The 140285-nt window shown below is 45.7% G+C and overlaps 12 protein-coding genes, 2 long non-coding RNA genes and 2 pseudogenes across 32 annotated transcripts; 7 read left to right on the top strand and 9 right to left on the bottom strand.

Annotated features, from left to right (window-relative positions):
* Positions 1-419: 419 nt before the first annotated feature.
* Positions 420-1341, bottom strand: LOC100830532 (cysteine-rich and transmembrane domain-containing protein WIH2). Its single transcript, XM_003573483.4, has 3 exons — positions 1044-1341; positions 763-952; positions 420-669 (listed from the first exon to the last, which is right to left on the bottom strand). Exons 1-3 carry the CDS (start codon positions 1057-1059, stop codon positions 624-626), a joined length of 252 nt encoding a protein of 83 aa, XP_003573531.1. The 5' UTR covers positions 1060-1341; the 3' UTR covers positions 420-623.
* A 6465-nt stretch (positions 1342-7806) lies between these two features.
* Positions 7807-8872, bottom strand: LOC100830226 (cysteine-rich and transmembrane domain-containing protein WIH2). The gene is made up of 3 exons (XM_003573482.4): positions 8714-8872; positions 8417-8594; positions 7807-8301 (listed from the first exon to the last, which is right to left on the bottom strand). The coding sequence occupies exons 1-3, from the start codon at positions 8727-8729 to the stop codon at positions 8256-8258; spliced, it is 240 nt and encodes a 79-aa protein (XP_003573530.1). The 5' UTR covers positions 8730-8872; the 3' UTR covers positions 7807-8255.
* Positions 8873-9656: 784 nt separating this feature from the next.
* LOC100829723 (histone-lysine N-methyltransferase ASHR2) lies at positions 9657-12145 on the bottom strand. Its single transcript, XM_003573480.4, has 2 exons — positions 10860-12145; positions 9657-9996 (listed from the first exon to the last, which is right to left on the bottom strand). The coding sequence occupies exon 1, from the start codon at positions 12071-12073 to the stop codon at positions 10904-10906; it is 1170 nt and encodes a 389-aa protein (XP_003573528.1). The 5' UTR covers positions 12074-12145; the 3' UTR covers positions 9657-9996; positions 10860-10903.
* A 1144-nt stretch (positions 12146-13289) lies between these two features.
* On the top strand, positions 13290-15428 carry LOC100829415 (equilibrative nucleotide transporter 1). The gene is made up of 2 exons (XM_003573479.4): positions 13290-13845; positions 14485-15428. Exons 1-2 carry the CDS (start codon positions 13305-13307, stop codon positions 15207-15209), a joined length of 1266 nt encoding a protein of 421 aa, XP_003573527.1. The 5' UTR covers positions 13290-13304; the 3' UTR covers positions 15210-15428.
* Positions 15429-15861: 433 nt separating this feature from the next.
* LOC100829114 (AUGMIN subunit 2) lies at positions 15862-19012 on the top strand. Its single transcript, XM_003573478.4, has 6 exons — positions 15862-16110; positions 16688-16798; positions 17453-17557; positions 17794-17862; positions 18087-18200; positions 18420-19012. The coding sequence occupies exons 1-6, from the start codon at positions 16015-16017 to the stop codon at positions 18717-18719; spliced, it is 795 nt and encodes a 264-aa protein (XP_003573526.1). The 5' UTR covers positions 15862-16014; the 3' UTR covers positions 18720-19012.
* Positions 19013-20471: 1459 nt separating this feature from the next.
* Positions 20472-26006, top strand: LOC100828812 (obg-like ATPase 1). Its single transcript, XM_003573477.4, has 12 exons — positions 20472-20679; positions 21538-21705; positions 21793-21916; positions 22188-22279; positions 22370-22468; positions 22610-22723; positions 23486-23550; positions 24144-24260; positions 24374-24449; positions 25002-25094; positions 25423-25473; positions 25562-26006. Exons 1-12 carry the CDS (start codon positions 20593-20595, stop codon positions 25658-25660), a joined length of 1185 nt encoding a protein of 394 aa, XP_003573525.1. The 5' UTR covers positions 20472-20592; the 3' UTR covers positions 25661-26006.
* A 682-nt stretch (positions 26007-26688) lies between these two features.
* Positions 26689-28518, bottom strand: LOC100828511 (acyl-[acyl-carrier-protein] desaturase 7, chloroplastic). 2 transcript variants are annotated; one of them, XM_014900251.2, is made up of 2 exons: positions 28302-28518; positions 26689-28099 (listed from the first exon to the last, which is right to left on the bottom strand). In XM_014900251.2, the coding sequence occupies exons 1-2, from the start codon at positions 28412-28414 to the stop codon at positions 26995-26997; spliced, it is 1218 nt and encodes a 405-aa protein (XP_014755737.1). In that variant the 5' UTR covers positions 28415-28518; the 3' UTR covers positions 26689-26994. The 2 variants fall into 2 exon arrangements, with proteins under 2 accessions (XP_014755737.1, XP_003573524.1); XM_003573476.4 differs by having other exon boundaries at positions 26689-28102; positions 28302-28495.
* Positions 28519-34610: 6092 nt separating this feature from the next.
* Positions 34611-40144, top strand: LOC104583569. The gene is made up of 2 exons (XR_002965391.1): positions 34611-35997; positions 39526-40144. It is a non-coding gene; the product is annotated as an uncharacterized LOC104583569 (long non-coding RNA).
* On the top strand, positions 36124-39162 carry LOC112271872 (annotated as a pseudogene).
* Positions 40145-60851: 20707 nt separating the features above from the next.
* Positions 60852-69573, bottom strand: LOC112271645 (annotated as a pseudogene).
* A 14097-nt stretch (positions 69574-83670) lies between these two features.
* Positions 83671-86322, bottom strand: LOC100827496 (photosystem II 10 kDa polypeptide, chloroplastic). The gene is made up of 5 exons (XM_010236144.3): positions 86111-86322; positions 85716-85768; positions 85434-85489; positions 85240-85292; positions 83671-84014 (listed from the first exon to the last, which is right to left on the bottom strand). The coding sequence occupies exons 1-5, from the start codon at positions 86235-86237 to the stop codon at positions 83920-83922; spliced, it is 384 nt and encodes a 127-aa protein (XP_010234446.1). The 5' UTR covers positions 86238-86322; the 3' UTR covers positions 83671-83919.
* Positions 86323-88012: 1690 nt separating this feature from the next.
* Positions 88013-93890, bottom strand: LOC100827182 (KH domain-containing protein At4g18375). Of its 4 annotated transcripts, none has more exons than XM_003573471.4 (8): positions 92526-93890; positions 91382-91980; positions 90451-90960; positions 90133-90372; positions 89767-90048; positions 89396-89451; positions 89158-89248; positions 88013-88451 (listed from the first exon to the last, which is right to left on the bottom strand). In XM_003573471.4, exons 2-8 carry the CDS (start codon positions 91967-91969, stop codon positions 88320-88322), a joined length of 1899 nt encoding a protein of 632 aa, XP_003573519.1. In that variant the 5' UTR covers positions 91970-91980; positions 92526-93890; the 3' UTR covers positions 88013-88319. The 4 variants fall into 4 exon arrangements, with proteins under 4 accessions (XP_003573519.1, XP_014756699.1, XP_010234444.1 ...); XM_014901213.2 differs by having other exon boundaries at positions 91382-91976; XM_010236142.3 differs by having other exon boundaries at positions 93669-93890.
* Positions 93891-95219: 1329 nt separating this feature from the next.
* LOC100822755 (cold-responsive protein kinase 1) lies at positions 95220-99358 on the top strand. 5 transcript variants are annotated; one of them, XM_010236140.2, is made up of 7 exons: positions 95220-95540; positions 97183-97298; positions 97388-97500; positions 97582-97792; positions 97880-98117; positions 98204-98354; positions 98785-99358. In XM_010236140.2, the coding sequence occupies exons 2-7, from the start codon at positions 97241-97243 to the stop codon at positions 99133-99135; spliced, it is 1122 nt and encodes a 373-aa protein (XP_010234442.1). In that variant the 5' UTR covers positions 95220-95540; positions 97183-97240; the 3' UTR covers positions 99136-99358. The 5 variants fall into 5 exon arrangements, with proteins under 5 accessions (XP_010234442.1, XP_024318022.1, XP_024318023.1 ...); XM_010236141.3 differs by having other exon boundaries at positions 95240-95540; positions 97183-97289; XM_024462254.1 differs by having other exon boundaries at positions 97582-98117.
* A 1453-nt stretch (positions 99359-100811) lies between these two features.
* Positions 100812-101437, bottom strand: LOC112271816. The gene is made up of 2 exons (XR_002965274.1): positions 101282-101437; positions 100812-101181 (listed from the first exon to the last, which is right to left on the bottom strand). It is a non-coding gene; the product is annotated as an uncharacterized LOC112271816 (long non-coding RNA).
* A 1258-nt stretch (positions 101438-102695) lies between these two features.
* LOC104583568 lies at positions 102696-109267 on the top strand. Of its 11 annotated transcripts, XM_024461116.1 has the most exons (7): positions 102701-103163; positions 103278-103405; positions 104603-104660; positions 106462-106595; positions 106658-106720; positions 107711-107791; positions 108650-109267. In XM_024461116.1, exons 3-7 carry the CDS (start codon positions 104603-104605, stop codon positions 108995-108997), a joined length of 684 nt encoding a protein of 227 aa, XP_024316884.1. In that variant the 5' UTR covers positions 102701-103163; positions 103278-103405; the 3' UTR covers positions 108998-109267. The 11 variants fall into 11 exon arrangements, 8 of the variants coding, with proteins under 8 accessions (XP_024316883.1, XP_024316882.1, XP_024316881.1 ...); XM_024461115.1 differs by having other exon boundaries at positions 102696-104660; positions 108656-108770; positions 108862-109267; XM_024461114.1 differs by having other exon boundaries at positions 102696-104660; positions 108650-108770; positions 108862-109267.
* Positions 109268-111401: 2134 nt separating this feature from the next.
* On the bottom strand, positions 111402-113610 carry LOC104584058 (putative F-box/LRR-repeat protein 23). The gene is made up of 2 exons (XM_010238169.2): positions 113174-113610; positions 111402-112005 (listed from the first exon to the last, which is right to left on the bottom strand). The coding sequence occupies exons 1-2, from the start codon at positions 113608-113610 to the stop codon at positions 111402-111404; spliced, it is 1041 nt and encodes a 346-aa protein (XP_010236471.1).
* Positions 113611-140285: the final 26675 nt, after the last annotated feature.

Genomic DNA, 140285 nt, shown 5'->3' with positions numbered 1-140285 from the left:
TGCCTTGTAATGTTGTGCAACTTTGATTGGTTGAGTAAAAAAAAGCTCATTTGGCTCTACTCTTATCCCTTGTTTCTTATCTTATTAATAACCATATCTAAGAGAAAGGGAATTAATCCATGTGCAATAAAGTTTCTATGTAGTTTACTCATCACCTAAGTAGATTGGTAAGGGGGAAACTTGCTTTTCGGTAATATATTAATATGTACCCCGCAACTAGTATGTCCCATTTATGACCATTAATAAATATTCCAATTTAGGGTACAAGATCATGATGTTGTTATGCACAACATATCTTGTTATAACGTTCTAGAGAGTAACTTGTGTATCTAATGTTAGGTGTATTGATGACGGTCCGATGGAGTATCCAGTGAAAACCAGTTTTACGGTGAAAGCTCATGAAAACCATCATAAAAAGCTCAAACATTCAATCTCACACATCCTCTTCAAGCATATATATTGAATGGGCAAGCGTATAAAATATATACAACGCCATCAGACATGAAAAATAAAAAAAATAAAATGGCATCAACTGCAGATAGCTACTACAGTACGTAGCACACATCACGATGTCGCCGTGATCGTGATGGACGGACGGGCAGCATCGGACAAGCTCGATCAGATCAGAAGCAGGCGTCGAGGAGGCAGCAGCAGCACAGCGCCGCACAGCTACAAAACAGAAAGGGAGCAATTAAATTTGCTAGAGTTCTCTTCAGAGTTCAGAGTGCAGAGTGAGAATTCAGAAGAAGAAATGGAGCTTACCATCCTCTCCAGAAGCCGCCGCCGCTGTGGTGGTGGTGGCCACGGCTCGTGGTCTCGTCGCCGGTGCCAGCAGGGTAAGACTGTTGGTCCTGCGCCTGTGGGTAGCCGACCGGCGGCGGCGCCGCCACGTAGGCCTGCTGCTGCTGCTGGCCCGGCGGAGGGTACGCTGCAGTTCCGGGCTGCGGGTATCCTGCACAACCAAAAGAAACAAGGTTCAGAACTCGAACTGCCAAAATGGAACCCAATCAGAAATGGAATTCAGAGAGAGTGGCTCTACGTACCCTGCTGGTAGCTCATGATCGAATTGCGGGAAGGTCTAGCTAGAGCTAGCTAGCAAGAACTGGTCTGTAGAAAGTGGAAAACGAGCAACGACAGTTAATCAGGAAATTAAGAAGAAGGCGTGATTGGACAGGAGACTGGATAGGAGTACAGCATCGTCAAGCATCTGTTCTGCTACTTATAGAGAGAGTCAGAGAGAGAGAGAGATGAACGTAGATAACGCGGTTGCTTCGTTCCTTTAACGCGTCGTGGAGTACTTTTGAGAGAAGAAAGAAGAAGAAATTCAATGTGGAAGGAAAACTAGTTAGACGGGTGTACAGATTCCGTGGATTATTAAAGGAAGAAGAAACAGATCGACACGGTTAATTACTTACAGGGAGTGGCGCCTCGTGGTTGGCTGCACGCGGCGGCGGCTCCTTGCTTTTCGGGCCCGGGCTTATCTGCCTTCTTCGTGGACGGTCTCTCGTTTGGCCCGCCGCCGGCGTGGTGGTAGGTCGCCATTGGTCAAGTCGCAGATTCGTGGTTGGTCAACTACATTGATAGCTGAGGAATAGCCACGTGCAAACGCTGACGCGGTGGAAAACAGGTTAGGCCCAGCGGTACATGACTTTATGGCACAATCTTCGATTTTCAATATTTATATGAATATTATTTCAAACTGCCACAAAACATAAGTTGTTTCAGATTTCTTCTAAATCAAATTTTCAAATTTGACCAAGTTTGACAATACATAATTTGAGAAGATTTTAGGATAGTTTGGTTGGAGAAGTAAGATATTAACAAGGAGCCTTCTAATGAATTTGAGAAGGAGAAAATTACACAAAACGAACACATTTGGGGCACTCTACTAGGAAAACCATCTTTAAAAAAAATTCAAATTACCACCGCTTTTGGGTCTGGAGGTACTCTCGCGCACTGGTTCGGCAGTTGAGTGCGTTTGGATAAAAAAAAACTCACAGAGGGACCCACCTGTTGGTCCCCGCACACTGATTCGGTGGAGCCACGGTGGCACCGACAGGTGGGCCCCCCTGTCAGTTTTTCCATCAAAACGCACCCAACTGTCGAATCAGTGCGCAGAAATACCTCCAAGCCCAAAACGGTGGTAATTTGAAGAAGAAAAAAATGTGGTTTTCCTATATAGTTGCCCCGAATGTGGTTGTTCCATGTAATTTTCTCTTTTATAAGATTGGAATATTTTAGAAGGCTTCAGAGGTTACATGAAGAGGGGTACTATCTAGCATTAGATGTCTTAAAGAAGCTTCCAGAATAAGCAAGAATTTTCTAGAACTAAAATGCATGTAGAGTATTCTAGAGAATTGTAGTAGGATGTTTAGGATGTACTCTCTAGAACTATAATACATGTAGAATATTTAAGAAGATTGTAATATGATGTTTAGTATGTACCACATGGTATTATACAACTATAAATAGGGGTGTTTCCCCATGAGGTTTACCACCACTACCACATCAAAAGGTACTGTGTCACTATACAAGAAAAGAAGCGAGTTATCATGTTTGAATTGTATGTGTAATAGTAGGGTAGCCACAAAAATGAGTGGTGTATCAATACTGTGAGAGTGAATAAAGTGTTGAGTTCTCACAAGTGTGATATTCCAACTAGTGTAGGTGTGCAAAGATCAGATAGAGTGGGTGTTAGATCCCACCGAAATCATTACAAGATTTGATAAGATTAATTTAGAGTTGTAGGGGTTGGTATGGTTTTCTATAAATTCATCAAACTTTAAGACTTTTTACTTAGGAAAAAATATAGAACATTTTGTATTTAGGAACGACGAGCATAGTAATATATAAAAGCTTGCGACGGATAAAATGACTATTTTATTTTACTATGCTTTTACTATACAGTGTCATTAGCTAGGTGATTTGACACTGAAGGAGAAACACCATGTTTTGATTTATATATATTTATTAAATTTTCAACAAAAGATTTTAATATATGCTACCTTATATAAATAGTTATGTTCTATTACACACATAAAAGATATCATGTTAACCTAAGGGTGGAATATTACACATTAAAGGAGGTACTATTGGATGGAACAAACCCACCGAGTTGAAGACCCACGGCTAATATCATCTTTTTACTATTACCTTTTATTTTACTCTTAACCACGAAGTACCCTTGTATACACTTCATCTCCACCAGCCGATCCAAATCCAACGCTAAGGATACCGGGGATGGCAAATATTAAAAAAAAACGCCCGCAGCCTTCTACGCTAATCATTTTGGCTTGTCAAAATGCCTCTCCGCTCGACGCGATTCTTCCATTTTCAACCTGTGTAGTACTTCGCCCCAATCTCTCCACTGCTCTGACGATCTTCGATAGGGTAACCCAACTGCAACGACGTCACGTGTGCGCATGTTGTCTTGAGGCATTAGTCTCCAATCATCTCTGACTCGGTGGGGAGGGAACCCTTGATATCCTGACGGTGAATTAGGGAGTCGAGCACGGGCCGACGTGATGTGATTAACGGCAGTGGATGTTGCCAATTTTCGTTAATGGCGTCCCAGCGCCCGGATACAAGGGCAATATTTAGCAAATGCAAGCGGGTCATCTGTCTTATACATGCAATCAATAGACCAATGATACGTTTAATCTCCTGCACCCCTTGAGTCAATTAACAATTTGCAAAATTCAGAATGCATGATTGTACAAGGATTTACATATGCCAAAGGGAAAACCGATGCTCGGTGGGACTAATTGATTTATTTCTGAAGTTTTCATTCCCCCGCAGTTTGCAATTCCCATTCACCAATTAAATAGCATTCACACTGTAAAATTACATCTAGGCGCACACGCACAAGAAGACGAAGAAAAAAAAGTGAGTTGCAGTCCACCATGGGAGACGAAATCTAGGCAGGGACACAACCAAAAAGAAGAATCGAACGTATAAAAAGTCAGGGGTGTGATGGTCGTCGCCCGCATAACAGTGAGTGAGAGTCGCCGAATACTAGCAAACCTCCGTTCTCAGGATTTGGTCGCGCCTCTGCAGGCTGCAGCTCTCCGTGCCAACGGGATAGTGCAGCAGCCCACCAACGCGGGTGTCCAGTGCAGTCGCCATCGTCGAGATTTGGTCTTCCGCCTCCGGGACATGGTCCGCTGCTCCCACACATGCAGGCGCTCATTCATCATTGGCCATGGAGGATGGTCAGAGCAGCCGAGAGATTGGGAAAAGTAGCACACAGGTTGGAATTGGGAGACTTGCGTCTGCTGAGTGGGTGTTTGCCAAATAAACATGATTAACATAAAAAGTTGCCGGCGTTTTCTTGCAAAATTTGCAAAATCGGGGATGCTGCCTTGGATTTGTATCGGCCGGAGGAGATGAAGCGGATGCAGGAAAACATCGAGGCAGGCGGATGCACAGGATACGGCGCTTTATCAATATACACATACATCTCCTATTTGTTCTTCAACTTTTCTCAATTGCTTTTGCTCGATCCCAATTAAAATCCAAGTCAGATCCATCCGGGGTCTGACAAAAACGATGTAGGCCTGATCAAATTGGTCGGAGTGGGGATAGCATTTCTCTTCTGCATGTCTATGGAGTTTTGCAAAACCCAAACACCTCGGAGATAGATATAGGATCAGTTCTTTTTGGCTTCAGCTTCTTCAGAAACAACTTTAGCTTCTCTGTCCATAGAAACTGTGGCGAGGAGAAGCCAGCTAGAAGCTACGGTTCTTTTCGGCTTCTATTTTCTAAGAAGATCGTCTAGGGTTTCTGATGAAAAGACTACAACGCCCTTAAACTGAAACATTATGTCTTTACCAGAAAAAAAAAGTTAAATATCATGCCACTCTTTTTATATACAATTGCAAAATCACAAAATAATTGCAACATGCCATAGATTTCAGAAAATCACAAAATCAAAATTGCAAAATGCCAGTTGGGGAGAGATCTGCTGGACAGTAAGGGAGGGAGTGCGTGGCGGAGAAGAGCAGTCCCAGAGGCTCCGAGTTCGGGGATGAAGAGTTCCTGGCCGATCTGCTCGTGCTGGCGGAGGGCGGCGTCAGGCAGTAGGCAGTAGCGAAACAAGGACAGAGCAGAGGGGGCAGAGGGCTATAAGAGGGGCAACGCCGGGCAGCAGCATGAGCGTCGGAGGAGGAGTCGAGGTGGATGCTTCAGGCGGCCCACGCGGCGGCCACGAACCAGCAGGGTGGCAGCGGCGGCCATGTACGGACCAGCAGGCGGCAGAGCAGGGGCTTCGGGCGGCGGCTCCACGGATCAGCAGGCGGCGGAGCAGGGGCTTCGGGCGGCGGATCCACAAGAGCGGAGATTCGTGGGGCGGCGGCGGGCCCTCGACGGCACGGCAGGGGATTCATGGGGCGGCGGCGGGCCCTCGACGGCGCGGCAGGGGTTTCGTGGGGTAGCGGCGGCGGGCGGATTCATGGCCTCCGGTCGCCGAGCGGCAGCGGCTGGGTCGTCGAGTGGCGGCGGCGGCGGCTGGGTGCAAACCCTAGGCGAAGGAGAGGAGACGAGGGAGATGGGGGGAACTGATAAGGGCACTATGCGCTCGGGGGGAAGAAGAAAGAAAAGAGTCGTGAAACGGTACGGTGGCATTTCGGTGTAATCACGGTGCTCAGGATTTTTAGAAGCTCGGGAAGCCGGTCTGGACCAGCTTTTTTTCATCTTTAGGATTTCGGGTGTTAGGCTGCTCTCAGAAATAGCTTGAAATCGAGTTCTTTTCGGCTGCAGCTTCTCTGGACCTAGAAGCTGAAAAAAACTGGCCGATTCTGCTCTGCGTTTGGAGCGACGAGGAAATTCTGCTCACCGCTTCAAGCGACAGAGAGAGGGGGACAGCTCGCTTGGCAGATGGGCCTGGACGATTTCTTATCTTAAGGAAAAAATTCTACCATCTTGCCTTCATCGTACTACTACCCTGTTTTACTACTCCTATTTTTACCACCATTGTAAATTGACATGAGTCTTTGGATTTATTAAAATGGATGGATTACAGCCATTTGAAGGCACTGTAAAAGACTTCTAGACTTTTTACTCTCACACCCTATTTCTTGTGTCAAAACTCAAAAGCCAATTCCATGGGTATTTTGGAACAAAAGGAATATGATATCGTGTAAACTCTCAACGTCGTCTTCATTCATTCCTCCGAATCGAACTAATCTCAATCACATTGTTTGTCTCCATGAGTGAAAATAACTCAATATTCTGTGGCTTTATATTACTTAACACGACAAAGTTTAGAGTTAACTCTTCATTTCCGGTTGAAATGCATGGATGAACATGAACCCTTTAAGTCTACCAAGTTCACCGGAACTAGAGCGAATTTCACTCGTGAAAATAATTTTATCATTATCATCAACACAATGGTGAAAACATAAGAGGCGATCAATATAAGGTCACCAAATTAATCAATCTCACGTGGCCAATTGAATATTCATGTACATAATTGACACAGCAGCATAAATAAGTAGTGTTGACAGCAATGCACGACGTCTTGCCGTACCAGATCTGGAGAAAGGACAAGGCCAGTGGGGGTTTGGGGGCGAGTTTTGCAGACTTTGGGTTGGGCAACGTGGCGTGCTACCTTGTGTTGGTGCCACTGCCAATGTGCATCCCCTTTCTAGTTTATAGACACTACATGGACCGGACATTGACATGATGATACCGCTTAGGCCGGTCGCAGCGCTCGTCACTTGTGAGGCGTCCATAGCAGCCACGTCAGCCTGATGGGATGCAGCCTTCAGTGCATCGTTTTTTATCTAGCCAAAGAATTAATATCTTACATGATCTTTTACGCATCTCTGTTCTTCCCCAGCCTTCCAGGCGTTTTCTCTCCCTTCCCTTTCCCTCACATCTCAAGCCAACTCCTTCTCCAGATCTCGCATCCATGGTAGACCATGGAGCTCGGCAAAGGCAAAAATGGACTCGCGTCGATGCTGGGAGTACAGGGAAGGCACGAATTTTGTAAGAGGAAGAACTCAGGTATCCTGTGGAGCCCGAAATTTTTAAGCTGCTAATTGGCCAAAGGATGGTCGGGATGGGTGCAGCAAGGAGAGGGGACGCGGAGGAGGTCGGCGGCAAACTGTGGTTGGGTAGGTCGTGACCAGTGGCGGGAGGGCGCGCGGCGAAGACAGGTCGGGGAAGGAGCTGCGAGCTCTGACGAGAAGGGCGGCGGTGACCTGTGTCTGGAGGGCAGTGGAGGACAGAGAGGAGCGGCCAGCTCTGGTGAGGCACCAGCTCTGCCGTTTTGCATCGGGGAAGAACCATGAGAGAACAATCGCCTCGCCGTTGGGTTTGGCCACACGGGATCGATTACAATTAATAAGTACGTCGGGGTACGAGCCATGGGTCGTCGTTTACAGAAGAACCGATTCCTTCATTTTTTCAATAATTAGGATGCCACATCAACTATTTTTCTATGTTCCCGAGCCATGCCTCTTAGAGTTCCTTACATTTGCCGGGGACTTTCGAATGACGACAAACCTCGGGACTCCCTTGTCGGATATTGCTCGTGGATCTCATGTGCAAACGTTTTGGTCTCTGAGGTGAAAACCATGCTACGGTCTTCGTCAGTTGGATCCAGGGCCTTTTCAAAGACACTTCGTTGAAGGACCATTCTTGATGTCCGGGATTTGTCAAATGTGAGTCGAAGCAGAGGATATATGTTGTTTAAAGATATTCACTATGTTGGTATGTTGTGCTGGCGTGTCGTCTAAGCCACTATCGTCTTGCTTAGCGCCACGCGTGCCTGAAGAAACCCTTAAATTTAGGTATCTTTTCCCATTTCGTAATACGGAATTACTCCGTGTATGATATTCAACTTATGACTTCGTTACAATGCCATGGTAATCAAATAAAAAAAATTGTTCAGCACGGGAACGAAATTATAAGCGTCTGCAATCACCATGTCTGCAATCCTGCATATGCTCAATAAAAAAAATGCATTGATAACTCGCTGTCGGAAACAAACAAATTCTGTGGAGCGACTAGTGCTAAACAGAGGTAATCTATCAAAAACTACTCGATAACTTCCTCCGTCCAACAAAAAATGTCTCAAATTTATCAAAATTTGGATATACCTAGACATGACTTAATGTATAGATGCATTCAAATTTAGTCAAAGTTGAGACATGCTTTGTTAGAGCGAGGGAGCAACAACAATGCCATCAACTGCAGATCCGTAGCACAATAATCACCATGACTGACGGACGATCAGCAGCTGACAAGCTCGATCAGAAGCAGGCGTCGAGGAGGCAGCAGCAACAGAGCGCCGCACAGCTGCAACAAAAAAAGAAGCACAAGCCATGAATTGATCAGCATAAAGGAGGACCGAAGTCTGAACTGAGCAAGAATACAGAAAAAATGTGGACAAAAAGAAGAACTACTGAATTACCATCCTTTCAAGAAGCCGTCGCTGCCGTGGCCGTGGCCGCGGGTCGTGGTGTCGCCGGCGGCGGCAGGGGGGTACTGCTGGTTCTGCGAGTAGGCGGGCGGCGGCGGCGCCACGTAGGCCGGCGCTGCAGTGCCCGGGGGAGGGTACGCCGGAGCCGCAGTGCCCGGCGGCGGGTATCCTACAGAACCGTATGGAAAAAAAGAAGATTAGCATCAACTCGGAAAAATCAAGAATCGCAATGCACAATTTTGGCAGAATCATCGAATTTTTGCATCAGAAGTCTAAGTAAGTAAGTACCCTGCTGGTAGCTCATGGTCGAATTGCAGGAGGAGCTAAGCTAGCAAAAACACTCTGGTTCTTCGACGCAAACGAGAGAGAGAGAGAGAAGGAGCAGGAGAAAGAACTGAGGAAGCTGGGATTGGAGTGCCGGATCGTGGTGGTCTACTTATAGAGAGAGGCAGGACCTGCGTGGGGTTTGCTTAGACGCGTCGACATCTTGGAAATTAAGAAGAAGATATCGACGGGTGTTGACGGATTCCTTGAAGTAATTAAAGGGGGAAAGAAATCCACGCGGCTAATTAAAGTGTTTTGGTTGCACGGGGGCGGCTTCTTGATGCATGATCATCTGCGGCGAACTTTCGTCGGCATATATTTGTCGAGTCGCAGATTCGCGGTTGTTGTTGATCAACTGCATCACAAAGCAGAGGAAATGTGTAGACGCGTCGATGCTAAATAACGGCAAAGGTCTCTTCTTCTAGGCTCAACTGTTCAACTGTGTATGCCAAGAACTGTATGCGAATTCTCAACTTTGAGATTTTGGAGTCTAGATGCCTGGGATCAGACGAAAAAGTATAAATCCACGACAAGTTTAGGCGCTGCCGAGTCCTGGGAATGAACCGGGCCGTTGGCTAATGTGAACAATGGTAAGATAATGTGATGTCTAACCAAATACGGTACCACTACTACTTCTTTTTGACCTGGAGCTAAGAAGCACTATCAGAATTTAGACTTTACACGTTCCGACCCCTAACAGCCAGAGCCAGCCGAGCAAAGCATGCCTTGACACCATTTGTTTTTTTTTCTTTCTTAATAGCAAACCAACCTTCTCCAGCACACTGGCGCCTAGTCACACTGGCACCAATCTAGGCGCATTTATTTACTGCCGAAAAAAAGCATCGCACATGGAAACTGGATATTGGATGCCACCAAATAAAAAGCAGCAAATGGTACAAGAGATAAGTTTATAATTCAACTCAACAGCTGAACCTGCATGTCAAAAGGCAGAATGAAATAATGAATCGAGGGGCACAATTGATGATATGGTAAGTTGATTTTCATCGGTCTCTAACTACACAAATGCCAAAGGTTTCGCCGAGGAAGTCACAGGTGCAGCAAAAAATTGTACAGACGCATGACTACCTACAAAACATATTGAGTGAACGAATTGGTACATACATCCTCCCGACTTCAGGTGCTCTGCCAAAAAGCATGGAAATGCCGCACAGTTAACCAGATCTTTTTGTCAAACACAGAAGTAGGGAAATGCCGAACAGTACTTCCATCACCATTCACCAAGTTCTCTGCCAAAAAGTAACTTGCATGTCAAACCATAAAAAAGACATACACAAGTGCTCTGAAACTATCAGCAACCAGAGTCTACACCCAGTATAGTTAGCACAACATAAATTGCACTGGAACCTTTAGAACGCCAAAGCATATAGGCCGAGGTAGGCTAACTGCCTAACTTTATCGCTAAAACATTGATATGTCTGCTTTGACAGTATCGAAATCAAGAGGAAAAACCATATATAATGTTTACTCGCTGGCTTGTTGCCCAAATTTCTTCAAGATAGCTCATGGTCGTTGCAGACTTATATAGTTATATATAATGAAGCACCATATGGACAATACTATTGAATAGAAAGCAGGGATCTATTGAGGAATTAGCATCCACAACAAGGGTAGCCTCAAAATCTCAAACCAAGGGGGAAAGGCATGATTAGATGATTGAGCAAGCAATACTCCAAATGGTAAGCTTTTGATGGACATGTAGTGTTATCACTTGCTAGCCCTAACCAGGTTACTAGGTCAGATGACATGGTATTTCTCCTGGTCTTTTGGCTTTAACCAGAGAATTTAGACAAACAATATTGAGATATCATCATGTGAAGCAATGACATAAATAAGAAAGGAATTATGATAGGTTAAGATTATCATAACTTGGTTACAATGGCGCCTAATAAAATCATTCATTTTATGCTCTACAAATCAATAAATGTGCGGATTGAACACTATTATCTTGAACTGATTAAGATATCAAACAGCATGCTAGAGCGCCATTCATTGTCAGTAACAAGCTTCAGATATAAATTTGGCAAGTCCAGAAACCCCCATCAGCAAAGACAGGCAAATAATTCAGCGGATAGAAGTAGCAAATGCTTACCCACAAAAAACAGCAGGAAACAGGCCAGTTATGGTTAAGTCATCCTAATTGACCATGCTGGAATCATCACCACCAGTCTCGTCATCGTCTTCTTCCTTCTTCAATTGTTCACAGACATTGCACTCAAATACATGGGACAGCTCGCCACTTGGTAAGGGTGGCAGCGGTGCAAGCATACCATGGCAATCCTCACGATCACACATAAACCTCACAAAGAAGAAGGCATGTGGGAAATCATCATTGTCATTGTCGCCGTCGCTCCCTTCCTCCTGCTCCATCCCCTCATCACCACCATTTCCAACATCCTCCTTGTCATGCTCTTCTTCCATGGTATCATCATCACCATCACCGCCATCATTCTCATCATCATCAAACTTCCACTTGCTCTCAATCTGACACCGTTCACACTCACATCGGAACCCGTAATCCTCCAGCAGCCTGCGCTGCCGGTCAGCATACCTCCAGTTTGCCGCGAAGTAGCTGATGCGAACCTCCATCCCGGCCGTTATACCATGGAGCGCGCGCAACACTATGTCCGTGTTCCCTGGGCCCGGCCTATCGGGGTAATCGAAATGGCAAGCATTGGGCAGGCAGTCGTGGTTCAGCAGCGAGGCTCGGTGGTACACCGCGTAGGCCCGTGCCTTCCGGAGCCCCTGTGCCACGTCGGGGCGGTACGGCTCCATGATGGAGAAGCTGTTGGTCCGGTCCTTGGAGAGGAGCGCCGCCGTGAGGTCCGGCGAGAACCCCGCGGGCAGCATGTGCGGCGGCGCCAGCGAGGACACCATGGCGTGGAGGCTCGCGGCGTCCTGCTGCTGGGTGCCCTGCGGCGCGGAGGAGAGGGAGAGGAGCGCGTGGAAGGCGGGCTCTTGGAGCGAGTAGGCGGACAGGAGGAAGAGGAGTTGCTCCTGGTGCGACTCGGGGGCGGCGGCGAGCCTGGAGAGCGCGGCGCAGAGGAGGCGCGGGTGGGAGGCGGCGGCGCAGGCCGGGGAGCAGAAGGCGGCGGCGCGGCAGGAGGGGCAGGGGGCGGCGTGGGGTGCTTGGGGGAGGCAGCGGAAGCAGGCGGAGCAGTAGGATGGGAGGGAGGCGAGGGAGGACGGGTAGAGGAGGATGGGCGGCTCCGAGAGGAGCACCTCGCCCTCGAGGATGTCGCGGGCAGCGACGAGCCCGCGGCCGCGGCCCGGGAGGTCGGCTACCCGGAGGGCGTCGCCGGCCATGGTGAAGTTGCGCGGTGGGCGGCGGCGCAGGAGGGACTAGGAGGGCGGAGGTTTTGGGTCGTAAGATGGAGCTTTGCGGGACAAGAACCCTTGTTTGGTTGAATTTGGTAATGGGCTGAAATGGAGCTCACTGGGCCGGGCTGGGGGTAGTAACTCTGGGCCGACGATTGCGTGAAGAGGCAGACAAGGCGCGCACGTGGTGGAGAGCAACGAATGATTGTTTCTTTTTTTTTCGAGGAAACGAATGATTGTTTCGTGTAAGTAACATCTTGATCTTGTAGAAATGTCAATGGATTGGGTCCAACTATACGACGCCTCAAAAACACTCCACCAGGATCATTTTTCGACTTATTGTACCGAGTAGATATTTTCAAAAAAACTACAGTATGAATTTGCAGTTTCATTTTTTGAAAGATGAAAATCAACATATAAGCACAATTAGCTATAAATAATGCGCTATTTCCTTATACATTCCCTGTTACAATGGCTGCGGATTGCTCTAGTAATAAACGAAGACATGAATAAACGGCAAGGGATGTTACCAAAATTGGAAAAGCAAAATCTTGTATGGCATTCTTTCGGTACCGAACCAATCACTGTCCTAAAACCTTAGATAAACAAGTTACATCGGCGGAAATTTAGTTTTTCACTGGTGGTGGCCCTTTTTTTTTAAAGATAAGTAGATATAACCGGTGCACCATTTTAACCTGGATTACGCTTTGCAAACCCCACCACTAACCCACCATGCAGTCTATGCTGCTCTCCCCCAACTCAACGACCCCAGCTTTCAGGCCCTGCGGGTTGCGTGTCTGTGTTTTGTTTATCCATTTATCAGTTCCATAATTATTAAACCTTCCACGCGATACTGCTGTTGCAGCTTAATTATTCTTTACTCCTAAGTTGTAGCCACACGCATCCTAATAAATTAAATGAATGAAATACGGTGCAGTTTTATACTGTATTAAAAAAAGAAGACACTGCCACCAAGAAAAATATCATTCGGAGAATCAGGCGCTCCAAGTAAGCAAATGAATACAGACACAGGTCCTTGTCATGTGGCCCACCATGTCAGTGACGTAAAGAATGGCACCTGTATCTTTTTTTTTTCTGTATGTATATCTGCGAAAAGCCACAAAAGCCCATGAATACGAACCACTCCAGCTCTACACGAAAGGCACAAGGGGAAAAAAAAAAGAGTCCACACCCATCCGAGATCCCAAATCCGGAAGCAATGGCGGGCGGCGACGAGGAGGCCACGACGGCGCTGCTGCTGCCGCCGCCGGCGGGGTCGGAGGAGCGGGAGGAGCCCTCGGCACTGCCCCCGCCGGCGGATCGGCTAGGGGTCGGGTACCTCATCTTCTTCACGCTGGGCGCCGGGTTCCTGCTGCCCTGGAACGCCTACATCACCGCCGTCGACTACTTCTCCTACCTCTACCCAGGCGCCCCCGTCGACCGCGTCTTCTCCGTATCCTACATGCTCTCCTGCCTCTTCCCCTTGCTCCTCATCGTGCTCGTCTTCCCCAAGTCCAGCGCCCCCGCCCGCATCAACACGGGCCTCACCCTCTTCACGCTCGCGCTCCTCGTCGTGCCCGTCATGGACGCCGTCTACGTCAAGGGCACGCCGAAGCTCTACGGCGCGTTTGATGTGACCGTCGCCGCCACGGTCATGTGCGGCGTCGCCGATGCGCTCGTGCAGGGCGGGGTTATTGGCTTCGCCGGAGAGCTCCCCGAGCGGTACATGCAGGCCGTCGTCGCCGGAACCGCCGCCTCAGGTCCCCTCCCCTTTCTGCTGCTTGTTTCCTTAGTTTTGAGTTTTATAGTTCTTGAATTGTTCTCTAAAACCGTGTTTAGGCGTTCGTTCACAAATCTGGCACCCAATTTACATATGGATTGACTTATTCTTAAACTACTTCTTCGAAATATCTCGCATCGGATATTAGTTTAAATGGTCCATTCCGGCTTGCAATTTGTGAGATTAGAAACTGGAGCAGAATATGTGGTCGTGTCTCATGTGCGTATTGAACTGGAGCAGAAATTATGGCATAGCGTTAAGTAGTTCTGAAGTTATTTTTCGAGTAACAACTACTGGGTATGTCTTTTAACACGATGAAATGGAGGGCAGACCAATGTATCTGGATAACTTCTGAACAGACGTTGATCTAGAAAAAACTTCTGAACAGACAAGAGCTAGAGGGTAGAAACTGAAAATGCAGGTACTCTAAGAGTAAGAACCAATAGGCAATTTCAAGATTCAAAGGGGCAGGGGCTGTGCTTCAGCATCTTCATGCCACGCCTTACCAATCACTTATATGGTGCAATTTTTGGTCGATATGTAGAGGAAGCAACTAGGATTTATTTGATGGATAGATGCTAAATCTAGATGCATTGTGTCCATGGGTTGCATTCTGCAGGTGTACTTGTGTCAGCAATGAGAGTAATTACCAAAGCGAGCTACCCTCAAGATGCCGAGGGGTTAAGGCAAAGCGCGATCCTCTACTTCATTGTCGGTATTGTGGTCATGGTCATCTGCATAGTGTGCTACAATGTGGCTGACAGGCTTCCAGTTGTCGTGTACTACAAGAACATCAAGAGGAGGGCTCAGAAGGCAGAGGTGGGGGGTGGCATGACAGGATCTGCCTGGAGATCAACATTATGGAGCATTGTCGGGAGAGTGAAGTGGTATGGGCTAGGGGTGGTTCTCATCTACGCGGTCACCCTGTCCATATTTCCGGGATACATCACAGAGGACGTGCACTCTGAGGCACTCAAGGATTGGTACCCTATCATGCTCATCAGCGCCTACAATGTGTTTGATCTTGTCGGCAAGTGTTTACCAGCTGTCTATCTCCTCCAGAATGCCAATGTTGCCGTTGCTGGATCGTTCGCGAGGCTCCTGTTCTACCCCCTCTTCTATGGTTGCTTGCATGGACCCAGCTTCTTCCGCACTGAGATTCCGGTCACCTTTTTGACATGCCTTCTCGGAGTCACCAACGGGTACCTGACCTCTGTGCTCATGATCCTTGCTCCCAAGGCTGTGCCCATACACCACTCGGAGACTGCAGGAATAGTCATAGTGTTGTTCCTTGTGATTGGGCTGGTCATTGGTTCGTTTGTTGCTTGGTTTTGGGTCATTTGAATGGGACCCTGCCATCCTGTGTATTCATGTTAGTGTACCATAGCACCATCTTCTTGCTGATGCTTCATTTGCCCACCAAAGGACCAAGGGTATGTAATTTGTTAGTGTAACACACACGGAGACCGGTGCAGTGTATGTAAATTTACATTTCATGAAGGATATCCATTGTTACTCTTCCTCAGCTCATATGAAGCTACACTGGCCTCTCTTTTTTCATTATAATATGCAACATCCACCATGAAAATGTCTGTTGTCATACTACCAGATTGTTATGTTAAAATAAACATTCTTTCTTCATGATCCGCAACATAATTACACAGTTTGAATATATTTCAAATATATACCCATATGTAGGCCGAATGGAGGCCCTTGTGTATTCGTGGAATAGTTTTGAAACATGCGGTCATATTTCAAGGCCTTTCGATGACATTTCCAGCTTGGATACCGCAGTATTTTCTAAGAAAGCATAAACAATCTTCTCTTTAGCTATTTCTCAGCCCTTTGAAAATGTTTATTCTAACCTGACCAAGTTGCAGATCATCAAAACTTTCTTAAACACAAATCATTAAACTTTTTTTTTTTAGAAAACACAGTACACACGCTCACAACCCATGAACACAGTAGCGATTAAAATAGGGGTGAAAATGGCAGCTCGGCAACATTTGGAGGCATCTTGGTTCAAAATCAGCACGCTAGGTTTGAGAGAGCAAGAGCTCACCCACCTGCCGGCGACGCGAAAGCGAACCACACCAGCTCACCAGAGCGTACGCGGCCGGCCGCGTCGAGCATCGCGCCCGGCGAGGCCATGGCGGCAGCGCAGAAGCCGTCCAAGCGGCTGGGCGGCATGGCGGAGGCGCTCGCCATCGCCGGGGACCTCGGCTTCCCAACCCCGCCCGCGCAGGTTACCCCTTGCCCCTTCTCCGCGCCTCCTCGATTTACTTCTCTCCCCTCGCCGCCGTTCCGCTAGATCCGAGTCTTCCGAACGAGTCGCAGTTCCTTTTGAGGTAATCGTAGGGTTTCGTTCCTGGTAAATTGTCAGCGGGATCGTGAAATGTAGATTTTGGTCGAAGCTTTGGTCCGAATCCGAGGTCTAACACTGCAATTCCGCATGTTTTCCTTGTACTAGCATACGAATGCATAAGCTCGGCTAATCTTGCAAGGAACATCTATGGGGATGTGCTTCTAACTTCGGTGACTTTATGATTTTTATGTCATAAAACATAGCTATATTGGAGCAAATTTTGAACGCATCTAGAACTGTTAGCTAAGATTGAAATTGATGTGTTAGTCTGTCTCTATTTTTGCTATTTTTTTAATTGCATGAAATTTACAGTGCTATGTGCCATGAATTGTGATCTGCAGTGCCAACTTGGGGAGATGGCGATGAAATGTTTTTTTAATGTATTTCAGAATAAGTTTTGTTCCAGTAGGTCTGTTTCTGAACTCTTTACACTTCCTTCTGTGACTTACCGTTGCAGGAAGATCAAAGTAGCTCAGACAAAAGTGATGATCTGGTGAAGGTATTGAGGGAGCTAACTGTTGTGCAGCGGAACATTGCCAATTTACAAGTGGAGCTACAAGGAAGAAAGGTGATGGATTGACAGCTTGTTGCGAATCAATTCTCAACCATGCCAATTCTTGTTCAATTTTAATTATACCTTTTCAGATCCCGTGTCATATTCATCACTTTGACTGAAGATATCCGCTTTCATATTCATCACTTTGCTTTCACATAGTGAACACCCTTATCATTCCCTAGTTGTGGTGTCAGAATTCCGAAATTTATTCAGATATTCTAGGTAAAACTGGGATTAAATTTGTTTACATATCAGATATGCATATGTTGGTTATTATGCAGATCCCTTATTCCATTTCATTTTTCATCTCTCGGTAGTGGTAGGTGCTCAATGTTCACACTTAACTATATATCCATAACCTGATGTTTGAAGAATAAGTCAAAACGTTCAACTATACTTAAGTGCTTAGGCTAAATCTTTTAACTGGTTGAAGTATCATGTAATTTATGTTTATGCCCTATTAATATGTGATTAATAACAAGTAGATGTGCTGATTTATGTTAGATCCATGACTCATAAAGTGTGGTATTTTCCTCAGTAGAAAACACAATCTGCTATTTGTCATTTCTAAATGATTGGATATTCATTATAATGTCGTTCAAGGGCTCGTGACTCGTGTCTCTATGTTTTCTCATTGAATATATTGATGACTTTTGGTTATCGCAGGATGATAAAAATATTGCTCATTTGACTCATGTTAGTGAAATGGAAAAGAAGTGTGAATCTTTGGGCAGAATTACTGCAATTTTGAAAGATGTTATTCAAAATAAGGTAATGGAAGTAAAAAAAGAATCTCTATTTACCCGAACATTACGCCTGCGCTGCTATGTACTCCCTCCGTCCCATATTAAGTGCCGAAATATTACATGTGTCTAGACAATTTTTAAGTATAGATACATCCATATTTGAGCAAATCTGAGTCTCTTAATATGGGACGGAGGGAGTACTATATAAACCAACCAATTATACTCAATCTGTATACTGAAATATCGAACTTTTTAAATCAGGATCGCATTATTGCTCGCCTGCAACAACCGTACTCCCTTGATTGCATTCCTGTTGAAGCTGAATACCAGGTCTGTTCTTGATCATTTCATCTTGTGATTGTATAGCAAATATGTCATTCATTAATGAACTTGCACATGCCAGTTGAAAATGATGTAGCAACCTACATCCAGTTTTCCGATTCTTACCATTACTTGCAGTGGTATGGAGGAGTCTTGACTTACACCTGCGTAGGCAGTGTGGTTTTCCGTGTAAATCAAGTTTTTTCTTGCTCATTGTGCTTGCTTCTCCTCAGAAACAATTCTCAGAGCTACTTCTGAAAGCAGCAAGTGACTATGGGGCATTGACAGCATCAGTTGGTGATTTCCAGTGGAGTCAAAACTTTAGAGAGTCACCTGCTGTCTGGGGGGTAAGTTAAAAATACTTCTTCTAATTAAAGTAGTAGTCATAGCAAATTCATCCTCCTCTGGATCACCTTCCAGTATTGATGCTAAGATTAATGTTATCATGTCAATATGGAATGATCTTTGTCTTGCTTTCTAATTGCATAGCCTTCTGGCTAAATGTGAACGTTTTGCACCATATTCATTGGAGATGGACTTAATGGCACTCTTTTGTCTCCATGAAGGAAATGTTACGACCGATACCCGCTGCGCTTGCATCCTGCACTCGCTTCTTCGAGGCCATGTCAGCGATGAGGGAATCCTTTTCTACTCTTCAGACACTACGCGTCGGCCAGTCTTCTTTGTCAATGACCCCAGGTGGCTCCAGTGATGATTCGAAGTTCTTGACGCCACCGCAGTGGAGAGAGGGCTCTATGCTCAATAGCTGGAAGCAAGTGGATGATACAAACTCAGAAAGTAATGGAGTCGACGGCATCAACCAGAGGAGGCTTTCATGGCCATCCTCTATTAACAGGGACCTGTAGATCAGATCTCAGCAAGCTAATACCCCACCTGTTTACATTTTGTATAAAAAGGATTCCTGAGGCTTGTCTTCAATTTAATTCTGTGTGATTTATTCTGTTCACTTGCAAAAGCTATGTTTGGGGTGTTCAACTATCAAGGATTGATTAAAAATCCAATAGGCTATCCAAAACTGGAGTTCATTGCAGGAAGACAAGTCGAGGAATTAAAATGCATCCGAATGTACTGTTTGCCATGTGATTTATACGTGTAAATATTTGTTTTGCACCGTGATTTGAACAAATACATGTATTAACACAGAGCTCTCCTAAGAACGGTAAGGAAAGGATTTTTATTATTCATTCTTACTAAAATTATGTTCACGTTAGGATATTTGGCGTTGTCGTAACTTAGTCCCACCTAGCTAGTGGGATGGCGGCTTATAAGGATGAGTACCGGTCTTTTGTGATGGAGAGTGCAAAATGTCTGAACACGACATGAGTGTGTAGAGCTGGCACCGTGACGCTAAAAAATGTATTCCCGTAATAAGGTAGAGTAGCTATCTTCCTATCAGTCCGAGTTTTTGGGATTGAGAGGGTTCATCAAAGGCTGGGTTCATCAAAGGCTTGAACAAGACATGAGTGCGTGTATTTGGGCCTGGACGCTAACAGTTCAAACCCTCTTTGAACCAACAGCGGCGGCCGCACATGCGAGACTTGATATGGAAGTGAGAAAATTCTACCAACTTCTAGGAATTCAAAATAGTTTGATTAAATTCATCGTTATATCTTCATAGTATCCTTACAATTTGGACAGATTTCAAAAGGTTAGCTGAGAACAAAATTGGAACATCTTATAAAAAGACTAAAATGAATACTACTAATCTTTATAAATTCAAATTGTATTATACAAAATTACAAATTAATTATTTATTCATTTTTACAAGATTACTTAATATTATAAACTATTTAATTTTGTAGGATCTATCAGGCCGGCGAGGCAAACAACAGCGGCGGTGCACTCAGTGGTTGTGTGTCCCTACTCACTAGTCACCGTATGCGTCGCAGGTTGTATTCAGCAAAGACACGGCATCCCTCGCTGCCCCAAATCTCCATTGTACCGGGTAGTTTATTATCTTCTCGTAGGCAGTTTCACCCGAAGAGAACACTTCTCTACGGCTACAAGGCTCTTCATCTGCCTACTTAAACCTCTTAAAAATGAATTATCGGTGGATATTTCTCCTAGAGAGTCCGTAACAAAAGAACTTGCACTCCATACAACAAGACCTGGTTGCAAAAAGAAACTTACTTTATTGAAATAGACATGCCTACATACACCCTGTCCTTTCTCGAAGCTTCGAAACAAAAAATAAGAGATGAGATTACTTCACATCGGTGAGCTACAACTGTTTTGAAAGTACAAAGGTGAAATGAAATGTTACAACTAGTACTACTACATTCACGCTATATTCTCGCGGAGCTCTCTCTGTTGATGCCCTTTGCAATGTTCTTGACATCTTATTTTATAGAAGCACGGATCTTGCTAGTTTATTGATCATGGCTGTGCACAATTCCTAGTCAGTCTCGTATCTTGGATATTCGGCATCGGGATGTATCGTGACTTGTGCTCGAACAAAGGATACATGAAGTTTGTGTATTTCATTTCAAATTTCAAATAAAATATTCCGAGTTCGATAACTCGATGATATTCGTACTTTGGTTTGAGAAGGAAAACAAAATACAAAATGACTCACATAACCCGGGCTCCTCCAAGTGATAAACCATCGACTCATCCGTCATCCCTCGCCGCAGCCAGCAACAGCAACCAGTTCCCTCCCACCAAAAACCCTAGCCCTTCCCCCGGATTCCTCCCCTCGCCACCGCGGAGCCGAGCCCGATGCCGCCCAAGTCGTCGAAGAAGGATGCCGGCCCGGTGGAGCGCCCCATCCTCGGCCGCTTCTCCTCCCACCTCAAGATCGGAATCGTACGCCCTCCTCTCTCCTTCCTTTCCCCCCCTGGATTCTCACTCCCTCTCGTCCCATCCCATGGCTGCCTTCTTGGTTGGTGAGGCGGCGGTTTCACCGGATCGAGAGGATAGCAAGCGGTGTCCCAGTTGCGATTTGTTTAGTTCAGTAGGGCTTTGGAGTTTGCAACCTCTGGTGGGTTAGCTCCTGGTTCGTAGGTGGCGCGGATCTAATGGATTCCGCGATTTTGTTGTTCAGTGAGGCGGTGATTTACCAGATGCAGCAGAGGATCATGTGGTGCGCCAGATGCGATCGGTTTATTTGGTTGTTGTACTTCCTAGTGCGATTATACTGTATTCAGATATTTAGCTGGACCTGGCCTGTTTTTGCGTGTGTCGATGTTTTAGTCGGTCTCATGGCGAAATGGGGTAATTAGAGTCGGCTTAAGATATTAAGGGAGAACTGCCTTCTGCAGCTCGTTACTGCTAGAAGACATATCTTTATCCGTTCCGTGGAATAGTAATATTATCTCCTGCTAAGTCCTTAGCTGGCACATGTAATTAGGACCAATGCATAATATCAAAAAAATTGTACAGTCTCAAGTGATTCATTTTGCGTGGGCATGGATAGTGTGTTATTAATCAGGCAGTAGTACCACACCTTTCATGAGTTACCACAGGTTGCACTTTTCTAGTTGCTTTGATGGTGCGTGCACTTGCTTTTTTTATGTTCTATCAATATCATCACTGATTCCACAAGTCAGAATGCACTATTCTTATGTTGATTGCCCATCATATGTCCCATCGTAGCTGAGTAAATGCTTTATTATTAGTCATAGGAAGAGAGATGTGGGGTTTACTTGTTGATGTTTTGTGCAGGTTGGGTTACCCAATGTTGGCAAATCAACTTTCTTTAACATAGTGACAAAGTTGTCAATCCCAGCTGAGAATTTCCCTTTCTGTACCATTGAACCAAATGAGGCACGGGTGTATGTTCCGGACGAGCGATTTGACTGGCTTTGTCAGCTTTACAAGCCAAAGAGCGAGGTTTGTTTCCATTTGTCTGCTTTACAGTATTCTGCAGCTTCATGGCTTATGTTTCATATGTAATGTGACTCTCGATATTTTATGCAGGTGTCTGCATATCTGGAAATAAATGACATAGCCGGGCTTGTTAGGGGAGCTAGTGCAGGGGAGGGTCTGGGCAATGCCTTCTTATCCCATATACGTGCTGTTGATGGAATCTTTCATGTCTTGAGTATGTTTCTATTGGAAAATCTTGAGTATTCTGCTATTGAATTATGCTCTGTCTTAGTGAACTTTCATTAATGTACTGTAGACTGCATTCATCTTGGCTACTGTTAGCTGCATTATATGTTAAAAATGATAAATAGTTTGGACTTCTTGGGGAGACCTAAATAATATGAATAGGCGTTAATGGGAGTGCTCTCTCATAATATATCTTTAACAAGATCTGTTTGCTACACATCTTTTATTGTATCTGTGACTAATAGTGTTACGCTTTTCAGGAGCATTCGAAGACAAGGAAATCACTCATATTGATGATACAATAGATCCTGTTCGCGATTTGGAAACTATCAGTCAAGAGCTAAGACTAAAGGTTTGATATGGATTTTGCTTGATTTTTACATCAAACTGAAGAATTGTTAGACCTGGTTCTAACAAGGTTCTTCTGTGCTTTCTTCTGCAGGATATAGAGTTTGTGCAGGCCAGGATTGATGACCTTGATAAGCAGATGAAGAGGAGCAATGACAAGCAACTCAAGATAGAACACGAATTATGTCAAAGGGTGGGGCACTTGTTACAGCTATTTTGTTTTACTTCATGATATGCATCCGTCAGTGATCTCATCTATAATTTAAATTTCTGGCATATTACTCTTTTGGTGTTTGAGTAATCATAGTTCACGTTCAACCTCCCTTTATAACAGGTAATGGCACATCTCCGAGAAGGGAAAGATGTACGTCTAGGAGAATGGAAAAGTGCTGAGATTGAGATCTTGAATACTTTCCAGCTACTTACGGCTAAGCCAGTTGTCTATTTGGTAAGAGTTCCTTCTGTCAATATGGCCCTTACATAATGTTCAATAACAGGTGACTGGTACTCCATCGGTCGTACCTCCTTTCAGTATTTGTACAGCCAGAAGAAGTGTGAGCTTTGCAGACAATTAACTGAATTCATTTGGTCCCAAGAAACATAACCATCAAAATCTGTTACATATTCTTCCTATAACATTTGAATGGGGGAAATGTTAGTTTTGTATGCTTGTTTATTTTACTGAAAGGCGCTGTATGGTATAGTTGACATGGTTGTTTAAAGGTGTACTTCCATGCTTGAGCAAGAATCAAAGCGAGGTATGCAAAAAGCGACAGTGGAGTTTGACAGAAAGTAGATAAACCCAAGATAATGATATGTGCATATGGGTTCTTTCTTTTTGGTCCAAAAGGTGCATCGGGATTTGTAATGGGAATAGAGGAGAGGTGGGTGGTCTAAATGGTTGATCAAGGCTAGATATTACTTTCATACAATTATTATTTGTACTTACACGGCAACAATAGAAAATTCCTGGTGTCTGGGTCCATCCCACATTCACTCGAGTAATCAGGCCAAATGGATGTTATTCTCTCCAGTAACTATATAGTCAGCTCACGTAACTGGGTTAATCCTTTGACTTTACATTATTGTTATCAATTATTGAAAGATAGGAGGTACCCTTTTCTTGTAGGTAGCCTTCTATGAGGCCTAAGCAACCTTCCTGAAGTAAAATGGAGCCGTATTGTTTAGTCTGGTATGCTATTTTGTGCAGGTGAACATGAGCGAGAAAGACTACCAGAGGAAAAAGAACAAGTTTCTACCCAAGATACATGCTTGGTATTAATTCTGCCCCAAGTCTAATTGCTATAGCGGAATCTTAGATGACCTAATGCTATACAAAATGCAATTTGAACTACAAATGCTGATTTTCTGTGGATCTTTTGTTCAAGTTCAGTAGGATATACATGGGATGGGAGGCAATGATAGATCTTGTTGTATATGATATGTTGAATAGAGCAGTCATTTACAAGTGTTTTAAGTTCACAAATGTTATCACATAAAGGAAACAATGGTTATGCTTAGATCTATCGATTGGGCTAGAATATCACAAATTCTATTGATCGCTTACATTGGATATCAGCAATTGAAAGCTATTACTCCCTCCGTCCCATATTAAGTGACTTTCTATTACATGTATCTAGACGTATTTTAGTATATAGATACATTCATATTTAGACAAATTTGAGTCACTTAATATGGGAAGAGGGAGTAGTTGATTAAATGAATTGTATTTTCTAAATTATGTTCTAGGCTTTTCTTCATGGTAAGAAATTAATTGTACTGCATGTTATTGGATTTTGATTAAACCTGATGACATTTTGTTCTATTAGCATAGCTGTAATATAAACTAACATATAACTATTATTCAGGGTGCAAGAACATGGTGGTGAAACTATTATTCCTTTCAGCTGTGCTTTTGAACAGAAACTGGTGGATATGCCAGCGGATGAAGCTGCTAAATATTGTGCTGAAAACCAGATAACAAGGCAAGTTATCTGGCATAATTATGCTTGAATTGCTACTATTTTCTATAACAATGCATTGCAACTTCGTTTTTGCACATTCCACATGCCACTAAATCTTTCACTACTGTCAACAGTTTGATCCCCAAAATCATCAAGACTGGTTTTGCAGCAATTCATCTTATATACTTCTTCACTGCTGGTCCTGATGAGGTATATTTCTCTGTTTACGTTGTGCTTACCTGTGCCAGGATGTTGATCCATTATAAGCCATACTTTACTTCATGTTGCTAAATTGGTGGTACCACAGTTCCCTGTTTACAATTGTGCTGTGCAAAATTTCAGTGCTTACGTTAGTATTTATTACTCCCTCCGATCCATAAAAAGTGTCACCCATTTTGTACTAAGTTAGTACAAATTTTGTACTAAGTGGGCGACACATTTTATGGATCGGAGGGAGTAGTTACTATGTCTATTCCAAAGTAAATGACATTCTAGGAAGTGTGCAATAATTAAATTTCTAGTTTGGACTATTATATAAAAATATAATGAGATTAGACAAATGAAAATAATATCATTAGAATGTCGCTTTCTGTATTTTTACAAAAATATGAACAAATGATCGAACTTGCATCTTGTAGCTATTGTTGAGATGTAGTTGGAATTGAAACTTATGATGTTCATGTTTTGGGTTTGAACTAGGTATTTGTACATTGAGAATATAAATTTTGTTGGATTACTGACAAGCTTGAATTCTCTATTCAGGTAAAATGTTGGCAGATCAGACGTCAAACTAAAGCCCCTCAAGCTGCTGGTACCATTCACACTGATTTTGAAAGAGGTTTCATATGTGCTGAGGTACTCCTTTTTCAAATAACTAGAAGTTAATTATTTTGTATATATTCTGGATATTTGAACAGTGGCATTCCAAGTTAATCATTGCTATTCACTTGTTGTAAGTGGTGGCATGTAGCATTTTTTTTATTGTACAGAAGTGTTCTCCTGAAGGTAGGGAGAACATTTTTGTACAATAGAGTAATCATTTATCTCCATGATGTTTCGGTTATTTTGCTTTGAATTTGGTAGTGCACACTGTTGTGGCCACTGGGCTACCATGGTGTTGTTTACTTGACTGTATGCATATTTTGACCCAGATTCTTGCTTACATGATTACTCTTTGGATCAGGTAATGAAGTTTGAAGATCTAAAAGAACTGGGCAGTGAATCTGCTGTCAAGGTATGATTGTCGTCTTGGAAGTTAAAATATATGGACCTCTATAAAATTGTTGTTACGAGTTACAATAATCTTTTGTCCTGTATTGTAGGCTGCTGGAAAGTACAGGCAAGAAGGGAAGACCTATGTGGTGCAGGATGGAGACATCATCTTCTTTAAGTTCAATGTTTCTGGAGGTGGAAAGAAGTGATAGTTTGATGGTATTTATCAAAGTTCTGCATTTTTTAGTTCACTTGCAATACCAGGTACGGAGTACTGATTGAGGATTGTACTAGAAGGCTAAAGCTACCAATGTTGTATAACGAGCCTAAAAGTTACTGAAAGAATTTATATGGTCTGGTGATCTGCTAGGGCGATTGGGCATGCTGTTCTCTTGCCCCAGAGTTTAGATCCATAAGCTAGAACTGTTTCTGCTTTTCTTTTGCCCCACTTCTCGATGTTCTAACTTCGTGTGTACCAGTTGCAAGAACAATACAGTTCTATGCTTATGGTTACTCGGTTTGGCAAATGAAGTATGTACTGTATCTTTTTTCTTCCCCCGAAGAAAGAGCTTTCATTCATCAGCACAAATACAGTCACGCGTAATACAGTGAGAAAGAAACGCGGCACCTGGGACTCTGGGAGCACGCTCGGGCTGAAGACTAGAGGTTTGATGAGCTGCAATATTTGCCTCACGGCTTACATAACGAAATTCAAAGGAAATAAAAGCTGCTCTGGGTTCATCAATTTGGTTCAGAATCGGAAGAACAGCAGCCCTGTTTTTCTTCTGGGTCTTCCATAACTCCGTAAGCACGTTACAGTCAGTTTTAAGGATGATTTCTTTTCACGTAAACAGCCGAAGGGCGGAACTCACATGAGAGGAGATCGGCTCACGGCGGCGGTTGGTCGGAGTTGGGGATGACAAGCGCGGATGCAAGGATTGAAAGCTGTTGGAGTCCATTCCTTCCGTGGCGACACGCGGTGAAACATGTCCCTACCACTTGACGGTTCTGCCTTCAACCTGTTCCATTAAAAATTTTGTTTTCTCGTAACCAATCAGTACTAGAGTTGTGTTTAAGTTCTAGCTTTTTTTTGTGCTGGTATTACGTTTCTCTTGTGCTGGGAAGTTCTAGCTTTTTGATTCTTATGTGTCGCTTACTGGGGTTCGTTGATATCTACTCATTTTCTTTAGAGCAACAATATGTGGCTTTATTTGATCACGGAAGAAAATACAATAGATTGATACAACCGAAATGAATATAAACAAGATCATTGATAAAACTAAAAGTTTCATCATGGTCATTCGAAATCAAACGTCTTTGAGGTCCCTATTTGGCATCTTTGACGTTTTTCCGCGTAATCGGTGACGAAATTACAAAATATCATAGTTGGACATACTAGACTAACCTCGTGGGTTTTAGAAAGCTGCATAATTCGTCTACCTCAAGACGTGGGAATTTAAGATCGTTGAACACGTAGTGACTTCTTGGTTGATGTGCTGTGTGGAGGAGAAAGGGCTGGGTTTCTAGTTGGGCTCATTTTGAATCAAGGCAGCACGAGACTAACAGGCCTATCGAAGATCCAGCTAAACGGAACAAGGCTGGGCTTCTTCTTCGTCCTGTCAAAGGCCTTCTCCTCCATCCTCCGGATCTTGTCCGGCAAGGCGCACACGTAGTCCCTGGCCCGCCTCCCTTCCCCGGACAGCCCCGCCGCCAGCTCCTCAACCTTCCACTCCCGGATCAGGTGCTCCAGTATGGCCCGGTAGTCCGCCGCCGTGTACACCCCTGCCTGGCTCGCGGCCGCCGCGTACCTCGCGAAGAGGCTGGAGCCGCCGGGGCCGCCGTCGTCCATGAGCGCGGCGGGCATGGTGATCCTGCGCCGCATCATGTACGCCATGGCGCGCACGGCGGCGTCGGCGTCGCACTCGAAGATCCTGGCCACGAGCCGCGTGTAGGCCGCCTCGTGCCGCTTCTCGTCCCCGGCGACGGCGCCGCAGATCCGGGCCAGCAGCGGGTCCCCGCAAGCCCCGGCCTTCCTGGCCGTGTTCCCGTGGGAGACCGCCGTGGCGCGCTCCTGGAAGGCGACGTAGACGTAGCCGTGGTGCGCGCTGGCAGGGGCGTGCATCGGCATGCCGTTGGCCACGAGCGCGTGCACGGTGCGCTCCACCCGGCGCATGTCGACGCGGCCGGACAGGTAGCAGTAGCGGCTCAGGAGGTCGCCGTGGCGGTTCTCCTCGGCGGACCAGCCCCGGAGCCACCGCGCCCAGGCGTCGCCGCCGCTGCCGGTCGCGTCGCGGGTGGCCTCGAAGCGGTTCGACATGGCGTGGTAGGTCGGCAGGGCTTCCTCTGTCACCATGTTGCCGACGAGGCACACCAGGAGCGCGTCCGGGACGAGCTCGGCGCGCGCGCGGACCTCGGCGCACGCCGCGGCGAAGCCCTCGCCGCCTAGCGTCGCCGCGTCCGGGAGGAAGTCTGACGGCTGCCAGGCTGAGTCGGCGGGTTTCAGGAGAGGGAGCATGTTGGCTTCTGCCCATGGCTCTAGATGGGCCAGGACTTCTTGTCTCTCCGGTGCAAGGTATCTCCTCCATTCCTCATCCCTCTCCTCCAACAGCTCACGCCGACCCAAAGCCATGGCTGCCGTCCTCCCGCTCCTCCTACATACATATCTTGATAGTTAGTACAGTACTCACTAAGATTCTAAATTCTTGACTCAAATTTGTTCAAATATGGATGTATTTATTCTTGAAAGACGTCTAGATATATGTAATATTTCGACAATAATTTAGAATCGGAGAGAGCACTGTAATATCTATGGGAACAAGAAGTGCTAGGTTAGTTTGTTGCTTGATTTACCAGGTGCTCATGGTAGCTGTTGCTGATGGCTTGCAGCGGTCGAGTGGTCTCCATGACGGGTATCCGGGCTTGGCTAACACTGTCGTTGTGGTTGCTGCTGCAAAGGGAGCCATGTTCGTAGTCAAATGGACGACGAATGTAGCGCTCGCAAGTGATAGACCTTAGGGGGAAACCAGGTTCTAAGTTATATACAGGCACCGTCTTCGATGGGGTGCACGTACGTACCTAATTTTGCCGCCCATATTACTTTGACTACGAATACGTCGTGTTGCTAAAAGGCGTAAACTCAATATACTATGAGCACTACTTAATTTACCGACATGTTTAGTGATATTTTATGTCTCATTTCATTAATAACTACCAATCTCAATATATATTTTGTCGCTACAAACAAAATTAAGTAGAGAAGTACTCCCTCCGTTCCATAATTCTTGTCGAAATATTACATGTATCCAGACATTTTTTAGGAATAGATACATCCATGTTTGGACAAATTTGAGACAAGAATTATGAAACGGGGGAGTATATGCTACAGCCCTAGTTTAACCATAGTCCATGGGTAAAGGCGTAAAGCAAGTATAGTATTAGTAGCTACGAATTATATACAACCCGTGTTTCATATATATACTCTCTTCATCCCATAATCTTCGTTGTGATTTTACCACGACAACAATTATGGGATAGATGGTATTAACCATCGGCAAATTGCTCCTCCGTCTGCATGGATCCATGGTACTCCAAGTACATTTTGTTAAGGTACTCCAAGTACAAGTACATATACGGAGTGTACACTACCTGCATTTCCGTTTATTGGGCTGATTTTCCTGGGTTGGCGGTTTCGGATTACAATGCCGATCTCTCAGTACCCTCGTACGAAGCCACGTTTCTGAATTCTTTTCCTTCCCGTACCCGCTCCGGCATAAATTACGATACACCCGGCGCGTGGAATTTTTTTCTCGTCGTACGAAGTGTCGAAGTATGCCTAATTATTTTTCTTTGTTCCCGTAGCCGCCCGGCATTTCATTCGGTAGAGGAAATTAAGCTGCTGGACCAATAATTGCTGCGGGAACGGCAACACGATTCATTTTGCGATTCTGATTCCACACTCTTTGGGATAAGTGTATGCTCTAGCTAGGTTAGTTGCAAATTAAAGGATAGATCAACGTGCTTGTAGGTTTGATGAACATTAATGAAGGCCACACCCAGGACCCCTCCCCCTACTGTTCATTTTGGCGAGAGGTTGGCCTACTGCTTTTGCATTTATGAGTGTTATACTCTGCCAACTATTCATACGATACCTGGGCTGTGTGCATCACGTTATGGAGGCGCCGGCTGCGGGCTTACTTGATGTATCCTCTTGATGCAACTTTTAAATTCAATAAAAGCTCCCTTTATCGGAAAAAAAACTATTCATACGAGGAGCTGGCCAATCAAACATTACAACCATGTTGTTTGAACAAAACTAGTACTCCCTCCGATCCATAAACTGTGTCGTTCATTTTATACTAAATGGGCAACATTTTTTATGGAGTGAAAGGAGTACTAAACCTTTTGTTTTCATCTAAAATATGGCAATTAAATAGGATAACCTTATCTCAGCATTGGTATGTGACGACACGGCAAAGTATCAAAACATTGCTCGGATGGTTTTAATGGAGCTAGTGATTGTACTTGGAGGCTCTAGCCCATTAGGGATTAAACCCCGGTTAATTATTTGACGCTATGCAAAGGCAGATTATTTTCTTCCAGTAACAAACGGCGTACTCCATGTCAACATTGTTCAAACATCATGAGCCCAACTCCAATGACAATGTGCGAGTGCTGGCTGTTCTTTGTGTATTTCTAGAAAATACTCCCTCCCTCCTATATTAACTGACTCAAATTATTTTTCTCAAATATGGATGTATCTATATCCAAAATGTGTCTAGATATATGTAATAGAATGTCGTCACTTAATATGGTACGGAGGGAGTAACATGTAAATTTCAATGCAGACGGGCTTGAGGCTAGTTATGAGAACGAGGTTGTTTTTCTTTTCCAGAAGGACCAACCAACTTTTAATTTAGTGATTTGCACAAGTACACTCTCTGTTCCTTAAAAAGTGTCATATTTGTTTTCATTAAGACAAGACTTTGACCACAAATTACTATGTTAAATGTGGTTCACATGACATGAAACCGCAAGTATCATGAACTACATTTGATAACCATAGCAATACTAATTTCATATCATATAAATCATACCTTGACATAGTAATTTATGGTCAAAATCTTGTTTTAATGAAAGGTAATATGACATATTTTAAGAAATGGAGGGAGCATTATAAGATTTCTTTTTTTTTTTTCAGGTATACAAGAGATATATTTACAATTAATCCGTAGTAACAATAACAACAACTAAGCCTTTTGTCCCAAGCAAGTTGGGGTAGGCTAGATATGAAACCCAGACAGAAAATTGTGGAAACTAAAAGTAAACAAAAAACAAAGAGATAATCAAGATTCAGGCACTGGATCGCAGATTTCCATGCAGCCCTTTCGAAAGCCAGAGCTATATTTACAAGTAGTGATTTGAAATTTGAAACGGAGGCCGGCCGGAACCTTTCTTGGAAGTGAATGCCTTCAGTTGGGGACTGGACTGACCGATTGCATTAATAGATCACATGAGCCGTCTGCGTGGCTCCACGTACATACTCCGTACTACGTATGGTACTGTACTCCAAGTCCAAGTACGTATATATGGGGTGTACAGTACTATAGAACATGGACGCCTACAGTGCACTCTAAAGTCTGCACTTAACCTAGAAATAGCTAGACATTATATGTCTGTGCTCACATGCACAACTGCACATACATTCATTGTGGCTTTAATACGAGCGTACAGATGCAGCGGGCAGGCAGGCAGGAGCATCGGGTCTGTTCATGTCATGGATATTCATTGAGATACATGAAGATCGGTCGGTCGACGGCCGTCAGGCCGTGATAATATCTACAGCACGTACGAGTATACGTACGATGTCTTGTGTGGACATCACCTGGAACGGGTGGCCACGGAGTAGTGTGGGCTTTCTGTGTCGTCGTCCTTTTCCAGGCCCACCGCCGAGGAAAGACGTGTTTAACCGTGCTCTTGTATGTCAGATGCAATGGTGCTCCTTTGCACGATTTACCCCAAGTCCAGTATCACCGATTCATGCCGGTTTGCATTCAGAAAGAGCTATAGATTGGCAGATGTCGTTTGGTGGTGTGGTGGAGGACACTCTCTTGTGATCTGCTGCTCGCACCTAATATATTTACGTTTATTTTTAAATAAATTTGAGTCACCGAATATGTGACGGAGGGTACTAGTTCGTCTCGTCCGCGTAATCTAGTGTCAATATCAAGGGTAACACACAGATGTACATGTTGAAATCATACATTGTTACAGATCCCAACCATGTTTGGCAACTCATCGAGGCCATCGTTTGGACCAAAAGCAGGCCCCAGCCGAGCCCCATGCATGTGACAGGGCGGGTAGGGCTGATAAGACTTTCCGAAAAAATAACATCAAACTTCAAAATGAACACATAAGTTTTCAATGTAAGGAGTACCAATTATATATATCATCATCAGAATCTTTGCCATTTCGTTGTTTGAGAGTAAATTTTACAAAACCATATTTTTTGAGGCAACTCTGTCGCGGAACCACAGTGTGGTCCTGCGTACGGTTTTGCATTAATTGTGGCTCCACGACAGATCTGTTCTAACTTTTTTGTGTGATTTTGTGAAATTTACTCGAATAAATTTGTTTAGCGAGTCTATGAATGCGCCAAATGGATTAATTGGCCCAACTGAATACTGATGATGTACGTGGTATGGTCTTGAAGATGGCCGGCCGCCCACAGTGCAGTATCTGAAGTCTGAACGGCTGAAGCTAGAAATGACTAGACATATATGTCCGTGGTCACATCCATGTACATATTTCATTGTGGCGCATACGCATTGATGCTATCACATATGCAGTAGGTAGGAGGACCAGGACCGGGTCTCAGATGATCATGTCCAGTGTGTCATGGATATATATTCAGTTGAGAGATGCACGACGACTTGATGTCCAGGCCGTCCACGGCCGTGATAATAATATCTGGCGTACTATATGCACAGCGGCGCGCATGTGGGGATCTCCATCATTTATATGCAGATGGCGACGAGACGTCCTCCTTTTCCTCTGGCCATTAATGAGCCGTGCTCCTGCCTGTCAGCTATGTACCAACCACAGTCCACATGCATTTGCAATACCGATCGATCTTGCAGGTGCTGCTAGGTCCACTCCATATGCCCGCACGATCTGATCTCCCTGGCCAAGTCTTGATTCCCATGCATCCACGCACGTACGAGCACGGCTGCCCTTGCATTGCACATTTGCACCTAGCTAGCTACCCCCTTAATCCTGCATGCATGCATGCATACATTTGCCGGTTTGAATTGAGAAATAGATCTTTGACAAATGGTCATCGGGGATAGTTTTTCTTTAGGTTTTGCTATTTCTAAGATGATTGAGAAATAACTAATTAACTATTTAGAAATCGATGTTGACAATGATTCGATCAGTAGTTGAAATTCATGTAGAAATCATGATGAGAAAAACCTAAATGGGATGTGCGTACAATGTTAGCCTTAATCTTGATTCTTGTATCTAAATGTTTAGATTTTCATTTGCATATAGTTAGGTGTCCGACGTGCTGTGCGTGCGATGCGTACAATTCCAACGAAGTTTCAGCTAGAGAGCGTGAAGGTGAGATGCCAAAAAAATGTCGTGCGATGTAACGTGGAGGGGCGAGATGGCGTCGTGCCATCAGATGCAGCGGGCCACGTGAAACTGCTGAACAAATCAGCTATATACGGTGTGCTAGGTGTTGTAGCTGGCCAAGTGATTTGGCCACGTAATTAGCCGATGCATACATGTTGTTAATTGGTAGCTGCACGCATGAGCAACGAATTAGCTAACTACTCCGTACATGTGTGTGCTTTTAGTGCGTGCGTGCGTGCATGTAGGTTTGTTGGATCTTGGGGAGAAGAAAACGTCCAATAGTAAGACGTGCGTGAGCCAGAGGCACGAAACAGGTTAAGTACTCCCTCCGATCCATAAACCATAATTAAAGATTTGTACGGATTTGAACTAGCCGATCTTTGTAAAAGGAAAAGAATAGTGCGTGTCACATAGCAAAACCGTACGGGGACCTAACGCCTAAGGTGTGTTGAACGAGTCCAGTCTGACTGTCTAAGTGCAGTCTTGCTTCCCACGTCACCCACTAGCTGCTCCACCTCTCTCGCCGGCCACCTTCTCTCACGCTAGTTCTGTCTAGTACTATAGTTATGCGACGGCAGCATGTACACGTACCCTTCTATTGAATACGATGGTGTACGTGCGCGCACCCTGGTTCATTCTCCAATTTTCTTCCCGTCTACACCAAAGTTTGGACGTGGCGCTCAGACTTTGATGGAGCTCGGCCATTATCCTAACGAGTGGTGCCCGTTCCGTTTGCAATCCCAATGCATGATATATAATCGACAACTTATAACTTGTGACTTTTATGCATGCATGCTTCATTTATTCTAACGAAATTTAAGGATCGATGCCTACCCTTTAGCCCTATATATAAACTCTTTCTTCGCTATTCTCATCTTGTCAGTCATTGTGTAACCGTGGTAGAATTGACGCTTAAATTCTCTTGATACCGATACTCGCACTGTTGGTGGTTGATACTGCAGAGGATACATTCTTGATGCAGCGCCAATTATTGCCGGTGCCATCTCCTGTTTGCTTTGACTCATGCAGCCAATTCCGATCTGATCTTGGGCGACCGAGAGTTCGGCAGAGACGAGCAGGGCGATTGGGGATCACGCAGTCCTTTTTTTTTTTTGACAATCGGCAGTCTTTTATTTTCTTGAGAATTTTTTTTTGAGAATTTTTTATGAGAATAATAAGGCAGTCTGGCGATAGTACTCCGTATTATTTTGCTTCGTTTCGTATTGGGCCGGCCTCGAACGGCCCCAACAGTGGGCCGGCCGAATTGAGATCGGCTATCTCGTCCAGACCAGCCCAGGTGTATTTTCGCTCGAAACAAAAAAAGCCCAGGGTGTATTTAGTTTCCCGGCCTCAAACATAAAATCCCAAGGGAATCGACTCCGCAGCCGCTGCCGGAGGCCGCAGCCGCCGCTTCGTCTCCCCGTGCCCGGAGTTCAGCAGACGAGCCGACAAGTAGGAAGAGATGGGGCATGGAGGTCGCCGGAGTTCGGCCACTTCTCGCCGTCAGGTACACACGATCCATATAGCCCAACTGAGAATCCTTCCTTGATTCCTTCTCTCTCTCTCTCCCGTCTCTGAATTTCCTGTGGCGTGGCGAGAACCCTAGGCTTGGGAAGAGAAGCATGGGGCGCTGCAGATCCCAATCAGTAGAGTAGCGTTGTTGTTGATTAATATTGTACACGGTGCACTCTTTCTATTCCTCTCACTCAAAAGTATACGGTGTACCCATTTGATCTGGTAGGCAATGGTCACCAGGATTGGATACTTAGTTGGCCATTAGTCAAGTACGTGTACCCTGCTGGTTAATTGTTGGGGAAATTGGCCACGAGACACAGCATTTTCTGAAACACACCGTTGGATTGCGCCTTTGCCAGCAGTACCATTACAGTTCTGTGGTCATTTGCCACAACACACCGCCTGGGCCAAAACAAAAAATTTGATTTTCAAACGCGAAATTACCATCTTGCCCTACTAACACGACATGACGTTCATACACACGAAAGTTTGTACTCATTCGAATGAATTATACTGTTTTTAAGTACTATATACTTCAACGTAGAAACTTTTGTTTTCGATGCGAAATCCCTTTGTTATCAGCAATTAGGAAATGGGCAAGCTAGAATCAATCAAGGGCTGCACATATGGAGGTAGATTTCCATATCAAGTTTTGTGTTAAAGTTTTTAGGCCTCTGATCAGCATACCATATGCATCTGGTACAGTGTTGTACATTCCTTTTCTTTCGATCAAATGAAATAAATTTATGTGAATAAGAAAGTATCTTCAAATGGTAGTTATCTATCAAAATAAAATAAATGGGACAGGAAATAATCCCATGGTAAACAGCACTAGAAACAAAAATAAAATCCTGTAAGGCCTATAATTTGTTCTGTTATATCTTCATTTCTCACTGTTTATTCTAGAGATTTGGTGTACTGTTCTAAAATATGCCGATTAATCGCTACTCGGCAGTGCAACTTCTAGATTATCTTTATCGTTGCCACTATGTGCTCGGCCTGAACAGCGATTAACAGGCCGCTCCCTCGACCAAAATTGGCCCGCGCCCTTGCACCCAAATGGCCCACGCCCCTCCCGCATCCTTTTCTTCCGGCAGTTTTCCCCGCAGCTCGGTCTCCCTCCTCTGCCTTTTCACCGCCGCCGCCACCAGATTGAGCGATCCGGCGACCGGATCTAGCCCGACCGGAGGGTGAGGGCCGCCTACCTCTCCTCCTTCTCCCACTCTGGTTTTCCTCACTCCCATCTCCGGCTCCCCCTACCAGCTTGCCCGGCCGGAGCGCTGCCTCCCTCCTGCCTGCCCTCTAGTTCTCCTCTTCTCCGCCCCCTCCCCCACCATTGGCCAGCACTAACGGCAGCGGCTCCCCTTACAAGCTCCTCCCCCATCCCCTGCCCTCCAAGGTATTTATCTCTCATTCTCTTTTTCTCTCCTGCAGTCCCTTTCATTCGATGTTACTAATATCCTTGAATGCTGCCCCTTTTTCTTTTGTACAAAGATTCAAAGGTAAGGGATCAAGGTAATTTCTTTTGATGTTCTACGGTAGGCAAGGGAGTAGCTACACTTTTCTAGTTTTGCATTTTAACTTTGTTGAATGTATAATTATATACTCCCTCCTTCCCAAATTACATGTTGTTTTAGACTTTTTGCAAATACCAAGGAAGTTGTTTGCATTTGGAAACTGGCCAAAAGGAGCAATTAATTCATCTGGGATGCAACTAGGGCAGCAGCACTGAGCCGGTGCAGGCAAGCCTCGGGCTGCAGGGGGTTGATTTAGGTGGGACCCAAGCACATGATAGCCAATAAACATCATCTATTTTGCATGTCAGCCATTAACTCACACTTAGAACCCAAGGGTTTCATGCTAGTTGTGCTTAATCTAGTCTAATGCGACACTTTTTTTGGGAAAATATAAAAAGATAAAACGACATGTAATTTGGGAAGGAGGGAGTACTATATAGCACACTTTAGTGCAAGGGTTGACCGATTAAACTGAATAATCGGTCCGAAATCCGATTGATCGCTAATCCCTAAATGACCAAGCAGCCACCGATTTCCCAAACATATATTGGGTGTCAAAGATGACAATGCATTCATATCCTAATAGCTAATACATGTCCCGGTAGTCGATATTTTTTGTTTTTACCATTTTCTCTAAAACTTAAGGCTAAGAACTTTTGAATAAATTGATCTACGGAGTAGTAAGTTTCGAGAGCCACAAGCATTGGCCTCGATTTTTTTTGTTACAACTGGAAAGAAGCACTAACACATAAGTAAATTTATGACACAATTATCTGCAAACAGAAGCATCAAAACACAAATAAAAATTTCATTGTCTCATTATTACAGTACTTCCATATTGGTTTTGCATAGTTGTTACTAACAACTAAACTGCGGTTGTTGCTTTTTAAAGGCAGCAGCATCCATCACCTTTAAATTCTTATGTTCTGAAGATAAATATGGATCCCATAAAGTAATTTTAATTGTAGGGAGGCATTTGACTGGAAAAATATATTCTTTTTCCCACATGTTATTATCTCTTGTCCTGAACATAAGAATGCCGGAATCTAAGCAAATCAAATTCCTTTGATTAAGAACCCTAGAATTGGGATAGCAAAGTCGACTTTCATTTGAGTTTGTTTTCTTCAGCATAAACTAGAGTGTTCGCATGCTCCACAATTTTTTCTGCAAATGAAAAGAATTATCATAAAATAAATAAATTTTGTAATGTATCAGTACTAACACATATTGGTTGGACATAATGTCATGAGAGCTAGAAGAACTCTGCGTACCGCATTTCTCTAATTTATACTCCAAGGGCAAAAACAGTAACATCTCTTATCTCATGTTCTGATGCGATGTATAAATGAGTTTTGAGCTCCTATTGGAGGGAGGTATTTGTGAAAAGGAAGTTGATCTCTTTCTTGCTGCAGACTGTTATCTTATATATACTGAACACGAGAATCTGCCGAAGTGCAGTTTGATAAAATTTCTTAATTGTCCTAGTGTACAACAACTCTCTTGAGATATATAGACATATATTAGATCTCAAGAACAACATATGCTTATACATGGTTATAGCATGCTATTTCTCCTTTTTCTCCAAATTTCTTAAGTGACACATTTTTTTGATATGTTTGTCTTGAATTTATTATGTTTTGCGGAGTGTTTTCCATCATGCAAGGGCACATCAAACTCTTTGTTTCCGCACCCCCTACTGTGTCCGGATGCTTCCAAGGTTGGGAAGATCTCCCAGAATGCCTGCTGCACTCTATTTTGCCTCTCTTAGGCTCATCCCGTGACTTCCTTGCCTTTGCTGCAACCTGCCCTTCTTGGCGTGCTGCATTCTTGGCATACCCATCCAAATCTACCCTCCTCACCTTGGTCCCGCCTCTCCTCATCCAACCCAATATATCTGTTGATGCTCCTCATCTTCCTTCAAATAATGATCATTGCAAGCTGCGCAGATTTATGGTCATCCAGCTAACCGTAGCGCTAAGCTTAGCTGCCAGATTGGTGAACAAATTCTGAAGATGCAATTTCTTGGCTCTTCTTATGGTCATCTGATTTTCTACCACCCCGGCTATTGTATTATTGTTGATCCTTTCAGTGGTGCCGAGGTTTCACCTCCATGTATCCCATTCAGAAATGACCGTGAGAAGTTGCTCAGTTGTTCCATGAATCCACTTCGAGATCAGATTTCAGAGTTTATCTGGTTCAGTATTCTAACAGCCCCCCTTGCATCACCTAACTCACATCTCCTTTTCAGCACTAGGTCCTCCCTATTTGATTGGTCCGTTGGGAGTCACTCTTGGTCAGAACTCCCGTATTCTGAGACAAGGATAGTGCAGATTGTGCAATTTAACGGCCAGTTCATTGCCATGGATGTTAATGACCGGATCTACACTTTGGAGCTGGCCACAGCTTGTCCTGCAGGAAATAAAAACTAACTTGATCCAAGGCTTACCTGAAGCATCATGGCTAGTGGTATGCAGCGACATGCTTCTCATGGTTGGCCATGTTTGTGATCTTATTCCTGACCGGATGGATTTGACAGTGGCCCATACAGTCCACCGCCTTGATATGTCAAGCAAGCCTGCGAAATTGGTTTACGTGGAGAAGCTGGACAATTGGGCACTCTTTGCAGGGAGAGATAGGAGGAACATGTTGCTTCCTTGCATAAGCCCGGAACGATGGGGAGGAATGAGCAGCTGTTTGTACCACGCCCGTAATTCTCCACCTTGGATTGTACATGGACTGGCCGAAGCACCAGGTCAGCGCGACAGTCGCATCATTGCGTACGGAGCACGCCGGCGCCAGGTGCAGTCCCTTTGGGTGTATCCGAGCATGCTCTATTCAGATGGCTGGGGATCATCTCGTGCAACTACAACTTGATGCTGTACAAGCTTTTAAAATCAAAATTTCCTATTGCAATGAGAAAGATCATGTATCTTTGCAATTTAAGCCTTCTAGAGTTTGTTTTTTCCCGTGTTGTTTAATTTTTGCACTGGACTTGTTATGACTTCTTATTTTGCTGCAACTGATTTTGAGTTTCCTTGATATTTCAACCTGCAGAAAGATTATGTTTGTTATGCATGTCCTTGAGCTTTGGCCTTACAAGATGTGTGCTATGATTATAAATTGCTGATCATCTGTATGTTCTGTGCTGCAACTGATTTTGAGTTTCCTTGATATTTCAACCTGGAGAAAGATTATGTTTGTTATGCATGTGCTTGAGCTTTGGCCTTACAAGATGTGTGCTATGATTATATATTGGTGATCATCTGTATGTTCTGTGCTGCTGCGTTGATGCTCTATGGATGTATGAAAATGTCAGAAAATTTCTGTGGTAGTACAAAGCGGTCAGCATTGCTTTAAGTAACCGCCTGATTTTTGTTATGAATATCTCTAAAAGGCTTTGTTATTTCTAGATGTTGAGAACTTCCGTTGGATCCAGGACATTCCGCCTATTCTATCTACTCAAGCTATGCGTGAGTTCGTGACGCTCTTTGGTCCCTGACTCCATCTCCTGGAAAATGTCGAGCTCTGGGGTTTACACCGCGGCATCGGCCTACATGGCCTAATTTAATGGCCTCTGAGACAACCTTTTGATAGGATTATCTGGAAGTGTTGGGGGCCTGAGAAGTGTAAATTTTTTGGGTGGCTCCTGGTCCAGCCGTCCAGGAGTGGATCCCCACTGCTGATGTCCTGATGAAAAAGGTGATTCCTTCTTATAGGTCTGCTTCCCTCTTCCTGCTGTCTCTGTGGTCCATTTGGAAGCTAGGAGCAGGCCTTGCGACGTTATTAAGGCGATCTATGATGATGCAATCCTTTGGCGCAAAGCTGGGAATGTTGGCCCAGGCAAGCTTCCCTCGGGAGTGGAGGACGATGTTCCCTGAATTAGTTTTTTTTCTCTTGCCTGGCCCTAGGGCCCTGTATCCCCCTCTGTAAATCTCTCTTTTTAGCGTTGTAACTTCTGCTCTCCGCAGGTCGATTCTTGTCGACCTTCTTGGCAATAAAATAGCACGCTGTGTTGTTTTGCGTAAAAAATTTCTAGATGTTTCTGCTACAGAAATACATAGTATATCCCTGTGAGATTTTTTTTTACGAAGGAGCAGGGGCACTGCTAATTTCAATTAAGTAGGAGATGAAACAAGTCATAATTACAGGAAGGAGATCTAGAAAATGGGTAGCCCAGAGAGCAATTCCCAGGCTACTCAAGAAAAGGAGAATTACTCGGCACGGTGCCTTCAGAAATTACAGGAAGGAGATCTAGAAACCTCTCTCTTTGGAGGGAAAATTCAGCAGAAGAGAGCTCACGGTGCCTTCAAAAATTCTTTGATTCCTTTCCAAATGCACCAGATGATAACAGTAGCCTGAACAATCTCGGCACATTGATTCTTTCTTGAAGAGATCATAAGCCTCTTCCAAAAGTCATGGAGTGAAGATGCAGCCAACGAAATGCTCAGCAAACGTGGCAACTTGATTGTGAAAAAATTCGAAACCTCTTTTCGCAAAAGTGCAATGGATAAACAGGTGGTTCAAGCTTTCCATCTCTTGATCACAGAAGCAACAAAGAGTTTGGTGCGGCCATCCTCGAACAGCCAGACGATCAGCGGACCATTTCTGTTTTGAAGACAAAGCCACATGAAGAATTTGATCTTCCCCTCAATCTTGATCCTCCAAACGCTGGACAGCAGAGGGTGTGCTTAATTCTCCCAATGAACTGAAACTGACACGTCGAGCTAGCAGAGTAGGTCCCACTAGTGGAGATTTTCCAAATGATAGTCCACAAAATTCTGAAGAACAACATCTTGAAGAGAAAGCCACAGCTTAATGAAGAGGTTCATGCTCTCCTGGGAATTTATCCGATGAAGACCTTTCATCCAAAGAGATCTGACAATTGCGTCCTTGAGAGAGCAATTCTTCTTAGTCGCAATCTTGAAAAGAGACGGCGTAAAATCCATAGGAGAGCAGTTTGCCGTCCATCCATCTGTCCTTCCAAAAACTAATCAGCTCCCCATTGCCAACCGAAACAGATGTGCACACAGTGAAGAGCTGACGGTCGACATCATCACACGGTCCAAGGCCGATCTCTGAAATCCCAAGCAAGTCAGAGCCACCTCAGTCGTAGCGATCTGCTAAAAAGGTGCAGATCTTTGACACCCAAACCTCAGTAGATTTTTGGAGCACATGCTGCATCGGAGAATACCCCTCTCGTGAACCCTCTCCAGTGACGGTTCAACCGGGCCGGCCAAAGACATCACCACCACTGGAGGCTGTTCAGGGGACACAGGCCGGTGCCCCGCCAATCATCACTGGCAGTGAAACGGGACCGCAACTGGTGGTGGACCTCTAGTGGCGGGTCCCATCACCACTGGTGGGCATCCTCACGTGGCGCCAAACTCCAGTGGCGGTTCTTGGGAGTTACACCGTCACTGGTACGTTGTCCTTAGAAAAAGAGAGAGTAAGACCGGAGAGTTGAGACCAGCTGCGGCTCTCATCCTCACCGGCGGCAAAGCGCTGCCAAAATTGGATGGTGCCAGCGGCAGGAAGGTAGCTCTCCTCTCCTTCTTCCTATCCCCTTCTTCTCCCTCTGGCAATGGCGTCGGCCAGTGAGGCAGTGAATCAATCTCTCTCAAGCAGCTCTCCCGGCCGCCCCCTCCAACTAACCAAGCACTTCCCGCCGAGTGTGCCTGATTTTCACCTGTCCAAAGAAAGCTTCTGCAAAGCTTGTCAATTTTCTTGATAGCCCAAACACTTGGAGCAAAACATGTGAGGTAATAGGTGGTCATTACCGAAAGCACAGAAATTGACCAAAATAATTCTTCCATGTCTCGACATGAGCTTTCCTTTGCAAGGCTTCGAACGACTCGCAATCTTTTCAATAAGTGGCTGAAATTCAATGGGTCTTGGCTTTCGGAGACCGAGAGGCAGACCAAGGTTACTTGCAGGGCATAGATCCAACAGGGACACCGAACTCATCAAACAAGCCATCTAAATCCAATGTCTGGTAACTGACAGGGAGAGCACAACAGTTACCAAAATTAAGAGTGAATTCCATTTTTTACCCTCAAGTTCTACTTTTTTTTTTACAGCTTTGACCCCATTTAGTGAGATTTTTGTTTCTCACTACGGGAAAACAAATTGCCGGCGGCCTAAGGCCTCTGGCAAAGACCCTAATACCCCCGGCAAAGCCTTTGCCGGAGGCTTTTCCACGTGACCACCGGCAAAGGCCGTCGGCATGGAGCACTATCGGTAAAGGCCTCTTTGTCGACGGCCTTATCTTGGGCCCTTCGGCAAAGGCTTTGCCGGAGGCCAAAAAAGAGGCCGCCGGCAAAGAAAAGTAACAGACACATCACGGACGGAGGTAGACGGAAGGGCATGTGCTAGGAGGCTTTGTCGAAGGCCAACCTCCGGCAAAGAAAAGCCGGGTCCCAATTAAATTCCTGGCCGGCTGCTCCCCTCTCCCGCTGCCGGCTGCCGCGCGCGCCGCCCGCCGCTGCTGCTCACCTCCCCTGTCATGTTTCCGGCTGCCGCGAGCGTCGCCCCCCGCTGCTTCTCACCTACCCCGCCGCGCCTGCCAATCCCGTAGCCCCTCCGCCGCGTAGAGCTCGCCGGAGATATCAAGGTGGCCGCGCGGAGGGCGGCACCGCTGCTGCTCGCCTCCTGCTGCTGCTCGACGAGAGAGATGGAGAGAGAGCGCGCGCCGCCGGGCGCGCCACCTGCTGCCGCGTGCGCCTCGTCCCGCCGCTGCCGCCCCTCGCCCCGACGCCGCGGACCACAGCCGCTGCAGCGCCTCGCCCCGCCGCCCCTCACGCAGCCGCAGCGCCTCGCCCCGCCGTAGCCCTCGCGCCCTGCCGTGGCCATGCACCTGCAATAGGGAAGAAGAGGGAGAGAGAAGGGCGAGGAGGGAGGAAGAATTGAAAGAGAGGGGCGGGGTGTGATTGCTAGCACCTGTCATGAGAGGGGCGGGGAGGGAGGAAGAATTCAGCAAACTTCTCAGCACATCCTGTCATGTGATTGCTAGCACCTGTATCCAAGTACCAGCTGATGTTCTGAGATCCCTTCTGTTTAGGTATCACCCTTTCTTCATTCAGGTGGACCTCCTCGACTGGCACATCGACAGACTGAGTCAGCTCACAAAATTCGGCCAGCAGAAGTGCTGGCTCATCATCATCTGATCTCGCTGCAAGGTTAGCCTTCTCTCTTTTTGGTTCACGGCATTCAGAGGCAAAGTGGCCCATGTCATCACAATTAAAGCATCTAATTTTGCTCTTATCAAATTTGTGGTGTTTCTTTTTCTTACCACCAGAGTTGCCGCCTGAATTGTTGCCGTTGTCGCCGCGATCACCGCGCGTCAACTGGTTGAGATGTACCTTCTTCGCCCCGCCACGTGACGAGTAGCAGCTGATCATCATTGCCGCCGCTGCCACCGCGCGCTTCCCGGAATTCCTCCTCGCCCTCTTTGAACGCCCACAGGCGCCCAACTGCTTCTGCAGACGACATGTTCTTGACATCGCCCCACTGCTGAATCGTGTTGATGATGGAGGAGAACCGCCGCGGCATTGCGGCAAATAGCCGCTGGACGACCCTGGACTCCAGCAGCTTCTCTCCCAGAGACCGGATCTCGCCGACCAATGCATTCAGTCAGCGAGAGAATGCAGTCACGTTCTCCCCATCTTGCATTAGAATCCGATCGAATTTCTCATGAGCGATTGGATTCGTGTCTACACGACTCGGTCCTCGCCGATCCGCATCTTGCGGATCAACTCCCACGCCTCCCGCGCGGTCTCGCACGCCATAATCGACATCATGACGTTGTCAGGCACAGACTGCGACAGTGCTGTCATCGCGCCATGATCCGCTTCTTCATCAACAGGTCCTGTACCGTCGATTGCCTGCCACACGCCGAGGTGGCGGAGGAGGATCCTCATCTTCCCGGCCACAGCTGATAGTTCGATTCAGTCAGCTGCGGGTACTGGACCGGGACGTTGCTACCCCGCCTCCCACTGCTGCTCGAGCCATCGCCGTCTCCTGGCCGCTTCGCCAGTGGTGTGTACTTTCCACCGCCCGACGTCAGATCACCTCCTCTCTGTGGGGTAGTCATCTCCCCGAGAGCCGCCGCCAAATTCTCCAGAAAAACTCACCACCAATTCGCCTCCGTGGCTCTGATACCAGATGTTAGAAATCAGGCCAAGAAACACAACGCGATCTGGACTCTACATGAGGTGGATTTGGGGACGAACCTGCTGTTCTCCGTCAGGAACTGAAACTGTCAAAAACGAAATTCAGAAAACAGATAGAGACCATACACACAGGTGTTTTTGCGACACGTTCAACCTTGCGTCTTTTCTGCTCTCTTCCTTTTATTCTCAGGTACACGACGTCATAGCGATCGTGACCGATTCCTACGCGCTGCCAATCCACAACCCGCACCATCCCACGGCAGATCTGCAGCATGTCTAACTAACTGAAAACGGGAAGTAAAACTAGAGCCCCACGTGAACAAAGCACGTGTCAAGCTTATTACAAACAAACTCTATAACGACCCAGCATGACACGAGCCAACATATTGCCGTGTCACACACAAACTAATCAGCGAAATTAACGTGACAGAAATTGGAAAAACAACTACACAACGAGCTGCAACTTACAATCTCTCCCTGAAGCTTGCTGTGCTTATTTGACAGTCACCATCCCGATCTTCTCCTTCATCTCCAGGAACTTGATCTTGCCCATGGATTTTGTCAGGATGTCTGCCAATTGCTTCTCGGTGCTCACATGAGTCACCTCCACCTGTCCTGATTCAACACATTCACGAACAAAGTGGTACCTGGTGTCTATATGCTTGCTTCTTTCATGAAACACCGGGTTTTTGCTCAAGGATATGGCCGACTGATTGTCTATCTTCAGGCGAACAGAGCTTACTTCTGTCCCCAACAATTCTGCAAGCAGTCTCTATCTAGCCAAATGCCTTGACATGTCGCCGTGGTTGCAGCTATATACTCAGCTTCACACGACGAGAGGGCGACCACCCTTTGCTTTTGTGATACCCAACTGATCGGGCAAGATCCAAGGAAGAACAGTACACCCGAAGTGCTTTTTCTGTCATCCACATCGCCCGCCAAGTCACTATCACAATAACTTGTCAAGTGTAACAGCTCTCCCTCTCTTCTGTAGTAGCAGCCATGATCAAGCGTACCTCTGATGTACCTTAGAATGTGCTTGACTGCGGCCATGTGCTCGGCTGTAGGTCTCTCCATATAGCAACCTACTATTCCCACCGAGTAACAGATATCTGGCCGAGTGTGCACAAGATATCTTACTCTACCAACTACACTTCGGTAGAATGTACTATCCACCGGCTCAGCTGTGCTATTCTTGCTTAACTTGAGAAGTACCTCCATAGGCACTTGAGTTGGATTACATGATTCCGTTCCACACTTCTCCAATACTTTCTTTGCATAAGCAGATAGGACAGCTTTATACCTTGAGAAGATTGCTTTACCTCAATTCCCAGGTAGTATGACAAGAGACCAAGGTCACTCATACTGACCATTGTCTTCATTTGCTCTTTGAAATAATGAGATCATCAACATATACTCCTACTAGCAAATTCGACCCTGCTTTGGTTCTCTTGTAAACTGCATGCTCTGCTGGACATTTCTCAAAACCAAGGCTCATAAGTGTGCTGTCCAACTTTGCATTCCATGCCCGAGGGGCCTGCTTCAACCCATACAGTACTTTCTTCAACTTGTACACTTTATGTTCCTGATTCTTTGCTTCAAAACCAGGTGGTTGAGCCGCATACACTTCTTCCTGCAATTCCCCATTGAGAAAAGCTGACTTAACATCCATATGATGTATTTCCCAACCCTGTTGATCTGCTAAAGCAAGGATCATGCGCACGGTTTCAAGCCTTGTTACCGGCGCAAACAGTTCTTCATAGTCAATCCCTTGCCTCTGAAGATAGCCCTTGGCAATAAGCCTTGCCTTGTGTTTTACAACAGCGCCAGACGAGTCTTTCTTAACTTTACAGACCCACTTTAGCCCTATTGCCTTTTGACCTTTCGGCAAATCACACAACTGCCAAGTATCATTGTCAACGATGGAGGTCAGCTCCTCCTTCATTGCCCTCTGCCAAGACAGTTCTTTTTCAGCTTCAACGAACATGGTTGGCTCTTCTGAACCTAGCATACAATGCTCAGTTTCCTCAAGAATCTCATCAAGAGATCGCTTTCCTTGTGGGCCCACCGCGCCACTTTCTGGTGTTTCAACTTGTTTCTTGGGAGTGAGACTTGCCGGTGATGATAACTGAATTGGGGTTGCTGCAAGTGACTTGAATTTCTCCCTCGCTGCTGGTTCAGGTTGCTTTTCTGGTGCAGCAGGAGTTACTGTAGCAGATCCAGCACAGCTGCTGTTGTTGGACTGAGTCTGCTGCTCCTCTGCCGCGGCAGGAAATGGCTCTTGTACTCTGTCAGTTGCTGCAGGTGTCTCTATTACGAACATGGGTGAAGGAGCTGCCTCGACATCAACTGAAGAACCAGTCCACTCCCATGGGTGTCTCAAGCCAGCACCAGTAGCGGTTTGCACAACCGCCGCTGGTAATCGGTAGGGGAGCTCCGAAAAGTGCACCGGTGGCCGTGGGAAGCACCGCCACTGTAATGTTCCAGTGGCGTGAGGCATAACGGCCACTGGTATACCACCAGTGGCGGTGGGTAACCGCCACTGTAATGTTCCAGTGGGCCCGCCACTGGTATGCTTTCGTAGCACCAGTGGCGGTTCTCTGTCACCGCCACTGGTACTGCACCAGTGGCGGTGGGACGCAACCGCCACTGTACTCTACCAGTGGCGGTGAACAGGAACCGCCACTGTTCTTTTCCGGTTTTTAAAAAATATTTTTTTATATTAGAACATTCATGTAACAGCAATATATCACATCACAGCAATAGATAACATCATGATAGATAAAAGCAATATATATGAGAAAATCACGCATCCATGAAGATAACAGTGTCCGTTTACAAAACTTATTACAAAAATAAGACGAAAACTTATTACATCCATGATAGATATTCAATATTTAATATTGTACATCAAAGTTTCAATACATCGGCACAACCCCACCTTCATAAAAATCACCGTTTTCCTTCAGGACCTCTTTGTTGAGAATGGTGGCTATCTCCTTCTGAATATCGAACACAAGAACAGCTGGGTTGTGTCCATATTCTGATTCCGTCTTGAAGTAATCCGCCATCTGCTGGTAGGTTGTCTTCATCTTGTGCTTGAAACAGGTGACCCAATTGCGGATGATGTACGCGCAGTAATATCCACAGAAGACCGTCCCTTGCGGCTGTTGTATGCATGCGAAGTTTCTGTGATAGGTCATTTTCTTCCTGCCGTAGCTTGGCACCTCATAGTCAGTCACCGCCTTTTTCCGCTCCTCTTCGAAGAGTGTTCCGATGGCTTTGAAGTCGCGCGGCTCATAGCCTTTCTTCCGTCGGAGTGGATCAAGATACGTCACCGACGCTTCTTCGAAAGAGAAGGCCACCACCACCCAATGTTCGCTGTTTACAAAAGGAACACACATTTATAACCGAAAAGAGAACGACTTAGTGGAACGAGAAAGAAATCAATGGTCGTGAGAACAACTTACTCTAAATGGTAGAGTGTAAGAACATAACGGCGTTGCTTGTGCATTGCGAAGAACTTAGCCAGGTTTGAAATTGCCTTCTCTCTCGAACCCCGTTTCCATTCTTCTAGACTGATGGTTGCTTTGCTAAACAGGAGAGGATCAACGATGGCAACGTGTGGTTCTTTCAGGCGGAAGGACTCCCTTGTGAAGTATACACACCAGAGTCTTAACATGTTGTTGTCTAAGCACTTCTGGTTGAAGACGTGAAACAAGTCAAGGAAGTCCACGCCAAAGGTAAATTCCTTTGCCTGCAGGTCCCCGTTTCGGCATCGTAGAAGCCATAATACTCTGGCACCTTCACATTCATCTGTTGGCCATGTTGTGCAGAATTAGCTGATGCTGCCATGTAGTAGCCATGTAGCTCTTGCATCTCTCGCGGCAGGCTCCTTAGGTCCTTAAGGCTGACCATCGGTTGTCCAGGGTAGAACATCAGCACTTTATCGAATTCCCTGGCCACGAAGTAGGCTCCACCGACTAAATCATTAGCTATAGGGGGGGGGGGGTTCATATTCAAAATATCTGGCCGGTTTTCCCAATTCCCTTCGATTATTGGCGGATTGCTGGGTTGCTTGCCCGTTGAGTCCTACTCTTTACTCTTCGAGTCACTGGATCTCTTGCTGATTTTGGATCCCCTCTTATTGGTGCGCCGGCGTTTCAAAAACTCGGCCTCCTCTTGATCCTTGAAGGTTTGGGAGACCTGCTTGCTAGACGCGTACTCCAGTGCGCCCGCCACAGATTTCCGTGGCACGGGTGCAGATCATGGTGGTTGTGAGGGTTGGCTGTCTTTACTGTGGGGCGGCGACGGATTAGGCGGCGGCACATGAGCCGGTGTAGCGTCATCATCGCTGCAATCTTGCGCTGGTTCGAAATCAAAGCCTCCTTGCCTCGACGTTGGGGAATCCGGACGTAACGGCTTATTGGGGGATGGGCCAAGGGGCGATGGAGAGGGAAGTCGTCGAGCGGAAGCCGGTGGAGACGCTCCGGGACACGACGGAGAGGGAGAAGGTTGGGTAGCAAGGGCAACCAACCTCCTGGGCCACTGGATGTACGTGCCCCTGCATTGCCCTAGAGTCATTGATTCCTCCTCTGGAGGATAAGGGACCGGCGTCTTGTCAAATTCCAGGAGCACGGAGTCCACCTGCACCCTGACATGATCCGGGGCCATGGGCGTGTTGTGCACGACCGACATTCTTGGCATCAGCAGACCACGCGCGCCTAACGGATTCCTGGTGGATGGCATCAATATCTAGCACTTAATACTCTTCTGTGCATAACAAACAAATTAACATACGTACGTTAGTGTTATGGTGTGAAGAATGACATAATTGAGTATATATATACACTGTGGTACCAGTAAGGAGCTTACCGGGATGTCATCAGATGGGCCACCAGGGTCACTCGGGAGTTCGGTGCCGGAGCTAGCACTGCTCTTATACGGTGGCGGCGAAGGATTCTGAGTCGACTGATGATCATGCGGAGTGGGTGGCCTTGGTGTCGTGCCCCGGTTGCCATCATATGTAGCAACGAACTCCTCCATAGTCTGGCCGGAGTCCCTTGCTTTTTTCAAGCAAGCGAAAAACTCCTCCCTCGCCGCCCTTTTCGCCACCTCTATTATTTCTTCGTGCTTCTCGGCCTTTCTTTTATGGCTCCGGGCTTCTTTCTCTTGAGGAAAGACTTTGCGGCGAAGGTCCCCGGTTCCTAAGGCTCGAATATGGCCTCCGTGCTCATTTCTTCCTAGAGCATAGCTTAGTGGTGAATCCCACTATGCACGAAGCTCGTCGTGGGAGCCTTCCGACTCGAACTCGGCGACCTTGTCCTTAAATAAGATAAAGTCGGTGCCAATTTATAAGTGAGTGTGTTAGAAGCTAAACTGAAAAATAAGTGGCGGTTGAGGCCTTACGATTAAAATTTTCTGGTCATTGCGGATAGGCTTCAGGCCCGCCCACTGTTCTTTTGTCATGGTACTCCACACAAAGGTGGTGGACCGGTCATGACGGAGCATTGTTGGGACAGGAGGGACTATCCCTCTTGTCGCAAGCTCGGCGTCCTCCTTCTCCCACACCGGCTTATTTCCCTCGATACCACGACTGCCAAGGCGGTGGTTAAATTTCCTCTTGGCACGTAGCACCGCGTACCACTCTTGGGTTGCTTTGAAATTTGGATCCTTTTCCTTCTCCTTGAAATCCTCCCATTTCTCCGCTGTGATCCTCGGCCATTTCTTATGAATCACCGTCTCCCAATCTTCGTTCAAAAAATTTCTGGCCTTGGTACCCCAATTGCTCTGACCCCTAAGCATTGTGGTCTTCATCGCTCCGAATACTTCTTCATGGAGCGCGGGATCAGGCACCTCGAACCTCTCCCATGCCTTGGCGTAACAATCTTCCTTTACGCTCTGCGGCACCTCGATCCATCTTTGGTTGATGTTCGTGAACTCACGAACGATTGCATTGCAAATGTTGGCGAAACATGACGCGGCCCTCTTTGGTGATTTGGGTTTCCCCACGTCGTCAGTCTTGGTGACGATGAATTTCTCCTTCTTCGGCTTGTTAGACCCACGCGGCGCCTTCTTCTTCTTCTTAGAAGTAGCCTGCGACGTGGTAGCCTCAGAGCCTGCGTTGAAGCCTGAAGGATCACCGCCGCCGTGTTCAGGCTTGTCGTCTTGGCTATGGGCTATTGGTGTGCCCGACGACGAAGAACCCTGAGGTGAGTCCTCAAGGTTTTCTCCATCGCAACCCTGAGCTTCCTATACAATGCCCTTACATGGATTACTTTAAACAATTGAAAAATTCGACATGACCCGTACTGTAAATCTAGAAAAATTCGGCATGACCCGTGCTATAAAGCTAGTGAATTGGTCTACCCGACAATGATACCTTCATAAAAATTACCCACCCACATATACCCCCTCGGCACGATGGCCGGCCCCCTAAATTTCAACGTCCTCGACACGATGGCCGGGCCCACATCATGCATATGTCACAAAATGCATATTTAAGACATTTGATATTTGCTACTCAAGGATATTTGCTCAAGGATATTTAAGACAAAATGCATACCTAAGACAAAATGCATACTCTATTAATATATAATTATATGACATAAATTCATATTCATTATATTCCTACTCAAGGATATTTGCTCATGGATATGATTTTGATCACATTAGTCACATATTTGCTACTCAAGCATATTTGCTCAAGGATATTTAAGACAAAATGCATACTTAAGACAAAATGCAAACTCTATTAATATATAATTATATGACATAGATTCATATTCATTATATTCCTACTCAAGGATATTTGCTCATGGATATGATTTTGATCACATTAGTCACATATTTGCTACTCAAGGATATTTGCTTTAAACTTTACCCATCGCCAAAGCAACGAAAAAATTTCCTAACCCTAGAACAGCAAACCCGAGAACATGGATCACTAAACCCTAGAACAGTAAACAGTAAACTTAAAAAAAAATCCTAACCCTAGCGCTGACCTCGTCGCCGGCGGCAGGGGACCCCAGCGGTGTGTCGTCGCTGCCGCCTCCTCCTTCAGCTCGTCGCGGGGCGGCAGGTCCGCCGTGGCCAACGCCGTGGAGAAGCATCGACGGCGGCCCGTGCCGCGTGTGCGCACCATGGCAGCGACGGTGGTGGCGGTGGGTCGGGGACGGCCGGTCGGGGAGAAGGCCGGGGAAGAGGAACGGCGGCGGGTCGGTGTCGGCGACGCGGGTGGGGGAGGGGAACGGCGGCGGCGGCGGCGAGTCGGCAGCGGGGCAGGGCTTCGCCCGCGTTAGGGTTCGCTGTGCCGCTGTTGGTCTGTGAGACGCGCGGGCGAATGGTTCGAAATTTCGCTAAGTCCAGTCGCTATCTATTTATACCACGGCAGTACTAGTGGTGGTCCGAAGCATAAACCCGCCACTAGTGCTGGCCAAGGGGATTTTTGCGCCAGCACTAGTGGCGGTTCACCAAGCAAAACAGCCACTAGTGCTGGACACTAGTGGCCGGTTGGTGCTTTGGACCGCCACCCGTGCTCCTGAGAGCCTATAGCACCGGAGCGAGCACGGGTGGCGGTCTATTTGCAAAATCGGCCACTGGAGCTGCACCAGTGCTCCTAGATCCACCACTAGTGGCCGGTTTATGCCACCAACCGCCACCAGTGCTCCTCAGTGCCTATAGCACCGGAGCGAGCACTGGTGCCGGTCTATTTGCAAAATCGGCAACTGGTGCTGCACCAGTGCTCCTGCATCTAGCACTAGTGGCGGTTTGACCACAAAACCGCCACTGATACTAATTTCTGAATCAAGTTTTAAACTCATATTAAATTCTGTGTACATCCAAAAATTAAAACACCTATCCTTTTGAGTGTAAACTACTAATATCATGTCCCATGCAAAGTTTGAAACCTAAATACAAAAATATCATCAACCATTTATATGATTATGTTGAAAATGATCTAAAATTTTGCATGGAATGTTTCTATCAATAAACAATCTTACATATAAATTTTGGTCCAAAAATTTAAAAGGATGCACCTTGGTTTCTTCATTTTTTTCATATTGCTTCTTCATTTTGGAACCATCTAGGTAGATCTCTCAGAAACCATCCAACCCCATGAACCAAATGTGACATGTTTTTTTTTGTTTGCACTTGAATTTTTTTATGGGTGTTCTATAGCAATAGGGAAGTGTCCACACCAAATTTGACAATGTTTTTAGAAAAATTGAATTTTATAGAATTTGTATACCACAAAAGCCACACATAATGACACTTAATCATAGAAATTTGGGTATATAACATTTGAATTTATGGTTCACAAGTTTATTGAGAATAAACAATCTTATTATACACATAAAAGAACAGGTGGTGTATTTATTTAAAACTGAGAGAATATATTATGAATTTAATAGCTTATTGGAAATTCGTCACCAGTGGCGGTTTTTGTCATGAGAACCGCCACTGATATGTGGTACACAAACTTAGGGTCTCCAATGCTGCTGCGTACAGTGGCTGGTTTCTTTGCGAGCACCGCCACTAGTGCTCCATGCCCTAGTAGGTAGTATGCAGCTCCCTGGTTCGCCGGGCTGGGCCCGAACCCGAAAAGTTGTGTTGAGTGGGTGGGCTAATTTTTTTCCATGAAAATTGATAAAGTTATTTTGAAATTCAGAACATATCTAAGACATTTGATTTGAAATTTGAACAAGTTATTTAATACAATTGATTTCAAATTTGATCAAGTTTCTTCAAATTCAGAACATATTTAAGACATTTTATTTGAAATTTGAACAAGTTATTTAAGACATTTTGATTTCAAATTTGAACAAGTTATTTCAAATTCAGAACATATTTTTGATTTCAAATTTGAACAACTTATTTCAAATTCAGAACATATTTAAGACTTTTGATTTCAAATTTGACGTGATACAAGTTACAATTTTCCATTCAAAAGCATCGTTAAACATCAACTACGAAAAGATACACAAATATTCAACTATTCCACAATCTTGTCCTTCTTCTTCTTTCTGGTCTTCTCCTTCGTCTTATATGTTAGGGTCTCGTTGTGGCCGCTTCTAGCGTATGCCTCCTCTCTTGCCTCAAGTCTTGACTTCTTCCTTGTCTGGATTGTCCGTGATGCTTCTTCTTCTTCTTGCTTTAACGTTGGAGCAGGAAAACCTTCATAGTCTTGTTGTGAAGTAACTCCGTCGACGCCAACTATGCTTCTTTTCCCTCTCCTTACGACAACACGGTTCTTGCCTTTCGGGTCGTCGATGAAGAAAACTTATTTGCATTTTGTAGCAAACTGCCATGGTTCCCATCTTGCCGGGATTTTCTTCACGTCCACTTTATGACGAGGAACCACACGACGCAGGGTCATTGTTGTGAATCTATGATCTTCTTGTCTGACATCACGTGCCCATCTGACACGGAACATGGGGATGGTGGTGAAGGTGTGGTCAAGCTCCCAGATCTCTTCGATCACGCCATAGTACGCTTCTGTAGTGCCTTGGTTATCAGAACTAGTCTCAGCAACCAGCACTATACCGCTATTTTGGTAACTGCTCTTACGATCTTGATCCTTGGTGTAGTACGTATACCTGTTCATTGCGTACGACTAGTAAGTCACTACGCAGCCATCGGGTAGCCGCGAAAACTTTTGAGCGGTCCTTTCTTCTTCATTTTCCGCCACCCTGGCATACCAAAAACTCTTGAGCCACATGACGAATGTTGCATTGTGGGTCTTGTGTATCCAATCAGCACTCCTGTTAGGGTACCGGTTTTCAAGTTCTTCCATATGCATGTCGATGAAAGGCTGGACCCCGTACATATGTTGCAGCACCATTGTATGTGCTCTCATATAGTCGTCCTCTCTCCCCGATGAATACGCATCCAGAACCTTCTGGCCAAGCCCACCTTCACCTTCTAGTTTGCCCTTATGTCGTGATTTGGGTACTCCTATGGGTTTGCGATCCGCCAACCAATCAGTGGTGTACTCCACACACTCTTCTGCATGGTAGCCTTGCATGATGCTACCTTCCGGATGCCCTTTGTTACGAACATACCGCTTCAGCACCAAGTTGTATCGTGTTCGGGCCCATAAATGTTGTGCAGAAAGGAGGGCCTAGTAGGATTATCTCGTCGGTGATATGGACCATCAGATGTACCATGATATCGAAGAATGTTGGAGGGAAGAACATCTCACATTCACACAAAATTTGTATCATTGAATCCTTCAGCTGGAGGCAGCGTTCCACCGTGATGGACTTTTGCCCGATTGTGTCAAAAAAGTCACAAAGCTTCATGACCATCTCTCTGACCCATGGCTCCATGGCACCTCTTATTGCAACTGGAAGTAACTGCGTGATAATCACGTGGCAGTCATGAGACTTCATGCCAACAAGCTTGTGACTCTTCATGTCAATGAGTCTCTTGATGCTGGACGAGTAGTTGGATGGAACTTTTATGTTGTGGAGACACTGGCACATTCTGTGTAACTCGGCTTTGCTCAAGGTGTAACACGCAGATTTACATCATGTCGTTACCGTGACTTCACCATTATGGTCTTCCGGTGACTCTTTCTCTACCGCCCACAGCTTCTTCCTTATGCCCAAGAACTCCAGGTCCTTCCGTGCCTTTGGTCCATCTTTTGTCTTATCTGCATTGTTCATTAGCAAGCCCAACAAGCTGTCACACACGTTCTTCTCGACGTGCATGACATCTTTGGTGTGACGGCTTTGTAAGAATTTCCAGTAAGGCAGGTCCCAAGACACCGACCTCCTTTTCCACACAGGTCCATCGACATCCTTCTCTTTCGCTTGCGGATTTGCTTTCCCGGCAACAACTTCCAAGTTCCTAGAAATTTCATAGATTTCGTGCCCAGTCTTTCCCATTGAAGTTTGTCTTGTCCTTCCTCCATGGGTCATCACGTTGCAACCACTTTCGGTGTCCCATGTACATAATCTTTTGTGAAACTGGCAGCCTCTGTGAGTTCGTTTCATCCCCGCACTTTGTACATGTTTTGTACCCATGTGTGCGTTGGCAAGATGAGTTCCCGTTCGCAGGGTAGTCAATGACACATGTCAGCAGAGCTGCCCGAAGGGTGAACTCCTCCTTGTGAGCGTCCCAAACCTTTCGGCCCATACTCCAAAGTTCCGTAAGTTCATCTTTCAGTAGCTCCAGATACACGTTCAGATCAGCTCCCGGTTGCTTAGGGTCTTGTATGAGCATGTATAGGTGGATGTACTTCCTCTTCATGATAAGCCACGGAGGAAGGTTGTGTATGAACAGGATCACCGGCCATGTGCTGTGTTTGCTGCTCATGTTTTCTAACGGATTGATTCCGTCCGTACTCATCCCGAACCTGATGTTCCTGGGCTCTGCGCCGAAGTCTGGAAACTCCTTGTCCAGGGTCCTCCATTGAGCCGCATCGGCGGGGTGTCTAAGTACACCATTGTCGTTATGGTACACCCCATCAAGATCGATATCCTTTTGAGTCGGGTCATGGAAGATGAACAACCTGACCTCCTTCTCATTTTGAAACCAACGCTCCAGACGGCTACCACACGGGAGGTACCATACCGTCTTCGCCGCTGGACCACGAGTCACTTCTTCCTTCGGGAGGCCCTCAAGATTGGGGTCTTTCTTCCTGTATCGGGATGTTTTGCATACTGGACAGTTGTGCATGTCTTTGTAGTCAGCCTTGTATATGATGCAGTCCAATGGACAAGCATTGTATCTAACAACCTCTAACCCGAGGGGACATGCAACCTTCTTCGCTTCGTACGTGCTGTTAGGCAACATGTTGCCCGCAGGAAGAACTGTAGAAAGGTAACTCAAAATATCCGTGAATTCCAAGTCCACGATGTTATATTTTGCCTTCATTCGGAGAAGTTCGAGCGTTACTTCCAGCACACTTTTGTCTGGCCCTGCATTTTCATACAACGGCGTCTCTGCGTCCTCCCTCAGCTTCTGGAATTTACGGGACACTATCTCATCGTCAACGTCATCTAACTGTTTATGCAGGTGCACATCATCTAGCATTTCGGTCATCCTGCCTTGCGGAACTTCTTGATCTTCGCCACGGCATGGTTCGTCGGGTGGATCATCATGCTCCATGTTCTCCATTTCTAGGTCGCTTTCAACTTCAATGGCATCCTCGCCGTGACAAGTCCAACGTGAATAACCCAACACAACCGTGTAGGAACAAGTACAACTCCACATCGCTTGGCAGAAGCATCATTGTGTTACGACAATTGTTACGTGGATAACATGTCATGTCATCCCCTTTTCTCAGCATATGTTCCGTGGTGACATCAGTGAAGTCCTTCAGTTTTCTTATCCACTCTTCACAATTTCTTGTCTCCTCGTACATCCAAGCATGGCTCATCATGCTAAAACACGATAAACAAACATAAATCAAGTTACATATAGTATTACACAAAATTTCGGCATGACCTTTGCTATAAAATTTACAAATTTTGCAAAAAATTGCCAAATAAACACCCACCCACACCCACATGTGAACACAAACGGCACAATGGCCCGTATACATGTACAAACAAAAATATTCATAAACACGGCAGATGGCCGCGGAACATGCACATTCAACACATATTTTATTGAGAGAGAGCTTAATTAATCACAGAGAGAGGGGAGCCGAGAGAGAGAGGGGACCAGAGAGACAGAGGGGAGGGGGCGCGCGCGTAGCAACCAGAGAGACGACAGAGGTGAGGGAGAAACGGAGCTAGGGGAAGAGTGGGGGACCTCCCAAGCAAGGGGGCCGGCCGGGATAGCTCCTGGAGAGAGATTGAGCTCTCCCGGCAGCCGGCGCCATTTCAGCCACATCGAGGAAGAAGAGAAGAGAGGAAGGAGCTAGAGGAAAGGAGAGGGAGAGGAGGAAGAAGGAGAGGGAAAGGGAGCAACCTTCCGGCTGCCGGCGCCATGGAATTTTGGCAGAGCTTCGCCGTCGCCTGTGTGTTCAGGAGCCGCAGCTGGTCCAGAAACGCGCGAGCTGAGGAAGATAAGGCCACAGTAACTTTACTTTATAGATAACTTACCAGTGGCGGTTCAAAGAATCTGCCCGCCACTGGTAAACGGGATGGGAATCTCTGAGGAGCACTAGTGGCGGTTAACTGATGCGGCCACTGGTACTAGGAGCACTAGTGGCGGTGAAAGCTGCATGAGTGCTGGTACCGCCACTAGTGCTCCACTAACAGCGGCGGTGCAAGCTAACCGTCACTGGTACTCATTTCAGATTCTTCCAACGACTTATCAGTGGCGGTTTGTTTTTTCGACCACTTTAACCGCCACTAGTGCTCGTGCACCGGTGACTACTAAAGAGCTCCAGTGGCGGTGAATGACCACCGCCACGGGTGCTAGAGCACCGGTGGCGGTGCTGGTCGTGCGAGTGCTTTCACCGCCACCGGTGCTCCATTAACAATGGCAGTGGTTGCTCACCGCCACTGGTATTCATTTTGGATTCCTCCAACGACGTCCAGTGGCGGTGAATTTTTTGGACCATCTGTACCGCCACTAAAGTTCGTGCGCCAGTAATCCATTCTGGCGTAGTGAGTGCAGCAAGAACTTTTCACAAATGCCTCCCTCGAAAAAGAAGTCAAAACTCATTTATATATATGACATCAGAACATGAGATTAGAGATTGTAATGGCCCTTGGAGTATATGCATTAGAGAAATGCGGTACGTGGAGTTCTTCTAGCTCTAATGACATGATGTCCGTGTCCAACCAATATGCGTTAGTACGTACACATACATTAGAACATTTATTTATGTTTTTGATAATTCTTTTCTTTTGCAGAAATTTTTTTGGAGCATGCGAACATTCTAGTTTATACTGAAGTTATACTCAAATGAAAGTCGACTTTGCTATCCCCATTCAAGGGTTCTTAATCTAGAGAATTGTCATAACATAAACAAATTTTCTAATGTATCTTGAGTGTTTGTTTTCTTCAGCATAAACTAGAGTATTTGCATGCTCCACAATGCTTTCTGCAAATGAAAAGAATTATCATAACATAAATAAATTTTCTAATTGATCTGTACTAACGCATATTGGTTGGACTTGGACATCTTGTCATTAGAGCTAGAAGAACTCCGCGTATGGCATTTCCCAAATTTATACTCCAAGGACAAAAGCAGTAGCACCCTGGTAGCATCTCTTATCTCATGTTCTGATGCGATGTATAAATGAGTTTTGAGCTCTTATTGGAGGGAGGCATTTGTGAAAAGGAAGTTGATCTCTTTCTTGCTGCAGACTGTTATCTTATATATACTGAACACGAGAATCTGCCGAAGTGCAGTTTGATAAAATTTCTTAATTGTCCTAGTGTACAACAACTCTCTTGAGATATATAGACATATATTAGATCTCAAGAACAACATATGCTTATACATGGTTATAGCATGCTATTTGTCCTTTTCCTTCTCATTTCTGAAGAGACATTTTTCTAATATCTTTGTCTTGAATTAATTTATTATGTTCGTCAGAGTGTTCTTCATCAGCATGCAAAGGCACATCAAACTCTTTGTTTCCACACCCCCTACTGTGTTCGGATGCTTCCAAGGTTGGGAAGATCTCCCAGAATGCCTGTTGCACTCTATCTTGCCTCCGTTAGGCTCATTCCGTGACTTCCTCGCCTTTGCTGCAACCTGCCCCTCTTGGCGTGCTGCATTCTGGGAATGCCCATCCAAATCTACCATCGTCACCTTGGTCCCGCCTCTCCTCATCCAACCCAATATATCTGTTGATGCTCCTCATCTTCCATCAAATAATGGTCATTGCAAGCTGCACAGATTTAAGGTCATTGATCCAGCTAACCGAAGCGCCACGCTTAGCTGCCAGATTTGTGAAGAAATTCTGAAGATGTATTTTACTGTCTCTTCTTATGGTCATGTTATTTGCTACCACCACGGATATTGTCATATCGTTGATCCTTTCAGTGGTGCCGAGGTTTCACCTCCACGTATATCACATTCAGAAATGACTGTGAGGAGTTGCTCAGTTCTTCCATGAATCCACATCGAGATCGGATTTCAGAGTTTATCTGGTTCAGTATTCTAACAGCCCCCCTTGCCACCTAACTCACATCTCCTTTTCGGCACTAGGTCCTCCCTATTTGATTCGTCCGTTGCAAGTCTCTCTTGGTCAGAACTCCCGTATTCTGGCGAATGCATAGTGCAGATTGTGCAATTTAATGGCCAGTTCATTGCCAAGGATTTTAATGACCGGATCTACACTTTGGAGCTGGCCCCACAGCTTCGCCTGCAGGAGATAACAACTAACTTGATCCAAGGCTTACCTGTAGCATCATGCTAGTGATATGCAGGGACATGCTTCTCATGGTTGGCCATGTTTGCGATCTTATTCCTGACCGCATGGGTTCGACAGTGGCCCATACAGTCCACCGCCTTGATACGTCTAGCAAGCCTGCGAAATGGGATTGCATGGAGAAGCTGGACAATTGGGCAGTCTTTGCAGGGAGAGATAGGAGGAACATGTTGCTTGCTTGCATGAGCCCGGAACGATGGGTAGGAATGAGCAGCTGTTTGTACCATGCCCGTAATTCTCCACCTTGGATTGTACATGAACTGGCCGAAGCACCAGGTCAGCGCGACAGTCACATCATTGCGTATGGGACACACCGGCGCCACGTGCATTCCCTTTGGGTGTATCCGAGCATGCTCTATTCAGATGGCTGGGGATCATCTCGTGCAACTACAATTTGATGCTGTACAAGCTTTCAGTTACAGAATTTCCCATTGCAATGAGAGAGATCATGTATCTTTGCAATTTAAGCCTCTAGAGTTTATTTTTTCCCGTGTTTCTTAATTTTTGCACTGGATGAATGTGTCATACTCGTTATAACTTCTTCTTTTGCTGCAACTGAGTTTGGGTTTATTTGATATTTCAACCTGGAGAAAGAATATGTTTGGTATGCATGTGCTTGAGCTTTCGTCGAAGGGCCGTTGGCCGAATTTTATTTGAAGGAAGAAGCAGTAACAGTACAACAGAGCACACAGCTCAACAATCAGTCTAGAACAGCTGGTTTACAGCAGCACAATAAACACCACAGGGAAAAAAAGAAGCTACAGAAAGCACAGAGTAGCTACTACTAGAGGGCAGCTACTACTAGAGGGCAACTACACAGCCGGCAGCTCTCCAAGACTGGAGATCGTCTATAATAAGTTCAAACACTCGATCAATACTGTTAACCTCTTGTTGAAAAATCCTGGAATTGCGCTCCTTCCAAATTCGCCAGTGAACTAAGATGACGAAGGTATCAAAATCCCTTCGAATGAAGCTGCTTGGGGCTTGCTTCCTGGCTATAATCCACCGGTCCTCAGAGCATGAAAAGGAGGAGTCAGGGATGGGAAAGACCGCCTTTGACCAACGCCTTAACCGGAGCCAAGTCTGATGCATGAAACGGCAATGCACAAAAATATGAGTGCAGTCTTCATCTTCAGTAGCACAGAGGGAGCAACGAGGATCGTGAGGCCAGCCCCGGCAAGCCAAGTTGTCGACGGTGAGGCAGCGTTTGTGGACGGCGAGTCACATGAAGAACTTGCACTTCATAGGGGCCTTAGACTTCCAAATTGGCTTCGCATAGGTGAAACGAGTGTTGGCGATGAAGAACAGGCGGTAAGCGGAGCTGACGGAGAAGGATCCATCAGACGAGAACCGCCATAGCGCCTTGTCAGGTTGTCCAGAGGTTAGATTGATACCGGTAGCTACATCCCAAAGCTTCAGATAATCAGCCAGAGCCTGCATGGAAAGACCTCCTTTGATGTCTCTTACCCTGTTAGAAATTAATCTTGTCCAAGTCCGAATAGTAGTAGGTTTGGGTTTTGGCAAGTGCTGCCATGCGTGAGTTTAGGTGAATTTGAATTGGACACTAGTCCGTGTAGGTTTGGTCATGGTCTCCGACTAGGATTAGTACTTGTGTGCGTATAAATACGCAGGTAGTCAGCCTATGTTGAGATCAAGTTTGTAACGTGAGATTTAAAAGAGACATAAAGAAAAGAAGGCATGACAGGTGCCTTTGGCCAAATAAATCGTTTGTGCGTGTGTGTCTTCATGTGATTGATTTTTGGGCAAATCCAACATTTGGTATCAGAGCGAGGTCAAGATTTGAAGACGCGCTTGCCCCGAGGAGGCGATGTGCTAGCGCCTCGGGGCGGGCAACGGTGGCGGAGCAGCGTCCGCAGATAGGATCGGGCAATCGGTGGCTATGCACGGAGTAGTGTTCAGCGGATCGGATCAAATAGTCGTCGCAGTGGGCCGATCTTCTAGGGAGATCGTAATACTGATCGCCGGAAAGTACTCGGCATCAGGGCAGACTGTCGTCGGCAAGGTCGTTGACTATCCTTGATGAGGGTTGTGGTGCTAAGGTGCGGTACTGGGGAATCTCGTCAAGATCGTCTTCGAGGAGTTATGTGTGTCCAAGTGCTCGTCTGTGTGGGACTCTGTTGCAGTGGAAGTGCGTCACGGTCGAAGGGCTATCCGGTGAGGTGTATCACTAAGGGCAAAGATGTGTGTGCAGACAAGGTGGCGGGTGTCATCTGTGTGTCTCGACGAGAAGACGGAAGCTCAAGCATATAGTGGGGCGGTGTACCAGTGAAGGTGAGTCTCTTCAATGAGGACATGTCTCTACGTGGAGCTATGGGTTTAGTTAGCACGTATTGCGCTAGGTGTGGACAGTGTAGTCCATGCGGGAGCTAGCGTGACTGGGAGTCTGGATCATACGTTGAGTGTAGTCTACGAGTCGTGAAACTGCGGTGAGTCAAGATCAGGGGGAGCACGGAAGACGGAGTCAAGATTAAGTGGAGATTGTTAGGAATTAATCTTGTCCAAGTCTGAATAGTAGTAGGTTTGGGTTTTGGCAAGTGCTGCCATGTGTGAGTTTAGGTGAATTTGAATTGGACCCTACTCCGTGTAGGTTTGGTCATGGTCTCCGACTAGGATTAGTACTTGTGTGCGTATAAATACGCAGGTAGTCAGCCTAGGTTGAGATCAAGTTTGTAACGTGAGATTTAAAAGAGAACTAAAGAAAAGAAAGCACGACAGGTGTCTTTGGCCAAATAAATCGTTTGTGCGTGTCTGTCTTCATGCCATTGATTTTTGAGCAAATCCAACATACCCATCTGCAATTGTTAATGGCAGCGGCCACGGAGATGTTAGAGACATGGACGAAGGAGAACAAGACAGGGACCAAATCTTGCACAGCCTTGCGGGAGCTTGAGCTTTGGCCTTACAAGGTGTGTGCTATGATTATAAATTGGTGATCATCTGTATGTTCTGTGCTGCTGCGTCGATGCTCTATGGATGTATGAAAATGTCAGAAAATTTCTGTGGTAATACAAAGCGGTCAGCATTGCTTTAAGTAACCGCCTGATTTTTGTAATGAATATCTCTAAAAGGCTTGGTTATTGCTAGAAGTTTCTGCTACAGAAATACATATATATATCCTGTGAGTTTTTTTTACGAAAGGGCAGGGGCACTGCTAATTTCAATTAAGTAGGAGACGAAACAAGTCATAATTACATGAAGGGGATTAAAAAATGGGTAGCCCAGAGAGCAATTCCCAGGCTTCTCAAGAAAACGAAAACTACTCGCCAAACCCCTCTCTTTGGAGGGAAAATTCAGCAGAAGAGAGCTCCGCGATAACCGCCTGGGTGCAAACAGTGCCTTCAAAAATTCTTTGATTCCTTTCCAAATGCATCAGATGATAACAAGCCTGAACAATCTCGGTGCATTATTCTTTCTTGAAGAGATCATAAGCCTCTTCGGAGTGAAGCTGCAGCCAACGAAATGCTCAGCAAACGTGCCAACTTGATTCTGAAAAAATTCCAAACCTCTTTCGCAAAAGTGCAATGGATAAACAGATTTTTTTTGGCTCCCCGTCCTCTGCATCGAAGCGATGCACACAGCCAATTTATTGCAAAGTTAAAACATCTCAGTACAAAATTCACGAATCAAACAAAGTGAAGACAAAAATAAGCCAAATAAAACAAAGATCCTGAAGATAATTTCTATGCATCTTGCAATCTAGCAACAGGCCGCCAGCCAGCCAGGTTGGAGATATCCCGAACGACCGTCTCTAGCTGAGTGCACCCAGAAGCCGAAATCTCCCGCTTGTCCAAAAGGAGGAGGAGGGACCAAAGGCGGATTAGAGCGGTGGCCCTAAAAATAACCTGCAAAACGTGAACAACTCTAGTCTTGTTAAAAATAATATCATTTCGACAATTCCAAATAGCCCAACAGAACAGCAGGCACTCCCACCCGAATGTGAGCCTTAGTCTTTTTGTCAATCCCATTTAACCAATTCCCAAACAAATTAGAAATATTGATAGGGGGAGGCAAATTAAAGTCAAAGTAAATAATTCGCCACACGAGTTGGGCATAGGGACAAGCGATGAATAAACGATGAATGGACTCCTCGATATCACAAAAACAACATTTCATACATCCTGTCCAGTTCCTTTTGGCTAGATTATCCTTCGTAAGCAACACTTTTCGGTCAAGAAACCACATAAAAATCTTAACTTTTAGGAGAATTTTTAATTTCCAAAGATAATACCGCGAGAAACCCATAGGGCTATCCATTAAATCTCGGTACATAGATTTAACCGAGAAAACCCCAGAGGGAGTTAACTTCCACCAAAATCTGTCTGGCGTGGTGGAAAGATTAACCATCATTAATCGCTGGACTAAGTGTAACCAAGATGTCCACTTATTTCCAATTAGTAAACGTCTGCACTCAACCTTCAGGGGCACCGTCGATAAAACATCGGCCACAAGAACATTTTTTCGTTGCACAATGTTAAATAATGATGGACATGGAAGCGCAAGAGTACTATCCCCCAACCAAGTATCTTCCCAAAATCGAGTACCACGGCCATCCCCTAAAATAAATGTGCCTTTGTTAAAGAACTCATCTTTAACCCGCATTAGGCACTTCCAAAAAGGGGAATCAGCCAGTCATAACTTGGCTTGGGAGATGGTGTTAGAATGAAAATTGGGAGATGGTGTTAGAATGAAAATACTTATTACGAAGGAGCTGCTGCCATAGACCATCTTCATTAAGTAGTTTAAACAACCATTTGCTGAGTAAACCCTTATTTTTGAGGTCCAACAACTCAATGCCTAGTCCGTCCTGATCTTTAGGGCGACAGATAATATTCCATTTTGTCAACTGATATTTCCGCTTCTGGTTATGAGGTTGCCAAAAGAAGCGTGATCTGTAGAAATCCAATCGTTGTCGTACCCCTGCGGGTATTTCAAGAAAGGATAACATAAACATAGGCATGCTCGTAAGTACCGAATTAATCAGGATAAGTCGATCTCCGTATGAGAGTAACTTGCCCTTCCAACTCCCCAACTTTTTCTCAGTCTTCAACAGTTTTCCATTCCCTATTGAGTAATTTCCTATAATGAATTGGACTCCCCAGATAACGAAATGGGAGAGTTCCACATACGCAGCCAAAAATCTGTTTATAGTCATCCTCACACACTTGAGCCTGACCGAAACAGAAATTTTCACTCTTGTGAAAGTTAATTTTAAGGCCCGACAGCTGTTCAAAACAACACAAGATCAACTTCATATTAACAGCCTTTTCTAAATCATGATCCATAAAAATAATCGTATCGTCAGCATATTGGAGGATAGACACTCCTCCCTCCACCAAATGAGGGATGAGGCCTACCACTTGACCATCATCTTTAGCCCTATCAATAAGAATAGCAAGCATGTCCGCGACAATATTAAAAAGAATCGGGGATAGAGGGTCTCCTTGTCTCAAACCTTTCCGAGTTTGGAAGTAATGACCAATGTCGTCATTAACCTTTACTCCCACACTTCCCCCTTGCACAAATTGGGCAATCCACTCGCACCACTTAGGGTCAAAACCTTTCATCCGCAACGCTTGCTGGAGAAAAGGCAATTTGACCTTGTCATATGCTTTCTCAAAATCAATTTTGAAGAGAACACCATTCATTTTCTTACGATGAAGCTCATGAATGGTCTCATGCAAAACAACCACCCCCTCAAGAATATGACGACCGGGCATAAAGGCCGTTTGAGTCGGTCGAATTACACCTTGGGCGATCCTAGAAATGAGATTTCTACCGACTTTCGTGAAAATCTTGAAGCTAACATTAAGCAAACAAATGGGTTTGTACTGCTGAATCTTGACTGCATTTTCTTTTTTAGGAATAAGGGTAATAACCCAAAGTTCAACTTAAACAATGGCAGCTCCCCATGTTGAAGTTGGACGAACAGGGCCAACAAGTCAACTTTTATAACCTTCCAAAAAACCTGATAGAACTCCGCAGGGAACCCATCAGGCCCAAGAGCCTTATTATGCTCCATCTGAAAAATCGCATCATGAACCTCCTTTTCAGTAAAGTCAGCTACCAGAATGTTATTTTCATCTGGCGTAACACGGGTAATTCCCTGCAAATTCTCTTCCATAAGCGAGAAAGAATTCGAAACCGGTGTTCCAAATAGTTTCTTATAATAATCTGTAATAAAAACACGCAAGTTATCCTGTCCCACAATAATACATTCATCCTGCTCGAGTTGGAATATTTTTTCCTTACGATGTTTACCATTGGCAACAAGGTGAAAAAAATTTGTATTGCTTCCACCCTCCTGGACATACTTGACTTTTGCCCGTTGCGCCCATTTGGATTCCTCATCCTGACGCAGCTTGGACACAAAATCATTGGCATCACGCAACGCATCTCGCTCAGTAACAGAGAGCGGAGAGGATTCAGCTTTTATGTCGAGGGTATCAATGATATGAAGCAGACGATCACGCTCTTTCTTATAAAGTCCACTTTGATTCTTTGCCCAACAACGAAGGAAGCGACGAAGATGTCTAATTTTATTTTGCCATCTCTCAATGGGCGAGGAGCCTCCACGACATACAGCCCATTTGGCTGCCACTATCTCGTAGAAGCCATCTTGCCGCAACCAGGATAACTCAAACGAAAATTGAGCTTTATTAACCAGGTGCGCCTGATCCCCGGAATCAAGAAGAAGGGGAGTATGATCCGAACTCGCACGAGTCAGAGCATGAACCGTCACCAAAGGGAACTTTTGCTCCCAATCAACGCTAGTCAGAACACGATCCAACTTCTCATATGTTGGGATGTCCCGACAACTCGCCCAAGTATATTGACGGCCCGAGAGAACTATTTCTCTTAAATCTAGGCTCTCAATAATGGCGTTGAAAATGAAAGGCCATCTGGCATTAAAATTATCATTATTTTTCTCCTCTTGATGCCGAATAATATTAAAACACCCCCGACCACCAAGGGCAACGGTTCAGATTCACAAATCCTCACAAGCTCCGCCAAAAAGTCCGGCTTATGAACGTCTTGAGCCGCCCCGTAAACCGGGACCAGAACCCACTCAAATTCATCAAATTTTGAGCCCAGGTGAAATTGAATACAATAGTCTCCCGTATCAACTCTTTTGACTTGGAGATTAATTGTATTAAAACCAACCAAAATACCGCCAGAGCGACCAACCATGAGGCGGTAACACATACCACTCATAGGCCAGTAAAGTTAGAACGTCCTGTCTCAAATAAAGCAATAAAGTCTAGCTGATGCTCATGAATGTTCTCCTGAATCAGTCGGTGTTTGGCAGGCTCACGAAGCCCCTCACATTCCAAAACAAACCCTTCATTAGGAGAAATTTCTTTGTTTACGCTGTCGCGTACTGCGACGGACCGCTGAAAGATCGTAAGACTTTTTCTTACGTTGCCGCTTTGGGATACCCTTAGGAAGCAGATCTGTATGATCAGTTGCCACCCCAAGATTATCCGCATCAAAATCCACACAAAGATCAGACAGATTGGAGACCAACAACGAATGAGGGTCTCCATCCGCATCGCATAGAGGAACAACATTCTTTTTAAGTATAGTAGCTGCCCGTTCTAATTCAGTCGATTTAAGTAAATTAACAGAAAAAAAATTATGATCATGTGACTCCCCAAAAGAAATCACTAACCTACTAGCTCTAGAAATAATCTATGAACCTGAAAGAGCAGTAAAAGAGAGAGAATTCAAAGCGATACCTGGAACAAGGAGAGGATCCCGTAACTGTGCGCGATGAGACGCACGCTCCAGCTGAGTCGCATCCGCATCCGGTTGAGCACGGATGCGCGCGCTGGATCGAACTCCAGCCGTAGCAGCATCCGGAACCCCACCGAAGGCTATCACCTCATCCATCTCGAACATCCCACAGTGAACCCGTCTGGTCCACGTGCGGGAGAGAGAGGCGCCGGAGCACGAACGGGGGAGAGAGGCAGCGACCCCATAGCCGCCTGCCATGGGGCCCCGCCGGAGCAACAACAACACCAGGACAGCCAGGCAGCTGCTGCATGCAAGGAGCAGCACCCGTGCCCGTGTGGAGCAGGTGCCCAGCAGCAGGCGACCCCAAGCGTGGCATCAGCTTCACAACAGGCACATCCTGCTTCACCAGACCTCCAAGCAGAGTTGGCTGCCACACAGCATGCACCTCCTGCCTCTGAAGTCGGCCACCAACCTGAACAGAACCCACAGCCGGCCCCTCCTGTCCCTGCTAACCAACCGAAGCCACGCCGCCCACAGCCGGCACAACCAGCAGAGGAAGCAGCCCACGCGAACGAACACAAGGCGGTGCAGACAAGGAAATTCTTTCTTCTTCCTCAACCATATCAGCCCAGCATGGACACGAAGCCGACACACAAGACCGCGGAGTCGGCTCCAAAGCAAAAGATCCGAAGCGGATAGCTGGAAGCACAGTAGAAGCAAATTGTGTCCCACCCGGTGCTGTACCACCTCCACTTGTCGACGACGAGGACCCATTAGCATCATGTATTTTAGAATTATCTTTAGGATCGATTTGATCAAAAACGGTCTCATTCTTCTCAGCCTTATCACCCCCATCCATATCATCATCATGAGCATCGGCCATTTTAGTGTCAGCCGGATCAATCAAACCCGCAGGTGCCTCCACCTGAAAACCAAGCACATATCCACTGCCCCTGATAAGCACATCTTTTTCCTTAGGTATGCTTCTGTAATCTGTACAAGAAACCAAAATGCAAAGAACCCCATGCCTCCGAGTATACAGCATGTCGACCTCCTTGGTCTTGCCCAACAAAGATCCAACTCCCCACAGAGTGACATAATCACCTAAGATATCAGGCGGGATACCAGTCACCCGCACCCACACCTCCTGTAAACTCCATTCAGGCTCAACTTTCGCACACCAATCAGAGAAAGTAATTGCGCACGGACTAGTAGGGACATAAAACGTGCCAAATCGAGTCATTCGCTGGAGCTCAGCCTTCGAAGGAAAAACAGCCTTGAACACATCTTTCTCATACAAGTTCACCTCCCATTGAAAATTTTCAGTCGGCACGAGCCACTGCAGAAGCGAGGTTACCTGCTCAACAGACAAGCTACCTCCTGACACAGAAATTAACCCAACTCTTCCACTCTCCCGGTGAGGCCTAAAAGAGTCTGACACTGGCAGCTCAAAGAACAACAAAGCCTCCTCCCCAAAACCGTGCATGATCACTTGTTTCTTCAGCGCCGACAACAACGGGCACCCATCTTTCAAGTGAGCTGCAGACTCGCAAATATCACAAACAAGAGCTGTAAGATCAGCAGAGAAATGACCCGATTGGTTGCATCTATAGCACTTCACCTTGCTAGCTTTTTTCGCCGGTTTGGACATGCCCGACATTTCGGGAACCTCAGTAGCAGTGAGAGAAGCTGCTGCTGCCTGCACCCAAAGGCATTGCAGCCCCAACAAGTCCAGCCGAAGACACCACAGGAACAGCAGCGGCCAAGGGAGCACTGGCTACAGCTGCAGCCTGGCCTTCCCCGGACACTACCCCTGTCGCAGAGGCAGAGGCATTTGTAGCTCCTGTCTCTGCCACGGCCGTCACTCCAGCCGAGGTCGAAGTGGCAGCAGCGCCCTTACCACCACCTCCACCACGGCCAGCACCGCTGCCACGACCGCGAGCTGGCGGAAGACCACGACCATGACCCGCAGAGCCATGACCGGTGCGGAATTCATAGCGCCGCCGATTCCCACCACCATCACGCGGAGGTCCACCGGGGCCAGCGAACCAACGGCCCGGATGGAAATTGCCACAAAAACCATCACCGTCTCGTCCGCCAGAGAAGCGATCGCCATTGTAGCCACCAAAGTCCGCACGACCAAAATCCTCCCGGCCATCACCATAGCCCTCGTTGTCACCATAGCCATCGTTGAAACTACCCCTGCTGCCACCTCCACCGTAGCCACGCCGATCACGATCATAAAATCGATCGCCCCCTTGATACTCTCCGCCCCCACGACCACCTCCGCGGAACGCCATCTTAGCTTTGGCAGGAGAGACAATCGGGGCACGCGGAGCCGAACTGCACCAGACTCGGCCGAGAAGCTGCCGGAACGCAATCCCAGCGGAACGCATCCCTGAGATCACGTTACCTGCCGTTCCTGTTCCTTCCAGGCCCGTATGGCCATCAGGCAGAGAACGCCCAGCAGGGGACCAACTCCGAATGACAAGGCCCGCCGGCCTAGTATGGGCTTGCGAAACGTTCCCAGGACTCGCACGTAGCAGACCATGCGATCCGAAACAGACACGGCCCGCTGGCCCCGTATGGGCCTGCAGAACCTTCACAGGACTCGCGTAGCAGACCACCTGCTCGGCCCGTATGACCATGCGAACTGCAACGGGCAGAATTCAAACGCGCCGACGAATGGCGACCGAAAAAACTCACCTTCGAGCGGCCTCTGGCCGACGGACGCCGGCGTTGCACCAAAGTCCAGCCAGCCGCATCGAATTGGTCGAGCACAAAGGTCGTCGGCTCCAGAGCCGCAGTCCTCGGCTCCACAGCAGGCCTCCTAGACGCTGCCGCCGATTTTGACGAAGATGAACCCTCGCGAGACAGCGATGTCTCCACGCTTGATCCCTGCACAAAAGCACAAGAAACCGCCGCGGCCGTCTCCAATCTCCTCCGCCTTCTCTTCTCCTCCTTAGAAAACGAAGAAGAAACATGTAAATCACAGCTCACCGGCGAAGGAGTGCAGACCAAGAAACTGGAAGCCCTAGACGACACTGTGTCTTCCGGCAATGACTCAGACGCAACCGCGTCGCTGTCCTCGTCGGATTCCGGCGAGATCGCCCAGAAGCGCCCAGGGGAGTGCCCCAACGGGTCTCCGGGTTTCTCGGAGCACTCCATCACGTCCCTGAGATCACCAGGCTACCATGGATAAACAGATGGTTCAAGTTTTGCATCTCTTGATCACACAGAAGCAACAAAGAGGTTGGTGCGGCCATCCTCGAACGTGTCCAGATGATCATGGACCATATTCTATTTTGAAGACAAAGCCAAATGAAGAATTTGATCTATCCCTCAATCTTGATCTTCCAAACGCTGGACAGTAGAGGTTGTGTAATTCTCCCAATGAACTGAAACTGATACGTCGAGCTAGCAGAGTAGGTCCCACTCGTGGAGATTTTCCAAATGATAGTCCACAGAATTATGAAGAACAACATCTTGAAGAGAAAGCCACAGCTTAATGAAGAGGCACTACTACAAAACGAGGAATAGCTTACGGTCTATCAGTGGCGGGCGGGCCGGACCCGCTACTAATGACAAACAAGTCAGAGCCACCTCAATAGCAGCGATCTTCTAAAAAGGTGCAGATCTTTGAAACCCAAAGCTCAGTAGATTTTTGGAGCACATACTGCATCAGAGAATACTCCTCTCATGAACCCTCTCCAATGACGGTTCAACCGGGCCAAAGACATCACCGCCACTGGAGGCTGTTCAGGGGGACGCAGGCCAGTGCCCCGCCAGTCACCAGTGGCAGTGAAACAGGACCGCAAAACTGGTGGTGGACCTCTAGTGTCGTGTCCCACCACCACTGGTGTCCATCCTCACATAGCGCCAAATTCCTGTGGCGGTTCTTGCGAGTTACACCGTCACTGGTACGTTGTCCTTAGAAAAAGAGAGAGTAAGACCGGAGCTGAGACTAGTTGCGGCTCTCATCCTCACTGGCGGCAAAGCGCTGCCAAAATTGGATGGCCTCGGCCGGCGGCAGGAAGGTAGCTCTTCTCTCTTTCTTCATCCTCTCCTTCTTCTTCCTCTCCCCTTCTTCTTCCTCTAGCAATGGCGCCGCCCAGCGAGGCAGCGAATCAATCTCTCTCGAGCGGCTATCACGGCCACCCCCTCCAACTAACCAAGCACTTCCCGCTGAGTGTGCGTGATCTTCACCTGTCCAAAGAAAACTTCTGCAAAGCTTGTCAATTTTCTTGATAGCCCAGACACTTCGAGCAAAACATGTGAGGTAATAGGTGGTCATTACCGAAAGCACAGAAATTGACCAAAATAATTCATCCACGTCTCGACATGAGCTTTCCTTTCCATGGCTTCAAACGACTCGCAATCCTTTCAATAAGTGGCTGAAATTCAATGTGTCTTGGCTTTCGGAGACCGAGAGGCAGACCAAGGTTACTTGCAGGGCATAGATCCAACAGGGACACCGAACTCATCAAACAAGCCATCTAAATCCAATGTCTGGTAACTGACAGGGAGAGCACAACAGTTACCAAAATTAAGAGTGAATTCCATTTCTTACCCTCAAGTTCTACTTTTTTACAGCTTTGACCCCATTTAGCGAGATTTTCGTTTTTTGACCCCATTTAGAGAAACTTGTGCCACTAGTGACCCCAATTAAGAGACTACAAGGAGATGGTGAGGTGTGGGTTCTTGCTGGACTGGACGGTGCCTGGAGACTACGCCATGTGCAATTCCTGCAGCGGCGGGTGCTGCTACGAAGTCGGCGCCAAAGCGTTCGGGTGCTCCTGCCCCAACGATGGCCGAATACACCCAGCGACCTGCGGTGAGTTTCGCACTTGCTATAGGCATATATGCATCGACCCCCTGTGCCTTTAAATTTCCTTTATTACTGCACATCAACAAAGAAATCTTCATCGATGTTTTGTTAATTTTAGAGAAATCTACTCGTTCGTTGATGCTGTAACCCTGCTGCAATTTCTCTTTATAGTTTGGTGATGTACTGTTTTACGATGATTTGGTTTCACCACAAAACTGTCGCATCAGACCGGCCACGTAGGACCCAACGTGGTCAGGTCAAGCCAGTACGAACGGTTGTTTCGATACACGTCTTGTTGATTTGATTTGGTCATAAATGTTTATGGCGTTTCATGAAAAACATCGGTAAATCTTGTTAGTGACGCCACTTTTTAAATCGTCATAAGTGAAAAATAGTGACGTTTTGGTGACCAAAATGAAGTTTCACAAATAAACATATCTTCTGTAGGGTACCAAAGTGTACATAGCATATTTTTTGGGTCTTAGCAATTTCCCAACGACCATTGCCGCCGCCAGCCGCATGGTAACAAGTGTACATAGCATAGAACCGTAGACCCTTAGTAGTTTCCCAGTCAGGCCTATAGCCGTAGCTGCCGCCACCAGCCATACGGTGACATACATGGAGATGGTAGCAAACACACCTCCGCTCCTCGGCTTCTTCTCCAACGATCACGACGCTCCCATCTTCTTCGCGCGCACATCCACTACCGCCATACAATGTGAACCATGATGGATGGAAGATTTAATTCGATGGTTTCAACTGTGTACATCGACGAGCGTGCCATGATGGATGGAAGATTTAAGATGACAATTTGATGGTTTCATGTTTGACCAATTTCGTTTTGAAAAGATTTCAAAGTCCTCCTATTAAAAATATTAATTCGAAAACCTCTTATAAATCCAATAAAAGCTTAAATTCCAATAATCCCAATTGAACTCCAATAAAGTTTTTGAGTGATTTCAAATTTCCACTTCCACTGTTGTAAGTTTTCCAAGTGCTAAAAACTAGGGTTGTTACATAAACTCGGCCTTTTGATGCATGTGCATGATACACCTTGGTAGGCTAAAAATTGCAGTTGTGTGCGATGAGAGTGGTCCCCCTACATGCGTACATACAGCTGGCCAAAAAACATGTGAGGTGCAATGTGAACCCCACTTTCTCCAGCAAACATATATGTGAACCACACTTTAGGTATAGAAGTACCAGTTAGTTCTCAAAATTTGGAATCGAAACGAAATTACAAATTCAGATTACTCTTTGGCAAAACCAAAACTTGTACTAGCAGACAAACCATTTTTTAAGGGAAGCAGACAAACATTTTTACTTGACTACAGACAAACCAGTATTATTACTTGGCTAGCTGTTGCTGAGTTTTAGTGGAAATTGTCAATCACGCGCAGCTCAGCCTGTGTAAATGACTTCCTTTGTTTGCACCGATCGAGATCCTGGCCACTTCTTCCCTCTTGGCGGCCAGCTCCTCTCTATTTGCGGCTTGTGTGGTGGTGGAGGTCATGCACTTCTTGATGCATGTGTACAGGCGTTATGTACTTCTTCAGCGCCATGGTGGCAGCGGCGACGTCTGTGGAGGAATTGGTATGTCGCGCCATGGCGCCCTTGATCCCCCCCCCCCCCGGCCGGCTGGTACCCATAGCACCGCCAGCCAGCCACACGACAAGATAGATGGAGATGGTCGCAAACACACCTCCGCTCCTCGCTTCTTCTCTGACGACCACGATGTGCTCTCCTTGGGATAACCGAAGCCTCAGGTGAGATCCTCATCTTGGTCCTCTAGGCCCCTCTGACAGGCGACAAGCACTTCATTCCAGCTTCGTTCAGAGTGCACAACTACGGCACCCCGGCGCTGGCCACACGTCCTTGTTCCATGTCGTCATTGCCTACAGCAATATGCCGCGTCACGCCGCCCCACGGCATCAGCATCCATGCCCGTCTACACCATGGCATCGGTATATGCAGCTTCCAGAACTGGACCTAGGGGCGGGGGAGGGGGGGGCATCATGAGCTGCGGGTTCTCCTTCGACATCAAACCCAGCACCGTGGTTCGCAACACTGCCATGTACTGGATGGCCGTGGGGCGCGGGGGGGGGGGGGGGGGGGGCAGCACGCTGCTAGAGTATAAACTTGAGACACATACCTTGCAACTGATACAGACTCCGCTCCCTGTGGGATGGAGGAATAATTACCGGGAGTTTCCTATCATGCCAGCTAAGGGTAGTGATGTGACGCTTGGCCTTGTATTCGTCTTAGGCGTGTCCGAAATCGTGATGCTCTATTATCGTGAGGAAGAGGGTGGGAACTATGGGCTGGTGCGACGGGAGAAGTACACAGCAACGGATGATGAGGAAGAAGGCACCAACCCAATGATGCCACGGCCGGGCGGTGATTGGGTTCGCCGCGGAGGCAAAAATGCCATCTTCGTCCAGACAGGGCGGAGCGTGTTCATGCTCAATTCAGAGACCAAGCAGCAACAGCGAGTCTATGGAAGGGCTTGCTTCTCATGTATTTATCCATTATCCACCTTATTCACGACATGTATATAATGGCGGGCATGATCACTGCCACTAACCCCGTTTTCAACCGCCACTCGAGGGGTTTTTTGAGGTAGTGGTAGCAAAGATTGTGTAGCATAACTTTTCTTTTGGGTGCTAAACCGTTGATATATAAATGTTTGTTATGTATCGATATGCTGATTAGCAAAATCTTAATTTCAAAAGTTATCTATTTATTTTGACATACCAGGCTCTAAGGAGCACTAGTTCATTTTGGGGGTTTTGAGGCAAATAACCCGTAGTTTGACTTTGCACAGTTATGTTTGATCCACATTTTGGGAGTATACTGTAATCAATAATCCTTTGTTCACTAGAATTGTGATCATTGTTTCAAATAGTTCATATATATGTTGCGACATGTGGTAGTGTAGCATTTCTGCACATTGCTGCACTAGTGCACCGTGCACGCCCACTAAACCGTCCTAAATGTGCCACATCAGCCCCGAAACCTCTAAATGGGCTGATTTATTGGAACCAACCCAATTAGACGACCAACATGGACTGAAATACTTTGGCCACGAGAGTTGAAAGAAAAAATGGGCTGACCTATTGGGCTCGGAGCATGGGCTGGGCCGATTTTGTTTTACCATGATTTGGTCACAAAACTCGCATCAGACCGGCCACATAGGACCCAACGTGGTTACGTCAAGTCAGTACGAACGTTTTTTTAATACACTTTATGTTGATATGATTTGGTCATAAATGTGTATGACGATTCATGAAAACATTTTATTTTTAAATCTCATCAGTGACACCCCTTTTTTTGCTACAAAATCTTCATAAATAAAAAATAGTGACGTTTAATTTGGTGACCAAAATGAAGTTTCACAAATAAATATATTTCTTGTAGGGTACCAAAGTTCATAGTAACGATGAGGTGAAGTACGCCTCCTATTTTGCAAAGAAAAGGAAAAATTCATTTAGTTTTGTGAACTGATCCTCACTTAGGTGGCTTGGTTCCTTGTAGTGGAACAAGCCCATCCAGGCTCAAGTTCTAAACTTGACATGGGTTTTACATTTTATTGGATTATTCCAGGATTTAACCGGCAGCATTTTTTCAGTGGTAGGTGATGTACCCATCAACAACGAGGCGTTTGCGGTGACTTCCGTTAATCTTTCAAGATCTGCCGGCTTAGTCTTTCGGAGGTGCTCGTAGGGGTAGGGTGTGCGTGTTATGTTCATAGGGGTGAATGTACGCGCGTGTGTTGAACGTCTGCGTTTGTATTCTGATTTAAAAAAAGATCATTTAGTTTCGCAATAACAAGTATAGCATATTTGGTCGGTCTTTATGTGATCAAACAAACAAAATAACAATGATAGAAACGTGCAACATCATATTACTCGCGTGTGTTTGGTTGGGCTGCTCGCACCATAACTGCACCCACCGTGCAAGGGTCGTTTGGTTGGTTGGGCCGTAAGAGGTGGTTGCAGCCTGGTTGCAAAATTTGTGCTTATACATATATATACAAGATCTCGGGGGCAGACGCAACAGTATGGCAAAGTGTGAGCGTCGCCATACCTAAATTTTGGCACAGAAGTCTAATATGTATAGTATTATGACTATATGTAGCCTACCTAGGTAGCCTATTGGGCCGGCCTAGCTGTCCGGATGTTCTTTTCTTGATTCCCAAGTCTTCGTATCCCATTGATCTAATAGTTGGCGAGGGTCCCATCTCCACACTGCAGTCTTCCACCACGTGCTACAACATTTTTTTTTGACGAAGTTCACACTCAATAAAAATCTGAATTCAGTGTGCACACAGTTATAATTTATGGATCAGCCAAAGATTTCAATCCAGTCGAATTTGAAAAAATTTGCAATTTGACAAAATTACAGTCACGAAGACAGTATAAAATGTGTTGCAGCCCCACCACAACAGACTTCTTCACATGTCCTATTGGTCCCAAGCTCTGTCCTCTATGCCCGTAACCCGCGTTCGGTCTATCCCTGCGCCCAATAAACTTACCTCCCTGCTGCCCATGGCCGCATGCCTTCTTGGGCTGCGGGGGCCGTTTTTTTTCCAACCATTTATTCGTTGACTAGAGACAAACCAGCAACGGTTATGACTTGGCTACGGATCGCGGAGCGTTGTTGCTGAGTTTTCAGTGGAATGTAATAGATCACGCGCAGGCAGCCTGCGTTTCCTTTCACCGATGGAGATCCCGGCCGGCCACTTATTCTTCTTCTTCTTCCCAAAACCCTAGCAGTTTCCTCTAGTTAGCCGTAGCCGCCGCCGGCCGCACGCTAGAGTTTCAATTCCGCCATGGTCGCAAACAAACTTCCTCCACAGTTCCCCGACAACGACCGCAACATAGCGCCGCTCCTGGGCTTCTTCTCCAACGACCATGGAGCTCCGTTCTTCTTCGGCCGCGCCTCCACCTCCACGGCCGCCGTCGCCATGAATCTGTCCCCGCCGCCGTCCAACGCCGCAGGGTCGACGTCTTCGACTGCAAGCACGGGCGCGTGCTCCTCGGAATAATCGGAGAGTCAGGCAACCTCCTAAACATGGTCCTCTGGGACCCTCTGACCGGCCACGAGGACTCCATTCCTGCCCCGGACAGCGCGCACTTCTACGGCACCCCGGCGCTGATCCGGGCAGAGGGACACCTTGGCGTCGTCTTGGCCTACAGCAACATGCCTCGCGTGCCACCCACGGCATCGGCATCGGCAACGGCCACGTGGGGCTACTTGACCATGGCGTCCGTGTACAACCCCGAGACCCGGGAATGGGGCAGCTGCCTGGCCATCATGGGCCGCGGGTGCTCCTTGGACATCAAGCCGAGCACCGCGGTTCGCAACGCTGCCGTGTACTGGATGACTGGGGCCGACGGCACAGTGCTAGAGTATAGACTGGATGGAACATGTTCCTTGCAAACGATACGGACTCCGCTTCCGCTGGGATTGGGGGATAACCGGGAATTTACCGTCGTACCGGCTAGGGGTGGTGATGCGAGGCTTGGCCTTGTGTTCGTGATAGGCGTGTCCATCTTGATGCTCTACTATCGCGAGGAAGAGGGTGGAAACTATGGGATTATGCGACGGGAGACTTACACCGTGGATGATGAGGAAGATCTACACAACCCGATGATGCCACGGGAGGTGATCGGGATCGCCGAGGAAGCAAATGCCATCTTCGTCCAGACAGGGCGGAGCGTGTTCATGCTTGATTTGGAGACCAAGGAGCACCGGCGAGTGTTTGAAACGGCTTGCTTCTCATATATTTATCCATTCTCCACCTTCTACACAGCAGGTATATAGTACATTTCTTTACAGTACATCATGTATGGATAGATTTGTGTAGCATAACTTTTTTTTGGGTGCTAAACCGTTGGTATATAAATGTTATGTATCCATATGTTGATTAGAAAAATCTTAATTCCAGAATTTGTCTATTTATTTTGAAATACCAGGCTCTGAGGAGCCCTAGTTCATTTTGGGTGTTTTGAGGCAAATAACCCTTAATTAGTTTGACTTTGCACAGTTATGTTTGAGCTTTGTTCGGTAGAATTGTGATCATTGTCTCAACCCTGTTGCAATATGTGGTACTGTAGCATTTCTGCACATTGCTGCACTAGTACTGCACGCCACATCGATCTAGTACTCTTTAGCTAGCTAGTGTTCCTCTACGCCAAGCACATATATTAGGTTCTTATTATATGTTCTCCGTTATGGAAAAATGGTTCTGTCATATCCTATTTAATTTATGTGATTTTACCCAAAAAAATATCCTATTTATGTTGAAGGTGAACAATTTGTAAATTGATTAATTAGTTATCCAACTCCTCTAGCTAGTTCTTAGTTGGTATAATTTTCCTCTTTTCTTATATACAACAAACAGTACATGTTTACACACCCCATATATATAGATGTTTCGTACATGTATATACATGAATTTGCAAACGGTGCAAATGAATTTCTTTGTTTCGCTATGGACTCCTTGTTTATTCATGCAGCTGGTAAAGCCGTTTTGGATGATCCATGACAGGACCAAGGCACTAACGATACTCAATCAGGTTTGCAACTCAACCGACATTTTCATTCATTTGTTAAGTGAACTTCATGATGTTATTTGTGGATTGTCTTGGAGAGATATGTGACTTAATTTCATGATTTAGTGCACAGACCAAGGTTGGTTTTCAACCAAGTGTACACGTTGTAGAATGCATACATTAATACACACGATATACAACGCCTTTTGTATTGGGTGTTGCTCAATGTTTCTAATTAGTCATGGGAGAATAAAAAGGAGAAAGAGTAGAGAGAAGCCATGAGGGATATGGTCAGCCTTTTATTATCACCATAAATTTGCATATGGTGCAAATGAATTTTTCTGTTTCTCTTCACCTTGTTTCTTGAGTATTTTTCACTATCAAGTATCAAAACATATACTCCCTCCGTCCCATATTAAGTGACTTTCTATTACATGTATCTAGACGCTTTTTAGGCATAGATATATCCATATTTGAGCAAATTTGAGTCACTTAATATGGGACGGAGGGAGTACATGGCTTTGCAAACGGCAAACATGTATTGTAGCCCACTTCATCCTAAAATTAATTCATAAATTTTATGAAATTTTAAATCCTCTAATTAAACTCCTTGTTAATTCATGAAGCTGGTAAAGCCGTTTTGGATGATGCACAACAGGACCAAGGCAACGCCGATACTCAATCGGGTTTGCAACTTGACCATGTTCATTCATTTGCTAAGTAAACTTTTCATGATGTTATTTGTGGATTATCTTGGAGATGTGACTTAATTTTAATTATGATTTAGTGCATATACCAAGGTTATTCCACAGGGAGTGTATATATATTAATACACAAAATATACAACAACGCTTTGTAATGGGTGTTCACAATGTTTCTAAGGATGACCATGAGTGACGCGCGTCATATTATTTTATGTCTAGCATGGGGAAAACAAACATATTTATGTATATTATTTATATATTGAGTAATTTATTCACCTGATATGGTTAGCCTTTTTATCACCGTATATCTAATTCAGTGGGGACATGAGATACTCGTGGAGATTAATAGGGGAGTTGTGATAATATTAAATTGGTTTCCCGGCCTATAGCAAATGCGAACCATTTTTTTCTAGAATTTTGACAATGTGACTTTATAATATATTTTCTTCTGGATGTTCTTATTGGAATTTTCAGCATACTACTCCATGTATGCTGCAGAAGTGTTGCTTTCTATATTTTGTTTTTGGAGTTTTGGGGTTTATTTTTTGGAGTCTTTGCAAAAGAAAAAACAGTCTTATGTTTATTATTGTTTCACATGATTGCATGTGGCTATTCTAAGATTCCAATATTATGTATTGCTATGGCAAGGCGCCACATCAGTTATGCCTCTCTCTACAAAGGCATATCTGGGTTTTATATGCATATCTAATAGAGAATGGCTGAACATTTCATTCTCCTGGGAACCCAACCTTTGTCTTGCCTAATTTCTTCCACATATATGAGATTTAGTATGACAGTACTCCTATGGGAGAACTCAATATTGAACAAATGCAATACATACTGAACAATAGATCGATGGCTAGCTAGCTAGCTATATACTAGTAGATAATTTAATCTGTACTGTTAACTAGATTTCCGTCTATGTGGCAGACCTTCCACAGAAAAGTGTGGGTCCTGCGGATGAAATAATCTGTACCATGGTTAGTACCTAATCTGCGTCTTGCCCAGTCCTTGTAATTAGCACCAATCTCGAAAAATTGAATCCAAGGGATGAATGCGGGTGGAGCAGTGGCTCTTAAGAGCTGTAGATGTAGATTGTTTTCACTGACCTAAGTTGTTTTCACTGACCGGGTGGATTGTCCTGTAACGATACTTTATGAACTACTCCATATGTTTTTTTATCTGTACATATAGGACAATCAAAATTTCTCAAAATGTATGTATATGTTTGTTATAAGGTTGGTCAAAGTTGGTAATGTTTAGAAGTGTGGCAGTCAAACAAAAGAATAATATTTGTTGCTATCAAACTTTCAAAGTTTGACCAACATGTACAACAAAAATATATTTCACAAGATTTTTCTTCATTTGGCACCTTGGATGTTTCTAAAGGATACAAAGTTCATTAATTGGTCATGCAGCCAAAGTTTTAAAAAACATTCTCGCAAAAAAGTTAAAGAAAACAACAATTAATGGCTTGATGCAGCAGTACCGGCACGTGTCATGGGGCTGCGTGGCCCGAGCAAAAGAAATGAAGTTTCTCTGACATGGCTGCAGGCCTGCGTACAGAGTGTGGGTCCTGCGGATGAAATAATCTGTATCATGGTTAGTACCTAATCTGCGTCTTGCCCAGTCCTTGTAACTAGCACCAATCTCGAAAAAGTGAATCCCAGGGATGAATGCGAGTGGAGCAGTGGCTCCATGGAGCTACCGAACATTTTCGCCTTCCACAGTCCTTTCTTTCTTTTCTACAGGTGGAATTGTCTCAAATATCCTGCAAATCTTTCAAAACACATGGCATGAAACTCAGTAACAATACCTATACATGTTAGGATAGTCTATTTTACTTACCCATAGTGACGTACGTATGTAGCTATAGTATATGTAGATATATACGCTAATCTATAGCACATATGAGAGCTAGTCTTCTTATTTAACCAATTTCATTTCTGAGTGACTAGCGCATATGAGATTAACTGTGATTTCCCTAACTTGTTGTTTGTAATTTTACATAGTGTGCACTATGTACATGGTATTATCCACAATACTTCTAAAAAGTTAAATACTGTTATTTATATTTTTTATCCATACATTTCCATTCATCACATGCTTCTCTTTTTCGTAGTTGGAGTAAATATTTCTGTAGATGCTGTATCTGAAAAGTAGACCACAATTAATGGTGGAGAGTAGTTTTCATCCATATGAAGAGGTGATACATATTTGTTCTCCTTATGCCGGTCCCATTTTTATTTTTTTCTGTTTCTTGAATTGTTGTCTTATATATGACCCAAATATATGCTTCGTCCAATGGTATGATATCACATCCTTAATTAAATTAATCTAGTGCCAATAATGAAACAATATATGTGATGGATATTTGGTGATTATATCAAATCAATACTCTTCGTTCTGTTGCAGATGAAAATCATCTCCCCATGTAAATCTTATATATATAATGCATGTTGGCTCTGTGTCGGGGCATCAACTAGGTTCCATTGTTAACAGTTTGTTTCTATTTATATACAATTCGATCTTTATCCTGCAGATAAAATGCTTTTGCATTTGTGTGTATGAACGTTCGACTTAATTTTGTTGGAGATTAATTTTCTTCTGTACCCTCTTAGCCATCATATATCTTGACAACTAACTTCTTCGCTGAATGTTTCTATTACCAGTTAGCTGCTTAAAAAGCTCTTGTTGAACTTCTAGCACAACAATATTTCTTTCTCAAATTCTTAGATTACGGCACAAAATGGATTTATGTATGTACATTATTTCTCTGCTATAAATGGTCCATTTAATCATGATTAACATGGTTGCAGTGAATATCAAGATAACAATGTTAGTCTTCTTGATATGATTGTTAAATGGTAACCGCGTCAAGAAACTAATTGGAATCTTTATTATTTGTTAGGTACCAAGAACAGCTTCGTCTAGCTCGGTCACTTCATGCATAACTGATGTGATTACTTGATCGATCGGCTGCTTCAAAAATCTGCTTGTCCTGCACAATGGAGATATATTGTTCAATTAATATTAGTAACAATTTTTTTCATTTACCATAGTGGGTCTCTATTATCCTTGGATTTTTTTCCTTGTTCTTTGTTATTATTCTCGGTGATGCAATATTCAATATATTATGGGCATATTTTATGGAGATAATACTATATGGATTGTGTATTGTGGCCGCCTCAACAGGTCTTAATGGTGCAAGTATTTATCTACAACTAATGATGTTCTGTTAAGATATATTATATAGGAATTATATCACAACATAATGTATTGCATCGGAGAATCATTTATAAAGCATTCCCATGAATTTGTTGCCTACCAGGCTGGCTCGCTGGCTAGCTTCTTGCTAGGTTGCACGATGTATAGACACGACCGTCAAGATCCCGTTTTATTTGGTTTATTTTTGAATCCACCTTGTATGATCTGTGAACACTGTAAGTGAGATGTTTTAACTTTGCAATAAAAATGGATGTGAGCATCGCATCGATGCAGAGGGAGGGGCGACCCCGCATTTCAAAAAAATAGTTTGTTTGATTGTTGAAGAAGGTGCGCACGTTTTTCTCTTTTAAGTTGACCTAGAGTTTTTTTTAGGGTGTGGAGTGTTGCTTGCCGACATGAATTAAGTTTGTTATTTGTTTTAAGTGACGCGTTGTTTTGTTACGCATCCGAATATCACGGAGCACCTACATATATATAAGTGAGACCATCACACGATTGGAAACAAGTGTCGATCGCCTTCGTGTCAACATTTGGCTTTATTAGAGGCTAAAAGACATGTATTGGTCCAAAAGAAGTCGTACGCATTATTGATTAATTTAGAGATGAAAAAGAAAAATATGTTATACGATGGGCGTAAACTTCTTAGTGTTCCCCGACAATTAACGTTTGCATCCTTGGATAAAAGAAAATGTTTGCACTTCCTAAATCATTTATTAGAAAATCTCCTTCCAAAAATATGTGATAGTTAAATTTAGTTAATTAGAAAATGGTTGGGTGCTGTAGGACATTTTATTAAAACAGTGGGACATTTGTTACAATGGAGAAAACCTTTTTAGCGCCTAGGATCATTTTTTAGTTGAAATAAGATCGGAACGACACCCAAGATCAACGTCAGCCAGTCAATCCAGAATTAGGAGAGATCAAAGAGAGAGGGCCAAACTTATAGTCTAATTAAAGTATATGTTTTCTAGCAAAAAAAAAGTATGTTTGCATCAATGATAATCCCAAAGTAGGAAGTGTGTACGTAGTAGCAAGTGTTATACATACATAAAATTAAGCGATGCGTTTCGATCAAGTACTTGGCATCATCGATCACATACGTACATTTCACAGCAGGTAGCTACGTACATTACAGGCATACGTACATGCAGAGAGATACCCGGCCCTGTGTTGTGTTTGCAATTGCATAGATGAGAATGAGATGACTTGATTCTTAATTAGCCGGCGAGAGCGCTGGTGTTGTAGACGAGGAGGGCGCCGCCGCCGAGGAGGCCGGCCAGGGTGACGGCCCAGATCAGGAGCCCCGTCGTCCCTGCGAATTATAACACGGACATGCAAGATCGAGTTAGCAATGCAACATATATATTCGACAAATAATTCCAAAGGTGCATGTCCACCCGGATATCATAAAAACCCTAATTTATGGTAGCTCATTTCAGTTGCCACGTACTCCCTCCGATTCTAAATTGTTGTCGAAATATTACATGTATATAGACGTTTTTTAAGAAAAGATGCATATCCATATTTGGACAAATTTGAATCAGGAATTCAGGAACAGAGGGAGTAAGACTTAATTGTTTGGATCGATACACTGAATTTGAACTAGAGTTTTTATTTTAAATGATCTACTAATCCAAAGGTGTAATCTTAATTTTTCTGTGTATCTTATTCCAATAGCGCTAATCTTCTTGTTCTAAGGAATCATGATAAGTTTTGGGAAACCCCTTGTTATATTCTGTACGTCACTTTGTAAAGTTGTACACTATTTTAAGATATGTACGGTAAAACAAATAAATATCAGGTGCTAATGAAGCCCTTGTTACTCTCATGCATCCTCTGCTACTACTTCATAGGTATCTCCGAATAGTACTCCCTCCGATCCTAAATTTTTGTCGTTGGTTTAGTTTAAATTTGCACTAAAATAACGACAAGAATTTAGTATTAGAGGTAGTACTGTTTTCTTGCGAGCAAGAGTTTCCAACTCTTAAGGCAATCACAAAATAATTCAGTTTGGTTAACAAACTTTTTCTTAGTTTTGTGTGTACAAGTTACAAAAATAAATTCAGCACATGACAGTTTAGCAACTTCAAACTGAGCCTAAGAGTATCCTCAGCAGCCTGTGTATATGGTTGTCTATGTGCCATTTAGACGACCAAAGTACAAAGTAAGGCTCCAACAGCTTGTCTACGTGCTCGTCTAAATTTAGACATCGTCCAAATTTCTGTCCACAATTTTTGTATATAGACGATCCAGTCACGATGTCCAAATGCCCACTAGGTATGAAGATAGTAAAGAGAATATAAACGACTTGCATATAGACAAGCTGCTGAAGGATTGTAACATTTTAAAAGAGAATCTTTTTAGACCATTGTCTATATTGAGATATAGACAACCGAATTCACACAAGCTGCTGATGATGCTCTTAAACAAACAACGTTTAAACACATGCATTTTAATCCATAATTCTACTTTTTTTTGAGCGAATCCATAATTCTACTTATATATAGGCATGTGGAGGGTAATGTGAAATTACTCACCACCGGCGTAGCGGTCGCCAGATTCGGACCATACCTCCGGCGTGTAGATCGGGCTGCAAATGGGCCACAAGATTACTAAGGATGGGCCAAATTAAGTACTCCGTACTAATCTTTCATCCGGATCTGGCTCTTATTCTCAAAAAAAAAATCCGGATCTGGCTCATATACATCTCAGGAGTACGTATATAGTTTACCTGTAGCCGTCGACGTTGGCGCCGTACTTGTCAACAAACTGGTACACACCCTTTCCCTGCATGAAGAGAAGAAGATTTTACGGTCAGACCAATTCACTGACCGCTTGTTCAAAATCGTGTATATTTGAAGTAGTAATATGCGAACTTGCAAACTATCCACAAAATCTATTTGTTTCTAGCTAGCTAGTTTGTCTGTATAGTGAACTCGCACACACAGTACATGTGCAGGTGTACGTGTAACAAGAAAAAAGAGAGGAAGTGTTTGGGAAGCATCAATCTAACCGTGCCCTTCCTGCCGTTGGCGTCGATGTCCACCGTCAAGCCACCTCCGATCCCTGCACAAAAACAAACAATTAGTCTCATTGGATGATTAATAAAACCAAACCAAACCAAGAATGAATTCACATCGGATTGATTAATACTCCCCCGTTGAACTAAAATAATGAAAACAATTTAGGATCGAAGAGAGTATTCCCTCCGTCCCATATTAAGTAACTTTCTATTAGATGTATTTAACCATTTTTTAGACGTAAATACAATCATATTTGGACAAAATTGTTAGATGTATCTAGCATTTTTTAGACGTAAATGCATTCATATTTGGTTAAATTTGAATGGACTGAGGGAGTATTAAACAAAGATGTCACGGGAAGCCTGGCTGGGTATATAGCTCTCACCGAGGGGCTTGTCGACCTTGATCTTCTTGCCGCCGCTGCAGACGACGGCGAAGTTGGAGCCCCGCCGCGACAGCGACGGCAGGCTCGTCGGCGCCACCAGAGGCGACGTGATCATGGACGCTGCCATCTCGATCTCTCTCTCTGCAGCAGTGGTGCTCACTTCACTTGGACAAGAACTCTGAACAATGGCGCGCGGGGGGTACTCCAGCCACTGGCCAATATACTCCGTCCACCCTCCGATGAGATAACGCCGATGTGGCCAGACACTGCGCCACGTGGCGGCGCCCGTGTGGCCCGCTGCCGCTACGTTATCCTCTCGGGATCCCTCGGTCGGCCGTGCACTCGCGTGGTAGAATTTTCTCACCCAGCAAATTAAAATGCTTCTTTTTTTGCGGGTAAATGATGCACACCTTGCTCGAAGAGCTTGAAAAAAAACCACACGACGTGGCTAGGCCCCAAATAAGATGTGGCTAGCGTTTTAACTTGAGTACGTACAGTACCATCTAAAATCGAATGCTAGGTACACAAAAGGGAACCGAAAGCGAAGCGCGTTGGAGTACTTTGTCCTTTTACTACTACTCCAACGAATGGTTTTATGGCAAGCATAGAGACAAACTGTGAGTACCAGCTTAGGGCACCTCTTTGGATTGTAAGATTGCAAAAATCATAGGGATAGAGAAAACCTAGGATTGGAATGCCATGGCATTTTGAATACTATAGGGAATTCAAAACATAAAAATTGTTAAAAAAAAAGAGTTTGAATAAACATATTCCCCTCCGTCCAGCAAAAAATGTCTGAAGTTTATCAAAATTTGGATGTATCTACACATGATTTAGTGTATAAATGCATTCAAATTTAGTCAAAGTTGAGACATCCTTTGTTAGATTGAGGAATAGTAATTTTGAAACTAGACGAAGGAAGAGAGGAGAGAGATAGAGAGAAGATGCATCAAAACTTTCAAAGGAAATTTTCAACCTCATGCTTGGATTCCTCCAAAATTTGGAGAAAAAAAATCCTATCCTATGAAATTACTTTGGCTATGAAATTCCTTTGGAGCAAGTCCTACGATCCAAATGTCATCTAGAAGAATTATTCCTTAGTATTGAAATCCTCTATTTTTCCTTACAAAATCTTATTATCCAAAGAGTAGCTAAGTGTAGGGGGATTAGCTATTTAGCTGGGCCACAACGCAACGTTTTACTGACGAAAATTTGTGCGATATGTCATGAATAAGAGAACGGTTAATGGTAAGCCACTCAGCACAGAACACTTGATTAACAAGAGGAAACTGGGGGGCAAATAATCAGCTGATTGCTACAAAATTTTAGCATCTCATGTTAGTCTATTTACAAGGGGAAGAACTCAGCTAATGTCATTTCACCAGTAGCAACTGCAGGTTCGAATAACCTTTCCCTCCAATCAACTGCATCGCCTATGCATACCTGTACAAGGGGTTGCTACGACTACCACCCTATCTAGCTTCCTACTATATACACACAGTTGATGAATTGTCAAAAATAGTAACCATATCAGAGAAAAAAGAACCTGGAGAAGATGATAAAACAGGGCAGTGCAGAGCCAGACCGAGTTGAAGTGTTAGATTAAACATTGGATGTCTCGAAGATGATCTTGACACCATGCAAAACACTAAAATGCATGTTGTGATTCAAGACTATCATAGATTAGTAGAAAAAGGGCTTCCTATCAGACCAGAAAGAATCAGCTATTATCGCTGATAGGACAAAGAATCAGCTGAAGTATGAAATAACCTATACCAAGCAGAGGAACCATAGTAGAAAAAGGGCTCCCTGTCAGACCAGCAGGAATCAGCTATTATCGCTGATAGGACAAGGAATCAGCGTAGGAATCAGCTATTATTGCTGATATGACAAATAATCAGCTATGAAATAACATGTACTAAGCAGAGGAACCAGTCATTGAGATTTGCAGGAATGTCAGAACATGCCAAATAACACGAACAAGTCAACAGCAAATAAGCCATGGTTGAGAACCTAAAGAGCGACTTGTCTTTCCCCAGATAAGTATGAGGTTCATTGGAGACTTCAGGGACACAAAACACTGTTTTTCATGTACTTTCCCAAGCTAAGGAAATTACGGGATGGGATAAGTTATTTTCTGGGAGAAGTCTAATAATAGCACAGACTGGGCGCACAGCTATATCCTTTCCTTCGAACTACAACCAGAACCTTAAGTAGACATTATGAAAGCTCTGATCAAATTCTCTGCCGACTGCCTTTGCTCAGGGGTGCCAGATATATGAGCAACATGGTCATGACGAGATGATTTTGACTCAATAATTTCAATGTCAGCTCCAGAAATCTGCAATAATACCCGAGAATTGCATGTCAATGTTAATGAAACGTATCTAAAAATTGACCACTGAAGATGCCAGATAATAACTGATACTTTTCCCCATATGTTCATCCATGTTAATCCTGCTAATATTACATTCTCAACAAAGGTTACTTTAGAACAATTCTGTCTTAGTATTGCATACACATAATACATTGCATCCTAACCAAGGGTAACCTTTTTAAAAAATCATGAGAAGAGTCAAATGATCAAATATAAGGTAGCGTATTCTTCTACAGACTACCACAGTTTCACGATATCAACCCCGCATGGTCGGTGTAGATACCTGGCGGAACAACATTGAAGTGATATTTGATGGAACCATACCATACTTGCTCCCACTTGATAGATTAGTATACATCAATCTCATGAAAGCAAGAATGATAAATTCCACCCAGGTAGCACTCAACCTTTTTGCCTCCCAAGCGTGCAAATGGGGTAGAGATATTGCAAAGCAGAGGGAGCATTAACTATAGGATTTAATATTACAGGGTATAGCAAATAGCACCCCATAATCACTGGAGGGGTTTCAAGGTAGCCAATTTTGGTTTTATTTATAAAAAAAATCCTATATCTACCTGAATCTCATTTATGCACCTTCAGTACATGTTGAACTCACATCATAGCTATGTTAATTCAAAGTGTAAGACACCAGCAATATGAAATAGCTGACCTTTCTAATATTGTCCAAGTTTGTGCCACGCTTCCCGATTACTTTCGACAGGCCACTAGCAGGAATAATCATTTCAATATCCGGGCGTCGTCTGGCCAATGGTAATCAGCAAAAAAATTATAATGGTAAGGATGCAAACAGACACCAAGTAGTAACTACAAATCAAGGACTTCCTGCATCGAAGGACTAAGGAGCACTAGTTGAGAAAGGGTTTATGGTTAGTTCAGTTGCAACATACCCTCCATATGACTTCGATGTATACGAGGAATGTGCTCCATAGCCATCATCTACAGCCTGGTGGAAGATATAACTGGTTAAGGGGGTGTTTGGTTACGCTTAACTTTTGGCATTTGGTTTTTGGCTTGTAAGCTAAAAGACACCTTTTATGTGCTTTTGGATTTGGCTTTGTCTTTTTGGCTTTTGACAGGATATTGTTACATGATGGCACAAGCCAAAAGCCAAAGCCAAAATCACACAAATAGGTGCCTTTTGGCTTATAAGCCAGAAATCAGAAGCCACCAAGTTAAGCCTCTAAACAAACACCCCCTAAGTTGATACCAAAAACTTGTATGTCTCATTATGAAGATAAAAAAGAGAAGTATATTGCACCTGCAAGGAGCTGTATCTATACGAACTGCTACGAGGGTATACATCCAAACCTCGCTCAACTTCACCCCTTTGATCATAGCTCAATGGACTGACTTGTCGAGTGGAAGGTAATAATGCAGGCATCGAAAAATTGCTTGAATACATGGGTTCGGTAATTGCAATGGTTCGCTTCCCATCCTTGTCAGAATTTTGCCTCTCCACACTGTCCTTCAGAACATCTTCCCGGAGTCTCAGAACTATCTGAACAAGAGCATCACGCAACTTGTCTACTTCTCCGAACACCTACATGCAATAAAAAGTTAAGACACGGACCTACATGGATCGGCAATCGCACAGACTATCTCAAAGGATAACACAAAGGCAAACCTCAACAAGCTCATCACTGGAAGATGCCCTGCGGGGCTTGCTGCCCTTTGATATGTGGATAATTGCTTTAGACTTATTACGCATGTCATTGACGATTGAACCACCCTTGCCAATAAGACAGCCGATAACATTGCCTGGAACGAGAAGTCGAATATGCATTCTATCTTCAATGCCATCGTTTATCTTGGCTTGAAGCAGCAGAACAGCTTCCACTGCTGCAGACTTAACATCATCAGTGGCCTGAAATAGAAGGTGTCACCTCAAGTAAAAAACATATTATATGGCATAAGCAACAAAGTACAGCTGGAAGTGTCATACCTCAGTGGATGTAACGGTGATTATACTTTCCTCTCTGTCATTCTTTGCATCATCAACATCTATATTTGCACCACTCTCTTTCCTTATACTCTTTATGGTCATCCCACCTTTACCAATAACCAGCCCAATCTTGTCACCAGGGCATACAACACGCAATAGTAGATCCCCTGAGCCTTTTGGGGTGCTATAAGTAGGAATAGCAGGAACCATAGATTGGTAAATGGGCAATCGTCCATGAGCATCAGCAGGCACAGTAAATTCAGGAATACGAGAAACATGATGTGGGGCCCCTAAGATAGGTAGACTTGGATGTCCAGAAGGCATGGCACCATCTGACAGTGAGTAGAAGTTACTGGCTGGATAGACAGGAAGCTCTGAAGGAATTATAATGCTTGGAGGGAGTTCCTGAACAGATGTTTCAAGGGGAATGATCTCTTTTGATGGAGATTTGTAGATGATGGCTGACACTGCAAACAGTGCCTTCTTGACAGCTCTAGCATCACCAGTTATCTGTTACATATAAGATACATTCAAGATAATGATTAGCAGAATATATGAAACAAATAATGGATATTTAAGAATGTGGCTGGACTCAAAAGAAGCAAGTTGCGGATAGGAATTGTTGATCATGCACAGTTAAGTGTGTGCCACACAAACAGAGAACAATGTGGAGTTATTAACGGACAAACATAGGTACAAAGCTGCAATTAGTGAGGAGGATAAAATTCTGAACTATTGTGCTAGGAGGATCACAACTATACTATCAAACAATTAGTTGATTCCAGCACCATGCTAAAGAGATAACAGTGATATAAAACCATGTGCTGAGAACCAAGAAATTTAATGCTTAATAATCTGCAACTATTCAGTAATCGTTATCTCATATTATGTTGGCATAGTTCACTAAATTATTATATGGAAGAAAAAATACCTGAACAAAATTATCAAAACTCATAGCACACGAGTGTGTAACTTCGCTTGGATCCTTTGGCCTAACTTTAATGGATGATTTTGAAATTGACCGAAGCCTCTTGATGACAGATCCAGATTTTCCTATAACACTTGCAGCTTGACTAGCTGGTACTAGAATGTTGGCTTCCTCATCATCAGAGTCACTATTGATGGCCAGAGCCTCAACAATTGCATCATGTACCTTGAGTAATGCATTTTGTGCTGCGCAAACAGGCTCTCTATCATCATCATCATCGACGTCTATGTCCCTATGGGTGAGATCTCTATGATGGACGTGACAATATACCAAAATAACCCTTTTGTCAGCACCAGGGTAAGGGTCAACAACCTTGACTTTGGCATTTGTCTGTTGTCGAATAGAATTTATCACCTTGCCATTCTTGCCAATGACACTACCAATCACTTTGTCTGGACAGAGTATGCGGTAAACAACCAACTCGTCATTACTGGAATTTTCCTGGGTGTGGACAGCTGGCCTCCTCTTTTCGTCCCTCCCTTCTCTGTCATGATCCCTGTGTTGGCTGGTACGCTTACCGGAATGCCTCATGGTTTAGCTGACTACACATGAAAAATATATGATTAAAGAACAAATATTATCTAATGATCGCATAAGTTCTGAAAGGAAATAGAACAGGCAAAGTATGGTTGCAAACAAAAGGAAAACCATCAACCAATAAACATCAGTTACATATTAAATACATCCATGATATACAATTAATCCATTAAGCAGGCATCACAGCGCAGAATGATAAGACTCAAAAAGAGGGTAAGTGCGTGAGATAGCAAAAAATAAAATGAGGTGAGGATTCTAGTGAATCACTGTCAGCATTCATCAAGAAAACTGAGCAGAAAAGTTATATATGAAAGGAAAACTCAACAAGTAGCCACAGTCAGCTATTCACATAATTACATCAAACATTAATCACCTCACTCAAACCAGAGAAAAAAAATGGAAATAAGAGAGCAGTATCAAGTCATAAATGTGCCAGCTACACCAATCAGTGTAGCATATCAAATTGAATGTACATGATTATACAGGTATCAATTATATCTTCTGACCATGCACAATTGCAGGTGAGTTAAAAGAGGAAAATTGAACATACACAGAGCAAGCCACATGAACTGGCACAAGTCGTGACAGTTTCAAGGCATGTGAAAATTCCGACGAAGGCCAACCCTCTTGACATGCTGATAATTGTTGTGTAACCGTCAACCGATATCCAACCCGGTGAGAATGAACTAGATTCAGTGATGGATGTGATAGAAACGGTAGGCAAAACGTGACAAGGAACTAGATTCCAGGATAAATGTGATGGCCCCACTAGGCAAAACACGACAAATAATTAGTCGAGATGCACCAACAGGACAAGACATACTTTTTTATGGAACCGCTGATATCTTCTGGTAATTCACCAATGCGTATGAGTGGAATAAAAGATAGGAGAATAACATACGCAGAGCAAACCATGTGAATTGGCACAGATCATGCAGTCATGAGGCATCAGAAAAATCGAACGGAAGCCCAACTCGCTAGACATAGTGATTGCTGTATGACCATCGAACCATATCTAACCCGGTGACAAAGAACTAGATTCAGTGATTAATGTGACAGGATCAATAGGCGAAACGCGACAAGGATCAAGATTCAGGGATAACTGTAACATGCACGTGAGCAGAACACGACAAACTAGTTGAGGTGCACCACCAGAACAACATTTACTGATGAACCGAGATGGAACCAATAAGCAGAACTCCCCAAAGACCTGTTTGTGAGATGATGAACAGATCACCAACATGCAGCATACAAATCAGTCAAAAGCCTTGGTAGGATCTTAGCAGTAAGCACAGAAAGGACCAGCTGAACAGACGGGGGTTAACTTAGAAGGAAGGAGAGCCCTCAAGAACTAGAGACTAGCCTTGCAGCACAGGTCAAGACCCTAACCCTAACACATACGGATTCGAAGCAGCCTGAATCTCAAAATTCAGCCTCGCTTCCTTTTCCTTCCCCTGTGGAGGAATTGGGCGGCGAAACCTGCCAAGAGACCGTGCCGCCCTGCGGAGGAATTGGGGGTGAAACCTGCCAAAGAGACCGTGCCGAATTGCGGCAACGATTGCAAACGCATCGCATCCACCAGTGACGAAGGAAAACGAGCTTGACCTAGTGGGAAGGGCCGAATTCAGGGAAGAGCTTGCGGAACCCATGAGCACGGAGGACGGACGCGACGGTGACTGAAACAGGAACGTACCAAGACGGCGAGAGAACGGATTCGACGGGCGGGGGGCGGATCGATGGGTAGGGGAGGAGGACGTCTGGGAGTGTGCACGGGAGGACGGCGCTAGCGAAGGAGATCGGAGGAAGAAGATGGTGATGCTGCCGGGAGGAGGAGGACGAGGAGCGGAGGCGGAGACGAGAGGGGATAACGGTGGATTGCTGGTCTTATTTAGGGTTTGACCATCTGAGGAGACGATACCGTGGGCTGGACTGTAGAGAGGTTTTGGCTCGAGGCCCACTCCTCAGGTGGGAAGAGCAGAGGATAATGGTAAATTTGAGCAGAGGTTTATTATGACCTGGATGTAGTCTCAATAGGATGTAGTGTCAACTTGCAAAGATGAGCAGAGGATAATGGTAAACTTATTTTTTGAAAAACCATTAAAAGTTTGTCGTCTCAATAGGACGTAGTGTCAGCTTGCAAAGATGAGCAGAGGGTTTTCCTATGTCAAAACTCGGTTATTGTCTCGTGATGCATGTTGCGCAAGGGTATGCTCTTCTTGAAGAATCGTATTATTGTTTTGAACTTTAGTACGATGATTGAGGTTTGAGATGTAGGAAAGATAAAACATGTTCTTTATTCAAATTGCTAAGCTGAAGGATGATGGCTTGAAAAAATTGTCAAGGGGTGAAAACTAGATTGGTTGAGTTGAATGTGGTCGGGCGTCGAAAGGCGATAGAGATAACATAGGCAATGACACGTTATCGTTATTAGGTGGTGGTGGTGTATCATGGCTTTGGGTGGTACATGGGCACAGTCCAGGTTGAGAAATCCAATTTCAAAAGATAAGAATATTCTTTGCTCAACCACATCGAAAGCGAAAGTAAACTCGCTAATCTAACAAGTCCTATTTTGTTCTTTCTATGGAAGGAGTTTGGTCGTCCAAACGAATTCTCACATCATGTAATCCTCATCAATGTTGGGGGGTGGGCAATCATTATATTCTCTCCACAACTCCTATTCTTCTCTCCTCCATATAGGCCTAGGTAGGACGTCCGTGAAGCTGCTTGCAAACAGGAGCACACCATGGATCACCATGTTAGGCTTCTCATGGACTTGCTCTCGACGTGGTTGTGGGCGAACCTACCATTGCATCGGATTCCACCAACGGTCCAACAACATTGATGTGTCGGCTTCCACCGATGACCCTTCTTCTAGCTTGCTATTTTGGCAGGATGATAGCGGTACAATATACTCAATCCGTCCCAAAATAGTGACGTGGATTCCTCCGTCTCGGAATAAGCGACGTGGATAATTTTTATACAAATACACGTCACTATAATGGGATCTCTGGATAAATGATTTATGACTCATGAGGGGTTGTATTTTCCATGAGTGGTTGCTTCGTACTACGTAGTAACTAGTTATTGATGCGTATATGGGTTTGGCCCAGGAACGACGACTAACCGGCCCAGTTTTCTTGGTGTTCTCTATCTGGCCCATTTTTTTTACATACAAGCCAGGGGATCTGGCCTCTGGGCGTGCGCTGATTACAGAATCACGCCGGGAGGAAACCTATTTTAACCAACTTGTTTATTTTTTGACAGCTACTTAACCAACTTGTTACTCCACTCCACAGGCGAGCTAAAAAGAGGTTTTTTTGAGCTTGAAAGAGGAAGGCTTTTGGCTTTCCGACGATGGATTAGAGAGTAGAGAGAGGGAAAAGTGGGAGAGGAAAGAATCGCCGTTCCCAAGTCGATGTTCCAGATTTCACCTCCAATTCCAAATCCCCCGTCTCTTGTTCCATCAGTCTCCTCGCCGGCTGGTTCCTTCCCGGACACCCCAAGGGCGCCACTCGGTTCTCAAGCTCCGGGCGACCCTGAAAGGACGCAGGCGGATCGACATCAGGTGATTTCTACTTCTTGGGTTTGGGTCTGGATAATGCCAGTTAGCTTATTTTCTTGGGCACTGGGAAGCGATTTCATGTTCTTGACCTACCCTAGCCTCCAATCCGACCCACTGCGGCATGCGGCCATGGCATCTCTCCTACGGCGTAGTTCACTGTCACCGCCGACGCCTCGACGCCAAACCCCTCCTCCCTGCACCCCAAACCCTCCGCTTCTCACCCCGAAACTCCCCCCCTCTCAGGGGCACGCCATCTAGATCTGCCCCTGGAGCCCGTGTGATACATTTCCCCTCCGGATTGCGTTTCATGGGTTCTCGACCCCAGATTTGATAGCTTCTGCAGGTTTGAGGCCAAGAGCGGGTGCTGCTTTGCCATGTTTTGCTAATTTTTTTGATCGATTTACGTGTTGGGCAAACGCTAATTAATGTAGCATATGTTTGCATACATGTTGGATTGGGATTCCAGGGAATGTGTTTTTGTTAGATATATATCGATTCTTTCTTTGCTTCCATTTTGCATCCTAGAATAAGTCAATGCTGTTGAGTAACGCCTATATCAGAAAGGAACAATACCCTGCATGTGCACGGTTGGTACTAGATGCAATGGACAGGAATTTTTATTAGTTTATTATTTGACTAATTTTGTCAACTACCCGTAGAAAAACTATTATTGGTAAAAAAAAAAGAGGCTACTTTTTATTTGCAAATCAAGTACTAGCCTGGAGCAAATGTTAGTTCTTACGATGATAAGGTAAATGTTTGAAGTTTTTTCAGTACGAATGTGTTAAGAATAGTAAAACACATAGTATTCACTTTAATGAAGATAGGAATACACCATTCTTTCATATGGATCCGATGGACTGCCCACATGGTGTGAGTTTGCTGGGTTGCCTGCCCTATCTTGGAGGCAGACATACTTTTTTTGCCAATTGTGATGACACCAGCTAGCAGCTACGGAGTATATTATCAAAAGGTTTGCTTCTTTTTGGTTGGACGGTGGGGAGACCCTGACTTCAGTTGGCAGTGTTGGTGGGGTGTGGCAACATCAATCCAAGCAGGGCCTAGATCTGGTCCTGTTCCTTCTTGGTTTCACAGTTCTGTGTTTCATGTACTCCACTAGACACATTGTTTAAACGGTTTTGCTATAAAGAAGTTGACTGTTTTTAGCTAGAGATAAGTCGACCACCTTACCGTTAGATCTTAATCCAACGGCAACACATGGAAGATGGGGGAGTGGAAATGACGCTCCGATCTTAATCCAACGGTTCTAGTTCGATGACTGAGATTTATTGATTTAAGGCTTCTTTCTTAAAAATCAAGCGACTGAGAAAAGGCCACACCCTTGTTTCAATTAGTAATTTTTTCTTGACAATCTGTAGAGCAATAAACTAGTAATGCAGAGAGTTGGCTAGTTAGTTTCTGAACTCAGAATTAAACTCTACCGTAATTTAATAATGCTAGTACAGTCAGTACCAGTCTCTTACTATATATGTGAACTTAATATATTTCGGTTAATTGGTACCGGTAAACAGATATATGTTTGGTTAAACATACATAGGTTTGTGAACTGAGGCTAATTGGTACATTTAAACTGACTAATTGTTCCTTAGCTGAATGAAAAACTGATATTGCTCTTTGTTCACAGGAATTCAGCTTCAAGTTAGTCTGTGTCTTTGGTTATTTCCACAATTTGGTTTACGAATATGTCTTGTTGTTTTATGTGTGGAAAGGACATTAAACAAAGTATTGAAGGTGAGGAAGGTGAGCATTTGATGTCTTTGCCAGTTTGTTAACCACTTATACCTACAAAGGCGCCTCATTCTGACCCACTTGCATTTTCTTTCTGGCAGTTCCAGGAGGAAATAAGGTGAGAACCTTTTCTTATAATGAGCTCAGAAAAGCTACACATGATTTTAGTGAGGCAAACAAGATCGGCGAAGGCGGTTTTGGTTCTGTTTTCAGGGTAATTTGCCCAAGTCATTGATGACTTCTAAAAAGTTCATTGCTTTGAACTCTTTACTTAAATGACATGTCATTTGATCAGGGAAGGCTTAAAGACGGCACAATTGTTGCGGTAAAGGTGCTTTCTGCCACTTCAAAGCAAGGCATCCGAGAGTTCTTTACTGAACTCACGGCAATTTCTGATATTGTGCATGAAAACCTCATCACCTTAGTCGGTTGCTGTGCTGAAGGGTCCCATAGGATCCTTGTGTACAACTATCTTGAGAACAACAGCCTTGCACACACACTGCTAGGTGACATACCGGTCTACTACTGTGTCCTTCATGGATCATATTATCCTTTACTACTATCTTACTTAAGTATGTTATATGGTATTGCAGGAAAAGGTTATAGCAGCATTCGATTCAATTGGAGAGTTCGTGTTAAAATTGCTCTAGGGGTTGCGCATGGGCTTGCTTTTCTTCATGAGGAAATCCGTCCTCCAATAATCCATCGGGACATAAAGGCAAGCAATATTCTTCTCGATAAGGATCTCACCCCCAAAATTTCTGATTTTGGGTTGGCAAGGCTCCTTCCTCTAAATGCAACTCATGTGAGCACCCGTGTTGCAGGAACAATGTAAGTATAAGTATAACCTTATTTAGGAGTTTGTTTGGACATGGAATGTCATTCTTATCTCTTAGTGCCTTCCTTTCTTCTTTCAGAGGATACCTGGCCCCTGAATATGCTGTCAGAGGACAAGTGACAAAGAAGTCAGATATTTATAGTTTCGGTGTTTTGCTGTTGGAAATTGTTAGTGGCAGGTGTAACCACAATAATAGATTGCCTTATGAAGACCAATTTCTGCTTGAGAGGGTAAGCTCTACCAGAATACTACACTCACTAAACTTGTGCTTCAGTTTGATATTGCAGCTGTGATTCTCTTTCCATGACGAGGTTACCATTTAGGTGTTGGCTGGTATTTAGTTACCTGACAAGGTACTTGCGCTACCTGCTGTGCTGATTGTTCAGTATCCCAGTAACACCCAAATTATTAAAAGCTTTCTGAAGACAGTAACTTACAATGTCATTTAAAGGTCCATTTGTAGGGTTTTGTGCACAGATCTCAAACCTTTGTGTAAGCATATCCCGAGAAACACATGGTTATGAGATTCACTTGCAATATATACAGTTAAGAAACTGAAGATCTACTCCTAAGTACATAACTGGAGTTAGTTTTGCTTTTCTGCTGTCTGAAGCACATTTGGTTGGACATAATGTGAAAGGTCTGCTGGTGATCTTGCAGACATGGAGACATCATGAGCAAGGGCAGCTCGAGAAGATCATAGATGCAGATCTAGAGGATGACCTGGACGTCGAGGAGGCATGCCGATTCTTGAAGGTTGGCCTACTGTGTACTCAAGACGCAATGAAACTCCGTCCCAACATGACCAACATCGTCCTGATGCTGACAGGAGAGAAAGGCGTCTCCACAGATATGATCACGAAGCCCGCCGTGATTAGCGACATGGGAGACATCAAGGTCAACAACCAGCAGAGACCTGATGATACACATTCTCCCACGATGAGATCCTTCACAATCACTGAACCATCAACAGTCGCATCATCTGAAGCGACAACAGAGCCATCGCCATGAAAAAGTACATCCAGAATGCATATCCTTTTGTTGTACATTATCATGCTAGACTAGATAGACAGTGTATGTTCGGTTGAGTGATGCAGATGGTGAGAATTTTGCATTCCTCTTGTTTGGTTGTGTTCTGTATGTTGTTTTGTTCTACGAATATTTTGCAATTACATTATGGCAGAATCAAAATCTTACGAGTTCTCTTGATGTTATATTTGATTTTACGACTGTATATACTTGTCATTTGAATCACCTTGCAGTTGTGAAGTGTTCTTCTATCTATAACTGAACTGAGCCTGTCTAACTTTGTTGCTCCAGACCGTTTGATATATTGTTCCTCCCCTTCCAATATCCTAAACCCAACAGGCCAACAGGCTATCACAGCTGTACTAGTGGTCCCAAGCCCAAATTTTTCACCCACGACCTGCTACACTAGTGGCTGCAAATTACATCAGCATATTAACACAACATGTACATAGATATCAAGCAATTTTGCAGAGTTATCTCAAGAATTACCACAGCATAAACATATATGTCAATAAACACAAAAGGAGCTTCCTGCTGTAACATAGTTGTTTAAACATAAACATCGTTGTGAAAAGAAGAGCCAGACTCTCTTCCGTGCACCCCTCTCTAAAAATAGACTATGATAGTGATGCAAATCGATGATGAAGATTATGACCTCTTCAGTTAAAAAGGGAAAATGTCTACAAATTTGCATTTCGTTGTTTCAGAACAGCCCTCAGCTAGCCTAAATCTATTCTGCTTGAAAATTATGTGTGCACAACGTTAGAAGGAGATCGGGTGGAATTTGCAGCGGTCGACAAAGGATGCAAGATTGAACAAACGGCGTGAAATTTGTGAGTGGAAGCGTTGTGGAGCGGTAAAGGAGAGGAAGCCGCAACCAGTCATGTTGTTTTCTTCAAAAAAAAAAAGTTTTCTTGGCCTCTGTATCAATTAAAGTGATTGTAAACTTTGCAATAAAAATATCTATACTCGGCTGATGATACAGAGGCCATGGGTCACCCCTTTTCGGAAAAAAATAAAATTCCAAACTTGTAAAGATGTGTTTTTTATCATCGGGTTGATGGAAGGTTATTAGTGATCAATTTCACATGTCTTCGACAAACAGATCGATTTTACCAAGCGAATTTTACCACATTAATGACCTTCCTATCTGTTCGATGTCTTCTTCTCCGGCCAGCTAGCTAGTGAGTGCATATCCATGCAATGCGATTATTACTTGCTGGATTTTACTAGTACTAGGCTACTGTCCAGCTTCCTCTCAAAAAAGGCTACTGGCCAGCTGCGACATGTGCGGATTAGTATTAACAAACCGACCCTAAATTACGGTGCATCCATCTGATTACTATGAGTCGTATGGTGCTTTTCGGCGGAGGCCTCTCCCCAAATTACTAAAGCTTCGAGTCAGAGTAGAAATTAGAATAATTCAAATTTTACTTATACAATTCTCATCATCATCATCACGAGCATTGTTTTGATTGATTATCAATCTATCATGCCATAAATAAATAGGGTAAACAAAACTCTAGTACTACACTACTACTACTACTTGTACCAAAAAGGATGTTACTGACGGATCTTAAAACCTCATCTGTGACCTGGCAGAACCGTGTTGTCGACACGGGTGAGAAGCACATGTACACATGCATACACCAAAAGAATTACAATCATACAATCTCCAACTCGTTAATGCAATCATTCAATCACCAATTCATTGACACAACACCAACACATGAGTTTGACTCCTGGTCAAACTGATTTTAATTTTATTCAATTTCACATGTCTTGGATCACAAACTGATTTTATCTTCATTCAAACCGTACCACAAATAGGTTATACATTAGTTTGGCTCCTGGTCACGGGGGCCGTAAAACTCTAGCCACAGATTTGACAGACGCGAAAGACAAACGGGAAGAAGCCTTTACAGTAGGCGTTCTTCACATTTCTTCCTGGGTATTCCCTCTTGCAGAAATTCATCACGTATTGAGGTATGCATGCAGTGTCCAGATTACTCTTCTCACTGCAGGTTTCTGCAAATTACAAGAACTTATCATCAACATACCATATATTAGCACAACTTACATGTAAAAATATAGAAACGGAGAAATTAAACACAAGGTAGGTATATACCAGCATGAACACAATTTCCTAGCAAGGCAAGCACCAGGAGGAAGCAAAGAGTAGTTCTTCCCTCCATGGGTGTTAAACAAATTAACACAGAGAAGCCGCTCTTGTTTGTGTATTCGCCTTTTGGATTTGAGGGTCGACAGGTACTGGGCACACGCTAGCTTAATGCCACCTTCGTGGCTTAATTTATAGGAGATTTCCTGCTGAAGTATACCATGCAAGATTTTTTTTTAATTTTCCCACATTAATGTTTGCTCCAAAAGGCATTTCTTTATGGCATTCCAAAAATGTTTGTTCTAGAAAAACCAAGCAAGCCTATCATCCCTATCTCTTCGTTGGCTTCTTCTCCAGCTGATAAGATTGTTTGCTGGATTTTAATACTAGCCAGCTGTGTTAGCCTTAAGAAGCAACCACAGCTCATCGCTTGCCATATCTTCCACCTGGATTTTACTAGCCAGCTGCGACATGTGTGCTGGGCTGCTGGCGGGTAATCTTAGAAGTGGAGCACATGCACCACGTGCAGTTTCTATTTCTCCACGTGTTTCGCTGTTTGCTGTTTCTTTCACTGCCTATGCGTCTTCCGTTTCGCTACATAAAAATGGAAACCACACACATCATCCAAGCGGGGGAATCGTCGATCAGCATGCCCTTTCCTTCTCCCCCATCCATCAGATCTTCGACATCTGGATAAACAACAAGCTTATCTTTACTCCTCCCTCCGTTTTTTTATATAAGACGTACATTTTTTTCGTCCAATTTCCTGAATACAAGGCGCGCAACTGCCATCCACGCGCTAGCGTGATTTGCGATTTATCTAATCTCCACGCGATTTGGCTGCTAACTGAAAAATCCCACCTGTCGTGGAGAAAACGTAGGCAGTTTGCTGCATGCAAGCTCACGGTGCATTGATGAATGGTCCAGATTTTTTCTTGCACAACTGCATGCGGCAGTTGAGATCGTGCGTGCGATCCGCCTGTGCATGGGAGCCTCTCAGGTTGCGTGGTCGAGGTTCGCATTAATATGCGCGCAGAAAATATAAAACCGGAGGGAATACTACTTAATTTGATCTGCAGTTTGGTACTACCTCCGTCCTAATATACGAGGCACGCACGCATCCCAAGATCGTCAATTTAACTATCAAAATATAAATTATATGACGTAGAAAATATATCATTAGAAAGTTCGTTTGATTACGAATCTAATGATATATTCTTTATGAAATATAATTTATATTTTGATAATTAAATTTGAAATCTTAAGATGCATGCGTGCCTCGTATATTGGGACGCAGGCAGTACATTCGTCCGTCCTGGCACCAGCTCCTACCGCGATTTTCGTCCGATACTTCTGGCAAATTACCGCGTATGCCACCACGTGCCAACGGCGTAGTGCCCCCTCCCCGAGTCTCTTCTCAGTCGTCACAACCGAAAAAAGAAAGGGAAAAAAACTCAGCCCGATCCAATCCCCACCCGTCTCCCTTCCTCCGCCCGCAGCCTCCTCCCCTTTGTGCCGCCGCCCCTCTTCCCTCTGCTCACCCCCCTCCTCCTCATCGAGCCGCCACAGCCGCCGGCCTCCGCCCCTGCCCCCTGCCGGTCACCGCAAACGAAGGAGCGGCACACGTCCCTGCCCCGCGACTCGAACACGAGGCGAGTCTTTCCCCCGCCGCCGCCTCCTCCCTGCGAACGACCCAGCGCCCTACCCCGCCGCGGACGCATCCACCGCCGCCCCTCTCTCCAACTGCGCCCTGATCCAGTCTCCCGATCCGGCGCGCCTCCCCGCAGCCCTCCAGATCGGCGCGCCGCCCCATCTCCTCCTCGCTGTTCTTCTGCCGCGACTGAAGCCTTTCGCCTGCCCCGCCGGAGCCGCTGCTCCTCCGCCGCCGAAGGTCTTCCTCCATCTCCACCACTCTTCCCAGGAACGTTCTTGTCTTAATAAAGTCAAAGTATCATTTCCCTTCTCATATCATGTCTGTCGGATATACTGATCTTCCCTTTGTCAGAACCTAAATTAACGTGACTTGGAAATTGATCTTGCATATATCTCTCCATTGTGCTCCTTGGAACCACAAGCTCCCTTTACGGGGCCTCTTCCGTTCTACAGAAAGAATAGCAGAGGAAGCTGACTCAGGTAAGACTGTAAATTGTAAAGCACAGTGCAATCCAGTAGATTAGAAATCACACACGCGATATTTTGTCAGTTGTATCATGAGATGACAATGTGTGTTGCAGAAACAACTTTGATTAGGGACCAGTACATGTGAACTTTGCTAACATCACAGTGCAAATAATTCTTTCATCACATTGCCAATTGAAAATCATTCTGATATGTTAACAGGAAAAAGGGTTTGGTTAATTCAGTGATCTAATAATTCTGACATTACATTGCTAATAATTGGATACCACTCTGAAATGTTATTATGTTAAAAAGGAAAACGAGGCTTGTGTTAATTCAGGGAGCAAGGTTAATAAGTACCATTGTTGTCATCCAGAGCATTATTCTTAATAATCATACCTAATATATTAGTTAGTTCTTACATTGGTTCTTCACAATTCCACTCCCACTTTGATTCATGGAGCAAGGTTATATCCTTTGTCAATTGCACCTGAAGACCACACCTCATTCCGTGATTATCTTGCCTGGTCCCATGCTGTTGGACATTAGAGTTGACTGGTTATTACAGTGCAGCTGTAGCAAATTTATCCGCGCATGGTGCATCTCTTCCTCTGGCATCAATTTGTTATTTTTTGTGGTAGCACTGATCAGCCAACAAAAGTTACTACCGGAACTTCTTTGGACTTTTGGGTCTAAATTGTAAATCTTTGCTGTCAGTTATAAGCTGTAGGCATGCTTTTGTTTGACATGTTAACTGGCCTGATATTTTTACATTTGTTTGGTTTAAATCTATGGATACATCTATAGATTGTAATACTATTCGCTCTTGTACAACTGTATATTTATACGGGCACATGATAGAAATCAATTTATTTAATGGGGGCATGGCATGAGTTCTGTACCAAGCCATGGTAGGCTGACCAAGATAGTTAAACAGATCGAGTATAGAATTACTATTTTTCTTCAGTTGGTTCTGAAATATAACCCATGACATGCTGGATAAAGTCCTTCTATCCTTCACTTTTTTACTTTCATTTTTTTAATAAAATGTCTCTATATTCTAATATGCTTCTTCATCAGCCTTGGCCATGGGCTTTAGGTATAAGCTTTTCTGCATGCTCAGTATGCTTCACTTCAATTTCTTACATGCTATCAAGTGTTGAAACAGCCTGCATTTCATTGTTGATCCATATACATGGTTTTGTCTTACAGATGTGGTTTCCTAGGATTGCTGCACATAAGATGTCATCCATCAACGGCTTGAACACAAGTATAGTTTTACTGTTACTCTTGCAAACAATTGTTGCCTCGCACATAGATATTTTGAAGTTGCCAGTTCCTTCATGTTGTGAAAAGGAGTCAGGATCTCTGTGTGTGTTAAGTGTCCTGTGTCTTGTAGAATCTTGTATTCCTACATGTTTGTCTAATTAAAGTGCATGATTTTTTATGTGCCGTCTTGCCATTCAAGCTTGATGGCAATTTAATAACACATGCATGTTCTCTACTTAATTTTATAGTATCTATAGGACTTCTATGAATATTACTTTGACATGATAATGATCGTGCCTAAAGATGTATGATGAGGCAATTGTGTTTTGTTTTGGCATATGGATGAGCTGTGAGTCATCTAATTAATGGTGTGGTCCGCCCTTTTCACAACATGAGTACTCCGTAGCATAGTATCTGTACAGAGGAGCTGTGAGAGAAAGAAATGAGTGTTTTATTATGTCGGTTGACAAAGCACGATTGGTACACATGTCTTCAAAATGAAATTTTGACGAATTTTATTATCTGTACACATGTTTTATTATCTAGACATTAAGTCATGTCTAGATACATTTAAATTTTGACAAACTTGAGACATCTTTTGTTGGACGGAGGGAGTAGATGGATAATTGTATCTCACTTGCATTATTTCATTTTATTGTTCCGTAGCAACGCACGGGCACTACACTAGTTCAAGTAGTATCTGCGTTTGTACTGTGTTTTTTTTTTCCGATTTTGCTATACACCAGGCGCCTGGTTTTTTTTGGGAAAGCAGGCGATTTTCTCACCGTTGGATCGTACGTTGATATCGGTGAAATTTGGTCGTGGGCTTTTCCTCTCTCTTGGGTCGGACAGCCATTTGCATCTCCTTCTCTTGTCACCCTCTCCCATTCTCCTGTCCCAGCTTCTCATCTGCCGCACGATGCCGCCCCCGCCCCTGCTGCGGGCTCGTCGCCGCAGCCCCTCCTACACCCTTGCGCCATCCCCAGCCCCTTATACTATGTTGCGCCGCCACGCGCTTGCCACCGCCGCCCCTGCTGCGACTAGCTGCGCCCCTCCTGCTCCTCCTGTACGCCTCTCTGGCCTCCGCCGTCGATGCCCTTGCTGCTACCCTGCCGCTGAGCACTCGAGGCTTCTCTGCCCTCCTGCTCCCCCGCAGCCGAGCACTCGAGGCTTCGATGCGTATGTTGTTTCATCTGGTTTAGTTTTGGGTTGTTTTGGCCGATTTTGAGCTCTGCTATTAGAACCTGGGGATGTTGTTCCATATGTTTGGCCTCGTTTCTGCATGTGTAATGTGTTTAGATAATGAAATTACCCCTGAAATTATGTACAGCAAGGACTAAGTACTGAGTCTAACTGTACTGTACTTGATTCATTTTTGCTTGTATATGTGCATTTGATTTTATCTAATCTAGGTGAATCAACCATTTTCATTTAATCGTTTTTGACTAAACTATAAGTGGGTGTCCCCCACTTGATTTTGATTTTTGATTCTACGGGGTTGTGCATTTCTGAAGTCAATGTGCTCTGAATCTATGTGGTAATAGTGGTTTGCTAGTCAACTCCTTTTATTTTTTATTTTCTGCTTATATGGTGGTTTGCTAGTTTAAATCACGGTCAGATTACTATCATTTTGGCATAGGATTCATGTTTTCTATTGAAGTTGCATGTAGCTATTTCGGTCATGAGGTGTGTATCCATTTTTTTCAGGGATTTTGCGATTACCGTTTTGGTTTCATGCCTGCTTGTTGTTTCTAAGTCTTTATCATTGATCTTTTTCTCAAGGTTGTGTATTCAATGCTCAGGAGTTTATAGGGGCAGCGATGTTCGATCTGACCGGAATGATTGTAGTGTGCATTCAGACTCTGATTACTGTCCTTTTGAGGATGAGGGTGAACATGCTGCTGCTAATGCGGGTGGACCCGCGGCCTGTGATTTTGTGAGTGTATGAAATAAGTTTATTGTATACCTTTTGTCCATCTCTTACTTTGTTGAGTGCAGGATGGTTATTCATCCGAAGATTATTCAGAGACCGACTTGATCATTGACAATATTAGCGATCTGGTATTTACATTGATACATGTATCTGAAAAATTCTTAATTGTTATTTTTTTCTCTTCTTTTTCTTATTAATTTCTTGTTTCTTAATAGTTGAAATCTTGCTTTCGTCTAAAAGTAAACACATGGCTGCTGGTTGTTATGTTCCAAAATCATTTCAGTGGTTATTTCTCTCTATTGTTTCATCGTATGCCTCGGTAGATTTGTGTACACTGGGTTGTTCATCTCATTTTTCATCATATCCCTGCCGAGCATTAAATTGATTATATGTGGAAGTGAGTACTTCAGTAAACCATACCGTGGATAATCCCTGCATTTTGTAGAAGCAAAGTTTCAAACCTATAAACATTTCTAAAGGCTCACAATCTTAACTGTTTGTATATAGATCTTATATGGTCTCAGATTTTTCTTTCACTCATCAACTTGCATTTACAAAGCTTTTTTGTAGGAGTATATTGCACTTGCTAGATATATTAATGGCACTTGCACCATATAACCAATGCAATCATGTTGCTACTTCTGTCAAGCTGCAACTCCCCACATTTAGCACTTTTTGCCCAACATTTTGCTAAACCTTTTGGCCATCATTTTCGTTATTAAACCCTGTAATTGTTCCATTTGCACAAAACAAGTTTGTCCAGTGATTTACCCGTAGCTTAAGCAAATTGCAGTCCATAGAAGTGCCATTTTTGCTAATTTAATTGGGATTGCATCCAATTTTTATTTTTATTGCACCTGTAGGATGTAGCTTACGCAAATTGCAGTCCATACAAGTGCAATTGCAGCGATTTTTATTGGGATTGCACTGCAATTGTTTAGTCACCAAATTGCAATTGCACTGCACTTAAATTAAATTGCACCAACTTCTAAATTAAATTGCATCCATGTTTAAATAAATTTCTCTACCTCTAGGAATACTCTCTTTTTTCCTTCTTCTTTTATGTCATAAGTTGCATATGAATTCATCCTATTGAGCATTTTGTTTTGCTTTTGCAGGGAAAAGGATCTCATGGCCAATCTGAAGGCCCGCTGCAAGTTGTCGATTTAGATGGCCTCAATAACCAAGAGAACATCAACGTTTGTCCCTTTATTCATTACGTTCTCTGTTCAAGTTGCTATGTTTTTTTCCAAATTAAGTTGATGTCTTCTATTGAACTGCAATTGTTCATTCATCAAATTGCAATTGCACTGCCACTTAAATTAAATTGCACCCCTTTCTAAAATATATTGCATTACATCTACTGTTGTAATTAACAATCTTGTTGAAAGCAAAACCTGATCCCTTGCACCTTTCTTATCATTTTCTCATTATCAGATGTTTTCTGCGGACAGAGGCCCAGGGCCTTCCCTTCTTTTCGAAAAAAAGATGTTTTGTGCGAATCTCACCTTTTGTATTCATAAGTGCAAGGCAAAAGCAATGTGGATGGAATTGCACTGCATTTAAATTTCAGCTGCATTGTTCATACTTCAGTAATTAGAAGTTTTGCAAAGTGGAATTGCAAGCTTAAGTTATTTTTCTCTACTTTTGTTTTGTCGGTAGGTCCTTAAGTAGAGTTAGAAAGTCGAATGTTACAAAGTTTATGTGTTCTGATATTCAAATTTTATTCTTTAGAATCTGAAACTTATGAAAATAAGATATGAAACTTTGATCTAGCTGTTTTATTGTGGATGGAAAATATCATTATTGCAATTGCATAAGGTTTCTGTTTCAATTGCACTATGCTTAATTTTGCAATTGCATGTACTAATGTCCTTGTTCCAATTGTACTTGTACAAAATTTGAATTCTGCTATCGGTCTGCTATATGGCATTGTTTTCTTTAAGATTTTTATGATCGCTACCCTTTTCAATCTGTTCTTGTGGCTGTTGCATGTTGGCATATTTGGGACGCTCGTAATGAGGACAAGAATTCTATTTCTCTAACTTGCCGTACAGCTACAGTGTGAAAAAAATCAGTCTTATGAGGAGATGATTCAAGAGCATGTTTTGAAGCCTTGTCAGCCACCAAGGTGTGCAGTTCCAAGAGTTGTTCAGAAGTGGACTCCACAGCTGGCTGGTAAGGTTTCCTTTAATGTTGATGTTGTAGTCTTCTCCGCCAACTCGAGTTCGGACATTGGTGTAATGGTACGAGAACATCTGGGACACAGACTCATGCCATGCCGTCAGTCTTTTGAAGATACTACCTCAGCAGAATTAGCTGAAGCACAGGCTCTTCGATGTGCTATGGTTCTAGCTCGAGAAGAGAATTTCCACAATATTCTGGTGCAGATTATCTGTTCCTAGTTTGGAAGGTAAATGCTCCGGGTAGAGATTGTTCTTCCATTGGTCCTATTGTTGCTGACATCAAATTTCTAGTGCTATGTGTATTTTCTGTTTCTTTGTTCATGTAAGCCGTTGTGCTAATGAGGTGGCTCATATGTTGGCTGACTCGAGTGACTTCGCTGCTTATTCTGTCTTTTGGCATTGTGTCCCTGGCTGCATCCAGGATGTTGTAAACAGTGAATGCTTCTCTATTTGAATAAATGAGCCAGCCTTCTCTCTCTCAAAAAAAAAGACCAGTAGTCGAAGCACACAGAGTTTTGGAACAAAAAGAACAGGCACAGGACAGAAACTTTGGGTGCAAAAGTGACTGGTTTTTCTCAAAATTTCAGGCGTCTAGTTTCAACACAGAAAACAGGCAACTGTTTTGGATCCAAAAACCAGGCGTCTGGTAAATAGACAGACCCTTTAAAAAAAAAACTTATTCAAGGAGCACCCACCGTTAATCTCGCTGTGGACACCGTTGGCCGTTGCCTTGCTCGGGGCTGGCTGCTGCGGCTGGATAATATTGCGGTAATTCCCTCCCCTGGGCCAGACCGAGCTGGGCCCGCGAGCCCGAGTCAAGCGCGGTCTGCACCAAAATGCACGATGGGTTATTGGGCTTTGAGCTAATTCAGCTTGCTGAGGCAGCTGAGCTGGCCTAGGTTTATCTTGGCTCGGACCGAAGCTCCCACGACTAAAAAGGGTGGCTCGACTCGGGCCGAGCACGAACTGCACCGAGCCTAGGGGATCTCAGGCCCAGCCGAAAAGCTCGGTCCGGATGTCCACCCTGAGCTAGAATCCAAAAAAGAAAAATACGGAGTACAGTAATCAATTTCACATGTCTTCACAGACTGATTTATTTCTATTCAGGCAAATAGGTTATTATTCATCAGTTTGATTCACTGTCACATCTAGCCACACATGACGCAGATTTTAAAGAGAAAGGGGAAAAGGCCCCAACAGTAAGCTTCCCTGACAACTTTTCCTGGGTACTCCCTCTCGCAAAACCGCCTCACGTACCGAGGTATGCATGCAGTGTCCAGATCTTGCTTCTTCCCGCAGCTATCTGCAAACAACAAGGTATAAAACAACATTAGTTGAAGGAAGATAGAAACAGAGAACACATACAAAGGTGTAGGGATGAAGATACGTACAAGCATGAACACAATTTGCTACCAACACAAGCACCAGGAGGAAACAAAGAGCAGTTCTCCCCTCCATTATTTGAAGCCCAACACAGGGCAAGGCTCTGTTCCTGCGCTGTCTTTAGGCATACGCGTAATGTCGTCTCCGTGGCTTTATAGAACATCTGCTGAAGTACAGAAAAATCTTTTTGATCTTTTCCCACATTAATATATTGCTACAATATATATAATTTTTTTTGTGGCCTTCAGAAACGTTTATTTTTTATCTGTTCGTTGACCGGGTCAGGCGAGTCTAGGCAACCGGATGCGCAAAGATGAATCAGAGACGGCTCAGGAGGTTCCATCGCTATGAGCAGCTGTCCATTTTATTGTCTCTTATTAATACCGCATCCATTTAATACGATCGTTTGTGACATCAATGATCATTTCTATTGTGAAACATGGATGAGACCGGAGTGAAATCAGTTTATAACAATACAAATTTATACTTTATCAATATCTCATTCTGGTTTCAATGAAATTTCACGTTAGTACTCCCTCTGATCCATCTTAGGTATCGGGCTAAATTCCGGACACTTATTACGAGGAGTACTAAATTTAGCAATCTAGGAAGGCTGATATGTTTCCATCGTCTGTTACATCCACCTATAGACTACAGGATCACAAAGCCTCTGGCTCGTTTAGACCAACATTGCGTCAGGATCTTCAGTATAACAGGGGTTAAAATGCGGTAAAAGAATATTTAGTCCGCACTAAAATTTCGAAATTTATTTTACAATAATTTCCAACAAATTCATTGATTTGGGAAACAGAAGTTCAGAACGCTAGAACAAAAACTCTTGACTCAGAATGAGAATGAGAATGAGAATGGCAAAAAGAAAAGAAAAGCAAACATGGTCTTGTATACCCTCAACATATGTCTGCCAGGAGAAGCTTCACTTGACCTATCTCATTGAGCAACATCTTAACAGAGAAGCACTTCAAATGTGGATTCGTTACATTGTGTTGTTCTAACTGCAGGCATGCACCTGCTTTGCCACCAAAACCGGTTCAAGTAAACCGAAGGAGTTGGACAACCAAGTATAAAACTCAAGAAAGGATAAACCTCAAACCGGAGAACTCAAGAAAACACTAGCTAGCAGCCTGTCCAGCGATCAGTAAGAAAGTTTGCATTCACTTGAGAAGGCCGCAAACATCCGATCGAGCACCTTCATCAAAACATTCAGATCCACACTGTTTTATTAGCTCAAGTATCTACGCATGCTCTTGTTGTCAAGAACCCTCTCAGCCTCTTCAAGTTCAAGGTCATCAACATCATCACCAGAATTGAAAACATAGTCATCCCAGAAATCCGAGTGTAAAATAAAGCTAAAATCATCATCATCATCACTAAAAGAAGGGCGCAGAAACAGAAAGTAGTCATAATCATCCATGTAAATCCCAGCACACTTTTCTACAAGGTTGACATCATCCATTTTGATATTTTGGCAATAGGGCACGTTAAGGTACTCCATGTAGGGGCAGTTGTCAAGGATGGCTGCAAGCCCTTTGTTGCTGAGTGTATCACCGAATAGATGTAACGAATGTAGCTCGTGCATCGTTGCAATTGCAAAGGCTACCCTGTCATTGCTAGTAGGATAATGGCAATGACACCTTGTATCGACATATGTAAAGTGCTTCAGCCTTGGGCATACTCTGGCGACAAGTTCGATCAAATCCGCATCGTAATAACATGCTGAAAGCTCGAGCTCCTCAAGTAGAGGGAACTTGTTGATTGCTTTGGCAAAGACTTCCTTTGACAAACCGTAGGATCTGATGAGATGAAGGCTTTTGAGTGAAGTTGCCCTGCAAAATGGCATCATATATTGAATTACTGAAAGTGCAGATAAGTATTCGGTTCATGTAATCAAAATTTGCACCTTTAGAAGAAAATTGAATGCCTTTTTTTTTTGTAAGGAAGCTACCCCTGTTAAAAACAAAGGAATATGATGCGCAACAGAATATAAACAAATTCCAACATTTTATTATCTAATAGTGGAAATGCCCGTGCGCTGCCACGGGCCAACGCACATGTCATGACCACTTTAAAAGATGATCCCGTGCACTAATAAATCATCATTCAAATTCTGTACCAAATTTTCACATTCTAACAAGAAAAGATCCAATACAAAAGTTCAAAACATAGAGCAAATTTGTATACATCCAAAAGTCTGGAACCCATAGAAAAAAGATGCTAATTTCCAAGCATGCAGTCAAACTATCAGTAAATGCTAATTTTCAATCACAGCATGCACATGTTAATCATTCGGTGCATGGAACAACACTAATCTATCTATTATCCATAGCAGCTACCATCAATCAGGTTGGGAGTACATCCCAATTATCCATCGATTCGTGCAAAGCACTACAACAAACGAAAACAATAAGGACTCGTCGGATGGTTGAGCTATGGCCGGCCACCTACTGGATCTCATGCGTGGATGGCGGACGACGGACACTTTCTGGATCACGCGTTGGGACTGCGGACAGCGGTCGTCGGGTGGATCTCGCGTGGGGTCGGTATGCTTGGAGTGGCCAGGCCACGAACTGTAGTGAGAAAAGAAGTGATGTCCAGGCGAAGGAAGGAGCAGGAGGTCGGGGGAGAAAAGGGAGGCGGGTGGGGTGGGGTGGGGGGGTAGCCAGAGAGGAAGGGGGTTGCGGCGGCGGGTGCAACGGAGCAGGTTGGGTGGGACGTCTGGAGGGGATCGAGCAGGTTGGGCTCGGGGGGCGTCCATGTCGAGAGAAATAACGAGCGGTGGCATATTGACCGTAATTTTGATGACATGACGTACGGCGAACCATCACCACCAACTCCAATTTAATATATTAACATAGACGGATGTATCCCTGTGTTTAAGAAAAGCTATTCCATCATTTGAATCCGTAAAGATTATGCTGCAGCGATCCTTCCAATTTGGCATATGATTTTGACTAGAAATAAGTTAGATAGCGTAAAAATTGGTCCGGGATGCACGAGAGATCTTCCCGCTCCGCGAGGTAGAGGAGGATGTCGTCGTCGAGACCCGCGCCCCCAGAGAAAACCTCGCACTGGCCGGCGCTGAGCCGCAGGGCCTGCCGCACCATGATGCCGAGGCTGACGCGCGGCGAGAAGTACGGGACGGACGGGTCGCGCATGTCGATGCGGCGCCACAGCTCGGGCTCCTCCCGCGCGGCGCGGCGCCAGGAGCGGCACACCCCCGCCGCGCCGCCGATGAGGAGCTCGACGGTGCCCAGCTTGTGGAGGATGCACAGGAGCGCGTCCAGGGGCAGGTCCTCCGCCCAGTCCTGCTCCGGCGGCGGCAACGGCATCAGCTTGAACACCGAGACGTGGACGGTGATCTGTGTTTTCTTGGATCGACTCCAAGGAGCCGCCGCTGCCGGCGGCGGAGCCGATGATGGCGGCGCCGGCATCGCGATCGCGATGTGGAGGGGCGTTAACGAGTTATTACGAGCACGAGCCAGGACTTGGGTTTTGTAGACGGCTAAAGGTCGGTGCCCTTGAGAATTCAGTTAGGATCTAGGCTATGCCCACCAACTGATCGACCAAATGTTCGTGCAGGATGAGAAGGAAGAAACTGGATACCACTTTGAAAGCCATGTGGAAACTTGGGTAAAAAAAGCATAGTCATCGAGAAAACCGCTTCGGATCGTCGGCTCCGTGACGAAATGTGAATTGTTTGAGAAGACGAGGAACAAGCAAAATACAGAATTTTCTTAAATGGGATTTAACTGATATTTATTATTCCTACGGTTCATATGGTTATTAATCATACTCGATTTCACACATCGTTTTGTTGGGGAGTGTTTGCGCGTTATGTACGTATGTCGTTTTAAATTTACATAGTCTCAAATGCCAGATGTTAAATACAAAACATATGAGAGATCTCAGTTTTGCAAGTCAAATCTAATGGAAATATCTATACCAATATATTAAATTGGAGTCGGTGGTGATGGTACGGTCGTCGCAGTACGTCACTTCACTGAAATTACGAATCTGCCACCGCTGTCCCCACGTGCCTTTTAATCCCGGCTCCCGTGGTTCTCAAGTGTAGAAAAAATACGTACCGCACAAAAAAGAAAAAACAACAACAGAGCCCTCCTCGCTCCTCCTATCCTACGAATCTCACCCCCACCCGATTCGGATCTCGCCAGCGCCCGCCACCGCTCTTGGTCGCCTCCACCAGCTTGTGCGCGTTGGTGGCGTCCGTGGGCGGAAGGCGGCTGCATACCCGTGGCTCTGTCGCGCCCCCGACCGCCGCCTCCACCGGTTCGTGTGCGCCGGTGGCTCCCCGCGGGACTTGGAAGGCGATGGGATGAGCCTGAGGCCAGGATGGCGGTGGCCTCGCGCAAGGCAGCAGGGACCGCATCGGTGACCCTCCCGACGGGCAGTGGCGCGCGGCGACCAATGGCCAGACGCGATGTGTGGGCGGCGCGCGGGCGCGGCGAACGGGTGGACAAGGCTGTGAGAAGGCGCACACCTATACCGGGTAGCAAGCGGGAGCAGACGGCACGCGGGAGCGGACGGGCAGCGGGAATCTATGGGCGGAGGCGGGACGCACAAGCGGGCAGCCGCGCAATGTTCGGTGGCGGGATGAATCGGGACGGAGAGAGGAGTAGTTTGCACTCAGGGTGGATGGAGAGGATAGTCGGACGGAGAGCGAGAGAAATTGGGGAAATGATTTGAGAAATAAAGTAGGGAGTAGGAGTAATAGGAGAGTAATAGGAGAACAGGAATGCTGCTTTATATTGCCGCTTGCTTTATATGATGGCTGCTGCTGCTTGCTGTCTTGATCGATATACCGATGCTTGTTGTTTAAATCATCACCGCATGGGAAGTCGAGCGGCTTGGACGGATGGAAGTGATAAACGTTATCATTGCTACATGTTCTTTATTATTCATGATTATATTGAGAATCACTTCATGAATTCAGCAAAAAATTTAAAAAAAACGCTCACACATGACTTTTCAAGTGTGGTGTATGCGATAACAGTGATAACCTGGAGGTAGAGAGTAAAAGAGTTGAGCATGTGTCACTTTCTCTTTACACGAGATATAGAAATAAGACATGTGCAAAATAAAAAGAGACAAGAGTATAGATTAGAAAATAAATATATCATAATTGTTATATACGTGTGTGCTCATGAAACACATCAACATTTGATTTGACATTTTGATATAATTTTCTGTTGTTCCGTAGCAACGCACGGGTCGTTTTCATAGTTTTGAGTTTTGCAAGTCAAGTGCGCGTGGCATATCGAGCTCCGGGATGTGGAGCCTGCGGAAGATGCACAGGAGCTGACCGGTGAGTTGGACTTTCTTGTATTTGGAAGTTCAGCTGGAAGTGTCAAACTATAAGAACAAAGGTGGATTCCTCAAACCACAAAACTGAAAGTGATGCAAATTTATTTACAGCAAACAAACAAGCAACACCAGCCGATCCAACCTTCAGTAAAGAAGGCTACAGGCAATCCGAGCACCTCCATCAAAACATCTAGATCTACACTGTTTTATTAGCTCAGGTACCTACGCATGGCCTTGCTGTCAAGAACCCTCTCGGCCTCTTCAAGTTCAAGGTCATCAACATCACCATCAATGTAGGAATTGAAAATGTCATCATCCCCGAAATCCGAGCATGAAGAAATGCTGAAATCACCATCACGACTAGAAGGAGGGCTTGCAGGCTGAAAGTAGGCATAATCATCCATGTAAACCCCAGCACACTTTTCTACCAGTTTGTCCTCCTCCATGTTGATATGTTGGCAATCGTGCAAGTTAAAGTAGTCCAGGTGGTGGCAGTTGCTGAGAGTATCGCCGATGAGATGCAAGGAACGCAGCTCATGCATCCTTGCAATTGCAAAGGCTACACTATCATTGATATCATAAAAATCGTCAGGAGGAGAGCAACAAAAGCACATGGCTCTTTTAACATATCTAACACGTCGAAAGTGCTTCAGCCGTGGGCATACTGTCGCGACAAGTTCGATCAGATCCGCATCATAAAAACACTGCGAAAGCTCGAGCTCCTCGAGCAGAGGGAACTTCCTGATTGCTTTGGCAAAGACTCAGGTCGGTGCGGTTGGGAATTCTGACGGGATCTCATCTCATGCTCCTAAGGCCACGTGGCATCCAGCTCATCATCTTCTTCCTTCTCGTTCTGGACATTTCCTCGAGCAGTTGGTGGGCCGGTGGGGTTTGAGGGGGATTGACAGCGAATCAGGGGAAGTTGCTCTACAATTTTTGTAATCCCCGTTGATACCGTGTGTCAACACTGTCGAGATACATTTGTGTTTCTGGACTTTGCATTGTTTTTTATATAATTTTCAAATTTATTAACATCTCATCCCGATTTTTTACTCTAGATTCACTAAATTTTAACCCCCTCCCCCTCTGATCCAAACTAAATGTCGCAGTTTCGAACTAGGTTTAGTTCAACACCGAGACACTTGTTTTGTACGGAGGTGGTAGCAATTTAGGAAGGGTAATATCTTATTAGGCCGCCGAGTAGTAGCAAGCAACTACTCCTACTCGGTTGACTCTCTGAATTTCGAGCTAATTTTCAGGCCTTAATTAATTCCTAGTGCAGAAACACGTTGTAATTAACTCAGACATTTGGTTCTTAAGTTTCTTTCTTAACATATTTCATCCCCCAATGCCAAACCCACCCAATGAGGTGTTGTTGTTGCAACTGTTGCAGCATGTCGTAGTTTTGGTCTTGCCACACGTCCTGCCAACCTTGTTAGGCTTAATCTTGATTTGTATCTCCATATTTAGTTTCATTTGGAATTGTTGGATGATACCTATTGCTGGAGCTGAATCTCCCAGCTCTCTTCTTTTTCTTTGGGTTGCCTCACACAAACCTGGCACACAATGTTGACCGGACTATCTTTAAGTCCATGAATCGACCATAATTAACCTATTACCGCAAAAATGTCCTATTCTAGTCCATTTTTAATTAGTACTAGCAGAAACCAAGCGTGGGTGACTTAAAATGGTCTGGCCAATGGTCTGTGCTAGGTTGAGGGGACACGTGTCCCACATGGGCAACAATACCGCTATGGTTGCACTGTCACCGCGTCCTTGCCACGACTCTCAACAAGGTGCTCCAAGAGCAAAGAGAACGGAAAGCTAAGTACTTTGTTTTGAGTCTTTGGTTCTTCCTTTAGTAACACTGGTTTGCCGAGGTAAGCTCACCGTGTCATGGTGGTGTCACGGTAAATGCCATGGGATGGCTTATCTTGGAGCCGGTGGACGAAGGAGAATTCGGAGGAGAGAGGACGTGAAGGGAAACACGCGCGAATACACAAGTACACACAGATTTATCCAGGTTCGGAGCCCTCTTGCCGATGTAGTGCTCCTAATCTTGATTTGTTGTATTAGCCGAGATAGCAAGCTCTACAATGGCGCTCCTTAAGCTGTATTCTTGAGGAAGAAGATGAAGAAAAAGGGGAAAACCCTAGATGTCTAGGTGATCGCCGCCTCTCCTAGGAGGGGTAGTGCTCTATTTATGGAGTGCCCATGTCACACTGACATGCGGGACGGAACCTAACGTTATCTTCTTTGGGCCCCGCCGGGCACGCGCCTTGGTTCCCTCCGGGTGGCGCCGCAGGGGACAAGACAACTTTACTTTCCTTGGCGCCCTGCAACAAGTACATCAATCATCAATTATCTGCCGGCTTCCGTCAGAGATTCTCTTTCGGTGCTTCTTTGTGCAGTCGCCTGGCATCGCAACGTAAGCGGCGACTGCTTTTCCGTGATAAAGATAGCGCTGCTTTACTTGGCGCCACGTGATGAGGATAAGACCTTTGAGACATCTCGGCGCTGGCCGAGATCAGAGTATTCGCCTTATCCTACAATCTTATAAGACAAAATAGTCATGCCGGCATACACTTGGTATGCCGGCTTGGCATTAGTTTGACTTAATGATGCCGGCATACATGAATATGCCGACTTCGCCTTCGTCATCTTGGCTAAAGCGTGTCGTCATGACCCTACTCGAGGTCATCCCCCCAACACTAGTCTCCGAAGTTGTTGCGGTCCGGCAGGGAAGAATGTCGGACCACGACAGTTTCCCATAGACCAACCACCGAAGCCTACCAGGGTTTAGCCAAAGAGGATACCGAAACAATCCCGAGTTCTCTTAGCCGAGACCGAGTTATTCTGACATATCGAGTCGGCGTGCTTGTTCAGCCTTGAGCTGAGATCCCTCTCTCCTCCGCAGCCGACAATAGCAAACTTGCTTCTGCCGATACTGGTGCCACCTGTCGCTCATACTCTGGGCTCTACTTAAACAACGGGCAGATAAGACCCGAAGTACTGCCGGTGCGCTTTTTGAGGCGAGCGCATCATCCCATCAGACAGTAAAGCCGACAGAGCCATTAAGAGGGGAATTTCGGTTCGGCGGGATTCTTTGCGCCACGCCGCGCGGTAACCGGGCGCGTGCGTGTTAATGGGGTTGAAAGCCTCCATGATCGTGCGCGGCTCTTTTGTTGGCCACAGGGATTGTGTGCGCGGAAGATCCGTGCCCTATTAGTGCGCCGCGGGTGTAAATAGAGGGAGGGGGTGAGGGTAAAAAACCCTTCGCACTCCCCCAACCTCCTCGCTCTCCTTAGCTCCTCTGCTCCTTGCGCACTCCGCCATTACCGCGAACTCCGAGCTCTTCCGCCGTCGCATTTCCTGACTTCTAGCAACCGAGCTCGCCGCCGCATCCTCGTGCACACGCTCACTTAGCTTTCCGCTGCCGCTTTTCTTGCTTTGCGCCAGCACCTTCTCACCGAAGAAGTAAACCCTAGATCTAGTTTTCCAACCCATGGCTTCTTCCTCCCGCGACGTCGCCGCCATCGACCCTGCTGCTCAGCAGGTCGAAGAGAGGGCGGGCTCGGAACGAGCTGGCTGGGAGGGCTCTGACGTCTCCCATGCGGACATCGCATGGCTCCGCCGCTCCCGGCGGATTCCGGAAGACGAGTATGCCTGAGCGCTGGGAATGGGGTCTGCCGGCATATAGTTGGAAGTAGCGTGCTCCCCAGGTGAGTTCTTGTTTATTTACGTCTTCTGTTCTCATCCGGCACAAGGTTATGCCGGCTTTTATTTGATAATGACTTATCTCGGCGCCTCTTAATTCTTTTGTGCAGAAGTTTACCCTTCAGCGCAACGAAGACGGGAAATCCCCGGATAAGCGCTTTGGGAGCCAGCGCATGACCATCGACCATGAAGATCCGGACTCAGAGGATCACATGCCGATTGCCCATGCCGGCCCCCGTCGCACCGAAGGTAACAATTTCCGACATCTTCTCTTAGTCATCATAACACTTAGTATTAGAAATGCTCACATCTGCATTTATCCGAGATTCAGGCGGGGTTTAGAATAGTCGGCCTGAAGCTTAAAGACTTCAAACACTTATTCCCCGAGATTCAGGCCAAGTTTAGAATAGTCGGCCTGAAGCTTAAAAACTTCAAACACTTATTCCCCGAGATTCAGGCCGGGTTTCAGAATAGTCGGCCTGAAGCTTAAAAACTTCAAACACTTATTCCCCGGAATTCAGGCTGGATTTTAGAATAGTCGGCCTGAAGCTTAAAAACTTTAAACACTTATTCCCCGAGTAGTTGTGAACCTTCCACCGTAATAGACTTATCTGTGGATCACTATTTTGCAAACCTGCATGAATAAGCGCACGACCACCTTTAAGATGCTGCTGGCGAAGCACAAAAAGCTTGAGGCAGAGCACAAGGCCTTGGTAGCCGAGTGCCAGAGCCAGAGTAAGCAAATTTCCACCAACATAAAGACCTTGTCCAAGTATTAATGCACTGCAAAACTGTTACGTGCTCTTATTTATAGCCGGGGACAATGCTCAAGTATGTGAGCTCCTGAAGGGTGTCGCCGAAGTGCAAGGTATAAGTCTGTCCTTTTCCCGAGTTTGATCTATCTTTAAACTCAAGCTTCTGTAACACACATCTGTTAAACAGATGAGAAGTCCCGGCTTGAAGAGCAGCACCGGGAGGAAGTGGCCCGTCTGAAGGCGCAGTTTGAAGCTCAGGCGGAGGCGCACAAGACCGAGGTAGGTCAACTGACCTCGGCCCTCTCCGCCCAAGCTGACGAGAAGATCCGCCTAGAAGGCGAGGTGCAGAAATGCAAGGATCTCGTTGCCGAGGTCGAGACCCGCGCCAGTACTGCCGAGAAGGAAAAGCCGAGAACGCCCCCCTGGTCAGCGTGTACCGGCGTGACCTCGTCAAAACGCCATGCTGACTAGTAAGTGGCCGTTGTCCAAATCTCTTCCTCTGATCACCTGTCCGTTAATAGCAATAGGGTGTCGAGACTCATTACTATCTTTTTGCCTTTGTTAGAATTTTTTCCACAATCTGTCGAGACCGCCCAAGCTGCTGTGATTAAAGCCCGTAAAAGGAGGGATCCAGCCGGGACAGAACCCTTCGAATACGACTTGGTGGATTTCCTGGTTAGCATTGCGAGCCGGGTAAAGCCTCTGAAGTCCTTCGGGTGAACATGCTCAACGTCGGCATCCGGGCCTTTCGAGCTTTGTGGCCAGGAGAAGAAACTCCGGCCGACATCCCGGAGTTGGCAACGCGCCTTCTGGAGGTGGAGGATCGTCTTAATGAATGGCGGGAGTCGGCCTCTCGTGTCGGCACTGACGAGGCCTTGTTGTTTGTACTTTCTTGGTATGACGGCATCAACCTCGACGTGGTTGCAGTCGATGCGTGTCGGCTCCTCCTACCTCTCGGATCCGGAGCTTATCGCAAAGCGGCAGGAGCGGGCCTACTTCTTCATCCAATATGCCGACGTGCATAAGTTTGTGAAGGGCTCGGTATCCGAAGCAGAGGCAGAGATGGCCGTGGAAGAAGACGAGGAGGCAGTCGACGAAGAGAGTGTCATCGAGTCGGCTTCCACTGCAACGGATGCGGCGAGTTCTGCCGCCAACAGTCCTTCCGTCTCTTCTTTGGCATGTTTAGAAAAATACTTTAAGATTATCAGATTCCTGGGATGCCGGGTGCAGATGTAACCGAATTATAACACTTTTGTTTGTGAAGCATCATACTTTTAATTTAGTCAAGTCTTTTAATTACCGAGTTCCCAATCGAGTCCCCGAGTCTATCTTTTCTGTTGCTGAAATTTTATGACTTCGGTTCTTTTGTCTGCCTTATCGGCGCTCAACGTATGAATCGCGGAGTCATAGAACAACCCTTTCGAAAAATTAAACTCGACAAATTCACTGGGCAATACCTGAGTTAGGAAAGAAATGCCGGGTTAAGTAAAACAACGCGCATCTGGCTCGCTTCCTTGTTTGTTTTCGCAATCGCTTTTCATGTGTTTAGTTATCTCGTACCCGTCTCTAGCTTGCCATGAAGCCGGGTTGCGGACAACAGCGAAGTCATAGAGGGGATTTTCAATACCGACACACTACTAAACCAACATAAGATTACACAATTAAGCCATGCCGACATACAAAAGATAATTGCAATATAAAACTTAAATAGCATGGAAGTCTCCGAGTTCCTTTTGAGAACCCGGCGGAAAATTTCATTGTCTCAAAACACTCAACATAAGGAAAAAACGATACAAATACTCATCTCTTAAGTATAGAACGGATGAAGCAAAGCTACATTCCATGGCCTCTTGGTCTCCTCGCCTGACCTGTCCATCCTGTTTTCTTTGGGATCCTGCGCATCTATAAGATAGTAGGAATCGTTGTGTAACGCTTTGCTCACAATAAAGGGTCCTTCCCATGGGGGTGAAAGTTTATGCATGCCGGCTGTGCGCTACACAAGTCGAAGCACGAGGTCTCCTTCCCAGAATACTCGCGGGTTTACCCTCCGGCTGTGATAAAGCCTTAGGTGTTGTTGATAGATGGCCGACCGAGATAGAGCCAATTCCCGTGCTTCTTCGAGCAGGTCGACATCATTTTCTCGGGCCTCTTTTACCTCGGCCTTTGTATACATGGTCACTCGCGGGGAGTCATGTTCAATGTTGGTTGGTAAGACAGCTTCTGCCCCGTATACGAGGAAAAATGGCGTGTAGTGTTGGAGATATGCCCTAAGGGAAATCATGTGATGATGTTATTTCCTATGTATTCATGAGTTATTGTTATTGTCCTTGAACATCATCACTGATATCTATCAATAAATACATGATTTGTTTGTGAGACTATGTATTCTATGATATTGTTCTAATGGTCCTTGGTCATTGAGGTTATGCGGACACATAACCTAGACTAGCAATGTGAATCAGTATGATGACTATGTTTCACAAGTCATAGGGCAAGGTGTTGCCGACTGATAGCATGGACTCGACAATGAGATTGTGGAGTCGGACAGACCCGCACTGAGACACAACGAGATGATTGTCATTTGTTAGTCTCAAGTACGATGTATATGCCAGTCCTAGACCTGAGGTCAGCGCATGAGCTTGGGATGTGAATCGGCCTACTTAGGGGTTGCCAAACGCTACTCCGTAACTGGGTGGTTATAAAGGTCGCTTTCGGGTTTGCTGAGAAGCATGGTGCGAGTCATGGTTGATCAAGATGGGATTTGCCCGTCCTGTTCGGAGAGATATCTCTGGGCCCTCTCGAGTGATCAGATTTGGAAAGCATGGCCATGCGACTTGGGTTAAGTGTTAACTCGTTCGGGAATCTGTATCACAGGAACGAGAAGGGAGTCGAGCTATCCACAAGGATGACAAGCACTCGCCTTGAGCTCGACACACATATCGTGAGGCAAAAGGAATGTTGCATATGACACATTGTATGGTTCGTCAATGAAGCGACCGCCCCCATACAGGGTTCGATCTCTGTGCTTATTTGTGCTAGTCCCTGGATCGACTCACTAGCACACACAGTTTCAAGATGTAATACCAAGATACAAAGGTCAAAAGTACTTTATTACATCGTATCATCCAGACTTAATTGTACTTACAAACTTCCATGACCCCTTAGGCTAGCATAAACAAATATTGTTTCAAAACCATAAAACATTGTATCATAAAACTACAACGGAAAGGTAGAGCAAATGGGCCTCAACTACTCCCAGAGGAGAGAGCATGTTGGAATGTAAGCACATGACCCAAAGAACATCGACGAACCTCACTCTTCGTCAGATTCACCTGCATTATTGATTGCAGCCACTACGTGGTCAATACATTAAATGTATTGGCAAGTTCACCTGGAAGTTATAACAAACCCTACCAAGAATATGCAATTGAGGTATTGTGAGGTTCGGGATTTATGACGTGGTAACAAAATATAGTTTATCTTACTACAATTGAATGCAACATTATTGTTAACTAATGGACACCGGGTAGAAACACTGATGCTCCTATTAATCTAAGGACATCGAGTAGACACATCAATGCTCCTAAACCCAAGTTCAAACCATTCATTTTATTTAAGAAATTAGAATGAGTGAGACTTTCCTTACAGCCCCCATATCTAGTTGCTCATGATTGTCCGTAACCGGGGACACGGCTAAGTACTTAGTTTGACACTCTTGAGAGGTTGTACACATTCCCCACAAGAATTCGACGTGTTAATCCCTTGCTGTCCTCCGGGTGAAGTAGCAACGGCATCGACTTCAAGAATTTTCAGAACATATTCACCCAGACCACCTGAGTGACCCGCGCTCCCACCTACACAACTACCTCCGTACAATCCCTCGGATCTGGGTTCATATTTCTTACATCCATCCTGCCAGAGCCCATTTAGCATGTGGTTGTACTGGAAGCTACTAAACAGGAAAGCTAGTCCAGTCTCTGATACCCCAGGTGGCATTCCACATTTGCGACGCAAGCGCTCCCCGAATCCACGGGGAGACGTCCATGGACGATCCATCTCCGAATCCACGGAGACTCGACTCAGAGAGACCCATAGAAATGGACCTGACGTCGCATAACATCTCAAAATCTCAAAGCAGTCCACCCAGGATGGTTCATTAGGGTTGTTTTTGCCAAGTTTCCAAAATCACTCCACATCATCATTACACAGTGATTGAGATTCCCTCCCACGTTTACTAACATAGCATGGCTAAGCAATACTAATCACGATGGCTATTGGTGGAGGATTCATGGCAAAGGTAACCTTATAGCTGGTAGGTCAATCATAGCTAGCATAAGTACGAGTAATAGTTCTATCAATGCATTTCTACAAACAACTCTAATGCATAAGTATTTTAAAAACAAACAGTAATAGGATATGATCAAAGTGAACTTGCCTTGGTAGCGGTTGGAGTTTAAACACTCGTCACATTCACAAGGTTCGCTCTCCGAGAAAACTACACGAAACAAACAACATACACATACATAAACTCACAATTCACATCACGACAAAATAAGATATGCTATGATGCGATGCAACATGTGACAAGCATTGGTTTATTTTATTCGGGTGATCAACTGGTCCTAAGCATTGGTAATTAAAACAAATGCATTAGGGTTTTAACCAAGAAGGAAAAACAATTGATTAAAACCCTAAATTATAGTTTCATTGGCATCAGCCAAATAATTTAATTCAAAATATTTATGTCTCTGTCCCAATGGACAGAGGATAATAAAAGAAATTTTTGGGCACTGGTTTCAATTAAAAAGGATTTCTTAATAATTAGTTATGAATTACATGGCATAAAAGGCCTTTCTATAAATTGACTGTGATTCAGATATTCAAATTTAAATTCAAACAGTGCCAAAAGATTCTACAGGTCAAGAGCTTTCCAGAAAGGTAAAATTTGTCAAATCTGGCCAAAGGGTTTAAAAGTTATAAGCATTTGAAGTTCTAGGGTTTTTCTGCAAAAGTGCCATTTAAATCAAATCCGGGATTAAAAAATACATTTTCCTTTTCTATTATAGTGCCACGTGTCGTCACGTGATTCGTCGGTCTCGGTTCACTTAAAGTAATTAACAGGATCTAATCGTAACCGTTGATGAAAAATGAATGGCTGAGATTGAACATGGGAGATTACCGGCGGCGCTAGGGTTCTGGCGAAGATTCCGGTGACGTGGGGACGCGGCGGCGGGCGGTTCCGGCGAAGATTTCGGGTCGGGGAAGCGCGTGGAGACGAAGCGGTGCGGCACGGCGAAGACGATGACGGGGTTGGCGTTCCTCGGGGGCGACGGAATCGACGCCTAGGACGACTTGAAGGCGGCGGGTGGCGGCGATGCTCCGGGTTCACGTCGGCGAGGTGCTGCGGTGCACGAAAAAGAAAAGAAAGCGCGTCAGGGGGTGCGCGAGGGAGAGAGGAAGCGAGTAGGAGAGGAGGGGAGGTCGATGCCGTACCGGGTCATCGGCGGTGACCAAAAACGTTCGGCGGCGGCGAGCTTTTCCGGCGAGCAATCGAGCAGCATCCGTGTTCACCTCGTCCGACGCATAGCGGGCGAGGCTATTGAACTGGTCGATGAACTCGACCACTGTGCGGCTTCCCTGTCTGAGCCGCAGGAATTCCATCTTCTTCAAATTAAGCACCCCCGCTGAGATGTGGGCGGTGCGGAAAGCTTCTTGGAACATGTCCCAAGTGACTTGCTCGATGGGGGTGGTGATCTAGTAATTTTTCCACCACGATGCAACCGGTCCTTCAAGCAGATGGGCTGCAAACCGCACTTTCTCATCCTCAGTGTAGTTGATGGTCACCAAGTTCTTATTAACTGAGCGGAGCCAGTCGTCCGCCACGATTGGTTTAGGTGAACTGGAGAAGGTGGGTGGGTCCAAACGCAAGAACCTGGTTAGCATATCCACCTGTGGAGGTGAAGCGACCGCCCCCTTACTAGGGTTCGATCTCTGTGCTTATTTGTGCTAGTCCCTGGATGGACTCACTAACACACACAGTTCAAGATATAATACCAAGATACAAAGGTCAAAAGTACTTTATTACATCGTATCATCCAGAACTTAAATGGTACTTACAAACTTGCATGACCTCTTAGGCCAGCATAAACAGATATTGTTTCAAAACCATGATAACATTGTATCATAAAACTGCAGCGGAAAGGTAGAGCAAATGGGCCTCATCTACTCCCAGAGGAGAGAGCATGTTGGAATGTAAGCACATGACCCAAAGAACATCGACGAACCTCACTCTTCGTCAGATTCACCTGCATTATTAATTGTAGCCACTACGTGGTCAATACATTGAATGTATTGGCAAGCTCACCTGGAAGTTATAACAGATCCTACCAAGTATATGCAATTGAGGTATAGTGGGGTTTAGGCTTTATGGCGTGGTAGCAAAAGCATAGTTTATCTTATTACAATTGAATGTTACAATATTATTAACTAATGGACACGGGGTAGAAACACCCATGCTCCTATTAACCTAGAGCACATTGAGTAGAAACATCAAGTGCTCCTACCCTGTTCAAACCATTCATTTTATTTAAGAAGTTGGAATGATGAGACTTTCCTTACAGCCCCTATATCTAGTTGCTCATAGTTGTCCGTAACCGGGGACACGGCTAAGTACTTAGTTTGACACTCTCGAGAGGTTGTACACATTCCCCACAAGAATTCGACGTGTTAATCCCTTGCTGTCCTCCGAGTGGAGTAGCAACGGCATCGACTTCAAGAATTTTCAGAACATGTTCACCGAGACCACCTGAGGGATGCGCGCTCCCACCTACACAACTACCTCCGTACCATCCCTTGGATCTGGGTAAACATTTCTTACTCCATCCAGCCAGAGCCCATATTAGCTCTTGGTTGTACTGGAAGCTATTAAATAGGAAACTAGTCCAGTCTCTGATACCCCAGGTGGCATTCCACATTTGCGACGCAAGCGCTCCCCGAATCCACGGGGAGACGTCCATGGACGATCCATCTCCGAATCCACGGAGACTCGACTCAGAGGGACCCATAGAAATGGACCTGACGTCGCATAACATCTCAAAATCTCAAAGCAGTCCACCCAGGATGGTTCATTAGGGTTGTTTTGCCAAGTTTCCAAAATCACTCCACATCATCATTACACAGTGATTGAGATATTCAACAGAAGAGTGGATTAATATGACTATCCAAATTATACAACATGGTTGGGAACATTTATATAAGTTCAAAGTATTCTATTTGGAACCATTTGCATATTATGATTTTTTCCAGACTATTATTCGCATCTTAATAAATCCTATTTTCTTTCTGAAGGATTTACTAACACACTAAGATTCCAATTTGGATGCCATGACAATTGAGAGCATCGTTGGAATATTTAAATCGATCAAAAATGTTCTCCAACATTTATCTAAATGATAAAGAGAGGGAATAATATGACTTTCCTACTTATAAGGTTGGAAACATATTTAATGATGTACCTATGTTTTCTCGATTTTTATTTTGACATGTTAATTTTGTTTTCGAGAAGAAGTTATCAAATATTCGAGAAGAGGATAACGTGACATCCTCATGTGCAAATGTTATTCCAACATTTATTCTGTCGTTGAGAGTGGAATAACATGACTTCCCAAATATATATATATATATATATAGTTGGAAACATCTGCGGTGGTTTACATGGTTTGTGATTTGGTGTTATAAAGTTATTTGGGAATTTAGTGAACCATATAATTATTATAAGATTTTATTTGGAGTTCAACCCAATGGGGTATTTAGCTAAGGAAGGGTTTTAGTGCAAATTATGCCAACCCAATATTTTATTGGAGTTTAAACTAATTTATGAAACAAAGGTTTCATAATAGATGTCAAAACCTATTTTATTTATTACTTATAAAGCTCTAATGACATTCATATAAGCAAAAGTATTTTTACTTATTTTATTTTGAAAGGATTCAGGTCCCAAAAGTTCACACTTTGGAAGATTTGAATTTACAAATTTACTGGAGTTTATTTGGACTTATTTGGAGTTAGTAATCAAAAGTTATTAATAAAAACAGAAATGGAAAAAAAAGGAAAAAGAAAAAGAGAAGCGACCGACCCAAACTGGGCCGGCCCATCTCCACCGAACGCCCCAGCCCAGCCGAGCACGAGCTCGTGCTCGTTCTTCCTCCTCTGCACTTAAGGAAACCCTTCCTTCCATATTTTCTTTCTTCGATTTCTTTCCTTGCCGCGCGCCTCTCTTCGAAAGGAAACCAACCCATCAATCCGCACCATCCCGGAAACCCATTCAGGCAACCAATTTGAAGTTTTCTCTCATAATCGCAGTTTCCAAAAGAGGCGCCCCGAATGCCGGCCGTCGAATCCCGCGCCCGATCTCCCTCCTCGGCCATTATAAAAGGATTCCACGCCCGTCACTTTGAGCCTTTGCCTCTCCTCTCCCTTTCCCATGTAGAAAGTTTGGGCTCAAAACCTCTGTATAGCCGGCTACGTCGACGTCTTCCTTCGCCGGTCACCGCCACCATTGTTCCCGGTGAGATCACCCTGAACCACCGTTCTTCGATTCCTTTCACCGGTAGACTCATGTGACCCTTACCTACCTTTGTGACAAGGTTTCGTGACCTCTTGACGCCGTTAGCCGCGCCGTCCCCGACCCCATGCCAAAGCCGCGCCCGGAGCTCTGCCCGTCGCCGTCCGGAGACGCCCTCGACCCCGAAAACCGCGTCACGATGTCCGCCTCGACGTCTTCCACGGCCCCATCGAATGCTACGTCGACATCATCGCCGTCCTCCTTCAACTCCGGCGAACTCTGTGTCTTTTCCGGTGAGCAACTTTTCAGCGGCAGCAGTTTTGATTAGCCATGTTTAGAAGCCTATATATTTTGATCTGTGAATCTTTTGCGGCCGAATCTTTCTGTTGTAGTTAGAGCACGTCCACCTCTCTAGACTAGACCAGATTGTATACCCCGTCTCCATGATCTTCAGTACGGCATCTTCGTTGGAAATTGCTATTCACAGTATGCTGTTTCTGGATTAGCCACCTTTCGAAATTAATATAAATTGTTCCATTGATCTGTTTGGTTCCAAACCTTCTGTAGTTCATCAATTAGATCCTGTTCTACACATTAGTGTGCTTGGTGCACAAGTTAAGTCTTTTCTACATAGGTGCATCATCATTGCAAAACAGTACCTTCAGCAGTTTCCCACACTGCCAATTCTAAGCCTTTAGTTACAGAAACTTTGTTATAGATTAGCCTGTTTTTTTAAGCCTGTATCTTTTGACTCACAACTCCTATTTATGTTATACCAGTGGATTTTGAAAGCTTGTTAGACCTAGTTTAATTCATCCCATTGGCCCTGTGTCTTTTGAAGCCATTAGCACCAGTACATTTTCAGTATAAGTTAGTATCTTTAATCTGTCAGAATCAGATTAGCCAGCTTTGCAAGCCAGTAGTTAATTCTCTGTAGATCCTTTTGGGATGAGACTTGTTGGGTTAGCAAGTAAAATCTTAATACTATACAGTAGTATACTTTTCATCCCATGTTCTGCCATTTAGCACCATTTGCCAAACAGCCAAAGCCCAACCAAACTTTGTATTTGTTAACACTGTCTTATTGATTAGCAATGTTCCAAAGCCCATACATGTTGATCCATATTTTCAAACCAGTTCATTCTTTCTGTTGTGACAAGAGTACACCAAACTCTAATTTCTGGACCACTTTGTACACTTTCGAAAGTTAATCTACAGTAGTTCATGACCCCTAGAAAATTGTATCCATTAACACCCCGTAGGTTACGAAATCAATTCCGTTCCAACTCCGCTTTTGTCCCAACCTTGTTCCTACCTCTTAGATCTATGCCTAGGATAGCCTAACAGTAGTTAGGTACTGTTTAATCTGAACTTTGTATATTGTTTTGGTTCTTTATTTGGAGTTATGATTTGGAGTTCTTCGCGATAGATTATACGGAGTGCGGTAACTGTGAGTATCGAAAAGAAGAATAATACAAAGACACTAATCAGGCAAGTTCACTTTGATCATTTACCCATTATTTTATTATGCACTAGATTTTATTAGTTGCATTGTTAGGATTATTACTGTATCTATGCTAGCTATGATCTGTCCTAGTAGTATAGGATACCCTTTGTCATGACTTCACCACCAATTGCCATCGTAGTAGTAAAATGCTATGCTATGATAATATACAAGGGTGGTATTATTACAATGTGATACTATTGAACTACATTATGATTTTTCCTAGTGTATGGCAAAACAAGTAATTCAATGAATCGTTCTGGGTGGGCTGCTCTGAGTTTTTGGATGTCGTGACGTTAGGTCCATTTCCATGGGGCCCGCTGAGTCGTCTCTCCGTGCGATTCGGGAGCGTCCATGGTCGTCTCCCTGTGCGATTCGGGGAGCGCCTGCGTCACAATGTGGGATGCCACCCGGGGTAACCAGAGACTGGACTAGTTTCCTGTTTAGTAGCTTCCAGTACAACCACATGGTATTATGGGCTCTGCCAGGATGGATGTAAGAAATATGAACTCGGATCCGAGGTGACATCGGTATGTAGCATTGTAGGTGGGGGCGCGTCCCTCAGGTGGTCTGGGGGATTATGTTCTGAAAATTCCTGTAGTCGATGCCGTTGCTATTCTACCCTGAGGACAGCAAGGGATTAACACGTCCATTTCTTGTGGGTAAAGTGTACCACCTCTCGAGAGTGTCAAACTAAGTACTTAGCCGTGTCCCCGGTTACGGACAATTATGAGCAACTAGATATTGGAGCTGTAAGGAAGGTCTCACTCATTCCAATTTCCTAATAAAATGAATGGTTTGAACTGGGTAGGAGCATTGATGTTTCTACTCAATGTGCCTAGGTTAATAGGAGCATGGGTGTTTCTACCCCGTGTCCAATAGAATTCAAAACTATTTTGGTTAAAAATGATAGGATTAAACCTTGACGCTTTTATGCAAATAGCCTGAACTCCACCTTGCCAAATACTGCATGTACTTGATAGGTTCTGTTATAACCCTTTGGTGAACTTGCCAATACATTCAATGTATTGACCCCCTAGTGGCTGCAACGTTTAAATGTTGCAGGTGAACCAGGTGAAGAGTGAGGTGCGAATTGTTAGGGTTGTGAGTTTACATTCCAACATGTTTCGACTGTGGAGTTTTTATGGGACTCCTATATCTTCTGCCTTCCGCTGCAAGATTTCCTTTTCTATTGAGCTAACCCATGAGGTTATGGAATATGTAAGGTACTATTAAATTCTGGATCAATGCGATGTAATATACTTTTGACCTTTGTATCTTGATATTACATCTTGAAACTATGTGTGCTAGCGAGTCGATCGAGGGACTAGCATAGTAAGCACAGAGATCGAACCCTGTAAGGGGGAGGATCGCTTTAGATGGTATCAGAGCATTGTGTTGCCTGTAGATTCGTGACCCTAGATTGGATGGACCATAAGGACTTATCTCAAAAAAACTAAGTATTTACAAAATCTCCAGTATTCTTTGATCTCATCTATTCTTTCGTACTCTCACCTTATCTTAAAATAATTCCATCATCCCTTTCCTTTTCAAAAGAATTAGAGGTACCTTCAACAAGACCTAAGGACTCATTTGCAAAACTAGATATCTATGAAACCTCTCATATTTCTCTACTCATCTACTCTTTCAAGACTTACCCCCATTTCGGAAGTTTTCAAACATCCGTCTCCTTTTCAAAAAAAATATTCTTACCTGAGAAGATGGAGATGACCAGTGGAGCGATGCCGCATCAAGATTTCAACAAGGATGCCTGATGTTTTTGACCGATAAAGTTGTGATGAAATGGAAGATCTCGAGATGACCTTGATAGGATTATAACCCCTTTGTATATAGTTAACCGTTAGATAACACGATTGTGGGGTGTCATTTTTTTCCAGATTTATTGACAGCCGCAAATAAAATTATTTTGATAACAAAACCTTTGCTGTTTGGGGTAATAGACGTTTTGTTTCCCCTTAGATCCTTTCTTTCCTATCTGAAAACCTAGTAGTTGGTCAGCAAAGTGAGGAAGCAAGATGATGTTCCGAGAAAGCATCTAGCCTATAAGGAGATATTTTGCCCTTCCAGGAAGCACTGAGCCAATCATTCGAGTTGTGCTATTGACCACCAAGATGGAATGAGAAATCTGCAATTTGAGTCATAACCCATGTGAAGGAATGAACCACCGTCGGCTCAATGCCCACTCTACACCATGATGAAGCAAGTAGGAGAAAACAAGAAGACGCATCTTCGGAATGTGTTGGAAAAACCAAAATCTCTATGCCGAGTTCAGCAAGTGTGAGATTTGGATTAAAGAAATTATTTCCTCAAGACAGAACGTTTTAGGATAGACCCCTCCAATGGTCGTCAAGAATTTATCCAAGATTGAAGACCTTGGAAGAAGAAAAAAAAAGAGTATGATTGGAGGTAGTACCAAAAGGATTCCTAGCCACACATAAGAGAAGATTATGCAGTGTCATAAATGGACTTATCTGCTGAAGTTGCAAGCAAGGAAGCCACTACACTTGTAGGTACTTTGTTAGGAAGAATCCTACACCTTACCCTACGTGAGAGACACAGGACATAAGGATCGCAAGTGATAGACGAGTGAACCTTCTCCTCTAGCCTTGCCAAATCTCGGGACGAGATTTCCTTTAAGGGGGGTAGATTGTAACATCCCGGGCAGCATCTATGAGCAGCCCGGCAAGCTACCAGCCCGGAAGGGGCTAGCGGGGCTTCGGGGAATATTCCCGCCTGGGCACCTCCCGGGAAGCCGCTTCCCGGGGAAGGTTCCCGGGTGCGTTCGGCCCGGGCGACTTCCCGGGGATCGACTTGCCGGGACAGGGGGTTCCCGGGCGCATGCCCCTGCCTCAAGCGTGGGGCCGAGTAGCCAGATCAACAGCGCCATGTGGGCGCGTGGCGGGCGTGGGATGCGCGGCCCCACCGGGGCGAGGAGTAAGGCGCACGGCTCATTAAATGAGCCGACCGACGGGGCGTTACCTATCCGATCAAGGGAACAGTGGCTGTCCAGTCCTACTCTAGGGTTTTAGACCCCTAGCGGTGGAGGTGGCATCCATGCGCGCCACCAGCTCACCGGGGGGAGTTGTATGCCTCCCCGCTCGACACTTGTAGCTCATGCACCGTGGCACCTGTGGCATCCCCTTGAGTATAAAAGGAGGACCCTCGCCAACGTTCAGAGGGTTGGGTTTTGGTTCGCTCGGTTCAGTTGGACTCTCAGTTGACTCCAGTAGGCAGTAGGGTTCGGTTCGATCAGCCCACAGTTAGCCTCTTGCATTACCAGAGGATAGTTAGGAGCATCTAGTGAGAGAGAGAGAGCCCGGGAACTCACCCGGCAACCTGTAAACGCTTGATTTTAATCCAATACCAGCTCAGACAAGCAGGACGTAGGGTTTTACACCTCCGGGTGGCCCGAACCTAGGTAAAAACGTGCGTGCATCTGTTCATTGATTAGCGCGCACTTTCAGTACTTCATTTCGCCGGCCCCGCAGGGCCTCATCGGCCGTGCCGGCGATCGCCGGGGCGAACCCCGACGCCCCTACCGAACCTAAAAGGGGGCCGTGACCGCACGCCCCCAATGTCGGAGCACCGTGCGACGACATCTGGCGCGCCAGGTAGGGGGCGCGGGAGAAGAGCATGCCGGTGGTCGCCGGCAGCATCGTTCGCATCGACGTCGGCCTCGCTTTCTTCGCCGACCGGACTAGTGGCCATGCCCCCCAAGCGGGCCGGTGATCCTCGTATTGACCCGCGTGAAGCCCCAGCGGCGCACACGCGGTCGCATGACATGCGACCCGAGTCGGGGGCTCAGGAGAACTCGAGCCCTCGAGGGTGCAGCAAACGCAGCTGCTTCCCCCGCCTCCTCGGCCGTCTGCCGACAATCGGCCGAGGGGACCGGCTGCTCCCAGTGCTGGGGCCAGTTGCGCGAGCACGCACGGTGCCGCCCGCGCCGGGCAGCGGGTTGAGTCGCGGGCCGACGATGCTGCGCGACAGCGACACCAGGAGCACACCGCGTCGCGGGCGACCTTGGGGGGTTCGCACCCTGCGCACCCGGAGGCGTCCGGGGCCAGAGCGGGAAGCAGCCGCTCAGGAAACCGGCTGCCCCCCCCCCCCCCCCCCCCACGAACCCTGGCGGAAGCCATCATCGCCGTGCGCGTCATGGTGCGGTACGAGCCGCAACAGGGGATGCCGGCCCACGAGACGTGGGGCGTGGAGATAGAAGCGCTTCTCGCCCTGGCAGCCCAGCAGCCGCAAGGCGAGGGCGCCCCGGTAGGCTCCGGCCATGGGCAGAACCCGGAGCGCGGGGACGCGCCACCCGCCTCGCGACAGGGGGAGAATCCTCCCCCTCCGTCGGGAGGCCAAGGAGACGGGGGCCCAGAGGGGTCCTCGAACTCGTCGCCCACCGTTCTGAGGGGTGATGCACGAGGCATTTTGAGTGCCCGCCAGCAGGAGGATTTGCGTCAGCGCTTGGAGCACCAGCGCAGGCGCGAGGTAGAGCGCCAGCGCCCACAGGAGCAGGAAGACGCTCCCATGGGCCCTGAGGACGGTTGCACCACGTTCACACACGAGCTGCGGCGGGTGACGTGGCCCCGTAAGTTCCAAGCGCCATCGGCGCCGACGACAAGGTCAGGGCCAATTGGTTCTCGATGGTCTTGAAAGAATCAACGCAAACCTGGCTGCTCAACCTGCCCGCCAGGGCCATCGCCACTTGGGCAGATCTGCGCGGCAGTTCATGAGCGCGTTCCAGGGCAGCTATAAGCGCCCGGGAACCATGGCGGAGCTGCACACTATCGTGGAGAAGCCGGGAGAGACGTTGCGGGCCTTCGTCAACCGCTTCTCCAACCTCTCCTATTCCATCCTAGAGGCGGAGGTGGAGGCGGCCGCCATCATCAACACCTTCGCCATCAACGTCCGCGATCCCAAGATGCGCGAGAAGCTGAGCACGCACCGGATCCGGATGACGCAGGACCTGTACACCTTGGCGCACAAATGCGCCATGGCCGAGGAAGGGCGCCTAGCGCCCGAGCTAGCAGCTAAGGCTGCCGCGAGCCCTGGCGAGGGCTCACAGAAGAAGGGTTCCTGCAAGCGCAGCGGGAAGCAAGTTCTCGCTGCGGACTCGGGGGCTCCTGCCGCGAGGCCCGTGAAGAAGGCCTCGCCGGGTGGCTGGTCTGGTGGGAAGCAGGGCGACGCGCCTCGCTGCCCCATCCACAGCAACTCCACCCACGACACGCAGAACTGCCACGTTCTGTAGGGGATCAAGCAGCGGCGGGAGCAGCGCCATGAGGAGCGCCGCGCCGCCGGTGCCTGCTTCAACTGTGGCGACATCAAGCATCTCTCCCGAGACTGCCCGAACGACCCCAGGACGGGGCCGAGGCCTGCCGGCGGCAGTGCTGGCAGGGATGAACCCCAAGGGGGGCGTGGTCAGCCTCGCGCTGGGCGGGAACGCCCACCCCGGGGACGCGACAGGGCACGCGCTGAGGAGCAGCGCGAGTCCGACTGTACTGGCGGCGACGAGCCGGGCTTCCAGGAGCCTCGCGGTGTCGCCTGCATCCATGGGGGAGCTTACGCTCTCTCAGCACACACCGCGGTGAAGCGCCTCACCCGCGGCGTGTGCGCGCTTTTGCCGGATGCGGAGCCGCAACAGCCGCTGAGGTGGTCACACGTGCCAATCACCTTCAGCGCCGACGATCACCCAGCACGACAGCTGGGTTCAGGGCTAATACCCTTCGTCGTCTCGCCGATCATTAGCAATATGACGGTGACCAAGGTGCTGGTGGACAACGGAGCGGGGCTTAACCTCATGTCCGCCAGGCGGGTGGAAAAGCTCCAGCTGCCGGTGGAGCAGCTGAAGCCCACCGACCCGTTCCGGGGGGTGAACTCCGGGATCGTGCGCCCGCTGGGACGCATCACGCTGCCGGTCACCTTCGGGTCTCTGGAAGCGTTCAGGACTGAACACGTAGTGTTCGACGTGGCGCATACCCCGTTGCCCTACAACGGGATCCTTGGTCGGCCAGCGCTGATCAAGTTCATGGCGGCCACGCATTGCGCCTATGGCGTGATGAAGATGCCGTCCGTCTATGGAGTCCTCTCCATCAGGTGTGACCTTAAGGACGCGGCCTGGTGCGTTGGCAAAGTCGTCCGGGCCGCTGCCGTAGCTGACACCGGCGACGGGGATGCTGCCGGGGACGACTGCTGGCCGGGCGATGCCCCGGCAACGAAGAAGGCTTGCGCTACCCCGCAAGAGCTTGCCGGGGGAGGCGCAGGCTCGAGCTCGCGCCCCAGCAAGGGGCAGGGGCTCCGGGAGGAGGCCGCCAAGGTGATGAAGCTGCCCCTCCAAGCCGGCGACAAGGAGCGCACCGTTACCGTCGGTGCGAACCTTACTGCCGAATAGGAAAGCGCCCTCATCACCTTCCTCCAGGATAATGCCGACGTGTTCGCTTGGGAACCGTCGGATTTTCCCGGAGTCCCCAGGGAGGTGATTGAGCATTGGCTCGTGGTGCGCCCGCATGCGCACCCCGTCAAGCAGAAGATTCGGCGGCAAGCACAAGAGCGTAAAGATTTCATCAAGCAAGAGGTGGACAAGCTCAAGGCTACCGGGCAATCAGGGAAGTTCTGTACCCTACTTGGCTGGCTAACCCTGTAGTAGTGCCTAAAGCATGGAATAAGCTTCGCATGTGTGTAGATTTTATTGATCTTAATCGCGCATGCCCCAAGGATCTCTTCCCTGTACCCCGTATCGATCAAATAGTTGATTCTACCGCTGGTTGTGACTTGCTGAATTTTCTGGATGCTTTCTCCGGCTACCATCAAATCAAGATGGCGCTCGAGGATGAGGAAAAAACAGCGTTTATCACCCCGGTTGGCTGTTATTGTTATACATGCATGCCTTTCGGGTTGAAGAACGCGGGCTCCACATTTCAACCCGCCCTGCGTGAATGCTTGGGGCCCCAGCTAGGCCGCAATGCGGAGGCCTACATGGACGACATCGTCATCAAATCAAAGCGTGGGCACTCGCTGATTGATGACCTGCGGGAGACGTTTGACAACCTCTGCAGGATCAAGCTCAAGCTGAACCCCGATAAGTGCACCTTCAGTGTGAACTCCGGGCAGCTTCTGGGCTTCTTGGTTTCACATAGAGGGATACAGGCCAACCTGACCAAGATAGAAGCCATCGAGAAGATGGAGGCCCCCCGCAAGGTGAAGGATGTCCAGCGCCTCAACGGATGTGTTGCCGCGCTGGGACGTTTCATCTCCAGGCTGGGTGAGCGTGCCCTTCCTTTCTTCAGGGTGATGAAGAAGAAGGGTCCAGTCAACTGGACTCCCGAGGCCGAGGCGGCGTTCCGGGAACTCAAGCAGTACCTGAGGTCACCGCCCGTCCTCGTCGCCCCCAAGCCGGGCGAGTCGCTGCTACTTTACCTAGCGGGGACTGACCAGGTGGTTAGCTCGGTGCTGGTTGCCGAGAGGGAGGAAGATGTCCCGGGGACTGGGGCTGCGGGGCAGGGGGCTGAGCGGCCCCCGGCAACTGCCTCGGACCCGGGGACCACCCCCGAGTCGGCACCCTTGGCACCGCGGAAGCGGTTGGTGCAGCACCCGGTGTACTTCGTTAGTACGTGCTGCGCGACGCGCGAACGAGGTACCCGCAAGTACAGAAGCTCCTTCTGGGGATTCTCCTTGCGTCCCGCAAGCTGCGCCACTACTTTCAGGCGCACCGCGTCACGGTGGTGTCCGGGTTCTGCCTTGAGCGGCCCCTCACCAACCGTGAAGCCACAGGGAGAGTGGTCGAATGGAGGATGGAGTTGTCGGAGTTCGAACTCCACTTCGCAACTTCTAAAAGCATTAAGAGCACGGCCTTGGCGGACTTCGTTGCGGAATGGACGTCCACAGGCGTAGAATAAAGTGAACCGGAGACCAGCCTGCCCGGCAAGCTGGATGAGGACCATTGGGTCCTCTACTTCGACGGTGAGTTCTGTCCTCAAGGAGCAGGCGCTTGAGTCGTCATCGAGTCACCGACAGGGGACCAGTTGAGGTTCGCTGTCCAACTCGACTTTGCGAACTCCACCAACAACACGGTGGAGTATGAGGGCCTGCTTGCTGGGTTGCGGGCAGCGGTCGCCCTCGACATTAAGCGCCTAGTTCTTCGTGGTGATTCCCAGCTCGTGATCAACCAGGTGAACAAGTACTACGACTGCCCTCAAATGGCGCCGTACGTGGAGGAGGTCCGCAAGCTAGAACGAAAGTTCAAGGGTTTGCGCTTCGAGCAGGTCAAGCGGAAGGATAACTTCGCTGCTGACGAGCTGGCCAAGATGGCAGTAGAGCGCCGGAAGCCTCCGGCGGGGGTGTTCTGTCAGAAGCAAGCGACTCCTTCAGTCACCCCCCCGCCGGCTGCCGGGGACGCCCCGCCGGCAACCGAAAGAACCCCTGCAGCAGCAGGGGTCCATGCCGCTGATGTTGCGGCATGCGTTGGCAGGGAGATTCCCCCCTGGGCGGAAGAGATCACCCGCTACTTGAAAGGGGAAGCTCTCCCGGAAGGTGACGTCGCCGCGGAGCGAGTAGCGCGGCAAGCCAAGATATACACTGTGGTGGATGGGAACCTCTACCGCAGGCGTGCGAACGGTTTCAAGCTCATATGCGTGCCGCAGGATGAAGGGCGCGCACTGTTGGAGGAAATACACCGAGGCACATGTTCACACCATGTGGCCTCCCGGGCTTTAGCCGGCAAGGCGTTTCGGCACGGCTTCTATTGACCCACGGCCCTGGCTGACGCGGAGCGGCTGGTGAGGACGTGCGAAGCGTGCCAGTTCCATTCGAAAAAGAGTAACCAGCCGGCGCAGGCCCTACATGTCATTCCGTCCTCATGGCTGTTCGCGGTCTGGGGGCTCGACATCGTCGGCAAACTACCGAGGGCGGTTGGCGGTTACGAATATTTGTTCGTGGCCATCGACAAGTTCTCCAAGTGGGTGGAGGTGGAACCAGTGAGGAAGGTGACTGCCCAGGCGGCCATCAAATTCTTCAGAGGCATTGTGTGCCGGTTTGGTGTGCCTAACAGCATCGTCACCGACAACGGCACGCAGTTCACGAGTGCGGCGTTTCAAGCCTATTGTGAAGACATGGGCACTAAGCTGCGCTTCACGTCCGTTGCTTACCCGAAGAGTAACGGACAGGCAAAGCGAGCCAATGCAGAGGTGCTGCGGGGGCTCAAGACAAGAACCTTTGACAAGCTCAAAGGCCACGGGAAACACTGGGTCAAAGAACTCCAACCCGTGTTGTGGTCCATCCGGACCACACCTAGTCGGGCAACGGGCGAGACTCCTTTCGCCCTTGTCTACGGGGCAGAAGCGGTGCTGCCCCTCGAGCTCAAGCACGGATCTCTCCGGATACGCGCATACGGCGACACCAGCCAACACGAGCAAAGGGTTGACGATCTAAACTTCATCAAAGAGCTTCGATGCCGGGCTGCTGTGCGAGCCGCGCATTACCAGCAGGGACTCCATCGTTATCACGACAGGCGAGTCCGTCCCTGGGGGCTCGAGAACGGAGACCTTGTCCTGTGCCGGACACAAGGAACGAAGGTCGGGAACAAATTGACTCCGAAATGGGAGGGCCCCTTCCAGGTAGTGCAGGTGACCAGGCCGGGGGCTGTCTGGCTGGAAACCGAAGACGGCTTGCCGGTGCCCAATAGTTGGAACATTGAGCCCCCAAATCTAGTCGCTCATAATTGTCCATAACCGGAGACACAGCTAAGTACTTAGTTTAACACTCTCGAGAGGTGGTACACTTTACCCACAAGAAATCGACGTGTTAATCCCTTGCTGTCCTCAGGGTAGAGTAGCAACGGCATCGATTACAGGAATTTTCAGAACATATTCCCCCAAACTACCTGAGAGACGCGTTCCAACCTACACTGCTGCATACCGATGTCACCTCGGATCCAGGTTCATATTTTTTACATCCATCCTGGCAGAGCCCATAATACCATGTGGTTGTACTGGAAAATACTAAACAGGAAACTAGTCCAGTCTCTGGTTACCCCGGGTGGCATCCCACATTTGCGACGCAAACGCTCCCATAGAAATGGCGAGACGACTCATAAAAATGGACCCATAAAAATGGACCTGACGTCGCATACATCTCAAATACTCAAAGCAGCCCACCCAAGACGGTTGACTGAATTACTTGTTTTGCCATACACTAGGAAAACCATACTTTAATTCAATAATATCACCATGTAAT

The sequence above is a fragment of the Brachypodium distachyon genome, chromosome 3 (assembly GCF_000005505.3).
Source record: "Brachypodium distachyon strain Bd21 chromosome 3, Brachypodium_distachyon_v3.0, whole genome shotgun sequence".
NCBI lineage: Eukaryota > Viridiplantae > Streptophyta > Magnoliopsida > Poales > Poaceae > Brachypodium > Brachypodium distachyon.
This window is presented reverse-complemented; position numbering and strand designations above follow the sequence as displayed.

Bases quoted from the DNA above. Each gene is read 5' to 3' on its own strand.
- LOC100830532 (XM_003573483.4), bottom strand. The intron at 670-762 runs GTAAGCTCCATT...TCTGTTTTGTAG, and splicing joins GGCGGCTTCTGGAGAGGATG to CTGTGCGGCGCTGTGCTGCT.
- LOC100830226 (XM_003573482.4), bottom strand. The intron at 8,302-8,416 runs GTAATTCAGTAG...TTTTTGTTGCAG, and splicing joins GACGGCTTCTTGAAAGGATG to CTGTGCGGCGCTCTGTTGCT.
- LOC100829723 (XM_003573480.4), bottom strand. From the start codon at position 12,073: ATGGCCGGCGACGCCCTCCGGGTAGCCGACCTCCCGGGCCGCGGCCGC.
- LOC100829415 (XM_003573479.4), top strand. From the start codon at position 13,305: ATGGCGGGCGGCGACGAGGAGGCCACGACGGCGCTGCTGCTGCCGCCG. The intron at 13,846-14,484 runs GTCCCCTCCCCT...TGCATTCTGCAG, and splicing joins CGCCGGAACCGCCGCCTCAG to GTGTACTTGTGTCAGCAATG.
- LOC100829114 (XM_003573478.4), top strand. From the start codon at position 16,015: ATGGCGGCAGCGCAGAAGCCGTCCAAGCGGCTGGGCGGCATGGCGGAG. The intron at 17,863-18,086 runs GTCTGTTCTTGA...GCTTCTCCTCAG, and splicing joins CTGTTGAAGCTGAATACCAG to AAACAATTCTCAGAGCTACT. The intron at 18,201-18,419 runs GTAAGTTAAAAA...GTCTCCATGAAG, and splicing joins AGTCACCTGCTGTCTGGGGG to GAAATGTTACGACCGATACC.
- LOC100828812 (XM_003573477.4), top strand. From the start codon at position 20,593: ATGCCGCCCAAGTCGTCGAAGAAGGATGCCGGCCCGGTGGAGCGCCCC. The intron at 23,551-24,143 runs GTATTAATTCTG...ACTATTATTCAG, and splicing joins CTACCCAAGATACATGCTTG to GGTGCAAGAACATGGTGGTG. The intron at 24,261-24,373 runs GCAAGTTATCTG...TACTGTCAACAG, and splicing joins GCTGAAAACCAGATAACAAG to TTTGATCCCCAAAATCATCA.
- LOC100828511 (XM_003573476.4), bottom strand. From the start codon at position 28,414: ATGGCTCCCTTTGCAGCAGCAACCACAACGACAGTGTTAGCCAAGCCC. The intron at 28,103-28,301 runs GTAAATCAAGCA...ATATGTATGTAG, and splicing joins ACAGCTACCATGAGCACCTG to GAGGAGCGGGAGGACGGCAG.
- LOC100827496 (XM_010236144.3), bottom strand. From the start codon at position 86,237: ATGGCAGCGTCCATGATCACGTCGCCTCTGGTGGCGCCGACGAGCCTG. The intron at 85,769-86,110 runs GTGAGAGCTATA...GTTTTTGTGCAG, and splicing joins CAAGGTCGACAAGCCCCTCG to GGATCGGAGGTGGCTTGACG. The intron at 85,490-85,715 runs GTTAGATTGATG...CTCTTCATGCAG, and splicing joins CCAACGGCAGGAAGGGCACG to GGAAAGGGTGTGTACCAGTT.
- LOC100827182 (XM_003573471.4), bottom strand. From the start codon at position 91,969: ATGAGGCATTCCGGTAAGCGTACCAGCCAACACAGGGATCATGACAGA. The intron at 90,961-91,381 runs GTATTTTTTCTT...TATATGTAACAG, and splicing joins GTTTTGATAATTTTGTTCAG to ATAACTGGTGATGCTAGAGC. The intron at 90,049-90,132 runs GTTTGCCTTTGT...TATTGCATGTAG, and splicing joins CCAGTGATGAGCTTGTTGAG to GTGTTCGGAGAAGTAGACAA.
- LOC100822755 (XM_024462254.1), top strand. From the start codon at position 97,241: ATGTCTTGTTGTTTTATGTGTGGAAAGGACATTAAACAAAGTATTGAA. The intron at 98,118-98,203 runs GTAAGTATAAGT...TTCTTCTTTCAG, and splicing joins ACCCGTGTTGCAGGAACAAT to AGGATACCTGGCCCCTGAAT. The intron at 98,355-98,784 runs GTAAGCTCTACC...GTGATCTTGCAG, and splicing joins ACCAATTTCTGCTTGAGAGG to ACATGGAGACATCATGAGCA.
- LOC104583568 (XM_014901312.2), top strand. From the start codon at position 104,378: ATGACATGCTGGATAAAGTCCTTCTATCCTTCACTTTTTTACTTTCAT. The intron at 104,661-106,461 runs GTATAGTTTTAC...TTCAATGCTCAG, and splicing joins CATCAACGGCTTGAACACAA to GAGTTTATAGGGGCAGCGAT. The intron at 106,721-107,710 runs GTATTTACATTG...TTGCTTTTGCAG, and splicing joins TTGACAATATTAGCGATCTG to GGAAAAGGATCTCATGGCCA.
- LOC104584058 (XM_010238169.2), bottom strand. From the start codon at position 113,610: ATGCCGGCGCCGCCATCATCGGCTCCGCCGCCGGCAGCGGCGGCTCCT. The intron at 112,006-113,173 runs GTGCATCCCGGA...GCCATTTTGCAG, and splicing joins GCGGAGCGGGAAGATCTCTC to GGCAACTTCACTCAAAAGCC.